At 43.6% G+C, this 139,959-nt stretch overlaps 13 protein-coding genes across 19 annotated transcripts; 7 read left to right on the top strand and 6 right to left on the bottom strand.

Moving 5' to 3' along the window:
• LOC8057600 (WD repeat-containing protein 44) lies at positions 19,491 to 23,421 on the top strand. Of its 2 annotated transcripts, none has more exons than XM_002446904.2 (8): positions 19,491 to 19,719; positions 20,192 to 21,242; positions 21,344 to 21,434; positions 21,530 to 21,687; positions 21,780 to 21,831; positions 21,949 to 22,028; positions 22,138 to 22,231; positions 22,325 to 23,421. In XM_002446904.2, the coding sequence occupies exons 2-8, from the start codon at positions 20,217 to 20,219 to the stop codon at positions 22,909 to 22,911; spliced, it is 2,088 nt and encodes a 695-aa protein (XP_002446949.1). In that variant the 5' UTR covers positions 19,491 to 19,719; positions 20,192 to 20,216; the 3' UTR covers positions 22,912 to 23,421. The 2 variants fall into 2 exon arrangements, with proteins under 2 accessions (XP_002446949.1, XP_021317934.1); XM_021462259.1 differs by having other exon boundaries at positions 19,492 to 19,719; positions 19,932 to 21,242.
• LOC110436155 (3-hexulose-6-phosphate isomerase) lies at positions 34,552 to 35,626 on the top strand. Its single transcript, XM_021462443.1, has one exon. The coding sequence runs from the start codon at positions 34,834 to 34,836 to the stop codon at positions 35,473 to 35,475; it is 642 nt and encodes a 213-aa protein (XP_021318118.1). The 5' UTR covers positions 34,552 to 34,833; the 3' UTR covers positions 35,476 to 35,626.
• LOC8056614 (heat stress transcription factor B-2a) lies at positions 35,709 to 37,161 on the top strand. The gene is made up of 2 exons (XM_002446905.2): positions 35,709 to 36,206; positions 36,283 to 37,161. The coding sequence occupies exons 1-2, from the start codon at positions 36,000 to 36,002 to the stop codon at positions 36,994 to 36,996; spliced, it is 921 nt and encodes a 306-aa protein (XP_002446950.1). The 5' UTR covers positions 35,709 to 35,999; the 3' UTR covers positions 36,997 to 37,161.
• LOC8056615 lies at positions 40,350 to 58,711 on the bottom strand. Of its 4 annotated transcripts, XM_021462978.1 has the most exons (30): positions 58,331 to 58,707; positions 58,159 to 58,223; positions 56,421 to 56,700; positions 56,158 to 56,221; positions 55,891 to 56,038; positions 55,299 to 55,466; positions 55,119 to 55,217; positions 54,789 to 54,995; positions 54,532 to 54,633; positions 53,893 to 54,120; positions 52,789 to 52,875; positions 51,979 to 52,065; positions 51,694 to 51,879; positions 51,460 to 51,612; positions 50,419 to 50,511; positions 49,475 to 49,546; positions 48,744 to 48,861; positions 47,503 to 47,675; positions 46,683 to 46,749; positions 44,165 to 44,323; positions 43,552 to 43,658; positions 43,376 to 43,453; positions 43,184 to 43,279; positions 42,941 to 43,036; positions 42,672 to 42,855; positions 42,205 to 42,418; positions 41,793 to 42,099; positions 41,451 to 41,709; positions 41,052 to 41,359; positions 40,350 to 40,958 (listed from the first exon to the last, which is right to left on the bottom strand). In XM_021462978.1, the coding sequence occupies exons 1-26, from the start codon at positions 58,488 to 58,490 to the stop codon at positions 42,264 to 42,266; spliced, it is 3,432 nt and encodes a 1,143-aa protein (XP_021318653.1). In that variant the 5' UTR covers positions 58,491 to 58,707; the 3' UTR covers positions 40,350 to 40,958; positions 41,052 to 41,359; positions 41,451 to 41,709; positions 41,793 to 42,099; positions 42,205 to 42,263. The 4 variants fall into 4 exon arrangements, with proteins under 4 accessions (XP_021318653.1, XP_021318655.1, XP_021318654.1 ...); XM_021462980.1 differs by lacking the exon at positions 55,299 to 55,466 and having other exon boundaries at positions 55,119 to 55,268; positions 58,331 to 58,709; XM_021462979.1 differs by lacking the exons at positions 40,350 to 40,958; positions 41,052 to 41,359; positions 41,451 to 41,709 and having other exon boundaries at positions 41,792 to 41,903; positions 42,009 to 42,099.
• Positions 61,411 to 66,107, bottom strand: LOC110436552 (E3 ubiquitin-protein ligase At1g12760-like). Its single transcript, XM_021463835.1, has 5 exons — positions 65,473 to 66,107; positions 62,929 to 63,048; positions 62,699 to 62,831; positions 62,428 to 62,592; positions 61,411 to 61,865 (listed from the first exon to the last, which is right to left on the bottom strand). The coding sequence occupies exons 1-5, from the start codon at positions 66,018 to 66,020 to the stop codon at positions 61,689 to 61,691; spliced, it is 1,143 nt and encodes a 380-aa protein (XP_021319510.1). The 5' UTR covers positions 66,021 to 66,107; the 3' UTR covers positions 61,411 to 61,688.
• Positions 68,683 to 72,556, top strand: LOC8057601 (replication factor C subunit 4). Its single transcript, XM_002446906.2, has 7 exons — positions 68,683 to 68,956; positions 69,068 to 69,174; positions 69,272 to 69,373; positions 69,896 to 70,091; positions 71,600 to 71,728; positions 71,802 to 71,996; positions 72,119 to 72,556. The coding sequence occupies exons 1-7, from the start codon at positions 68,795 to 68,797 to the stop codon at positions 72,227 to 72,229; spliced, it is 1,002 nt and encodes a 333-aa protein (XP_002446951.1). The 5' UTR covers positions 68,683 to 68,794; the 3' UTR covers positions 72,230 to 72,556.
• Positions 75,102 to 81,224, bottom strand: LOC8057552 (homeobox-leucine zipper protein ROC4). Its single transcript, XM_021462260.1, has 9 exons — positions 80,986 to 81,224; positions 80,595 to 80,851; positions 80,380 to 80,497; positions 79,557 to 80,267; positions 79,372 to 79,473; positions 79,060 to 79,269; positions 76,863 to 77,040; positions 76,393 to 76,766; positions 75,102 to 75,902 (listed from the first exon to the last, which is right to left on the bottom strand). Exons 1-9 carry the CDS (start codon positions 81,082 to 81,084, stop codon positions 75,543 to 75,545), a joined length of 2,409 nt encoding a protein of 802 aa, XP_021317935.1. The 5' UTR covers positions 81,085 to 81,224; the 3' UTR covers positions 75,102 to 75,542.
• On the top strand, positions 93,598 to 100,275 carry LOC8060402 (transcription termination factor MTERF2, chloroplastic). Of its 2 annotated transcripts, XM_002446908.2 has the most exons (4): positions 94,654 to 94,800; positions 97,993 to 98,087; positions 98,192 to 98,889; positions 99,620 to 100,275. In XM_002446908.2, the coding sequence occupies exons 1-4, from the start codon at positions 94,741 to 94,743 to the stop codon at positions 99,769 to 99,771; spliced, it is 1,005 nt and encodes a 334-aa protein (XP_002446953.2). In that variant the 5' UTR covers positions 94,654 to 94,740; the 3' UTR covers positions 99,772 to 100,275. The 2 variants fall into 2 exon arrangements, with proteins under 2 accessions (XP_021318391.1, XP_002446953.2); XM_021462716.1 differs by lacking the exon at positions 99,620 to 100,275 and adding an exon at positions 93,598 to 93,937 and having other exon boundaries at positions 94,616 to 94,800; positions 97,993 to 98,937.
• Positions 94,933 to 96,931, top strand: LOC110436682. The gene is made up of 4 exons (XM_021464148.1): positions 94,933 to 95,018; positions 95,639 to 96,003; positions 96,157 to 96,348; positions 96,924 to 96,931. The coding sequence occupies exons 1-4, from the start codon at positions 94,933 to 94,935 to the stop codon at positions 96,929 to 96,931; spliced, it is 651 nt and encodes a 216-aa protein (XP_021319823.1).
• On the top strand, positions 103,954 to 105,911 carry LOC8060403 (RHOMBOID-like protein 2). Its single transcript, XM_002446909.2, has 5 exons — positions 103,954 to 104,444; positions 104,594 to 104,757; positions 104,844 to 105,007; positions 105,098 to 105,339; positions 105,446 to 105,911. Exons 1-5 carry the CDS (start codon positions 104,104 to 104,106, stop codon positions 105,555 to 105,557), a joined length of 1,023 nt encoding a protein of 340 aa, XP_002446954.1. The 5' UTR covers positions 103,954 to 104,103; the 3' UTR covers positions 105,558 to 105,911.
• Positions 106,087 to 110,807, bottom strand: LOC8060404 (probable methyltransferase PMT13). Its single transcript, XM_021463373.1, has 7 exons — positions 110,205 to 110,807; positions 109,367 to 109,570; positions 109,073 to 109,283; positions 108,725 to 108,986; positions 108,260 to 108,631; positions 107,687 to 107,782; positions 106,087 to 106,572 (listed from the first exon to the last, which is right to left on the bottom strand). Exons 1-7 carry the CDS (start codon positions 110,595 to 110,597, stop codon positions 106,350 to 106,352), a joined length of 1,761 nt encoding a protein of 586 aa, XP_021319048.1. The 5' UTR covers positions 110,598 to 110,807; the 3' UTR covers positions 106,087 to 106,349.
• Positions 120,481 to 123,126, bottom strand: LOC8057603 (protein IQ-DOMAIN 1). The gene is made up of 4 exons (XM_002448314.2): positions 122,525 to 123,126; positions 121,767 to 121,943; positions 121,610 to 121,678; positions 120,481 to 121,533 (listed from the first exon to the last, which is right to left on the bottom strand). The coding sequence occupies exons 1-4, from the start codon at positions 122,927 to 122,929 to the stop codon at positions 120,781 to 120,783; spliced, it is 1,404 nt and encodes a 467-aa protein (XP_002448359.1). The 5' UTR covers positions 122,930 to 123,126; the 3' UTR covers positions 120,481 to 120,780.
• Positions 132,868 to 137,465, bottom strand: LOC8057605 (branchpoint-bridging protein). Of its 2 annotated transcripts, none has more exons than XM_002448316.2 (2): positions 135,158 to 137,465; positions 132,868 to 134,502 (listed from the first exon to the last, which is right to left on the bottom strand). In XM_002448316.2, the coding sequence occupies exon 1, from the start codon at positions 137,379 to 137,381 to the stop codon at positions 135,198 to 135,200; it is 2,184 nt and encodes a 727-aa protein (XP_002448361.2). In that variant the 5' UTR covers positions 137,382 to 137,465; the 3' UTR covers positions 132,868 to 134,502; positions 135,158 to 135,197. The 2 variants fall into 2 exon arrangements, with proteins under 2 accessions (XP_002448361.2, XP_021318588.1); XM_021462913.1 differs by having other exon boundaries at positions 132,882 to 134,402.

Genomic DNA, 139,959 nt, shown 5'->3' on the forward strand with positions numbered 1-139,959 from the left:
GTGTCATCCTGAATGGTTGGTACTTCCGTGGATGCGCAGCTGCTTTTCAACTGGCCTGGGGGGCTAACATTGACCTCAGGCTGTGATGTACCTTGCCCTTTCGTCATTTGACTAAGTGCTGCTTGCACTTGCCTTTGAATCTCTGCCTGCATCCATTCTTCACGAGCTTTCTCGCGCTCTTGTGACTGCAGAACAAAAGCTTCCAGACGGCGGATCCGCTCTGCCTCCTCATCCTTCTTTCTCTGGCGGCTTCTGTAGGTATCTTGATCGGCTTGGAATGATTGCAGCCACGGAACTGCCCCATAGCCTCTCGTACGCCCACCGTGCTCAGGATTTTCAAGCGCATAGGAGAGTTCATCCTTCTCCCTGTTAGGCCTGAACTCACTAGACTGAACCGCCTCTCGTGCACGGACTAGTCTCTCTGCTGCTCTAGAGATTTCTTGGCCCCAAACTAGAGCCCCGGTGTCTGGGTCCACGCTTCCCCCATGACCGTAGAACCAATGCTTGGAGCGCTCGCTCCAATTCTTTGCTATTGTCTCGGGTGTGACCCCCCTAGCAAGCATCTCCTGTTCCATTCGGTCCCACTTGGGAACTGCACTCTTATAACCACCTGATCCCATATGATGGTGGTATGCCTTTTTACTGGCATTCTCTTTGTTTCTATTGGCTCGTTCCTCGCCCTCTTCTGATGTTTTGTACTGCACAAAGTCATCCCAGAAGGCCCTCATCTTTACATATTGCTTGAGGTTGAAATCTGGAGTCTCGATTTTCTTGACATATTTATTGTACAAAGACTTCTTCCAATTCTGGAAGAGTACTGCCATCTTCTTCATAGTCCAGTCATAAATTCGCACCTTCAACTCTTCATCGTTGGTGTCGAAGGTGAAAACGTCTGTGACGGCTTTCCAAACTAACTCCTTGTCACGATCAGAGACAAAACTGATCTCAGGAGCACCTCGCTTCTCTCTCCATTCACGACAACTGATCGGTATTTGATCTCTCACAAGATATCCACAGTGACTAACATATTTATTTGCATGCTCACCAAGTGGTCTGCCTGTAGCTATCTCAAACTCAGAGATTACATAGCGGCCCTCCAACGGCTTCTTTGGCCCTCGTGGAGGTACGCTTCTCCCCGTAGAGGTCGATCCAGAAGGCTACACGTACATATAGAAACAAAAATACTAAATTAATAACCAAGTAATAAGTCTAAAACCTAATGTAAGAGATGCATTATTTATATATGTTTACATTTACATACCTCGCCAGTATTTTCTTCTTGTTGCACGACAAGTTGTTGCTCAGGGGCATTGCCCTCTTGTTGCTCAGGGGCATTGCCCTCTTGTTGCTCAGTAGGATTGCCTTGCATGATGTCGTGGTAATCAACGAAGTACTGACTACCGTCGTCGATTATATTTTGAATGGCAGCTTCCATATAATCAGGATCATCATGAGGACGGTCAGCCATTTCTATGTCTGCAACCATACACATATATATATTCTATATAAGATAAGAAATACACTAATACTACTACAAATGAAAGTGTTGGAGTGCTCTAAAAATAATACTAGGATCTTTTAAGCCAAGTAATACATTAGAATAAAAAACAATACTAGAATAATACATACATACAAAAAATATTACATATATATGTGTGTGTATATGTACAAAAAATAATATACATACATACAAAAAATAATACATATATAAAAAAATATAACATACATACATACTATATATATACTAGAATAATATATTAAAAAAATAATACATACATACATACATACATACATACAAACAATTATAATTCATACATACAAACTATATATATGTGTGTATATGTACAAAAAATAATATACATACATACAAAAAATATTACATATATACAAAAAAATAAAACATACATACAAAAAAAATTACATATATATACAAAAAAATACATATATACATACTATATATACTAGAAATATATACAAAAAATTACATATATATACAAAAAAATATATACATACTATATATATAATATACATACTATATATAATACTACAAATCAAAACACCATATATATAATATACATATACACAAAAAAAATTACATATATATACATAAAAATATATACAAAAAATAATACTACAAATCAAAACACCATATATACATATATATATATATGTATATATATGGTGTTTTGATTTGTAGTATTATTTTTTTTATATATTTTTATGTATATATATGTAATATTTTTTGTGTGTATATATATATATATTTCTCTGGTCTAATGTATATAAATACGTAATTAATCAATGGCGTCGTTCTCGATCTATACTTAGCACACAGCCGGCCGGAGAAGATCGCGCGTGGGGAAGATGATGTACTGTGCAGTGGCCCGCGCGCTCGATCTGGCCGTGGCCCGCTGCGGCGGCGTTGGCGGAGGGCCGCGGCGGCGCTGGTGGAGAGCCGCGGCGGCGCTGGTGGAGACGGTGGTCGCGGCGGCGAGGGAGTCGAAACGACGGCGGCGAAGATGAACCCGGCGGCGCTGGAACGAAGACGAAGACGATGAACTGCCGGATCCAGGGCTCCTGCGCATATTTATAGGGGCAGACCCTTTAGCACCGGTCCGTGGCTGGAACCGGTGCTAAAGGGTCTTTAACACCGGCTGGTAACACGAGCCGGTGTGAAAGGGTCACCCTTTAGCACCGGTTCCAGCCACGGACCGGTGCTAAAGGGTCCAGCGCGCGCTAGGGCGGGCTCCTGAAATTTTCAGGACCCTTTAGCACCGGTTCCCACTATGGGCCGGTGCTAAAGGCCCATTTTTTTAGTTTAGGGTTTTTCAATTGTTTTATATATACAGTTTATATTATAAATTGTATAGTAAATTAAATATTTTGCATAATGTTTTTTAAATAGTGACATATATTGTAATTTGTTTTAATGTACACATGAAAATTTTTAAACTTAAATATCTTATTGTATTTTTATAATTTGCAATGATTTTGTAAGAAATGTTTAGTATTTTGTTAATGCAAAAATATATTATTCCAATAAATTTACAAAAACTATATCCAATGAACTGGAAATTTATTTTCACATCATATTGACGTAAAACTTTTTATTTTTGTTATTTATTACTAGGAATGCTAGTTGGGTATAATTTTCATCAAATAAAAAATCATATAAAAATATATATCTTGATGAACACACCCTTTGACCGAACCCTAGATTGTCCCAAATGGAAAAGTCATGAATACAAAGTTTGCTGCACTCATCAAGTTCTACATTTTGTCTAATGGTCAACTTTTCATTTGGAAAAGTTTGAACCACTGAATTTTGAATTTTCATAGAACTCATAGCCACGCAGCGGTTTCGGAACCCTACATGGTCTCGAATGGAAAAGTCATGAATACCAATATTGTTTCACTCATCAAAATCTACATTTCATATATAGACCATTTTTGCATTTGACAAAGTTTTGGGAAGGTGTAGTTGAAAATCCACAATTGACACATATAGTTTCATATAGTTTGTGTGAGATTCAAGAATTGGTGGGTATTGTTAACTTAGACTTTCTCAAATGGAAAAGTTGTGTATATAAAAAGTTTAGATCTTGAAGATATCTAACAACTTGGTATTCAAAATATTTTCATTTGAAGTAATTTAGTTTGTCATTTGACCAAGTTTGACCAAAACCCGTCTTGGATTTTATAGAAATGTAATTAGGATTAGCTCAAAATTATCCAAATAGAAAAATGGAAAATATATAAAATATAGATTTTGATGATCTCTAACAACTTTGTATTCAAACTTTTTTCATTTCAAGTCATCAAATGGGCTATTTGACCAAGTTTGACCAAAGTCAAAGCATTGGTTTTTACAAACACACCCTTTGACCGAACCCTAGATTGTCCCAAATGGAAAAGTCATGAATACAAAGTTTGCTACACTCATCAAGTTCTACATTTTGTCTAATGGTCAACTTTTCATTTGGAAAAGTTTGAACCACTGAATTTTGAATTTTCATAGAACTCATAGCCACGCAGCGGTTTCGGAACCCTACATGGTCTCGAATGGAAAAGTCATGAATACCAATATTGTTCCACTCATCAAAATCTACATTTCATATATAGACCATTTTTGCATTTGACAAAGTTTTGGGAAGGTGTAGTTGAAAATCCACAATTGACACATATAGTTTCATATAGTTTGTGTGAGATTCAAGAATTGGTGGGTATTGTTAACTTAGACTTTCTCAAATGGAAAAGTTGTGTATATAAAAAGTTTAGATCTTGAAGATATCTAACAACTTGGTATTCAAAATATTTTCATTTGAAGTAATTTAGTTTGTCATTTGACCAAGTTTGACCAAAACCCGTCTTGGATTTTATAGAAATGTAATTAGGATTGTCTCAAAATTATCCAAATGGAAAAATGGACAATATATAAAATATAGATTTTGATGATCTCTAACAACTTTGTATTCAAACTTTTTTCATTTCAAGTCATCAAATGGGCTATTTGACCAAGTTTGACCAAAGTCAAAGCATTGGTTTTTACAAACACACCCTTTGACCGAACCCTAGATTGTACCAAATGGAAAAGTCATGAATACAAAGTTTGCTACACTCATCAAGTTCTATATTTTGTCTAATGGTCAACTTTTCATTTGGAAAAGTTTGGACCACTGAATTTTGAATTTTCATAGAACTCATAGCCACGCAGCGGTTTCGGAACCCTACATGGTCTCGAATGGAAAAGTCATGAATACCAATATTGTTCCACTCATCAAAATCTACATTTCATATATAGACCATTTTTGCATTTGACAAAGTTTTGGGAAGGTGTAGTTGAAAATCCACAATTGACACATATAATCATGACAAATTTTGCATTTGATGATCTCTAACAATTGGAAAAGTCATGAATACAAAGTCATGAATACAAAGTTTGTTACACACATCAAAATTCACAATTCTCAAATATAGTTTCATACAAAGTCAAGCCGACACAACAGTGAACTTCTTCTTGACGTATGACCCTTGGTTATGATCCTACCGTAACCATGGAGTATCCTCATTGTTTAACAGAATGCTTGGGTCTTTGTTGACTATGAAGGGCGGAATTCGATCATCCCTTTCGTAATCGCCTGACATGTCTGACTTGTCCTCAATTCCGACAATGTTTCTTTTCCCAGAAAGGACAATGTGGCGCTTTGGCTCATTGATGATTGAGTGGTCATCATTTTTTCCTCTCTTTGGTTTCGTAGACATATCTTTGACATAGAACACCTGACTCACGTCTGCAGCAAGGACGAATGGTTCGTCTTTGAACCCACTATTGTTAAGGTCCACGGTTGTCATCCCATACTCCTTGTCGACTGTTACCCCACCTCCGGTCATCTTCACCCATTGGTACCGGAACAAAGAAACTTTAAAATTAGCTGCATAGACTAGTTCCCATATGTCTTCTATGCGTCCATAATATGTTTGTCTGTTCCCATTTGGATCCGTGGCATCCACGCGTACACCACTATTTTGGTTGGTGCTCCTTTTATCTTGGCCAACTGTGTAAAATGTGTTACCATTTATCTCGTACCCGTAAAATGTGTTACCATTTATCTCGTACCCTTTGTATGTGAGGACATGCCCTTGAGTTAGAATATTCCGTCAAATTCTTGCACACGGCACATGGACAGCACATGAAACCGTCCCTCTTATTTGACTCGGCCACACTTAAGAAATAGTGCACGCCATTAATGAACTCTTCGGAGCGCCGATCGGCATTATACATCCAATTACGTGTTACCATCTGCATTAAATATAACATATATATTATGAAAACCATGCACAGATATAGTTTCTCATCTTATTGCACAACATGTCTAAGATACATAGTCGATTAATTTAGGAAAGCTTGGCTACAACAAATACAATCACAACTAGCACTAAAAAAAACAAAACTAAAATGCACTTAAGCAACATAATTAGTTCGCGTCCGATCCCAACTATAATAGATAGATCATTCGCTTGATCAACATCATTGAACTCCTTTCGTCGGCTCACTGCCTCACCACCTTCAGCCTCAACCACCTGTGCAAAAGATTTCTTAATGTGTTCAATGTATTCTTCCTCCCAGTACCAACCTGTACATCCACCGGTACCGTCCCACTGAAATTAAAAGAGAGAATCAAAAGTTTAATTAATATCATTTAAAAAAATATGCACATATATAAGCAAATGTCTGGAAATAACTCACATTACGATCTGGACACTTGTAGAATATACGACCCTTGTTTACTCCCTCTTTCGACACTTTGTACTCCATCAAAATCTTCTGCCCACACTTGCCACAAGTAATGAGAGGGAGTTCCGATCGGTATCGCTTTTGAACCCGTTGAGAGACCGAAGACCCGGTCACGGTTGCCATCTACTATCCATACTCAATTTTTAAACAATTATAAATTCCACATTTAAACATGTATGATACAATGGACATTATATGTAGTAATAAAAATAAATCAAGTGATATTAACAAACCAATTAATTTGAACTATCCTACTTTCTAAGATCATAAAAATATACTATAATTGATTCTTGCAAACTACATTAATACTAGGTCAACCATGAAATATGATATATATATATGGATACTAATTCATGTGAAATGATTCTAAATAACAACGTGGATTTGAGCTAAAAATAATGGGAACATCACAAGCCAAAAACAACATGAAAAAGACAAGAAAGACAAAAGTTAGTCACCTCCAAACACGAAGAAACGATGACGGAGTCGAAGAAAATCAACAATGGGCGTCGGAGACGAAGAACAAATGAGGAAGAAGAAGCTCCAAGAACAACAATGGTGAATGGTGCTCTCGGTTTCAAATGGGCAGAGAGGAGGAGTGATCCGGCCTATAAACCGGACCCTTAGAACCGGTTCATAAAGAAAACCGGTGGTAAAGGGTAACACTTTAGCACCGGTTTGTAACACAAACCGGTGCTAAAGGCTTTGCCTCGGCCCGTGGCGCTGACCGGTGCTAAAGGGGACCCTTTAGCACCGGTTGGTAACACGAACCGGTGCTAAAGGGTCTCTGCCCCGACAGCACCTGTCAGTAGCCGTTGGACAGGACCCTTTAGCACCGGTTCGTGGTACGAACCGGTGTTAAAGGGGTCTTTAACCTCGGGCCGCAAAAAGGCCGAGGTTTTTGGTCATTTTGGGCATCGACCAATGCCTCGTTTAGTATACGGAGTAGCTCTTGGTTTTAGCTTGGCTTCCTGTGTGCTTTGTGCGTCATAACGCACGTACTCTGGCACGTCGACGTCAGCTCCTTTAATTCGTTGCGTTCTTTGGCTACGTGCCAGACGCGTGGACGTGGTCACCAGTCACGTGGACACTACGGAAGAGCTCGCGTGGTGTCGGTACGCATCCGAGCTAGTACACGGAGCGGCGGCCTGTCCCGTACGTCCAGCTCAAGACGCGTCTGGGCGGTCTGGATCGGAGAGCGGTGAGTGCATGCACGTTGCACTCGCGCACGGCCATATATTTCCAGCCTGGACAATTGGACGCTAGCTAGCTACGGAGTAGTACGCTAGACCTGTACTTGCTTGGATGGAGCCACCACAGCGCGCTGACATCGAACGCAGATCGATCGATCAGGTAGCTATATTCTTATTAATTTGGATCGTTATTTCTGGCCGGCCGTCCGGTCGGACCATATATATATAGAGTATCAATGATCAATGTCACCGGCCGGGCGGCGCATGCAAATGCAAGCCGCCGGAGGAAAACGGATCGAGTTGTTGGCCTCGGGGCCCGTTAAGTTGCACGGCCCGTGCACATGCATGCGCGCGCCGTGCACGTACAAACGGGCACGTAGCGGCCAGGTGTAGGGGGGTGACGACTAGCTAGTATACTATACACACGCAACGCGACATGGCTCTGCGTAGACGACGCGCGCCTGCGTACGTTGCGTAGAAGCTACGTATAACCCCTCTCGCGAGAGCAATGGCGCCTCTACATACGCCGCCTACACATGCATGCGCGTGCGCGGTGTGGTTCGTGTACGACCGCGGTGGCTTGGCTTCAGCAGCTAGCACGCCTCACACGAGTCGGGGGGCCTTGTTTAGTTGCAAATTTCTTTATAAAATACACAAGGTAATACTTTCATTTGTATTTGATAAGTATTATTCAATCTAGATTAATTAAGCTTAAAAAATTTATTCCGTAAATTACAAATAAACTATATTATACTCTCTTCATATGTTGTAAAGGTGGGCCTCGATCGATCGCGGAGATCAGTTGCTACGAGTACAGAGTACTCCCTCCGTTCCGAGAGTACACTGATGAGTACTACATACTACAAGGCTGATGCGTTTTCTCGGTTGTTGTACCGTGTCGTTTGTCGCCTTGCACGCCGTCGCGAGGCGCGGCCGCCGTGGCCCGTGGCGGGGTGAGTTGTTTATGGCTCGCCCCGGGTGCCGAGTAGCTTCGCGCTGCACCTGAACGCACAAATTAAAGCCTTCCCGGCCGTCGCGTGCTTTGTTTGTCAGGAAGTAGGAGCCGGAAGCGCGTACGTGTCCCCTCCGGCCGGCTTTTTATTTGCGTGGGAGATGAGGGAGCCGCCGACGATTTGCAGCACCGACAGAGTGAGCGCGCGGGAATCGATAACGATACAATACATGTCATGTCTCGCTCCCGAGTCCCGGGCCCTGGCGGCGGTAATTCAGTCGCTTTGTCGGTTTCTCACCCGAACTGAACTGCTACGGCCTAGTACGTTGGCGCGTTGCTCCGTCCGTTGACATGCACATGCCCTAGATAGAGAAACATGCGAATTCCGATTGATACACGAGAGTGGATTCTACGTGCAATATACTATGTCATGGTTGAGACGAGTGCGTATAGTTAGCAGTTTGCCAATAGCTAGCATGACATAGTATGAGAATAGTACTCTATATATATATATATATATATATATATATATATATATATATATATATATATATATATATATATATATATATAGAGAGAGAGAGAGAGAGAGAGAGAGAGAGAGAGTATACTCTGTAGCTAGCTACAAAATATGTCATTCTGTAGCACTATATAGAGTATATGCACACTCACTATATCCTTGTAAGCATCTCCGACGACTGAAGCACACTGAGCATCTCATACTCCTACCATACCCTTGCAAGCACAGTCGATGGATACGTCTGAAAAAAAGTGTTATTAAATTATGGAATCATGAAAACTTGAACACATGTATCATGTCGAGAACTTAAATATGGATGGAGAAGTTCCGCCGTATTAAACCTAATCAGGTGAGCTACACAACATGGTACACATGACTGATCCTACATAGCACAGATTGATCTTCAAAGGTATCATGGTTGTATGGGTGCCAATGAGCACGCCATATGTTATTGAATGAATAGTGGTGTGTCGCTCTATAGGACAGTAGAAGAAAACTCAAGGACCAACGTGTGGAGTATAGAATTTTAATAAAGTTAGTAGATTTCACCTACTCCCCCTTGTCTGAAAGAATCAATTTCTAGACCAAAAAATTATCTCCAAAATAACCAATTTCTAGAGGTGAGTAGTCCACGATGCAATTAATCTCTCTCGTTGTCTGGGTTGCATTTGACACAACCTCTCTCCCACATTGCTATTGGATATTCCAAACGGCACTACTTAATTAGGCTAGGGTTCAACAATTTAATGAGTGGAAGCATGGTTTTTTATTTTCTTTGCTAATCTGTCCTGAAGTTGCTTGGAATTCTTTCTTTGAGGGACAAAGGGAGTATACTAGTACAAATATCATATTGACCTCTAAGTCATCTGCTTGAAACATAATACAAGGAATCACAAGGAATTTTAGATGAAGTAACCACAACAACAATATTCACACCCATATATATACACCTTCCATTAGTGTTTACCACCAAATGAATAAAATTACTGAAAGTACTTAGTACGCACACTTCTATACCTTTATTAAGTTATTAAGACAATCGCCAATCGGTCTCTCGCCACTGAATTAATTAAAACAATAGCACATATTTTCTCTTTTTGTTTAAGGGCACTCACAATGCAAGACTCTATCACAGAGTCCAAGACAATTAATTACATAATATTTATGATATTTTGCTGATGTGGCAGCATATTTATTCAAGAAAGAGGTAGAAAAAATAAGACTCCAAGTCTTATTTAGACTCTAAGTCCACATTGTTCGAGGTAATAAATAACTTTAGACTTTATGATAGAGTCTGCATTGTGTAACTGCTTTAGACCGGCCTATAACATTGGGGTGGCTCTAGGACAAGTCCTCCGCATTGTCAATTTGTCATCTCCCATGCATGCAACATACGCGATGCATGCATGCTAATATGAAGGCTAATTTAATTTGTTTCATCTCCCATGACATAGGAGGTGTCGAGAGGAGTTGAACACTTGCTGCCGCTCACTGACACACTGTCGTCTCACTCGAGAATAGGAAGCCCCGGCCTCCCTCACTTTTTATTTCGTAACCCTGCCGTTTGACAACCGGGAGAAGTCATGGATTATTAGAGCAAGTTTAATAATACAGTCCACTTGCTGGCTGTAAGGTTTCTTATAGCCATCTCCCAGTCCACCTATACAATAGTTAGCTATTCACTATTAATACATGGCCTATTTATCTCTCTCACAAAGTTTTTTGGTTATTGTGTCTAAGCTGGCTGTAAACTTACAGCCTGCTTCTCCTCTCTCTCCTCCCTTCTCTCCTCTACATCAGCATTTAGCCAGCTTACAGCCCACCATAATACTTGCTCTTATACTACTCCTAACGGAGCCTGTGCCAGCTGCCAAACTTGCATTGTGCGCGCGCAAATTAAGTCAACTCCCCACTGGTGACTTGGGGTGCAGTGCTCTGCACTCGTATCGTGGTCTCGTGGAGCAGAGTACTCCTCCATTTGCGAGCTGCAACGGCAATGGTTTCGTGGAAGAGGTGCAGTGCATCGCGTGCGAGACATCGGAATCCGGGATGAGTTCCTAGGACTCCATCAGTCCATCTGCTCCGCCAATCATGGTCATTATATATCTAATCCACCATTCCGAGGCGGACTGGCGGCCGCCATGCTGGAGTTAATTCCTAGGTTTTGCATAGCAGGTGGCCGGCTCGCGATCGGGAGTTCCAGGGATTTGCTGTCAGAAGTGTCGACAGTCGACAGCGACCAACGTAACCCCGTAGGTTGACAAGCTTGCGTTTACTTTAATTTGTTATTAACCTGCTGATGCGATGGGCTTACGATTACGTTCTGAACGCGCGTGTGTCAGGAGCTGCGCGGTACAAAACTCATAACCAGCTGGGGTATGAGCTCCCACACGCATTGTTTTTAAGGTATAACTTTTGAACACCGATTTCACTTACGCACGAGAGGATTTTTCCTACATCGTGTAATTTTCCACAGGCAAGCTAGGTGGGAAGTCGAACTCCTACGGCCATAATAAGTTCGTTATCCAATTTTGTGTTGTGACACAATAAAAGGCCCGCACTCACCATCTTTCATCATGGGCTTGCACAACTTGTACAGGGATTACACAAGAGGAGTTACTTAATTATTTTATGTTATTATAACTTTCTTCATTCAAAATGAAAAATACATTTTAATCAAAGAAAAGTCAAGTTTTACAAAAAAATAATGAACAATTAATAATCAAAGTAGATACAAGATTAGGACTTCACACTTGTATCAATAGAATTGTGTTCATAGTGTCTATAAGGATGTTGTTATTTTAGTATTTGACGACATATTGTTAAAGAAATTAAGAGGCAAAATGTTTTTTTTTACCTTTTCCTTGTCAATATATGCTTACTAATTCTAAATTGAGTGGGCCCTGTCGACACCATTCCACCACTGAACACCTCAAGCACTATCTCGCCCTCCCCGCGAGCTCAACCGACTTCCAGTTTCCCCTTCCCTCCCTACTAGATGTCCTCCAAGCTAGTAGTGTGTGGTGGAGGGAGCAATGGTATTTGCGGCAAGCGGTCAAGAGGAGGAGCAATAGCAGGAGTCGACATTGGAAAAGCTATGGGTGTGATCAGAATTAGAGAACGAAAGTGGAGGACAACGAGAAAGCAACCACGACGGAGTCTAAGAGGGTAAGGTTCAAGGAGTGTCATGTAATCTAAAAAAATATGTGTGTGTGTGTGTGTGAAATGTGAAATAGAAAGAGAAAGACGAAATAATAAATAAAAGAAACTATGGTAATTACAATTGCATTGGGTCATACATGTCATCAGAGAAGTAGAGATTCTATGTTGGGGATATTTACATGGACTACACTATGTACATAGATAGAAAAACTAGCTAATGGGGCCGCGGGAGGAAGCAGAAAAACTAGCTAGTGGGACGATGGAAGGAAATAGAAAAACTAGCTGGTGGGACCATGGGAGGAAAGAGAAAAACTACCAAGGCCTTGTTTAGTTCTAAATTTTTTTGCAAAATAGGAATAATAACACTTTTGTTTGTATTTGAAAAATATTGTCCAATTATGGACTAACTAGGCTCAAAAGATTTGTCTCGTCAATTCCGACCAAACTATGTAATTAGTTTTTATTTTCATTTATATTTAATATTCCATGTATACGTCTAAAGGATTCGATGTGATAGGGAATATGAAAAATTTTGCAAAATTTTTTGAGAACTAAACAATGCCCAAGTGAAACCGTGGGAGGAAGTAGAAAAACTACCTCGTGCTTCTCAGCTAATTTTAGCTTCTCCTTCTTCATGGGCTGGCCAATAGTTAATTAAACCCATTTGTTCGAGAGTAATTTGAATTCGTCTACAGAGGAAAAGCGGTTGGTCAACCAAGGCCAAATGTTGTACGTACAAAGAGGTTGAACATACCACCTTGGCAGCCTCCGGCACGCCTACAGAGAACATTACAGAACCGTTTACTCATACGGTTCATGTCCTGCTGCCCGTGCAGTTTTGTACCCCGCTGGGTCTACAGTCTCTAACTATTTTAATCTCGCAGGAAGAAAACCGTGCCGGCCATCTCGTCCCCCGGCCGGGGCTTGCACGGACGTTGTCGTGTAGCAGCAGGGCTAGCTGAAGGCCTGAAAGCGCTGGGGAGTCCGACGTGCGCCTCACAGCAGTTCTCCGCGCGCGCGGGCACAGCCGACGCGTCGTCGTTGGTGGTATTGTGCTTGCGCCGCCCGCCGCCACGCACGGCACGAGAAGAGGCCGCCGGCCGGCCGGCCACGAGCGTGCTGCTGTGTCACGAACGGGAACTGACCGTTTGCTGCTTTGGGGCTTGCATTGGGCCTAGTCAGACTGTTCTTCCCGTCCGGTCGCCGGTACAAATCATTTTGCCGACAGCTACATACCGCGCTCTTGAGCTAGAGCTAGGAGTAGACCCGATCAGAGTCTTTCGCTGCCGCGTTGGGTCGTCGTCTTTTTAAAGGTGCATGGAACCGATCCAGCAAAGCGAGCGAGCGAGCGAGACAGGTCTTTTTCGACGCACCCCGTACCGTTTGAGGCCAAATCGATCGAAACGAAGTAGAGATCCGTTCTCAGTCCACGGACACGACTCTGACCAGCTAGCATACACTCGCGTAGACAAGACCGGGCGTTCGGTCTAGTCACAAGTTTGCGCTGACTCGGAAACCGATCGGCGCACAGCGGCCCCCACACGGCAAAGACTATAGCTCCCGCTGGGCGCTGGCCCATTGTACCACACAGAACCGCAATGCTTAGCCAGTAGCTCATATATATATATATATAATTATAATTATAAATATGAACTAATGTAAATTTTCACCGATCTATACGACTAGAGATGGAGCTGCATATATAATTATATATAGTTAAATACAAACGTACGTGGAACTAGCATGAAAAAAGCTAGGTACGGTGTACTTATGTACTGGTACTGCGTAGTATCATACGGTGACGAGAGCAAACTGAAAAACTCTGCACACGTACGTACGAACAATTCATGCCCTACATTCGATCGGTGCGTGCTCGGGCCTTCCTTTTGCCCACAGACCGACCAGTACCAGTACGGCCTCTTTACAGCCACGCGTCCTATGATCCTTTTTCACCCTCAGCTGTTAACAGGCCCGTCCGCGTCCTTTCACGCGGCCATTGCGTTCGGTCGGTTCGTACAGCGTACATCTTCAACTTTAAAGTCGCATAATATTGCATTGCATCTAGATCGATCTCGATCGATCCATTTCACGCAACCATGCATGATGCATGGCCGCCATTTGCGTTGTGTTCGGTGGTACCACTAGCTACTAGTAGCAATATAATCGACGATCCATCCATTCCCGTGTTAAAAGCGTCGTCGGTCCACTACTGTATATATGATGATGCTAGCTGTGTGGAGATCTCGCCTCGCCCAGCTTTGCACCAATTGTTCTTGCCCTGTCGGCCATGCATGCATCTGTCTGCACGCATAAAAAAAAAATAAATGAGCCAACCCGTCCAGCCCTGGTTCATGTTTATGCAACTTGACAAGTGACAAGTAGCTATAACACTACACTAAAATACTACACATCATTGCTGTGCACCATAACCGGAGGAAATCCCAGCCAAATCTTGCCGATACGATGAACAGCGGGAGATTCGATCGTCTAACGGAAGTGTCCTACTGTGTCCTCCTCTCCCTTTTATTTTGTTTTACGAGACGACAACCTGGCTGGTTCTCTGCATGTATGCATGCATGGGTTACACTTCCTCCGTTGACATGGAAAAGAATTCAGCGGTGCGGTTTACCCTTCGTATGTCAACCATATGTACATACCATATTCTCCTACTGTAGTGCCATGCAGCGAGTCTGTGGGCTACAGTACCTTGCACTGTTGGACGGCACCTTATCTTATTTGTGTGGTGCTATTTGTTTCGACTAGCATATCTCCATGGATTCTCACAGTCACAGCGGCACACAACACACGCAAGTAGTGTTTATTCTATCTACCTCTCTCGATCATCATTCACATGGCGCTACCGACTGACTACTACTACCGCTGCTGTGTGTTGGTCTCTGGTACATCTGGTGGAACCCCTAGCTAGCTAATTAGCTATCTAGACAGGGATCCTTTCCATGAATGTGACACTTGATTTGTATATATCTTTGCTTATGTTAACGTGCCAACAACAGCAGCCAAGCAACAAGTCTATTGATCCATCAAGGCAGGCATGCAATAGCTTATGGGTCTGATCAGGCCTCATCTTTCTGGTAAATGACGCCAAGCTGCGCACTGTGCAGGGTCCGTACTCACACAGTGCTGACAAGGACATCAACTTTGAAAGCTTGCTGTTGCACGTTAGGAATGCAACGTACTCTCTCCGTCCCAAAATAAGTGTCGTTTTCGCTTCCCGATAAATAACTTTAACTAAATATATAGTAAAAAATATTAGTATTTATAGTACATAATTAGTATTATTGGAAAGATCTTTAAGTCTAGTTTTTAACAAATTTATTTAGAGATATAAATATTGTATATATTTTCTACAAATCGAGTCAAACTTGTGACACAAAAACCTAAAACGACACTCTTTTTAGGACGGAGGGAGTATTAGTAGTAGCCACACCATTTTAATTAATTAGGCAGTGCCATATATATAATCATCAGCTGTTAGATCATTCTAACCTCTCTCTCTCTCTCTCTCTCTCTCACCGTTACATCATTCTAACTGCAGACGAATGCAGTAGTAGTGATCCTGATCCATCTTCCTTTTGAGCTAATTTGGCTTCGATTCTTTGGCTTTTGCTACTTCTGTACGTAGCCGTAGTGCTTAATGCTCTTCCAGCTAGTCTTATCTTCTTCAATCCTAGCCAGATTATTTGTGAACCGATTGATTGGCCAGTGAGGAGCAACACAGGAAAAAACAAAGGCAAATAGCAGAGCATGGAGAATATTTTCCTCTTTGTCACATTAGTGCGCATAATAATAAAATTAAAAGCTCGGTCGTCGTCATACATTTTTTTTAGATGACAATAATGGACAGTCCGTACATGTAAGCAGCTAGTATTTTTTTGCTGGTGCTGGCCGGGATTAATTTTCATGGAACAATCATCCACGTCTTCATCGTCATCCAACAAATTGAAGTGGACGGGCATACGAGATTATTCCTGTATATATGCCGGATTCGAGCAGGAATAATATTAGCTTACCCAGACAGCCTTTTGGATTGTTTTTGTACTTTTTTATCTAGTAAATGATCTTTTTTAGGTCGAGTGTCATGCTCGAATAACAGTGGCGTCCAATTAATAATTAGCATATGATTGTTAATTGTTACTGGACATATATACATGTCTGCCCAAGAATAGGGATGCACTACCAACAAAACCATTCCAAACCAGCACGACGAACTGGAGCTGTTACGCTTAATGACGTCATACCTAACCTGCATGCATTTCATGATCAAAGGACGAATCCCTAATGATTGGTGATATGATTTCAGACAGAGGTCGTTCTTGTTGTAAGTAGCAGAAACAGTGACAGTCTATCAAAGTTGCTATTTCTATTGCAACTTCAAAGGCCCTTTTAGGACGACTATGCTGCCATAGAGAAAAAAAAATTCCTTGCTAGTAAACAAAAAATTAATCACTTCTATATGTTGGTCTATGCATATGTCTTTTTTCCACCAAATTAAACCACCCTTTTCTCTTTAATAATTATTATGTTACTAAAAGTGGAAGTATTGAATATATAGCCCATGTTACTTCATCTAGGATTCTAGGGGTAACAGTACAGTACAGAAAAGCATATATTTCTTTGTGCCTAGCTAGGCTTCCTAACACTACCAGTAAACAAAGATCTAGCTGATCATTAGCAGATGACAGCGAACGAGCAGTTGTCGGATCCTCCTACATGCTATGGTTCAATTAAGGCAACCACGACCGGTGTTTCTTCTAGCCCTTTCAGCAGAATGTTAACTGGACTAATAGTAGTATATATTTTGTCACTATCAGAGTGAAGGAGCCAGCACAGGAATAAAACTGATTATATTTTTTCTTGAGGAAATAAAACTGATTATATTGTCCAAATTGAACGGCAGAACACCAAAGATGGAACTCTGACTAGACTTGTTTATACAGTAGTAGTTATAGAGAGATGACATAAGACTAATCGCTGGATGGCTTCTGACATTGTTTCTTCAGATAATTCAAGCTCTGACGAAACTGTATCAGAATTGCCGACTGACTCAACGCTGAAGATCATTAAAATATCCGGTGGACAAAACTGGATGCTTGCCGCCTCATCTTTTGGAGGGAGGGGGAGGGGGGGATAAGTGGATACCTGATGATCAACTACCGAGCCTGCTCCGGTGGCCGGTGCCGTGACCGGGAAATCTTTTGGCGGAAGCTCTCATCCTGTCCCAACGGAGGTAGACCGAGACCGGGACGCCGGATAACTCTGAAACTGGTAACCTCCCAGAGATCGAACAACAGCTAGCTTTCGTGCAAAGAAGGCCGTGGATAAACAAACAAGCACAAAAGCTTAGCCGCAGGAGGGTTTGTTGTTGCCGTGCCGCCCTCGCGCTCTCGCGTTGTTGCCATCTTTTGCCCAACCAAGAATCAACTCTGGAACTGCAGGGTTGTTGGGTTAGCTAGAGATGGATACGTCCATGCATCTACTCATGCATATCCAGCATTCCAGCTGGGTTCAGTAAACTAGCAGCAGACAGCTGCTCGATCTACGTACTAGCCATTATCAGCATCATCTATCTTCCCCTGTTTTCTTTTTAGCAAAAGCCAGCCACACACAAGCAGGTGACTAAGTTCCATGCATGCATAATTTTAACGTCACTGCTGATGCGTTCTTCTAATCCTAGCCGGCTAGCCGCTCCGACGAGGGGGCTGTAAGTCTGTAAACTGTTGTTGAATTTCTGCGTCCAAAAAAAGGGCTGGAACTTGCAGGCTGAAATGCACCAGCAGTTGGTATGTGCTCGGCACAACTGACCGAACACAGAGGAAGAACACAGCACCAGCAGCCCAGCTGACGGCTTCTCTTGACCCCAAGACCAAGTCGCCAAGAGATCATCTCTGCGAAATAGTGTGCTGTGTTCCTGTTTTCCGTGACTAGGTAAAAGAAATCGCACTGTGCCCGTACGTGTACGCGCAACGGCGCAAGGGGACCCGGCAGGCAGGCAGCGGACGGTAGCAGTAGCATGTTAGGTGCATCAAACTGTTCCCCCACTTTGATGAACGTCTTTATTTGGCGCAAGCACCCAGTAATTGCCATTCCAAGCAACACTTTTTATTTATTCCTTTTCGCCGAGCACACAAACTTGGGTCAAATTTGTGCCAACATACATGTATTCATTCCCTTTTTTCGCTGCTCAAAATCCAACGGCCGACAACTAATCAGTTTCTGCCCAATGCAGGGTAGAGTACTGTACTGTTGCTGTTACCATTTACTGCCACAAGTGACTCCTCGTGGCAAGCCACGCATCTGCTACTGCTATGGCTACCTCAGCGCATCAGCAGCAAAGCAAGGAAAAGATCTCTTTCTCTGCAGACCGTCGCATCAGGCAACGATTACACGAGCAGGTCGGGGTGCTGCAGCGGCGACGCACCCGGTTGCAGTAGGCCTAAGGGTGCGTAGACCCAGGCCTAGACCTTACACGATTTATTACTGCTACACAAAACGACCACCCAAAGTGAGAAAAAAGAAAGAAAACGAAAAAAAAAGGAAAAATATATCAAATGAAAGAAGAACAAATGAGAGAGAAAAAAAGAAATATAAAGTGTGCATTAGCACTGGACCAGCGGCGGAAACGTTGAGAGAGGTGCCAAGTGTCATCACTGGGAGAAATGAACAGCAAGGAAAGGAAAAGAGGCAAATCTACGACATCTCTGCTGATTTCATTTTCACTGGTAGTCGATAAGTGCACGATATTTCTATGTGATTGAAACGATTTTTTTTTCAAGTGCTAAAAGGATTGAGAATTGAAATAGGAGTCGTTAGAGTATAATTTTTTTTCAATCTGACCAAAAAATTAAGACTGGAAGTGAGTTTTTGAAAATGCTCGCTATATATGGAACAACCACTCACCCAAAGAGAAAGGAAAAGAAAGAAAAATAAAAATATATAGCGAGAAAAAAAGAACAAAGGAAAAAGAAAAAGAAAGTGTGCATCAGCATTGGACCAGTGGTGGAAACGTCTGGACAGAGGAGGGGAGAGAGGTGTCATCAGAGGGAGAAATGAATCAGCAAGGAAAGAGAAAGAGGGAAATCTGCGACATCTCTGCTGATTTCATTTTCACGAGATCCATTTCTTAGAGAAGAAGAATAAAATACAGAGAGGGAATTGCGCAAAATTTTACTCGTTCTTGGCTCTGGCAGCAGTGCATTACCAGAATTAAATTAGAGAAATTATAATACAGATTTTTATTTTTGCGTCTTCCAAATCTGGAGATGGTGATGGGGGCCGGACGGGGACCCCAGCCCCGGCCAGCTCCGCCTCCACGTCCGTCGCAATAAATCGCCCGTCGTCTCCAATTCCCCTCTCCTTTCTCCTCGCCCGCGTCGGCTCGAATCCAATCCCTCCAATAATACGCACCGCCACCACCCCATTTGCGCCATGCTGCCGCGGCCGGCGACCACGAGTCAAGAACACGCGCGGCATCCCTGAGCCACCACACCAGGCTAGCAAAAACGATTCCTTTCTCTCTCGGATCCCAGCCGCTCCCCAAGCGTGCGCGCGATTTCTCTCCTTGCCTCGCCTCGCCCAGGTGAGCTTCCCCTGCCATCAGTTTGTTCCTTTTCTAATCCCTCATTATTCCCCTCTACCATCATCAATCTACTGTTTCGAGATATGTGTTGGTGAATTCCGCGAGTCTTGAGAGAGGAAGGGGATTAAAAAAAAACTGAAATTTTGTCAGCGTTTCTTGGCCTAGCTGCCCGCTTTAATAATGGCCGCGCGGTTGGTTGGATGGATTGGCAGGCCAGATGCATTGCTCAGGAGCGCTTGGGCCGTGCGAGCTGCGGGATTTGGGAGATGCGTGCAGTTGAATGCGTGGGATTTGCCGCGATTTCTTTATGCTAATCGCCCTCCCCTCCCGACCCGTGCTCCCCCCGCGTCCGCTCCTCCCTTTCTCGTCCCCAGTTGCCGCCGAGCCAATTCAGCGCCGCTTTACTGTTATATAAGCGCGCCTCCGCACCGGACCAGGGCTCTGAGATGTGTTTATCTTTCTCTCCTTGCAGCGCCGTGCTCTTGTGCTGAAGATCCATGGAGGGGTGCCAACTGCTAGTAGGCTGTAGGATTGAGATGGAGGAGGAAGCGTTCTTTGACTCGCGAGAGGAGCTCACGGCGTCGCCGGCGCCCAGCCCGGGCCCTGCATTGCCGTGGTCGGGAAGCCTCGACAGTGTGTGCCAGAGGAGGGAGCGGTTCATGAGAAGCATGGGCCTAGAGTGCTGCCCGGCTCCCCCGCAGGCCGATGCCGTGGCCACCGTGGGCGATGTCGAGAAGGAGGAGGTTGTGCCGGAATTTGGGAGGTTGTGGTCGCAGTCGGATGAGAATGACTGCTCCATGTCGAGTTGGTCCACGGAGGAGACGGGGAGCTCCGTGGATGGTGTCTCGGATGACAATTCTGTCAGTGGATCCAGCCGGGATGATGCTAGCAGCAAGGTGAGCAGGAGTTTCAGTTCGTTGTCCTTCATCCAGAGGCTCATGAGCCGCAGTGGTAAGCTCTCTGGTGTGCCCAAGGCGATTGAGAGGAGAAGAAACGGATGGCTTCGGAGGCTGGGCTTGAGGGCTGGTATCCTCGATCATGGAGCTGATGAAGCTAGCACCAGCTCCTCAGAGAGTGAGCAAAACAGGGGTGGAAGGTACGAAAGGGTCAAGGTCCGCTGCTACAGGAAGTGGTCGAAAGAATTGTCAGCAGTTTATCAAGGCCAAGTGATCAAGGGCCATGATGGGGCCATCCTGACTATGAAGTTTAGTCCGGATGGGCAGTTTCTTGCAAGTGGAGGCGAAGATGGAGTTGTTAGGGTCTGGGCTGTCACACAGTCTGAGGACTGCAAAATTCCCGTGGATGATCCTTCTTGTGTTTACCTCAAAGCTCATCGCCAGAGTGGCTTGGCTCCTGTTGTTGCTGACAATGAGAAGAAATGCAAAGTCAAGGGCGTGAAGCAATCTGCAGATTCTGCTTGTGTTGTGATTCCAACAATGGTGTTCCAGATCTCAGAGGAACCATTGCATGAGTTCTGTGGCCACTCTGGTGATGTACTGTGTCTGTCGTGGTCTGACAACAAGGTCAGTCCAATGAAATGTGCTTTCTCCCTCATTTGTAAAGTTTGATTGCATTTTTTTCTTTGTCCATTCCTTTCTGATAATTGAAATTTTCTACCTCGCAGCATCTACTGTCAGCATCAACAGACAAAACTGTTCGCTTGTGGGAAATAGGATCTGCAAACTGCATCACTGTTTTTCCACACAGCAACTTTGGTAGGCATATAGTCTCTTAATTGCTGGCTCAAAAGTTTTCAACTATGCTTCTGAATTTGACCTCAGCATTTCGCTATGAAAATTTACTTTTGCAGTGACTTGTGTCCAGTTCAATCCAACCAATGAGAATCGATTCATCAGTGGATCAATAGATGGCAAAATCCGTGTATGGGATATTCCCAGATGTAGTGTCATTGATTGGGTGGATATTAGAGACATAATAACAGCGGTTTGCTATCGACCTGATGGAAAGGTATCAGCATGCATTCTGAAGTGTTTTTTTTGGCTAACTTGTTATTTCAGTAGTTTGTGCGATTAATCTTCTTTTTCTTTTACATCTTGCAGGGAGCAGTGGTTGGAACCATTACTGGAAATTGTCGGTTTTATGATGCATCAGGTAAAAGAAAAAAAAGTTACATCTCTACTAGCTTTTCAGTGCCATCTGAGCATATCTCTGCTTTTACTTGAATGATATTTCATATATGCTGACTATAACTACATCTTGATGGATCAGATAATCTGCTGAGGCTTGAGACACAAATTGCACTCAGTGGCAAGAAGAAGTCTTCTCTTAAAAGAATCACTGCTTTTGAGGTAAATATCTTCACGAGAAGGAAGGCTTTTATTGCATAGATTACTTCATCAGTCATTTTTCGTTATGATGCTCCTATGTTCTGACTCTTTGTTTTATTTTTCATGTCAGTTCTCCCCAAGCAACCCAAGTAAATTAATGGTTACCTCTGCTGACTCGAAGATCAAAATTCTTGATGGAACCGTTGTGACTCAGAATTATAGTGGTACAGTTCACATCTTAGCCTTCATTCTTATTGATCTAAGCAATCATTACAATTTTATGTATTATGAACTCATCATTTTATTCATTCAATCAGGACTCCGAACTGGCTCTTGCCAGTCATTGGCAACATTCACTCCTGATGGGCAGCATATAGTTTCTGCTAGCGAAGACTCCAATATTTATGTATGGAACCATGAAAACCAAGATGAGCCTTCACTGAAACATGCAAAAACCATATGGTCCTCAGAGCGCTTCCACTCCAACAATGCAGCCATCGCAATACCATGGAATGGCCAAAAACCCAGAAACCCTGTCTCTTTGGCCTCTCAAATTTTGTCACCGCAAGGAGATAACTTCTGGTGCATGAGTAAGGCTGTGAAGTGCAGTTCAAGTCGCAGTGAAGATTCTGCTATTAATAGTTTTGTGTCAAGATTTGCTCCTGGTATTTTCAATTTGAATCAGGAGTTCTCCTCTGAGTCCACTTGCAGAAGTTCAGCAACCTGGCCAGAGGAAATTCTGCCTTCTCGTTCAATTCGTGCAATTTTGGATGAGTCACAGTACAAGTTCCTAAGGAACTGTTTCCAGACCACACCAAACTCCTGGGGTCAAGTGATAGTTACTGCAGGATGGGACGGCAAGATTAGGTCGTTCCAGAATTATGGCTTACCAGCGCATCAGTGATCAGCTCGAGCATTTGCTGAAACTACACGGCAGTTTTGGCGCCTCACATGGCCTGAAGAGAGGTACCCAAGCACCCAGCTATGCTGGTCCAGCGTGTGGTTTCTTGGTACAAGACATCACATGCTCAGTGCTCCTGCTGAATTGTACATGGACCAGTGTTGTACATAATCAACCTGGTGGTCCTGCGAGATCTCCGCCATCAGTGGTTGTTCATGGCAGGACCCGTAGATTGTACCTTTTGTAGAAAATTTTTAGTGTAGATCAGATTTCTTCCTTTGCCCCTTATCAATTGCTCATTGATATATACAACAGAAATGTTAGTCTCAGATGAGTGTAAGTTCCCCTCCCACTGTATTACGGGAGCCCAAGCGGGAACCACCAGATATATATGTTGCAGTCAACTATACAAAATTCGTTCATTTTTTAAAAACTTTGTGCCCTGTTGTTCTGCTCGTTCTTGATCTATACTTTGTCGAATTTCAGATACAGGTGACTGGTTCTCTTGTTTGACATCATAAGCAGTTTGCTGTGGACCCAGTGAAGCCCTATAGAGGTTATTATTGTACCTCTTATTATGGGGCCTTAGGTTGTTGATGATCTTTGATTGGTTTGCCATGTGAGCATCTCACAAATGTACCGATCCTGATCCTGAATCCGTTAATGATTTGAGCTCTGAGACCTAGCATTATCTGATGAATGTGCTATTATCTGTTTCCAAGATATTTTCCCCGTGCACTTGATCTATTCTTCGTTTTCTCTGCGAATCTGTTATCAGCGATTTTATCCTTCTAAATATTTTATTGTCAATCTTGAGCTACTATGTGGGATAAGATATCCAGATATTTTGGTCGGTTTATGGAACAAGAACCCCATTTGCTGCTAGCACATTACTGTACATTTCTCTGGAGGTTGAGTTCCCTGCTATTCTGAGGCTGGCAAGGCTCTCAATGCATGTGGCATGGCTCCCATTCGTCAGGACGTCAATGGATTCAACTCACTAAAAACATCAGAGATGCATTTGTCTACTACATAGATGCCACAATTGGATCGAGGCAAGGCGATCATTGATTGCCTCTAAAATATGTAACAACTCGGCCAAGTTGGTGATCCTGATTTTGTCAAACATTAGATTACTCATCAGTCTGCATGATTGACTATTGTAAGTCCAATGCAAGGTAGACATGGATTTTCATCTTTCCTGCTTCTGGGTACTGAAGGTGTCAGTGGTGACGCCATGCTGACATCTGACACTGCAATGATTTTGTACCATTGTGGGTACAGCAAATCCGGTGGAGACTCTTCTGGCGAGAATGAGGCCTTGTTTAGTTCTACCAAAAAAAATTTTGGTTTCGGGATTGTACTATTTTTATTTTTATTTGACAAATATTGTCCAATCATGGAGTAACTAGACTTAAAAGATTTATCTTGCGTAATTAGTTTTTATTTTCGTCTATATTTAGTGCTTCATGCATGTGCCGCAAGATTTGATATGACGGAAAATCTTGAAAATTTTTTGGTTTTTGGGGTGAACTAAACAAGGCCTGAGGGCGTGTAAAGTTCCATAGTTCGATCACGAGGCCTTGTTTAGTTCCGAAAAGATTTCGTATTTCGGTAGTGTAGCATTTTCGTTTGTTTGTGTCAAATATTGTCTAATTATAGACTAACTAGGATTAAAAGATTCGTCTCGCGATTTACAGGCAAACTATGTAATTAGTTTTTGTTTTCGTCTATATATACAGCTTCATGCATGTGCCGTAAGATTCGATATAACGGAAATCTTGAAAATTTTTTGGTTTTGGGGTTGAACTAAACAAGGCCTGAAATTGGTTTGTGCAGCTGAACATGGTAAGGCCTGAATATTCTGACCACGAAAAAAACTATGAACTAAAAAAAAATGTTATCGAGCTACAATTTCCATTTGCTGCCATAGTTGGACCAGACCACTATTGAGCAATTGTAGTCAACAGCGGCTAACTTAAAGTTGAGTAATAGAGAATTTGTCAGGTTTCAGCCTTGCTTCAGCTTCAAACTTTGCATGCCTTATCCGTTTCAAAAAAAAAACTTTGCATGCCTCTGGTTATTAGGTCATCACTGACCTCCTTCAGTGACCCTCTGCTTAGGTCATACCTACTGTACAATTTTTTTAACTGCCAGGGTTGCCACTATGCTTGCAGTTCACCGCGGTCCACGGTCCTATAATTCGGGCTTGTTTAGTTTTTCTGAGTGAAATTTCTTTTAGCACTATAGCAATTTCTTTGTATTTGATAATTATTATTCAATTATAGACTAACTAGGCTCAAAAGATTAATCTCATAAATTAAAACAAACTATATAATTTGTTATTTTTTATATACATTTAATACTTCATACATATGTTATAAGATTTGATATCATAAAAAATCTTAAAAAATTCTTGGATTTCACATATAAACAAGAAAAACAAGAGAGGTCCTGCGCTAAAATGGAAAATCTGTCCTGCAAAGGCATAACACGTTGGAAAAGCTGAGAAAGCCTCCGCTGCGGATTCAGAAACCTATACTGAAACCACGAGTCTATTTAGTTGGTGAATTTTTTTTATTTTGGTTACTACAACACTTTTGTTTATATTTTATAATTGTTATCTAATTATAAAAATTACAGATAATTTATGTAATTAGTTTTTTTAATCTATATTTAATGTTTTGAGAGCTCTAATGTTTTATTCGTATCGTAAGATTTAATATGATGAAAAAATTTAAAAAATTTTCAGAAACTAAACAGGCAGTAAAGGCAGGGAACAGTACGAAGGAATTTCCAAATTTTTACCACGATCTGCGGTGCGCAGCGGGCAGCGCGGCGCAGACCTGCAGGCCTGCAGCACAGGCACAGCAGAGTACTACTGTGAACATTCTGGCCAGGCTCGAATCATTGCGCTGGTCTCCAACTGATCAACTCCCTAATCCCTAGGCATAATTGCGTCGGTTTGCAGCTCATCACGTCGTTTTTGCATTCGCAGCACCCACCGCATCCCGATCCGTGCATGCACAGAGATTAACAAAAATAAAATAAACACAAACATCCGTGCGGTCTTCAACAGTTGCATCCAGATTCCGTCTACTACGTCCTCCGTGACCTCATCGCCGCGGCCTTCCCCGTTCCCCAGCGCGTGCCTGCCAAGCAAGTGGCCACGGCCGGCACGTCGGCACCACCCGCCAGCCACATTGCCGCCTGCACCTGCAGCACGGCGAATGGCAAATCCGAGGTGTGCCATGCCGTGCCACTGCCGCACGAAGATTGCCGGCCCCCGTGCACGGTAAGCACAGTGCCTGTGGTTGGCTGTGGTGGCACAGTGCAATCAAGGCACCACCAATTTACATGCGGCAATACGTTTTTGCAGAGCAGTAGTGCTCCGGATCCGAGCTAGCGCTGCTTGTTTGGAGGCGTTTCAGCAGAGAGAGCTGCAGTGCAGCGTCGTCTGGATTTGTCCGTGGGGGATGGGCATCAGAGCATCAGCCATGTTGTCATATGGCAACTGTCTTGTGCTGTAGCAGGAGTGGGAGACATGCAGGTACAGCATCCACCACTGCGGGTTCAGAGCGGTGGACACGGGACGAGCCACACACAGTCGCCTCGCCGCTCATGCATGCGCGATGCGATCTCGGACTGGTGGGGGTACGGTGGTGGAAAAACATGGAATTATCAGGCGAGCTACGGGGACAGCTCACTGGCGCACGACGCGGAATGATTCGTTGGTTTTCTCTGGTCATTGGACCCCAAGACCGCTCGTCCTGCTCCTGTACCCGCCAAAGGAAGCAGTGCCTGCCGAGGCAGTTTAGGCAAAGGTCATAGAAAAAGCAGCATCTGTGCTATGCTTGGACATCCAGGAGCAGAAAATATTCGTTCGGAAAAGAAAAAAAAAACTGTGCCTTCGTGAATGTATTCGCAAAATGCATTGTTTGGTGTCAAGGTTTCACGTGATGGAGGGTGACTAGTTTGCTGCACGACCTGAGGCGGCACAACGGCAATGCATCCTCGATCATCATCTACCGGAACTGGAAGACTGTTTGGTGCAAGCGATGATTGCGTTTCGGGTTCGGCGCAGAGAGAATAATGCGTCGACTGTTGGTCAAGGAAGATACCCGGCCGGCCATCTCAATTCTAAACTCCAGAGTCCAGACCACCATTTACTATAAGCAAGAAGTGGAAGCATTGTGATTTGTGAACATGCCAGATTCTGCAAATCTTCATTAGGTGTTAGACTGATTGACCGAATGGTCGTTGGAGATGCATTTTGCGTCCAATCATCCTTATTGTTTATGCACACAAGCAACTGACCAATTGTTTAGTTCACTCCAAAATGCCAAATTATATATAGTGGTCAGCAGAAGAGAACTTCTTGCTAGCTCGCTAGCTTCAAGTCCATGTCCAGACCAACGTTGCTTGATCACAACTGCTTGGTCGTTTTCAGTTGCATCCTGCTGGGTCCTCAAATTCGCCCGCAAGCGTGTAAAATCGGACAGCGCATGTCAGAGCGGGACGCTGATGAACTGTCGACAGGTTTCAGAAACGCCAGACGTAAAACACTGTGCATGAGCGTTCAGCTCTGCCCGCATGCCGGTGCCTCTTGTCTTGTGCAACCCTGTCCCTTCTGACGGCGGCAGGATGGAAGCCAATTGTGATCGTGAGCACGCAACGTAACGTGCAGGATCGCATGTGCAATCGGTTATTCTACTGCCGCCCCCTGCATCACCCTCGAGGTTTGGAGGCCCAACGGGAAACCGGCCGGTCTCTCTTCCTCTCTACTACATATACACGCTCACTGCTGCCCTCACCGCTCACAAGTCACAACCATCACACGCCATGTAGAAATCAGAGGAATAGATACGGCCGGCGTGCATGCAAATATATATATATGGCTGCATTAACAAACATCGCTGCTGCTGCTGCTGCTAAATCAGCGGGCCAAATGCACTGCTCCCTTGATTACGACTCCTCTCTCTGCGACACCATGCATGGCTACCACGAGTCCACGACCTTCTAGATGATCACACTTCGTTTGCAGCCGCAACCAACCGTTCCATCATGTTTTGTTTATCTCCGCCGGCTGCGCGCGACGGACATGCGCTTAGTTTAATTACGCGGCGCAACCTTCGCGTAAATCTGGCTCGCTCGCACGGGGGGTGTTGCCAATTGTGTGTGTGTGGTCCGTGACATGTATCGAAAATCATCAAACGGCACTGCGCCCCCCTCGGACTCGGAGGTTAAGGCACCAGATAATGGTGACATGGTGTGGGTGTGCTGCTGTAGCGGCGTTGGGAGACAGCAGGATGCCGAAGCAGGGATCCAGCAGCCCGCGGCACCGGCGCAGCCGCTCGTGGCTGGAGCCTTTTGGTTTTGGATCTGCCGGTCCCTTCCCTGCCCCGTCTCGGCGGCCGCGTCGGGTCGGGGGCGTACCGGCTCCGATCGAGTTTTTATGCCCATGGGCATGGGCCTCTCTCGTCTCGACGGGACCAGACAGCTAATCCGATCGGGTCGGGCGGCAGCGGCATCCAGTTGCGCTGCGCGTGCGTGCACTCGTGGCCCGTCGTGTACAATGAGCGCTCATGGGCCAGAGGGGAGCCTGCCCTCGCGTTGGACGCCGTGCGATCCGCTGCGGGAGGACCGGAGAGGAGCGCGCGGTGCGTGCGAGCTGCGAGGACAGGTGGTGTGACACGTTCCGGTTGGTGGATTTGCAGGCGCGGAAACAAAGGCAGACACACAGCTCATTTCTGCACAATGCGTAGTAGTATTGCGTAGTAGAATGATTGGTTATAGTTTCTGTGGGCCGCTTGGGGCTCCTCTTTCTGCGTCCCAGGACGCAAACAGTGATGAGGCAAAGGCCAGTGATATGCAAACATTTAGCATATCTCTGCTTTTGCCAACGTAGTACAGTGATAAATAAAGAAAGAAAATAAAGGATAGAGCAGCATGCATGCGTGTTTCTTCAAAGCAGTGCATTTTACTTGCGTCGTTATTAAAGAAAGTAGCATGGTTATTACTACATTACATGTGGAAACACCGAAATTTCAGTTGAGCGAATAGCTGCATACGCAACTGCAGATGTGTGCAGTGCATAATCCTCTCGTCTTCTAGAAGGTTTGCCTGGCACAAGCGATTCCATTTCTGTGCGGATAGCTAGCATACCAGAGATAGCATTTGAGTGGTCTTTTCGAAGCAAGAAATGCCATTGTGCGATGCCCAGACTCGATTTGTTCAACCGCTCTTCACGTGCTGTTAAAGACTGGTTGGAGTTGGAGATGCCATGTTAGGGTCAATCCCAGTATTATATTGTTGCACACAAGCCTCTCCGTGACTCCGACTACGATCATTGGGACTTGGAACTGAACAACTAGTGCAGGTCAACACAGGCTAAGGCCCTGTTTAGTTCCCAAAATTTTTCACGATTCCCCGTCACATCGAATCTTGCGGTACATGCATGAAGCATTAAATATAGACGAAAACAAAAACTAATTACGCAGTTTACCTGTAAATCATGAGACGAATCTTTTGATCCTAGTTAGTCTATGATTAGATAATATTTACCACAAACAAACGAAAGTGGTACAGTAGCGAAATCCAAAATTTTTCTCAAACTAAACAAGGCCTAAAACGAAGAACCAGTCAACTTGTGTACTCGTAGATTCCTTCAAGGCAGGTTCATCTCCTGTGTGTTGGACCCTGCTGAGCTTGAGCTGATTGTCAGACGCTAACTGTTTATTGTTGTCTCTGACGCCCATACGATACGGGTTACTACGTACGGCTGTATTAAAAAAAAAAGATCAGCAACCTTGTCAGAGACAGGAATCTGACGAACTGAACCATTGCTACAATCACGAGACTGCCAAAAATTCAGGAATGAATATTCACTACCAATCGCCCACAGAAAATTAAAAGCTGAATGATCGACAATAATGTGACAGGCTGACAGCAGGAGCGTTCAGCTCGGCCATAGCCATTTGTTTAAGCGTGTCCCTTGAGGCAGCGGCCGAATCATTGTGCTAGGCTCACGCATAATTGGACATGCTGGCCTTTAACAACTCCGGGTTAGCACCTTAGCAGCAAGATCGCGATCTGTTACGAGCTTTTTTTAATATGGCCTCCCATGGCTTTGTTTTTGAGCCTAACCCACTCCACCATGACCTCATCGCTCGCCGGCCATCGCATCGCAAGTTCACAAAACCGGGGGTGGGTGCACGCACGCACGCACGCATTGTGACATTTGTTAATATATACATACAAAACACTTTCCGTTTTCTGCACTGCACACAGACACCAGACACCACACGCACACCGTGGCATTGGCTTCGAAAGCGGCGACCGCGGCCTCCTAGATTCAGTGCACGGCTCCAGCTCCGGCATGCATGGCGCCACCGTGCCGCGCGTTCCGACTGCCCGCCCCGTGCCGTGTTGTTTAATCAGGCGCGATCTTCGCGTGGATCCCGTCGCGGATCCTGCTGAGCCGTGGCTAGAGGACAGCATGAGATGAGGGCACCATCGATCGGGCCAAGCGCACGAGTTGGTCTTGGTCCGGTGGGGGAGCCGGGCGCACGCTGTAGCGGCGAGGGGAGACAGGGGTGGCGCGGCCGGCCAGATCCAGCGGGGCGGGGGCGGGGGCGGGGGCGGGCCAGATCCAGTCGTGGCCGTGGAACGTTGGATCTGCCATTTCGGGAGGAGTACGTGGTGATGGTGGTGGTGGCGGCCAGGCACCACTGGCCGGCGGTCCCGTCACCGGCGAGGGGTCCGGTCCGGTACGGTAGGATCTGGGCAGGGCAGCCCAGTTTCTAGTCCCTGCTGCGTTTGCTGCCCATGGGCCTCCATAGGACGCGACACGATGGCCCATGGCTGACATTTCGGACAGCTCATTTTGGGGCGCCGAATTGTGTGTGCCGTCGTGCGTGCGGAGTTTGAGATGTCAGACGTGGGCACAGGGCTAGTGAATTGTGGCGGGGCTCGTGTACGATGATGATAGTGGTGGTGGTCGATGGAATTGAAACACTCATGGGCCCTGACGCCCTGGCACGATCAGAATTTCCTGCTCTGCTCCGGAGTAGTACGATGATAAAGAGTGTTGAGGTTTCAAACGGAGTATGCTTTTGTCGGGGGGAGAATCTGGGATTACACTTTAAACACCTGTCAAGCCAGATCATTCTTCATCTCGTGGCTTGTGTGCAAGTTATAGATAGAGTTAGCAAGAGGTGAGGGCAGTCTCTCAAAGTCTCTATTATGGAGGTAATTGGCTCTTTTTTAAGCACCACCTAGCTATAACATACTTGCTAATTGATATCTTATGATTGAGCAAATTACCTACATGGGCCATTGAGGATAATAATTCCAAAATGCTCTTTTTCCAAAAAAAAAATGACTTGCATGGTATACTTAAGCATAAATATCAGTTTGCCGCATGCTAGCTGCATCAAATGCTTTCTTTTCAATTTTTGTGCTGTCGCTACTCCGCCTCCTCCAATACAAGCTACTGTCTAGTTTTTTTTTTTCCATCTGACTACCCCCCCTTGCCCCTCCCTCCTCCCGTGCGATCGATGGCCTTGTCAGCGATGAGAAGGAGTATGAACCCTCTGTTCCAAAATTAGTAGCGATGTTATGATTCAGTTAAATAAATTTTGTTTCACAGGCTACCGAGTAAGATCGTTTTGTTGGATCTTATTTCTCACAAAGATCTTTTGTAAGGGTGGTTATTTATGCATCTAACACATGGGGTAGTCGGCCCTCCCATTTGCATTCGTGCCAAATGTGATGGTCGTGTAGTAGTGGTGTTGGATGGATGGTCCCTTGATCATCTTCATGACGAGGTAGTTCATGTTGTTTTGATGTGTCAAATGTGCTTCATGAAGTTCCCATCGAGTTGGAATTTGCAGTGTGTCCAAGGTTTCATTCATGTCGTTGTGTGCATGATTGGAGGATGATGTTTCGGCGATGGTTGTTGGCGTTGCTGAGCCGCAATGGATTGGAATAGGCAATCGTCGACGCCATGGCTTGCGGGTGAATAATAATGTTATTATATTATGGGCCTCTAGCTAGTGTATCTTTGTTTTTGACCTAAGGCCTGCATGTAGCCGGTTATGTAATTGTGTTTCAACTTAATAGAGTTCCTTCCCTTTGGCAAAACAGTTAGCATTGATAACTAAATTCTTTTCATGCTGCTATAAGTATAGGTTTCAAAGTTACTAAGTTTATTTCTGGGATGTGGAAATTGAATATCGCTAATAGGATTCATTTTTTTTCTTTGTCTACTAGGCAAGTACATATTTCTGACAAGGTTGCAGTCTGAATCTGCCTTCAGTTTTTTTCGAAGAAATTAATCTGCCTTGAGTAAAGAAGGAATTTAGACGGTATTTCATCTCTTTAGTCTGAACCCCAATGTGTGTCTCACACTTCCGTTGTTATTGTGTAGCCAAGCTGATTTGGTTTCGGATAAGGATGTGAATGGCCTTCTAAATGGATACCCACAGTTCTTCTCTAGTGTAATTTAATAAACTAAATAGATAATTTTTTTTTATTTTTTCATTTAATTCATTTAGTTACACTAGATAAAAACCATGGATACCCGTTTGGAACACCGTCCCCATTCTTAGTTGTGGACACCAGAGTTTTTCTCTAATATATATGTATAGCCATATAGGGTTAACTTTGCAAGTGTAACCAAACAAGATGTGGCGACCCATTCAAAATAAATAAATAAATAAATCCATTCCGTTTAAAAAAAACAAGATGTGGCGACGGGAGGATAAATTTTCTGAAATCTAAATCGGCCATTTGTTTGCAAATAATTTGTTAAAGAAATACAGAAATAAAAGTTTTTTTTTCTTTTTTGCTACTCGTCGAGCGAAGCCGAACTGCTACCGGCACCAATGGGCCCTGATCGGCTCCAGGCCTCCAGCCTACAGTATGGGCCCTTTATCCTAGATTGGGGCTGGTTTGGCCCAGGCTCAGACTATTACTGGCCTGTCACTACGGGGGTGTTTAGTTGAAGGGAGTGAAGTTTAATAAGTGTCATATTGGATATTATATGAGATGGTTTGTGGAGTTTTTGATACTAAAAATAAATAAATTACAGATTTCGTCAATAAGCCGCAAGACAAGTTTATTAAGCCTAATTAATCTACATTAGCACTTTTTACCATAGCAATTAGAGATTAATCTATCATTAACTATAGATTATTTAGGCTTAAAAATCATCTCAGAAATTAGTCCTACTATGTATTTTTAGTTTCATAAATAATCTATATTTAATATTTCATGCATGTGTCTATATTCAATATGATAAGGGCTAAAGTTTAGTTTGTGAACAAACGGGGCCACATGAGAGTACCAATGCAGTACTACCTCTGTCTAAAAAAAAGAAATCTACATGTTACGTGTCAGTTAAAATGGTTTACATTTGATCAAATTTCTAGTGAATTCACATTTATGACTCTAAACAAATTTATTATAAAAAAATATTTGGTAACTAATTTAATATTCATTTGATATCACAAATATTAAGATATTAATAAATCAAATTTAAGATATTAAAATATGACACTGTGCTAGAATTATATTCTTTATGGAAGATAGTACAGCGGAGTCTATAGGGCTATAGGCTAGCTCTGGTGCCCCCAACTGAATACAAAAGTGCTCCTCGAGTATGTGCAATGTTTTATCCTGGATCTGAACAGGGCTAATTAATCCCTCGCGAGAGGATGCTAGGCAACCGAGCCCATCCTCGAAAGTGCTTGTACTCGCGTGGTCTAGCCGCGTTCCGATTTCTAGTTAGCCGTCGGGCTGCTATGTCTCTGATGATCTATTTCTATTGTTAAAAAAAAAAACAATCTCTTTAGCATGCTGAGCTAATCGCGTCTGATCGCCAATGATAGCTAAGCCTATTTGCTTGGATTTATTTATCGAATATGTCAGTCTTTTATTAGTAATTTTTCCTCTTCTTAAAATAAATCAGCAAATTTAGTCATGGTTTTCAGACGAATAAGCTCGTAGTATGAGTAATAGTCCCATGATCATTTTATGCTAGTGAGAGTAGAGTCGATTATATAACACTAACTGACTAACATTCCCACCCTAGTGTACTATGGCCTTGTTTAGTTCACCCTAAAGTTTTCAAGATTCCCCGTCACATCGAATCTTACGGCACATGCATTAAACATTAAATATAAACGAATATAAAAACTAATTACACAGTTTAGCTGTAAATCATGAGACGAATCTTTTGATCCTAGTTAGTCTATGATTGGATAATATTTGTCACAAACAAACGAAAAGTGCTACAGTACCGAAAACTTTTCACTTTTCGAAACTAAACAAGACCATGGCGTATCATTGTAACTTTTATTATTTCTCGATATTAATATAAAGATACCTACATCATCATTCGCATATTTGAGAAAAAAAGGAAAAAAAAAACGATACATTTCAGCAGAGATCAACTGACACAAGTGTCGTACTGTCAGGCTGTCCCAACCTGACGGAGAGCCGTGCCGAGTGCTTACGGCCGGGCCACAAGGAAGAGGCTGAGTTGACCAAAGGTCATCCATGGTCTTGTCTAGATGCGAAAAAATTTTAGATTTTGCTACCGTAGCACTTTCGTTTGTTTATAATAATTATTGTCTAATCATAGATTAATTCAGTCAAACAGTGTTTGGCACTAAGTGGGTGTTTGACACTGCTCCACAAACTCCACTATGGAGCAGCTCCACAAAAAACGGGAGTTCGTGGAGTACCTCTTGAGGTGCTCTTACAACTTCACCTTTTTTCTCGAACTGAGTGCGTGGAGCTGAAACAGTTTGACTAAAAACATGGAGCGGAGCTGGGAAAACGGAACAAGGGCCAAGTTCCAATCCGCCACGACGACGAGAGATTCGGATAAGCCACAGCCCACAGGCGCGCGCGACAACAATGGCCGGCAGCGACACCGCCGCGGCCTCGGCGCAGGCGGACTCCGCCGCCGCCATCTGCGCTCAGATCGCCTCCGTCTTCTCCGCGCCCTCGTCGCCGCACCCGCCCGCGCGCTCCGTCCTGGTCTCGGAGCTCGAGGCCGCGTCCTCCCGGGGCGGCCGCGTGTTCGTGCACGGCGTCGGGCGGGAGGGCCTCATGATGCGCGCGCTCTGCATGCGCCTGGCGCACCTGGGCCTCCCCGCGCACTGCGTCGGCGACGTCACAGCGCCGCCCGCGGGCGCCGGAGACCTCCTCGTGGCCTCGGCGGGGCCCGGCGCGTTCTCCACCGTGGACGCCATCTGCGGCGTGGCGCGCGGCGCCGGCGCGCGCGTCCTGCTGCTCACGGCGCGCCCCGACGGGGACTTCCCGCGGCGCCAGGCCGACGTTGTGGCGCACCTCCCCGCGCAGACCATGGCGGACGACGAGGTGGGGCCGGGGGAGACGGAGACGGAGAGGTCGCCGCCGGCGCGGGCGAAGCTGCCGATGGGCAGCCTGTACGAGGGAGCTATGTTCGTGCTGTTCGAGATGGTGGTGCTGGAGCTCGCGCGCGTCTTGGGCCAGAGCTCGGCCCAGATGAGGGCCCGCCACACAAACTTGGAGTAGTGTTGAGCAACTACAGAGCGTCACTGCCAAATGATGGTAGATAGCCTTTCAGCGGTTTATAAGACGTTATAAGTACGTTGTAAAATTGATACTCCTACATAATGTTTGCGTTATTTATGTAATGGATATCGACATTTAACTGGATTTGATATGAGGAGGCTGCATTACTTATTTTAAAATTTTGGTTGTGGCGGCCTAAAATTTTCTGCGAGAATTTTGAAAAGAAAATATATACATCCAAAAAGAAAGTGTCCATCTGGGCTTTGTACAAGTGTAGCTCATAGAAACCCTTCCAGCCCATCAATCCAAACGGCCACTCTCTAGAAACGGCACACGTGTCCGGTGGCGCAAAGGGAAAGCCGGGAACCTTCTAGAACCCGCTGGATGCTTCTCTCACCTAGGTCCAACCTAATCTCATCCCCAAATCCACCATTCTAGATGCGTCTTCCTCTGTCTGTTTCTCTCCTCACACCTTCCTTTCCTCTCCTCTGCAGCGCACACGCCACACCGCACTCTCTTGCCTGATGGCGTCGCCGGCGGCGGGCACTCCGCCGTTCCTGACGAAGACGTACGCCATGGTCGAGGACCCGACCACGGACGAGACGATCTCCTGGAACGACACCGGCACGGCGTTCGTGGTGTGGCGCCCCGCCGAGTTCGCACGCGACCTCCTCCCCAAGCACTTCAAGCACAGCAACTTCTCCTCGTTCGTCCGCCAGCTCAACACCTACGTGAGTACCCGAGTCGTCCTCGCCCATTCCGCTCCTCTTCTTCTGCCTAATCGTCCGTTCCGTTCACTTTGTGCAGGGATTCAAGAAGGTAGTGGCGGACAGATGGGAGTTCGCCAACGACGGCTTCCGGAGAGGCGAGAAGCACCTTCTCGGCGGGATACAGAGGCGGAAGGGGACCGGCGCCGTGGCGGCGGTACCGACGCCGGGCATACCGACGGGGATACCGATCTCGTCCCCGCCCACGAGCTCCGGCGGGGAGCCGGCGGTCTCGTCGTCGCCGCCGCGTGGCTCGACGGCTGGAGTGAGCGGCGCGGTGGCCGAGCTGGAGGAGGAGAACGCGCGGCTGCGGCGCGAGAATGCGAGGCTGGCGCGGGAGCTGGCCCGCGCGCGGCGCCTCTGCGACGGCGTGCGCCACCTCGTGGCGCGGTACGACCAAGGCAGAGGCGGGGATGAGGATCTGGCGGACGGCGACGAAGGGCACGGCGGCGGTGGGGAACGCCCCAGCGGCCCGGGAGTGAAGCCAATGCTGTTCGGCGTCCCAATCGGGGCCAAGCGGCTACGCGGCGCGGATGGAGATGGAGACGATGTTGATGACGGCGAGGACGGGGCCGCCGAGGAAAATGGCGAGGGCAACGACGAGGAACAAGACGAGGACGAGGAGAGGCACGCGGCGCGGGAGCGGGGGGTTAAGGCGGCCAGGAGGAACGAGACGTCGGATCTGGATGTGCTGACGCTGTCCGTGCGGGCGGCCGCGGCGGCGAGGACGGGTGGAGGGTCACGTGACCGCTAAGAGCTACCCGCCCGCGCCGCTACGACTGAAATCACTGACACTCGTGTAGAGGACGGTAGTCTTGATTGTAGTATTGTATTGAGTGATGCTGCAGGCTTAAATTTAAACATCTTTGTACTGCTAATAGCCAGAAATCAAAATTCAGCCATGGTCTTGTTTTAGTTAGAGCTAGCAACACTTCCTATCAGAATATAGATTATCTATTCTATTTTTAGTAGAGTAGGAAACCTCCAAGGGACTACTCCCTCAATTCCATTAAAAATAATTTTTTATTTTTAATTATTATATTTGACCATTTGTTTTATTTAATTTTTATTTTGTAAATTACAAAACAAAAAAAAACAATATTTAAGTATTTCTAATGATAAAATAAGTTATAACAAAAGAGATAATATTTATGTAAAATTTTTAAATAAAACGAACGGTCAAACAAGATAACATGGAGTTCAAAACGTCACTTTTAATGAAATAGAGTGAGTATTTACTAGTCCATCTAAATTTGTGGCACCACAAATTTACTCTTAGAAATGTTCCTTTGTTTATGACACCCAACATGAATGATAGTGAGAGAGAGAGAATTTGTCCAATCATGGAGTAACTAGACTTAAAAGAATTATCTCACGATTTACACGCAAATTGTGTAATTAGTTTTTGTTTTCATCTATATTTAGTGCTCTATGCATGTGCCGCAAGATTCGTTGTGACGGAGAATCTTGAAATATTTTTGGTTTTTGGAGGTGAACTAAACAAAACCTAAATACTGGTTGAATCCATATATATGCTGATGTGTTTTTCTCTCACAGCATTTTAGCATAAGCATTAGCATCAACTAAATTTCAGCGAAACGTAAGCATGAAGTTACTAAGTTGTCAATTCTATAAACTGCATTAACTTGTCCTGATTCTGAATTGTGCAGAGACAGAACAAACTGAAACAATCTTGTGTTCTGCATGCTCTAGTTCTGTTGATAAATCATTCTATAGGCAGTTGAATTCGTCTAGAGCTTTGGAATTCTTCCCAAGTTGATGTAGAAAACAATGATGATGCTTATAAACTCGTTATATGTAATTGACTATTGATCCTCCTTGTGCTGCGGATACAAGAAAAAATCGAAGTCCAAGTCAAGTAATGGTTTGGACCTGGGTGGGCAGCTACTGGGCTTGGTTGTACATGGGATGGGCCGACCCTAGTCCAGATCCGAATTGAAATTAGTTTTAATTAATTATCAGAAGTGCAAAACAGTTTCAATTTGTCACCCTGGTTGTTTAAGGTCTGTTTGGCAGAGCTTCTCTCTAGCTCTGGCTTCTCTAGAGTAGCTCTACCAAATGTTTTTCTAGAAAAACCATTTTAAGTAAAAAACAGAGGAGCCCCTCGTAAGGAGTCGTGTCAAACACCCTCCAAGCAGTTGGTTGGCTTTGGCCTTGTTTAGTTCCAAAATTTTTGGCAAAATATGAATAGTACCAATTTCATTTGTATTTGACAAATATTGTCCAATCATGAACTAACTAGGCTCAAAAGATTCATCTCGTCAATTCCGACCAAACTGTGTAATTAGTTTTTATTTTCGTCTATATTTAATACTTCATGCATACCTCTAAAGATTCGATGTGACGAGGAATCTGAAAAATTTTGCAAAATTTTTTGGGAACTAAACAAGGCCTTTGTTTAGTTCACCCAAAAACCAAAAACTTTTTCAAGATTCTCAGTCACATCGAATTTTGCGGCACATGAAGCATTAAATATAGATAAAAATAAAAACTAATTACACAATTTGCCTGTAAATAGAGAGGCGAATCTTTTAAGCCTAGTTATTCTATAATTGGACAATGTTTGTGAAATAAAAATGAAAATGCTACAATATCAAAATCCAAAAAAAATCGGACCTAAACAAGGCCTAAGGAAATCCAACTCTTCGATGGTGCCATCTGAGTCCTGAGGCTTCAAGAGGTCTGTAGTTGCTGTAGTTATGGATGAAAGCGTTGTTCATTTGAGGCAAAAAAAAAAAAAAATCCCATGGACATGATACACAGGAAATGAAGACAGATTTTATGTTAGTGAAGGTGACTTGGTCAACTTTGCGTCGTGGGACACTGGGCTTATTAATTTTTTTTGTCTAACGCGTGGGCAGACTCTTAACTAGTCTGGAGTCACGAACCTGTTGCAGCAATCAAACACTTTTACAGATTCCTCAAATTAGGTGTTGCAGACTTGAACTATAAATGAACTATTGTAATACTGTAGGCCTTGTTTAGTTCACCCAAAAACCAAAAAATTTTCAAAATTCCCCGTCACATCAAATCTTTCGACACATGCATGCAGTATTAAATATAGACAAAAATAAAAACTAATTGCACAGTTTACCTGTAAATCGCGAGACGAATCTTTTGATCCTAGTTAGTCTATGATTGGACAATATTTACCACAAACAAACGAAAGTGCTACAATAGCAAAATCCAAAATCTTTTCGCATCTAAACAAGACCTAAGTCTTTGTGCTTTCTACTACGTATTCAGTTTAGTGGCTATGGATGATCTACAGCCGTGCTGTTTTTATAAATCATGTTTCATCTGTGTTTGTTTAGCTCAAGGTGTGGAAGCCACTTGAGCAAGTTTATGAAGAGACTTCCACTGTCAAGTATGCAAAGCTATACATCTTAAAGACTACTCATTGTGAATGAATTGAGCAGTATGTAAATTTATAAGATGGTTGAGAACGAGTGTGTTGGAGATGTTCTATAGGCTCAATATCATTGGGAATGAATTGAGGAGCCTAGAACACAAGATTGATGAAGAAGACTTCTCCACAAGTTCTTGAGATGTCTTCCAAAGATGTTCAAGATCATTGTCGCCATAATTTTGAGAGGATCCTTCTCACTCCCACACAAGTTTTGGGAGACATTATCACTCATGACACCTTTGATCATGAAGAATGAGTGATGAGGAAGAAGAGGAGAAGAAAAGTGTTGGGTTCGAGACAAAGTCTAGTAAGAGCAAGAAGCTGTAATCTCGCAACCAAGAAGAAAAGAATGCATTAAAAGCAGACCTGAAGTTAAAACACTGGTCTACCGAGGCTGCCAAGTTCAGCAAATATTTTTTTTGCCGCTTCCTGTGTTTCAGTTTAAACCACAATGAGCATCCCGCAGTACTACATTGCCAATCTAAACATTTACTGCAACGGATTGTCCATAGAGAGTGAGCTCCCGGGCTTCTGCAAATATTTCAGGCTTCTTTGGAACAGCGCACCCCCCCCCCCCCCCCCCCCCGGCCCCCTTTTGGGTACTGTAGCAACAGCGTCCACGAGCAGATAAAGCTCAGTAAACCACAATCACTATCCACCTACATTGCCAAAATATGAAAATAAACATTTAACTGCAACGGATTGTGCATTCGGGCCTCTTTGGCACAGCGTGCGTTGGCTTCAGCTTTCGATAAAGCTGCTGCTAATTAAATAATCATGCTTCTCTGTAAAAAAAAAAACTCGGCTCTTTTTGCTACAGTTGCAACGGCTTCCACGAGCCGATAAAAGCTCAGTAAACCACAAACAGCATCCGGCAGTTACTACAATGCCAACCTAAACATTTAACTGCAACTGATTGTGCATAGACAGAGTGAGCTTCTGCAAATATTTCAGGCCTCTTTGGCACAAGCTCGTGTTGGCTCCAGGTTCTTCACTTTTTGGAACAGTAGCAACAGTTCAGTTTCCACGAGTCAATGCTGCTCGGGTTCTAGTTGTTTTGGGAGAAGAGAGAGAAAAATAACTTAATAATAAATAGTCATGCTACTTCCGGATTTATTTTCGAATAGTGAAGTCTATCAGATTTCCAAATATGTAGCACACTAGCGCCTATTGTACCAGAACCTCAAGAACTGCAAACCTGTACATCAGAGAATCTGATCAAGTTGCTGGGGGCAAGGACCTGTCCGGCCCTTCTACCGGAACGGCAAGGGTACGAAACTAAAACCCTGCAAAATAGAAAAGGCACATGATTGTTATTACCCTTTTGCTTTGGCAAACCTCATGGACATTTGGTAGTATTTGTGGTGGGAGTGGGTGACCTTTGTTTTTGTTTTGTTTTTTTTTTTTTTTGCCAAAAACAAAAGTTTCTGGTACAACTCCATTGCTGCAAACACTTCAAGTTGCCAACTGAAGTTTTTTTGCGTGCTAATTACACATCTGTTGGTATGTCAAATGTTGCCAAGGGCCGTGTAATGCTGGGATTACAATCATGCGAAGGGATGTGATTTTGTAGCATAGACTACCTCCATATGAAGCTTTGCAGGCATACTTCATGAATTCTACCAGGACCACCGTTAGAATGAGCACCATTGTGGACCTTTGGAAAATTATACTGACAATATGCAGCCTTCAAAATTTAATAAGAGGAGTCATCTATAACATTGAAAATAACAACTGGTATTTCAAAAAAAAGCAAAATAAGGAATGAGTGGTCTTACTTCCTGATGCAGTTAGTGAATACTCCGTCCATTATCATTTGTAGGGCGTAGCCATTTTTGACTTTTGATGATTTGTTGGGCACAGTGTTCGGTCCAAGCCAGCGTCCAACCAAGCGTACCATAATAACAAAGCGTTATTTTGCATGCATGCATCCAATCGCATGGTTGCTTTTGGCTGTCATGCGGGGCTGCTCTTGTTTGAACCAATCAGCGACAAAGACCCAAAGCTCCGAGCTCCATTAATCTTCCGTCTTGTTTCCTGCAAATCCTTGGTATCTGTAAAAACTCCTCCCACGCCTAACAAAAGATTACGGAGGGAGGGAGTATCTTTTAAAACCATGCCTTATCTTGAGCGTGCAGATTTCCTTTGATAGTACAGCTCACTGGTGAAAGGATTCATAGCCTAGTGATTGTGACTCCTGAGTAGCCCCTCCAACAACTGGGTTTGACTTCCTGTGGGAGAAAATTTCAGGGCTGATTTAAAATACCTCCCTCGCTGACAACCCACAAAATAGTGGCAAAGCGCCTGCCTAGACCCTGGTTATGGTACCAGTCAACCTGGTGGTTGTCAAAGTGACAGGGTGCAAAGCTTTGTTCTTCCAAACAATGCCATGGGGTGGTCTTCCCCCTGCTGACTGAGTACAGCTCGCTGAAAAAAAGGAGGGGTTCATTCAATTGCCATGTGAATGATGTAAAGTAAATCCAAATACAATGCTTATTGCGCATCCAGGTGCTATGGGATTTTGATTTCTACCTGTTGTATGTAAAGGAAAAACTACAAACCAAGCAGAGTTTCCTTGGCAAGACCCATCCTTAGTACTGCCAAGTAGCTTCTTGCAGTTTCTTCTTCATAATTCTAAAGCTTTGTTGCCCTGTCTCAGACCAATTGAATGAGGTACCTCTTTTCAGCATGTCTGAAAAGATAGGTAATTTAGATGACACGTCCTTCACAGGAACATCATCATAATCTGCAAAATAAAGGAATGTTTGACATTTTATGAACCAAACTGAGAGAATTTTAATTATGCAGAACACATGATACCGGAGGTAAACCACAAAAGCGACTTTTTGCATATTTTTTTCCATAAAAACATATAAACTTGAATACTGTATCATTGTTAAAGTGCTTTCATATCAATTGAATGAACTACAAAGCAACAACTTCTGTACTATGTAAAACATTCAAGTTAAAGCCATAAGAAATCATGTTCTTTGTCTCACCTGAAGACCTTGGAAGATGGTACTGAATTCTCAAGAATGTAGAGGCAATTTTATCCTTCTTATGACACAAAACTCGAAGAAGTGTATTGGCATCATGTACATGTCTTCTTCGAGCATTTGTAGCTTCAGGATTGTGAGGTGTTTGGTCACTTGCATTTATCAGCATATCAATAATTGTATCAGCCTGGAAACAAGTAGGTGGGGATCTAATCAAGTTGGTTACTGCAAAAGTTTTCTTCAGTAAAACTATAGTAAAAAGAATACCAGACCTTCAGCATATATAGGTCCAATATCTGCTGAGTTTGTCTAGCCTCCTTTTCAACTATATCCATTGGTAGACCTTGACCCTCTGCCATAAAGAGATCCTAGAAGAAAATTTTAATGACAGGACAAATAAATCATGTGATAATTTCAGCAAGATGCCAACTTATTGAACCGATAAGCTGTATGTATCGTGAGATTGCTTCATTTTTCACTCATGGTATAATGTATTCTTTTAGCCTTCTTCATACCTTGAGAATAGCAAGATCTTGTTGCATCAAGTCCACATCTGTCTCAAAAAATGCACGGGATGGGCCTCCATCCAGTAGGACCCAAATGAGTCCATCCTAATCGAGATTAGACATTGAGCGGCCTTTTACTTTAGACATATAAGCAATCTAAGAATCGATTGATAAACAGGATAGACGGCGAGATATTTATACCATGCAAGCTTGGAATATTCTGAGCACAACTTGGTCTCTTAAAACATCAACAATTAAATCACATACCTGATCAAGAACCTGCAGCATATATCCAGTTCAACAGTTAATAAAGCTAAGAGAGGACCTAAACTGAACAAAGTGCAGGCGACTAGGTATCTCAAGTGCGGTTTCCCTACTTGATCAATTGTAGGGATAAATATCTGCATGCGTGCTCCTTCAACGCTATCTCGATACAAGGAGAAAATAAATGAGTCCCGCATATCCCAAAATACAGCCCTTGTTCCTGCATTGTACTTTAAGCTCATCACTCATGCAATCAGGAAACACAAGAACAGAAGTATAATAGTTTTTTTCCTCGAACATGAAAATTATTTGATAGCTGTTCTTTTTTCCTTCTACATTTAACATGAAAATTATTTGGTAGTTGTTTACACCATCTATCTAAAATCGGACCTTCTCTAACAGAGGTTAATCTCATTGTATCAGTTCAAAAAATTCAAGTCAGCTGATAGTTACAAGAGCATGTAATATACAGATTTTGCATTGTAGATAATCCTTTATTTGCTGTGATGTATTCATGCATAAGGCACACCACAACCATGTTACATATTCATTTACAGCAAATGGATGATAAATCTAGCAGTAAACTCTAGCGGACCCTGTAGAGCCAAACATAAACATAACAATTTTCTAATGGTATACCAGGGCAAGGAAATCTAAGTCTAAAAACTATTGCCAATAAAATTGCAGATTCTGAATCAGAAACCAATTAGAAGCTTAATAGCTCACCAATGAAGTTCAAGATCGTATCAGTTGTGTTCACAGCAGTCATTCGCACATCATCAAATATTGTAAACAATTCATCAACCGATTCATCAGATGATGTCAAATTTTCTGAAAGAGCTCTTCCACTAGCCATAGAAGACAAATAATCCAACAATCTGACAGCTGCAGAAATACAGGAACAAAGAGAATTGTCATTTGTGCATTACCATCTACAGCATTCAGCTTGCCAAACTTCACATGCAAAATCAACTCAACTTTTGTGCACACTCTGTTACAAAGGCATAAACAGGCCTCAAGTTTCTCAAAAGAGATGAGCCTATATGAAGTTCTCGAATGCAGTTGTTTAACCAGTCACACAGTTGTGCCAATTTTGCCCATTAATATAATACCCGATTGCCCACCAACCAAAAAAAATACAAATGCGTCAACACTGACAAAAAAAAAAGAAATCCCCAAATGGATGTGGCATTTGGCAAATCACACAACCAAAAGTCCAAAAGTGAAACCACCAAACTGTACCAAAGCAACCCACTCCATTTGAGTCGCTGACACATACAGATCCAAGCAATTCATCTCAGATATTTATCAGAAAAACTTTCAGAATGGCGTATGATTTCCATTGAAGGATGCAGACTTAGTAACATGAGCGACGCAGGGCCGACACACCTAGGATTTCCCGCTGCCGCCCTACAACCTGTGCCTCAGCGCCCTCTCCACCTCTCTCCAACATCTCTTGCTTCTCTCAGCCAGTCGTCGCCCATCCGCCTATTCCGGCGCGGTCCAGCTCCCCGCCCTAGGAGGGCCCTTCTCTGCCCGCAGTTGCAACCTCTCCTCCAACCGCCGCCATCGTGGACAACGGGGTCGTTGGGGGCCCATGCAGATCCATATCTAGGGGCGATCTCTTCTCCACCACTCCCATTGGTACTCGAGCACAGAGCCCCCATCCTAGTTGCTGCTGGTCACACGTCCTTACTTGCCAGCTCCGCCTCCTATCGTGGTCAAGGTTGCCAGGGTGGTAGCCTCCCTCTCTACCATGGTCACGGATACCAGCCGTTCAAACATTCATCCTGCAGTGGTGGCCTCTCCCCCACACTGTTAAGGTCAACAGCATCAGACCATTCTAAGATTCAGCTAGGTATTGTCATGGAGGTCGTCTTCCGCCTCAATGCTGCACAAGAAAGCAGGTCGCTTTCAGTCACCGAAGTCGAACTCCACCAGGATTTGATTGCCTTCTTGGATGTGGCCATGAGTGACGTAGCTCCATCCCTGCTAAGGAGGTTCCCATTGATCACTGCACTCTGCAACGTGCAGTAACCTCTACATCCACAGTCGTCTCCAGCGCCCTCAACTCTACAACGTTGCTCAAAAAGGCTGATGGTGATCAGTCGAGATTGGGGCTGCTGTGCGTGGACAGTTCTACTTCTACCTCCTCGTTGCTACACTTCCAGTTGGGTCTCTTTGGGTTGCATGGGGTGGCAGCTCCATGCCCTGCCATGGCTGTTGCCTCTGATTGCCAATCACCCAAGGTGGTCATTCGTTGTATTGCTCTCGACATTCAACAGCATGGGCAAGATACCACCTGGACCATCTTGGGGGCTTCTTACCCCTTTGCCACCGTCACCGATCGTGGTGGTTAGACCTGAGTTAAGGACAAACACAACTCCAGGCAAGAGCAACAGGTCACTTTGTCCTTCGGTGATGAGCGTTGGTTCAGCTGGTACAAGATGTCAATAAGTGCTTGAAGTTGACTGGACGTCGCTAAAGTACTTGTATGAGTTTCATGGACATCGATGCACCATCGACTCCAACCTAGATGGTTTGAAGGATCTGCTCCTGGGGCATGCTGTTGTCTGCATGTTTGGAGGTCTAGGTTGTAGGTTGAGATTGTTTTGTGATGGTTTGCTCATAGGTCATGCTTCATGACATGAACAGTCTTTCATGTGTGTCGTAGGTCTTTGGTCATTTTTGTATCATGTTATGTAATAGCCTTCTAAGTTCCTAGTTGCCCCGAGACGGTTAGCTGGGCCCAGGGATCTGGTCGCTGTAAACTTCTTTTCTTAATGAAACACATGCTCAGCCACGTCCTAAAAGAAAAACTTTGAGAACGTCACCTTTTGCTGTTTGTAATTGGAACAGACCTACCAAGTTCAAGTCGAGTGTGAATAAAGTCACAGCTTAAGAACCAGCTTGACAAGAATGAGGTATACCAAGTCAAAAGAAGGTCAAAGCAGATCATCAATATCAATAACGCTATAACAAACTTTGTATAATACTCCCTTTGTCCTAAACTTATCTTACTTTGAACAAGTTTTCAGAAAAAGAAAAAAACTATTGACAAAAGTTCATAAATACACTATCAAAACATATTTCATCAAGAATTCAATATAACTGATGTTTGGGATGTAGGTGTATTTTTCTATACGCTTTGTCAAAGTTAAATAATTTCGAACAGAGTAGCAAAAATGTTCAACATAACATCACAGGAAGGCAAAGGAATAATGAATGTACTCAGGAGAATTACCTGACAAGACAGAGACCCAGGATTGTTTGATACCTTCTTCTATGGCATCAAGTTGATCCCTGATGAACTGCAGCATTTAGGAAACAGAAGGGTCACTGGGTCAGGTCGAAACAAGAATTACAAGGTAGAAGCACCACAGCCAAGTTGTTGTATGGTGGGGAGTAATTTACTCTAAAATAAAACCTAGTAACCTACAATCATGTATGCGTCAGATATAAAAGGAATTTGATGGAGCAAGATGGCCCTCCCTATGAAGTGCCAACTGCCAACTACTAGTATAGATACAACGGCATTGACTAAGGCCTTGTTTATTTCAAGAATTTTTGGCAAAATGGACACTGTAGCATTTCGTTTGTATTTGACAAATATTGTCCAATTATGGACTAACTAGGCTCAAAAGATTCGTCTCGCAAATTACAGGCAAACTGTGTAATCAGTTATTTCTTTTATCCAAATTTAATGCTCTAAGCATGTGCTGCAAGATTCGATGTGATGAGGAATTTGAAAAGTTTTGCAAAACTTTTTGGGAACTAAACAAGCCCTAAATAGCAACACAACAGATTTCAACGAAAGGTTTTCCAGGACCACTTCCTGAACTCTTAGCATGTGTCGGTGATTTGAAATCTACTAAAATAATATTCATTAATGGAACATGAAAATATTGGCAATCTGATTATGGACTTGTTACACAACCTTAACAACATTAGCATCAAAGCATCTGCAATAAGCAGACCACAGAAGTGCAGAGTATCAGAAAAAGGCCTAGACAAATAAACTCATGTGAAAATGAATGAAGAAAGGTAATCAACCAAAAACTCACTTGAAGAGTGTTGAGTTTCACACATAATTTGGGCACCGTCAAATTGTTCAACTTCATAGCCACCTTTTCTTCAGGAATCGTAGGCTCAATAAGTTTCCTCTTTGCAAATGGATTCATTGATTCTGCATAACGTGTCAAGACTGGAGCACTAGGAAGAAGGGTAGATCCAGACACTGCAACAAGAAAACAACATAAATACAAGTATTTCCTGGTTCTTCTGAAAAGACATTATTTGTAAGATAAGAATAAGGTCACCTCATGGAAAGTTAATTGTATAGTAAAAGGCCTATGCTACTTAAAAGGTATGCAAAAGGGTATCCCACTTAATCTGGCAGCATAAGAAAATGCAGCAATCAACAAAACATTTGAAATATGCAAATTTCGCATTGTAGAAACAGAACCATCAATGCCTATGTTGATGTTTCTGACCTCGATAATGGATAACCTATCAAGGAATGATGCTAACTTTATGGTCCAGGTTCACTACTATCAACTTTCAACTTGAAAAAAAGAATGCATGAAGCACCAAAATATTTGCAAGCTGTTAAATAGACATGTATTTGTCAAGAAAAAAAAGGGAACTATTTGCATAACGAGATATTCTGAAGAAAACTGAGGAACAAAAGAGCAGAACATAAGTGAGAGAAGGTATGCAGCGTAAGATTGTAGATTGATTATTGGGTTACATGATACATGTACATACAGTCATATATAGGCAGACATCGGGGCAGCTCATGTAAACAGAACCAACCTCCAGAATCTCTACCATATACAACTCAATCTACACCCATGCTGGACAAGGAATCCAACACAGGACAGCTACAAGGGCTGGCCACAAGGCCCAGTCCAGGCCCAGACCAGTCATATACGGCTGTCTAACAGTAAGTATTTATAGAAGAGTTTGCAATAACAATAGTTAATACATGTTGATAGATATGTAATCCCGGTGTTCATCACCATCAAGAGCATTAGTAGTTGCTACTGACATATATAGGTCAGCTCCTTGTTCTTTTGATTGATAAGCAAGATGGTCAGCAACAGTAGACAGCATTGGAGTAGTTGAATAGTTGGTAGATGATCTAGCTACAGTAGATAGGAAAGGCACCATGCCTGGCAGGTATGTAACTGCCCCTTTTGTATGTGTATACATATGTATGCAAGTGTGCAATTCAGAGTAGCTTAACAGACTCTGTAACAAAAACAGATAGTACATCAATATCTATCAAAAACCAGACACATACCTTGTTGATTTTCCATGTGAAGCAAATAGACTTCAAGACTGCTAGTGATTCCGATGAGTAGACTTCGCAAGTGGACAATTTCCAGGGGCAGGCTCGCATTAAAGAACTGATCAACAGTCTGCACAACAAATGGTGAAATATAAGAACCCAAAGAAAGATCAGAGTGATAGTTAAAATATGCATATACTCCCCCCTGGTTCTAAATGTAGGTCGTTTTAGTTTGTCCTGAATCAAACATTTTTAGCTTTGACCACCAACAGCTAAAAATCTAACTATATTTACAGCATAAGATGGATGCTTATAGATTATAGATTGATCATAAAAAGTAATTTCATAATATGTAATTATCTCTATAAAAATTATTACACTTTTATAAAAATTTCTAATCAAAATTTAATCAAATAGACGGTGTCAATGTCCCGAAATGACTTACATTTGGAATTAGAGGAATATTGCACAAACAATGATTCAACAAAGCATAATTTTCAGTTTTATAATCAAGCACTGGTTCAAAAGGTAATCGGAATAATATTAACAGAAAACGTCTGCCTTCAAGATGGAAGCTCTGATATTTTGCTTGCACTTAGAATCAAATAGGACTACAAGTAATAAAAATGCAAAATGATTATGATGAAGTTTGAACCATATTAATGCTAAAATATGGTTTCTGTTTATCTCTTGAGAGTAAAGAGCATATTGTGCAGAAACTTCTGAGTCAATTAAAAACTGACCTCCTCCACGATCCGGAATACTTCAACCACAGATCTTGCTTGTTTCTCGTGAGCTGATAAAGGTGTCCAATCCTAACCCCATAGATGATCAAGAAAAGAGAGAGCTTATAATCAATTGCATCAAACAATTGGACAGTTAGGACTTAGGAGAGCCAGCGATGCCGTTCAAAGTTTCTAAAGTTAGCTAGGCACATCCAACACAGTGAAGTCAAAAGTGACAAACTACAGGTAATCAGGTACCAGTTGCTAACTGTTTCCTAGTCAGAAGATATGGCACTTGTGAAGCTTAAGTAGTAGGTGGTTTGATTGTACATTTTCTGGAATTGAAAGATATAATCTCCCATCAACTGCACCATTCACAAAATGCACTCTCACACACATTAAAGTTACCAGCTAACAGGTGTTCCATGGTCCAGTTGGCAAGTAACAGCAGGCCACATAAAACACCATTGTGGCAGGCTGGTAGTTGTTATGCTACCACAAACATGCAACGTAGATTCCTACCTGACTGCAATTATAAATTTCACACCCTAAACTGTATTATATGATTCATCAATATACCTCACAAACATTGTGGTGAGTATGTGACTGGTTTTAGCAAATGATAGTAACTGATACAGATTACAACAGTGCCATTTTTATACACAAAAAGGCAGAGAGCTCCCTTATCTTCTGTACAAACGTGTGTGCAGGGACATCACCTATGAATATCACTAAATGCAAAAACATATGCACAATTAACTATTTGCACCATTTCACAACATAAGTCCACAATGGTTATGCACATAGACCAAGGAGACACCAAGTCTAATGGAAAGTGGATGAGAAATGACAAAATTATTGAGTATTCCCTGTTCAATAGCACGCTACTACTACTCAACCTTTTACAGATTATTAACTAATAAAGAAGTAAAGTAGCAGTGAACTTCTGCGGAATAACAAACCTCTATCTCAATAGTACGTTTTGTCCACTCCAAGACATTCTCATGTTGAGCATGCAGCCATTGGAGAATAAGGGGTGAAGAAAAGCGACCTACCTGTTGGATTCAGGTGTCATTTATTTAGATGTAAACATGTTCTGGAAAATGCCAAGTGCCATAAAGATATTCCAACAGGGCTTGTTATAAAGCCCCCCAAAAAAGGAGCAAAGGCATATTATCCAAAAAAAATACTTGATGTTATTCATGGAGGTTTGTCCTAGTAACGAACAGAAACTGATGAGATGTTAAGAAAAAATTCAAATGTCAAGGTCTTTGGGCAACTAAAAGCATCCAATATTTAGACACAAATGGCAGCCCAAAAGAAAACCATGAAGCAAAATTGCAAGTAAAGTGGCAAGGCAAGGGACTATCCCAGAAAGGTGATATATTGAAGAAACGTCAAATCATCTAAGACAAGGACATCAATCAGGACACACGACAGCTTAACAGCAGAAAATGATGTGTCACTAAAAAAGGCAATAAAAGGGATCGATTAATAGTTTGCCGGTAGTCAAAGTGCCAAACCACTCGATTCCAGAATTCCGAGTAACTTATGTAACAAAGGTTATATAGTATTCCCTCCATTACAAATTGTAAATCTTTCTGGCTTTTCTAGGTACATAGTTTTTGCTAGGCACTTAGATATACATTATGTCTAGATACCTAGCAAAAAATCGTATGTAGAAAAGCCAGAACGACTAACAATTTGGAATGGAGGGAGTACTTAGTGCAATATCAAATCATAGAGGAGACAATGTAAGATGTCTCATTCCATAGGAACCATGATGAAGGTGAAAAGGACAATATTTTTTTCTTGAGTTAATAGGAAAAGATTATTTCACCATTGATAAATAAATAAAACCAAGACAAAGGAAGTGCTGCATGAGTCAATTTAATAGATGAAGGACCATTTTTTTCTCGAATGCGCAGTAGAGCTCCGCATAAAGGACAGTTCCAAACATTAAAGTACTTATCATGAATATTAAGAACATTGTGATGCCTTACCATGTATGGCTTTAAATAGTTGGAGAATGAAGACCGAACAGCTTCCCCGTACACTGTATAAAGCTTCTGAGCTATAAAGAGCTCAAAATTATTTGATGCTGCCAGTATCTCTTTTGAGTTTTCTGAATGATCTGTCCTTTCCAAGAAAAGTTCCTAGTAGCAAATAGCAACACTAAACGTAAATGCAGGATCCCCTAATAAAGATACCATAGCTGTACAAGGAGTTGAACTAACCAATTGTTTTCCATACAGCATGTGTAAGAAAATTAGAGCTACTCTTTGAGCTTCAGGATAGTACTTGTGAAGTATGGGACTGAAGTCAGTGCACTCTTTCTCTGCCACTGCCTTTAGCTCATTTGCAAGAATTGTCAATGGATGCTTAAATTCGGAATCTGAACGGCCATCTGATGAAATTAGGGCCTAATGGAGCATAATTAAGTATCAAGAAGACATTACACTGTTAATTATTTAGTTATCAAATGAAACTTCTAAGCTTAGACCCATGGATTGTTAGCTCACTTGCTTATATGCAGCATGGATGGATCTGACAATGAGTAAATGGATCAACTTCGACTCTGGTGTACTCCCTACTGGGCTCTCAATGAACTGAAAATGACCCAAAACAGAACAAAGCGCTTCAAAGATTAAAAAAAACTCTTAAAAATCAGTATTCAATGAACCGTAATACATCATCGAAGAGCGAATAAGAGGTCAGTATCAAACACAAAGGACGAATAAACAGATACCAAGAATATGATAAAAAAAAATACTAACATTCATAAAAAAAACGATGATACTTACGATGACAAACAACAATTTAGATTATGGAATATGTTAAAAAACACTACACATGAGATTCTGATCCAAGTGAAGTTTTATTAATTTTTTAACTACTCATGTTCTGCAAATAATTATTAGTACAAAATCAGAAGAAATTGTGTGATAATTATATCCATACTCGTTGAATAAAACATTTAAGGGAAGATCTAGTATTGATACATTCCAATAAAGAATTCCAAAATCCAATGCAAAGTCACAAACTAAAAAACTAGAGCTGTCCTAGAGAATTTTAGTTTCTGAAAAGTTCCTAGCTTAGGAGTAACATGGAGCTTCAATATAGTTTACACTCGAGGTATTTCTGGGCTTCTGGCTACTTGATTTTGATGAAACACAATCATTTCTGATTGAATAGAATGTTTTATAACCATAATGATGTTTCCTCTAAAACATAGTGTCATCTTAATGGTAGAGGGTTGAAGCCTAATGGACAGGAGTTAGCCCCAAACTTCAGACATACTAGTACCAGAGCAAAAGCATTAGAAATCTAACCCTTATTTCTTCAAAATTGTCCTCAGTGGAGTTTGTCGCCAACAGCAAGACCAAGTTCAGTGTGGCCTCAAAGAACGAGTAGTTATTCTGTTGCAGGAAGTCAAGTCAAGAAAAAAAAACTTTATGGTAGTACTGTGGCCTTCTATGAAATATCACAAGACATCATACAATACTGATTTACATAGGTTAAGTACCATCAATGGAATTAATTAAGAGGAAACACCAAGCCCTTCTTTCCAAATTGACATAAATTTTCGTTCCTACAGTTTCTTACCTATCAAGACTGTCATACTATGACACTAATTATATTCACATCATGCAGGTCACATTACCATACTTTTACTTTTAGTTAGTTCATCACTTGCATTGACAAACCTCATACAACATATGGTCATCATGCAAACAATAAAGGATGGCCTACCTACATCAGCAACAGGCTTCTGAGTTCTGAACTTGGTAACAAGAAATTAGGTGACTAACTGTTATCCATGGAATTTTATTTGTGTTTACATTCTTCGTCCACAATGAACTTACAGAAAGAGTATGGATGAATATTTTGTCAGATTATGTGACAGAAAAATTAAAAAAATTAAGCCGTTAGATAAGCTAATTAGGTAATGGGCAACCGCAACGATAAGGAATAATGTTATCAGATCAAAAAGAAAAAAATCCCGACCCTGGGGTAAGACCTCCCCTGAGGCACTGACACGGTAGAAGATTCTCTTCTACAGGGTCAAGAAAAGGCTATGAACCACGGCTACTCAGGACAGACTACTAATGGTGAGAACACGCCTGCAGCCGCGCATCATGCTACAACCGTTAATGGACCACATATTTCACTGAAAATAGCACAAGGAGTGGCCTTTTTTGTGAGAACGGAGATTTGAGCTCCCGACCTGTAGGTTGCACTTCTGCTTCCCTACCACTGCGCTAGGCGCACGTTTTCGATGTAATCAGATCATATAACAGAGTAAACAATATATAAAAATTGAATTTCCTTAATAAGCATGCTAAAACAGGAAGGCACAGAAATTAGTCAATGATGTACCGGAAGAATCCGTCTGCTGAAAAACATACAGTTACAAACAAGGTATGTCAACTAACCTTACTAAAGTATGCATGATAATTGTCTAGCTGTCTGCGGCACCAATCATTTATTTTGAGTAGGGCACTGTCAACCAAACTTAGAACCCTGTTGCCACCACAGGCATCCACAGAACAAATAAAGCTGTTTGTATATAACTCTATTTCTTTAACGTCGTGGTGCACTTGAAGTTTCTGTATCTGAAGGCTTGCATGTTTCAGTAGAAGAATCTCCCCAGTTTGACAAAACTGAATGGAAGGAAAAAAAATTATATGAGTATGCCATGGGTACAAACAAGGTAACACTAATAAAACAGTCAGGTATCAATAAGGCTGCTTCAATGGACAAAAGAAGTTTTCCCTGCCTCTAAGCAGAGTAAAGGCAAATCAGTTTATTATGGTTCACAAAACTTTGATTCACCATAGAGCAGCTCCTTCTATTCAATAGAAAGCATCGTTGTATCACAATGTCCGTCCATTCTAAATGTCAACAAGTTAGCTCCTATTGCCTACAAATATACTAGGTGCTCTTGCAACAAAGGAAATGCAGAGACATAATGGATGAGCCACAAATTCATAATTCACTAGTTCGTGCTATCAAAAAGGGGCAACGGATGCTATCCGAAAAGGAGAAAGGGCAAACTATAGCAGTAAAAAGACCTTCTGGAAAAGCACCCAAGCATAGAAGATGTGGTGCAACTTCTCAGTAATGCCCAGTATAGGCCAGGTCAGCTTTGCAGTTTCCAGTATCTCATCAGCCTCCTGGTAGTAAAATTAGATAGCACATTCAGAAACTCAGGATGCAACACTGCTGTCCACGAACAAATCAGCTATGTGGATGTGGTAGCAGGGTGTGATCTTTTTTAAGCAGACCAGAGAGGATATAATGATATATAGTGAGTAAGAAAAAAACAAACCTCTACAAGTTGTCCATCTTCAAGAATATCAAACACACTGCAAAGTAACTTCTCATATAGCCTAAAATTAAAATGATAGTTATGGGTCCAATGGTAGGTCTCATCTTTAATGTCGAACTTCTTTGTCAGTGCACAAAGTTTTGCGTTGTATCTTTCAATGATAGTCAAGACCTCGACACGGCCCTCAGGAACACTTACAACCCAGTCCTGGAATTGTTAACGATGCATATATAAAATGAAATCAATACTGTGAATCAGTCCGTTGCAAAGAGAAAGATGAAACAGTTGTTTATTTTTGAGATAGATACTAGTATCATTGCTAGTACTTGCCTCTGTACTTTTTAGCTTAGAGAGAACTATCCGTAATGTCTTGCTCATATCATACTCAAGAGATGCTGAGAAGAGAAGTAATTCTTCAAGAACGTTCGCCTGGATAGCAGAATCAGAGACAATAGTAAGACAGACACCCATACTGGCATACTGCAGATAGAAACGATTATAAGTGCTTGCCTGTCTTTTCTGCCATTGCCCACGCAATCTTTCTGTTGGAAAATCAAGTTTGGCAACAGAACTTAAGAGCTGTAGTGATATACGGGGCACATCAAGTGTTTCTTTCACTGTCTTCAAACTAATATGTCTTAAAGCTCGTTTAGTCAGTGCGTCCATAGATTCAGAAATCTGGAAGAATTTTGCCTAATGAGCCCTCTCTAGATTATATTCTAGCCTAGTAGTGAAGATATTACTCAAGAAGTAAATTCAAAATGACCGTTGAATAAAAAGGAGGCAAAAAAAACTTCTAATCTCTAGAGTCTCGAGGACAGCATAGAAAATGTCATTTTAAAATTGTTTAAACGGACTGATGAAAGCGAGAGTAGAAAGGTTCCTCTGATATGTTAGCTAAGAATTTTGCTTCCTAAGATCATAGCAGACTCTTGTACTCAGCAATAAAATGAAATAAGGGAACCAAAAATCGATAATATCTGGCATTCATGTTTACATTGAAGAATATTGTTTCTTAAACTAACATGAAACAGACAGTGAATACCCAAATTTGTTTCTTAAACTAACATGAAAAATGACCAATTTGTGAAGCAGACCTTACCTCCATTTGTACTCGGATCAAATCAAGAATGTGGGCATAGCCATCTTCCACCTGAGGTGATGGATTTGATCCTTCAGTCTTAGTTCTTCGACCCTTCAAGAATTTGTGCTTCTTTTCTCTTTTTTCTTCAGAGAAGTGTACTTTTCCACTGTTGGAAATGTAATGTTAAGGAAGCTGAGTTAGAATTGTAAATGTATACCTCAAATATGAAGACACACCATGCAGTTAACACAAACAACCAGGTAGACACGTTTTGTAGAAAATTACCTGACAAATAGAGAAGCTAGAAGGACCTCATAAGCTGTTTCTCTCATATCATCATCAGATAGTTCTTGAGTTAAAAAACAAAGAATAGAATTAGCTCTAGAAAACAAATTAGGTTATCCCCCACACGCTTTGTCTTCTTAAAACAGGGTAGAAACTAGAAAACATAAGTAAACTATATGCTATCATATATTCCTATATCTATGATTTGATACCAATATCCAAAGAATAAGAGCATTAAAAATGAAACATGTACAACTTTTTACCTGTAGTTAGCCTAGGCAAACCAAGAGAAAGAATATCCACTTTCTTCACATGCTGAGGAGAAATATCGGCCAAATTATCATCATTCGAGCCATATCCTATTCCTGAGGAATTAATAGCATCTCTGAAGAAATCTATTCGTTCAGTTGGTTGTCCTGCTGAACTTGAGTTGCCTTGTACAGGTGCCTGTGGCCCAATGCTAGGTGCTGCTTCCTTTGGAGGGGAATCAGATGGCCGTGGCCTCGAAAGAAGAAAATAAGAGTTCCCTGATGGCGACCCAATCTGGACGCAATTAATTATGTTAAGATAAACCTGTACACCTATTATAATACTCCACAGAAAATGTATGTAACAATAGAGCACATGGCTGTTCGTCGATACCAGAAGAAACAACACGTTATGCCAAATTATGCACATGTAACTATGGAGGAGGAGTGGAACACTCAAACAAATTAGCGATCTTAATTTTGATAGTAGGCTTTTAAAATCCAAAGAATGGAAGGAACTGAGAAATGGTAGATTAAGGAGATCTAAGAATTAAGTAGGTAATGGTAAGATATGACTACATAACCATTTCATTACAAATTTTGAGTACAGCTGGCCTTGTTTAGTTCCAAAAAAAATTTTGCAAAATTTTTCAAATTCCCCGTCGCATTGAAACTTGCAGCACATGCATGGAGCATTAAATATAGATAAAAAAATAACTAATTGCACAGTTTGCTTGTAATTTGCGAGACGAATCTTTTGAGCCTAGTTAGTCCATGATAAGACAATATTTGTCAAATACAAACGAAAGTGCTACGGTGTCCATTTTGCAATTTTTTTTTGGAACTAAACAAGGCCTCAGGATCCAATCGTTTGTTCGAGAAAGAAAGTATCCAATGGTTGGATCATTAGATGGAAGGCTCATAAATGTATCGGATGGTTTAGATGCATTTGTACCTGAGTTGTACTAAAGCAGTCAAATTAGAAGTGTTTCCCGTACATAAAATTGACAGATATCCTAATTAAATTGTGATGCTGAAATCTGTAATAACCTCGATGGTTTTAAAGATCAAGCACTAATCAACTCTGATTAAGAAAATACTGGAGAAGCATGCTGCTTACAGTTGAGGAAGTTCATGCATAGTGGCATATTAGCATAAGAGCCGTGCAGCCTTTTTGTAATGAATTCTCAACTCCCTATTGCAGTAACTATATTGAATTCAATTGCATAACTACGAGACAGCTAATGAGTTGCAAAATTTTAGAATTCAAAATGTTACGTAAAACTACAAACATCCAACAATATATAGCCCCAATCCTACCAACCGTTCACAGACACTTGACGTCAAAGGGGGTGTTTAGTTCCCCTCATATTCCAAAAAATTTTGGGTTTTGGTTCATCATTTTGCAAAGGGGAACTAAACACCATGCAAAAATTTTGGCAAAAAGGTAGTTATTCTCCATTTTGGATTTTGGCCTCAAGAGGCCCAAAAAAAAAACCAAAAAAGCCTCATGAGGGCAATAAATTCTGCATTTTGGATGGAACTAAACATGACCCGGAAAATTTTGGTATTTTACATTCCATCATTACAAAGTAGTTTGCATTTTGCATTTTTTTTTGGAACTAAACACCCCCAAAGAAGAAGACTTATTTCGGGATATTTCAGAATCAATAATAACAATCCAACAAGCAACGATGAAGATCAGCTCAGGCCGAAATGGCAAGGGAAATTCATTGGTGAAATCGCCACATACCATGATAGGGTACCTCCTCTCATCGAAGTACCTCCTCGTGGCTTCCGAAGCATTAAAATGGGCGCCTGAATTGATCAGAACTCGAACCATCAGGTGAATAAATAAACCCGCCGATCAAACACACATGACCAAGGTACGCGCGAGGGCACGGAGGGGGTTCTGCCTGCCTTACCGGAGGCAACGCACTCGAGCGCGTAGTCGGCGCTGACGGCGTCGAGGTCGACGCGGGCGAGATCGAGGGCGCGGCCGCCCCCGCCGCCGGCGGAGAGGAGGAAGCCGAGGAGCCTGCGCCGGTCCCGGCGGTACACCTCCAGCATCGACGCCGCGTCCATGGCCCACCGCGCGCGGGTGCTCGTCGAGGCCGAGGGTTTGGGCGCGGGACTAGAGGATTCCTGCCTGGCTCGGGGGAGGCGGAGAGGACTGAGGAGACTGGCCCTGCGACTGTGCGAGACTGCGCGCAAATCACAGCCGAGGGACAGGGACAGGGGCTTTGGTGCGGTGAACAAGGCCGCACGCACGCGTGAGGCGGAGCGGAGATGGGAAGAAGGCAAAGAAGCAGACCGCGCCGGGGCCCCGCGACGCAGCAAAACTGGACGATGCGTACCCGGCACGGTCCGCCTTCCTCCTTTCAAAATTCGTTTTCCTCCGGCGGCGCTCTAATTTTGCTGTCATTTTTTTTGGAATAAATTTTGCTGTCACTTTGACAGGGTAGGACGCATGTGGCGACCGGTGCGACGCGTTCCCGCCTCGTTTGTCTGATAGACCATGGTAAAACTCTTGGTTAATTTATTATAAGAGAAAAAATATTATTAAATGATTAATAAATTTAACTAATAAAATGAAGCAAATAAGGTATTCAAAATACAACTACGCGAGAGGGTCACGGGGTGATTTGAATCATCCCAGTCCGGCCGTCCCACTCTGGCCATTTTGGGCATTGAGGCCTTGTTTACTTTCACCCAAAATCCAAAAACTTTTTAACATTCTCTGTCACATCGAATCTTTATACACATGCATAGAGTATTAAATATAAACAAAAATAAAAACTAATTGCACAGTTTGGTCGAAATTTATGAGACAAATCTTTTGAGCCTAGTTAGTCCATGATTAGATAATAATTATTACAAACAAACGAAAGTGCTACAGTGTCGCGAAAAAATTTCGCCAAGGAACTAAACAAGGCCTGAAAGTTGTTGGATCAGCAACCACCGTGGTACTTGGCATGACAATTCCAAAACGGCTACCTAAATTGCAGCTTGAGTCTTGAAATTGGTCTGTTTGGTTCCTTGAAATTTGCTTGTTTATCTTGCTTACGAAGGACAGTTGTTTCATTGTTTGGCATGCTTGCCTTACCTTGCCTGGCAAGGATAGTTGGTTCACAAACTCCTACTTTGCTAAACAATATAGCTCGTCTTGGCAAAGATTTCCTACAAGAGAGCCAAATCATCTCACCCCCATGAGTAAGGTTGGGCGTGTTTGGTTTCTGGGCGAAACTTGCCTCACCCAACTAGCACGGACTCTAAAAAAACTCGCTCAGACGCCCAGTTGAGCGAGCTGGATGCGCTCTCTCATTTTGGTAAAGATTTTGCTTGCCATATAAGCTCCTAGGCAACTTGCCGCTCAACTAAACACTTGATGCTTTTGCAATTCCTCGCTAGAAGGTGAGGCAAGACATGGCAGAGCATCCAAACACACCCGTTATCTTTGCTTTGCTAGGCAAGGCTAGCTAGGCGAGGCAAGATCAATCAAGTTCCGAGCAGACCCTTTGCTAGTCAAATTGATGTTTGTCCTTGTAAGGGAATAAAATGAAACACAGACACCAACCGCCTTTTGGTGAGGCCATGCACAACACAACGTACTCCCTCCATCTCATATTAAGTATTGCTATAAAATTCATTGATTACATCTTTAAGTTTGACTAGACTTATAAAAAATATTAGTAATTTTTGTAGCTTTAAATATGTTTATTATTAAAAAAATATATTTTTTAGAGCTCAAGAGAGCTATAGGTGTTGTAGATTTTTTTCCTTCTTGGCTCCAAGTGTCCACTCCCTAGCCACAATGCATTCTCTCTGAACTGCTTCATGTGTGTGTTAGATAAGGCCAACGATGCTTCTGCATACTTCCTCTATACATATAAAGAAAAGTTGTTTAGAACAACGACATAGTCTATAAAGTTTAACTTTAACTCTTTTTTTATAAAATTATTTATCAAAAAGTGATATATGTATATTTTTATTCATATGGTTTTAAATTTTCAAACGCCGCAACTTAAACATTATTTATGATTTATAGTTTTAATGTTTAATTTAAACTTTGTCTAAAACAATTTCTTTACAGGTATGAAGAGAGTACTACTTTAAGACTCAGGAAAGCTACTGCTCTCCGTGACTTAGAGACGTGGAGGCTGGGGCAATAACCCATGGTGGTGCTTTGAGATAGGTGCTCGTGGCCTCGTTAGAAAAGGCATTGGTTTTGGACGGGAAAGGACACGAAGCAGGTATAAACATCCGTGATATTGACTGATGGATTTTGATGCATAGAACGAATATTTAGTAACTCTTTTGTCCTTTAAGTAATATCATTATTTTGTTCGTTTGGCTAATAAGTTATGACAGAAAATATTATTGACTGATTTGTTGTGAGAAAAAAACACTATTAAATAGCTGACAAATTTGGCTGATAAACTCAGACTGTTCATCTATCCATCTATCGGCGTACATCATAGACAATCATCGATACATCAACATTTTAGCTGCTTCATCCAAACAACAACCATCTAGTAGGTAGTCAGTTAAGAGCTATCTTTTTTTTTTTACTAACACTCCATCCATTTTAAATTAGAAAACTATCTTCTCTAGATATATTGATTTTACTATATATCTAAATACTAATATCTAAGTGTATAGTAAAAATTATATTTCTAGAAAAAATACCTTATAATCTAAAATAGAGGGAGTATTAGCTGTAAACTGTTTGTCAGCTTACTTTTACCGTAGTCAGCTTATACTATCCGCTGCCAGTGAATCCAGCCAAGATTCACTCTGCAGTGAATCCTCCGATGATGCGGTGCCAAACGGTGAAATGCTTCGGTTCCGAGCGCTGTACGAAAAAGTACACTGCAAGAGAAACAGCAAACTCTACTCTGCGATGCAAATGACAGAACCGTACATACTACAGACCGAAGCATCCATCATTCTTTCAATCAGCTATGTTGCTGCTCAATAATGGCCAAAGTCGATAGAAACCATGGAAGACAAACTGCCAGCAGGAAAACGCCGAATCACTCAAAAGAATACAAGTTACAGTGCAACTAATCATATATTCCTGACAGTAAATACAGATGCACACCCAACTATTTATTAACTTATACGACATACGGACAGCACTCTGAGTAACTTTAATACATAATTGACTCTATCAGCACATTTTTTGATACAAAAATTTACACTGATCAAAGACCTGGAGTTACATTAGCAATGGCACAGTCACGAAGTTGAAACAGATTGGCGTTGTCAAGCGCACTGCATTCAAACTTCTTCACTTCCACTGCTACTGCTGCTTTTCCGAATGTTGTACTTGCACAGGGGGCATGTTGCATTGATGTGAAGCCACTTGTCGATGCAGGTGCAGTGGAAATGGTGCCCACAGGGGAGTTCGCGCAACTCTGCACCATCATCATAAGCCGATAGGCAAATACAACACTCCTGACAGATAAAGTGAGCAAAGATTATATACAACATTAATTCACGTGCAGTATACATCGAACAAAATGATTTGTGCATCTTTCTGCTCTAACCTAGGTTGGCATCACTGCAATAGATAGTTAATTCAAAACAAAACCAACTTAGTGGGATTGCATAAAAATGGTGACAGAAAATCAGTCTTCACATGTTAACGTGGCAGTTCACAGAGCATATATCAGTACCAAGTGTACAACAAATAAATGGTATAATACATCTGAATCTTTGTGATGCAGGCCAAATAAGGTTACATATGGCCAGTGTATTTATCAGAAATTCAGAACCAACAGGTCCATCCACCAAAGACAGTAATGTAATGAAAACATATCAATCAACCATGGTCCCGCACCACCCCACTCAAGAGACAACACACATCACTACATCAGGCATTATGAATGAAAAATATAATCCGTGCTCGTGAAACTGTAGTTCAAAAGATGTTTAGCGGTAGCAACTCAAGCATCAATAAGGCTAAAGCTATGTAGCATCTACCCATGTTAAAAAAAATCCAAGCATTAGAACTTACTGCATCCTCAGCTGCAAGCACTTTCTCAATAGGTTGATTGGTGCCGCACTCTGTCATTATTCCACCAAAAGGACCCATGGGGTCAACATCTTGCTTTTCAGGCTCGTCGGTCCGCCGAAATTTGTATCTTGGGATTTGACGAATGTCATCTTCAGATGCTCCTTCCTGTATTCAGTGAGACGATGTAGACGGTTATCTAATCAAGAATGACATGTCAATTTCACCATTTGGGTTATATATAGTACATTACACAAGACTTGAAATGTCATACCTGGTCAGATACTGCATAGAGAATTGCTATGATACAAGGAAGGCAACAACAGACAGCAATACCAATGATACAAGCCAGAGCAACGCAGAATACAACAAAAAACACATCAAATGCCAGAAAGACTATGCAAAGCCTGCAAAGTAGGTCATAGCAGAAAAATGTTTACATTAGAACCAAATGAGACGAGAACACTATCAAAAAAATATTATTAAATTGAGAAACATAGGTACCAGTAAAGTTGAGGTGCATCCCGGATAACCTCTTCACCCCCAGCAGATATCCAATAAAATCCAATTATCCACCATATGAAGGAGAACATTGTATTAGCAGACTCCAAGTGCTTTGCAATACTGCCAGATTAAACCAGTAATAACATCAACAGGTTAAAGAAATACTGGAGTTGTTACATGTCCAAAAAGATCATTTGATGCAAAAGAAAGGGATCAAAGGTGGATTTATAGCTGACATGAGAATAACAGTATCTATCATGAAGTATGGATGCACATCAAGCATGAGATATAGAAACCAGTTAGTAGGATAACATATACAAGAGAGGCACAAATGAGAAAACAGAAGCCCCAGAGTTGACTACAATGTTTACAGCGACACATAATTGAGACAGCTCACGTGAAATGCATTCTTTTTTGGAACAAAGAACAACCCTGATACCCGATGTCATTTATGTACTCACTCCATCCACAAAAGAATGCAATTACGGTATCCGTGCCAGTCAATTGAGCTCAAGTTTGACCAAGTTTATAGTAAATAGTGTTAGCATTCATGTCTCTAAATAAATTTATTATAAAAATATATTCTATAACTAAATGGTACTTATTTTGTATAAAAAAATATTTGTACTTTTTTTACATAAATTTAGTCAAAGATCAGCCTATTTGACTCCTCGAAATCCGAGAATTGCATTCTTTTGTGGACGGAGGTAGTATCGACATGAAAAAAAAAAGCAACGCTATATTATAATGTGTCTGCAACTAGAACCAGCATATGCGGCAGTCATAGTATAGAAGTATGATTTCTGTTCTAAAAGGCCAAGAGAGAATGCTTCTCATTGTGGTATGATATATAAGTGTGCTTCTCATGACTGAGAAGCATGCTTATATTTAGGCCGTGCTTGGGAGGGCTCTGCCCACGCCACTCCGGTGCCAAAGCCGGGGGCCCCAAGACGAAGCCACAAATCGTGGCTCCGACACTGTACACGAAAAACGGTTCTGGCTCCTCCCATTCGCGGCCAGAAGCGCTATTCGCTGCTGCTGGGTTTGGTGCGGCTCCACCGGCTCCGGTCCCAGATGTTGGTCCATGATCTCCCTGCACAGGTGAGTGTTACCTCACCAGCACCCACACAAACTCACACGGCTAGAGGTTGAAAAAAGGGGGGGGGGGAGTGAGAACAAAGAGCACTCAGCACAGCACGAGCACAGCACTGAACCTTTGAATACTAGTACCTCTACCAGGTATGATAAGGTATGGTGAGTGCAGTCCTAGTACTAAGGGTACATAGCTTAGCTGTTACCTCAGCCCAGACATGGCTGATGTAAGCCACTACAAACAGGGCCTATTGCCATACTACTACAGCAGCAAGAGCTGACCACAATGCCAACCCCTGCTGCGCAGAAACAGAGAGGGAGAACAGCAGATTACAACTCACACCGGAGCCGATGGAGAAGCCGGTGTGGGAGCCGCACCAAATGGGCCCTTAATATACACCAACATGAGAAGCATGAATTCTTGGATATAACCATGAGTCATAACTAGAGAAATTTTAAAATTTTGATGGCCTGTGCTAAAGGAGTGAAGCAAAGAAAGATAGGTAAGATAGCAATCAAGTCCACATGATTGAAAGATGTGACTTAGTACATATCAAGCACTTGGGGCTGCTGACATCATTTACTTGGCCTCTCCAAACAGAAATCATCAATCATACCTTCTACATGAGTCTATGCCTCAAAATTCAATGGAACACGCAACACAGCATTGATGTGTAACAGTAAGACAACATTGTTGAGTCCTTGCTTTCTTTTTAGACTTAAAATTTAGCAAAGAACTTACATACACAAAGAATTTTGGGCCTCTTAAGAACCCAGTATCCTTGCCTTGACTCTTTAACTACTCAGTGCCGAGCCAAAATGCTCTACTTTAGTTTTCAAAAAAGAAACGCTCTACTTTATTATTGATGTATCTTACAAATCCTAGCATCATACAAACGAGAAACAGTGACTCAAAGTGCAATAGAACCCAATTAAAAGAGAAGGCCAGGGTGAAAATTCTAGGCACATAAGTAAGGCCCTGTTTGGTTGGGCCTGTTAAACTTTACCGTCTATCACATCACATCGAATGTTTGGACACATGTATGAATTATTAAATATAGACTATTTATGAAATTAAAAACACAACTAGAGAATAATTTGCTAGACAAATCTTTTAAGCCTAATTAGTTCATGATTGGACATTAATTGTCAAATAAAACGAAAATGCTAGAGTATCAGTTAAACTTTAACACCCCCAACCAAACACCCCCTAATACTGAACTTCAATTCAATACTTTTATCTAGTTCGTTTGCCCTTGCATCAGGGATATTATGTCCAGGTTGATAACAAATGCAACTTTTCAATTTACCCCATTGAGTGACACTATAACTAAGATAAGCAAACTGAATATTTCGCTAGAAGCTAAACTACCACCTGCCACGCTACATGGATATTACCGTACATGTACTGAGCAGCTTTCGAAATCTTTCCGAGAAGATCCATCAAGTTACCTGGCGTAATCGGTGCGGCGACCATGGCGATCGAACTCCCTGTCATCGTCGTCGCTGGACGAGGACGATCCGTCGCTGCCCCTTTCCTCGTCAGTGGGCGCGGCGCCGGCGCCGCCGCCCTGGCCGTGGCGCATCCGGTACTCGATTGCGACGCAGACCATGTGTACGACGCACTGCAGGGCGTAGCCGGCGACCCAGGTCCGGAGCGGCATGGGCGAGTCCTCGTCGCGGCTGAGCACGAGCACGACCGCGGCGACCGTGATGAAGGCGAGGTTCCAGAGCAGGTCGAGCGCCACGACGGGGCGGGAGTAGGCCCAGTCAGCCTGCCGCTCCTCGAGGTGCTCTGCGGCTGCCTCCCGCACCAGCACCGAGGGTTCCCGCATGGCCCGCCGCCCGCCGCGGCGCAGCAGCCGCGCCGCGCCGCGGAGGGAGGGCCGGCGGAGCGCTCCGCCTCGGCGACGGCTCCCGCCGCCGGAGGCACCGCCCAGCAGCGGCGCGGAATCGAGGGGCGCGTCGGCACGGGGGCTCGGAGAGCGGGGCGTCGCCATCGAAGGGAACCCCGTGAGAGATCAGGAGGAAGGAAATGGTCTCTTCTTCCGGAGAATGGAATTGGACGGGTTTGGGGACTCTGGAGTCTCTTCTCTAGTTTTCTTTCTTTTCCTCATTTTATATTATTTATTAATACAGGACTCGAAATTATACCATTACAGAAAAAATATATAATTTATGTTCTATTTGGAACCTATGAATTTTACTAAATCGTGCAAGAATTTCATAAGAATCAGTTCAATTTTATAGAAAAAATATAGAGATAAAAAAATACCATGCTCTAAAAAGGACCATGAATGGTGTTTAATTTGGAACAACACAGACATGAGCTGGGCTTTGATTTGGGACCAACATCTTAGGCCTTGCCTTGTTTACTTCCACCGCAAACCCCAAAAATTTTCAAGATTCCCCGTTACATTAAATCTTTAGACGCATACATAGTTTGGTCGAAATTTACGAGACGAATCTTTTGAGCCTAATTAGTTCATGATTGGACAATAATTACCACAAGGCACGAGCAACCCAATGTGCTACAGTGTCGCGAATTTTTTTCGCTTCATCAACTAAGACTATCTTCAACAATCATCACCCAAAATACAAGACCCATTTATCCTTTGGATAGCGCTACAGGTAAAAGGTTCCATATCTATTTTTAGTCTTCTCCAACAACGAGACCTAAAAGAAAACACTCTCTGCAAATGGGTCTCAAGGAGAGAGAATACGCAAATTTGGGTTATGCCTCTCCTGATACCTAAAATGGGTTTTCTGTATGGGTACTCTGTTGGAGGCTATAGGTATTGTGTTGGAGACCCATTTTGGGTTTGGGTTCCCAAATGGGTCTCCTATTGGAGACAGCCTAAACACGGCCCTTATTTAGTTCCTCACCCAAAAACTTTTCATCCATCATATCGAAACTTTGAATATATGCATAGAGCATTAAATGTAGACGAAAATAAAAACTAATTGCACAGTTTGGTTGTAAATCGCGAGACGAAACTTTTAAGCCTAATTAGCCCATGATTAGCTATAACTGCTACAGTAACCCACATATGCTAATGACGGATTGATTATGCTTAATAAATTCATCTCATAATTTTTGGCGAGCTATGTAATTTTGTTTTTTATTAATCTATATTTAGTACTTCAAATATGTGCCGATATATTTGATGTGACACCCAAAATCTTTTCTTTTTCCAACTAAGGCCTTGTTTTGATCGAAAAGTTTTTGGATTTTGACACTGTAGCACTTTCGTTTTTATTTGACAAACATTGTCTAATAAAAAAAGTAACTAGGTTTAAAAGTTTCGTCTCACGATTTACAAGCAAACTGTGCAATTAATTTTTGTTTCGTATATATTTAATGCTCCATGCATGTGTCGCAAGATTCGATGTAACACAGAATCTTGAAAAGTTTTTGGTTTTGGGGTGAACTAAACAAGGCCTTAAGCCATAGATTTTGATTGGGTATCACCAGACTAAAGATTATGGTGACACTTCCTCTGATGTTGAACACCAGGACCACCATAGATAGATGTCTAAGGTCAATATAGACATCAAAAGAAGATATGTGATTTCCATGTCAGATAGTAGTGAAAGATAAAGTGATGCGATACCTAAAAGGCAACCTCACATGGATAACACGCTCCTCAATGTTATATATTGTTATTGCATACAAGGCATATGTTGCCTATAACAAAGTTAAATATGTCTCCCTTTGGTGCGACCAACTCAATCTGACTCGTTTAAAATAACTCGACCCAACCCAACCTAACTAGTGCATGGGGTGGGCTCGACCCTAACCCAACTTACCAATGTATAGGGTGGACTTGACCTATAATACAAGTGAAATTTTTTTGACTTATATGTTAAACCAACATAGAAAAAACTAAGAAATAGCCCAACTAGACACAACGTCGTCCATGAGTTGGGCTTAGAGTAGCCAAAATTTGCGAGGTTTTTTCTTGACTAATCCGGAGGCAATATGATCATGACCAACACAATGTTTGATTAGGGTCGAAGCAACATGGGATACCATCATTAACCCAAATAAAACTAGCGGTGGACCGAGAAAATTCCTAAACATATTCACTGCTAACATAAAGAAAGTTGAGTTTTGGACAAAAATTGATATAATCAAATTGGTCTCGTTATATGACACTAAAATTTGATTGTTTGCTAGTTTGTTGCAGATGTCCTAAGAAAAGACACTAACTAAAATTGAAGAGCAAAGATCAATCATACAAATTCTATGGCTACTACCTCAGCAATATACCGGCTCTATAAATAGATTTATAACAAAGTAACTTTTTCGATGCTATTTTTTTAAGCTGAATATTTTGATGCTACTCACTCCATTTCAAATTATAAGATATTTTAACTTTTTAAAATTTATAAATTTTGCTATGCACTTATATATTGTGTCTAGATATATAATAAAAGCTACGAATTTAGAATTACCAAAACGTTTTATAATTTGAGATGGAGGAATATTTTTGCAAACTTTAAATCTGTTAAGGTACAGATCTAACTTTTCCAATGAGAAATAATGAGTTCATTTTTTCTTCTTCTCCCCAGTAGTACGGTGCCACGTCAGACTTATGCATAGGTACGTCCGTATCTGACTGATCCCAGCCGTCCAAGAGGGCGGGCCTCAGTCGGCCAGACGCGAAACAAAACCCTCGCGCCGCAGGCTCTCGCCAATTCCCCAATTTTTCCCTCCACAAACGCGCGCCCCTCCAAGCTCCCGCGGCGCAAGCGCAGCTACCCAAGCGCCATGGCCGCCTCCTCAGCCGCCGCCCACGCCGACACCTACGACATCCCGTGGGTGGAGAAGTACCGCCCCAACCGCGTCGCAGACGTCGTCGGCAACTCCGATGCCGTCGCCCGCCTGGAGGTCATTGCCCGCGACGGCAACATGCCCAACCTCATCCTCTCCGTAAGCGCCATTTCCTCGAACACCTTGCCGCGCAGCACGGAACAGCGTAGCTCACCCCCCCCCCCCACCCCCCACCCCCCGTTTTTTTTTTCTTAATTTCCCTTCGCGCAGGGGCCTCCGGGGACCGGGAAGACGACGAGCATCCTGGCGCTGGCGCACGAGCTTCTGGGGCCCAGCTACCGCGAGGCCGTGCTGGAGCTCAATGCCTCAGATGACAGGTTTCTGGCACAGTGACGTGATTTTGTATTGGCGATTCGGGGCCACCTTGAGTGGTGTTTGGGTTGGATGCCTCATGGTCGATTCGTGCTTTTGCAGGGGTTTGGATGTGGTGCGGAACAAGATCAAGATGTTTGCCCAGAAGAAGGTCACCCTGCAGCCAGGGCGGCACAAAATTGTGATCTTGGATGAGGCTGACAGGTAAGCCCATCTGCAGGTCGTTTCCACCATCGGCGTGTTATAGGTGTAGTGCTGTATTTACTGATACAAGCTGTTTTTTTTGGCATGTTTTTTCTTGTTTTACCATCGGTTGTTGTTTGGACTTGAGCCAAGAGCCCAAGATTAAAAACAGTACGGATGTTTTCCGACCGTATTCGAGCCGTTTAGAGGGTTTCAAATCTGTCCCGTGTCTGAGTCCAGATATTCAACATCCGATACCGAATCTATATCCGAATACTCAAATCGCATATTTATAATGTCGACATCCAGTTATATCCTATCCGGCATGGCTGACACTATCCGTCGAATCCGAATCCGACCAGAAATATGGAAACAAATGTAATATCACTGATACCGTCCGTATCCGATCCCTTTTCATCCATAGTACTAGGAAATTAATTTCTTAGTTGTCAGTGAAATGGACAGACCCTGACTGCATTATTTTGTGGAGTTTAAATAGAAGTATCTGAGTATGTGTTTAAACTTCACTCTTGCCGTGTGCAGCATGACAACAGGAGCACAGCAAGCTCTGAGAAGAACAATGGAGATCTATTCAAACACCACTAGATTTGCACTAGCATGCAACACCTCATCGAAGATAATTGAACCCATTCAAAGCCGATGTGCTATTGTCAGGTTCTCAAGGCTTTCTGACCAGGAGATCCTTGGCCGCCTCATGATTGTTGTGGCAGCTGAGAAGGTAATCTTTGGCACTGCTTAACGCCCAAATAAATCCATACTAGAACCCGTGAGATCAAAGTTAGAGAACTTTGGCTTAGGACAAACACCTTACATTTGGTATTGGAGTACCAATAACTGAATATGGAATTCGTTGGTCTTGTCGAAAGCTTTGGTGTTGTTATGATATTTTATCTGGAAATACTACCGAATCCTAATGTTGTTTCAAATAAATTAGCCAGGAGATGTGTTGTGATAGTTGAGTATGCTTCTGCAGATACTAAAGCATGCATTCCTTGCAAAATTAGGGGAAAAAACTATCCATGCTATGCACATTGTGATATCAGATGTTTTGAAACTAAAAAACAAGCACAAACTCTTGTTTATAAAGAGACATAGATTTCAACTATTATTTGATATGTTACTGTATTTGTAAACCTTAAGTTGAAGTGTACTGTAACATATGCATCTAGAATGGTTGTGATCATGCCAAACTGTAAACCAGCAAATGATCCTTTAACTAGATGGTCAAAACTGAAACAAAGCAAAACTGGATGTGCTGAGTTATCCTATCAGAATAAATCAACAGATTGGCCTGCTAGATTAATAAACTATATAGTTATACACTTCTACTTGATTTATGCAAGTTAAATACTTTTATGATTTCCAGTTCAAACTCATTTGATCATGGATACACCTAGAGTTGGGAGTAGATTCGGATGATCTAAAGTCTAACTGGACACTAATTGCTTTGGATACACTTGGATAGGGTCTATTTAGATTTCATGTACATCATCATTTTGATCCAATCAAATCCGAAACCCATTGGAGATTAACTCAAAAAGTTCAGTATTCATTGGATTTCTTTGGATTTGAGATGTAGAACAGCATTCAATGTCTAGCTTTGAGTTTACGATGTGAGGTCAATTATATATCTAGTCACACCAATCTACACAAAGTAACAGTCAATCATACTAAGTCATCCCAGCAAATCTGAGCCAATTTTGCTAAAAGTTTGAGGTGTGAACACGTAATTTTAATTATAGGACCGACTTTCGATATGTGGTCCATCTACACATACGTATCTAGTCACACCAATCTGCATAAACTAGCAGTCAGTCGTACCAAGTTATATCCAACAAATTTTAGTCAATAATTTTAAATTGTGAACATGTTTTTTTTTTTTAAAAAAAACTAAGGTCACATAAGATCAACATGTAGTTATGAGTTTTGTTCTTATTGAATCATATTAGATGGATTTGGACCTAAAAGCAATTGGATTGTATATTAGTCATTCTGTGTTGTGGTAGGATTGGACTTGAATCTTTTTCCTTGGATTTTAATCGTACTGTCCATATGGATTTGGATCCTAATCCATTACCACGTCTGGGTACATCTGTGTTGGTTTGATGTATACTCTCTTTGGCTGAATGTATAAAAGTTGAACAGTGAGACTTGGTTTTCTGATTTTGTCCCACTGTCCAGGGACAGGTTCCAAATTTAATATCATTTATTTTGTTGTATAATCAGGTTCCTTATGTGCCAGAGGGGCTGGAGGCTATCATATTTACTGCTGATGGTGACATGAGACAAGCTTTGAACAACCTGCAAGCTACATTTAGTGGGTTCCGCTTTGTTAATCAAGAAAATGTGTTCAAGGTTGATACTCTATTTATCATTTTCTGCATGTTTAATGTGTGTTCGGTTAGTAGTGACACTGTATTGTTACCAGGTATGTGATCAACCACATCCCTTACATGTCAAGAACATGGTGAAAAATGTGCTTGATGGAAAGTTTGATGAGGCCTGCGCTGCACTGAAGCAACTTTATGATTTGGGATACTCTCCTACTGACATTATCACTACTCTCTTCCGTGTTGTGAAGAATTATGACATGCCTGAATATCTGAAGCTCGAAATGCTGAAGGTAACTTCATAACTTTGTAACTTTCCGTGAAGGGAAAATACTGCTATATTACGCCTTTGGACTTACAGAGATGCAGTTGATTTCGCCTCCGTTGAACAAGCATATTCTGTTTTTTTTAACAGGAAACAGGATTTGCACACATGAGAATATGTGATGGTGTTGGATCATTTCTTCAGCTTTCTGGTCTACTTGCCAAGTTTGCGCTCGTGAGGGAAATTGCAAAAGCACCATGAACTCGTGTTGCAGATGATAATAGCTTGTGTCGAGTTGTGTTACTTGGTAATCTAGTTATTTCAGTTAGCAGTGCTGTCATGCATGGCTTAATGGCTTCAGACGTAATTTATCTCTGTAATATAGTGCTTTCTGTAGAAACTATCATGTTTATCCAATGTGGCAGATCTAGCTGTCGTGCGGCACCCATGAACCATCCTTTTTCTTCTGTTGCCCCGAATGCCAGCTACGTTTTAAATGGATTGGTGTTTCTGGTACTAGTATGACAGACCATGAAAGGGAAGATGATGGAGACGGGAGTGCCAGAAACAATATTTATCTTTTCACCATCCCCTTAGCATACGAGACAAATGTATGCATTTTGGAATTACTGGTGTTGGAGCATGTATCCCATTAAGGACTCGATTGGATGACTGTAGATTTCAAAAGCTATGGTATCACAGAACAGAACTACGGTTAAGTAATACTCTCTCCGTCCTAAATTATAAGTCATTCTAAGAATTTTGGAAAGTTAAAGTTTTTCAAGTTTGACCAAATTTATATAGCAAAATAATAATATTTTTGGTATCAACTAAGTATCATTAGATTCTCTGTTAGTTATATTTTCATAGTGTACCTATTTTATGACATAAATTTTTATATTTCTCTTTATATTTTTGGCCAAATTTGGAAATGCTTTGACTCTCCAAGATTCTTAGAATGACTTATAATTTGGAACGGAGGGAGTACAAAATTGTGGTTTACAAGAAACGAAGCCACAAGTGGAGTTTTTAAACTCTAAAAAGTTTAAACAAAACCATGGTTTTTAAAACTAGAAGATTTGTTGTATCGAAACATTCAGTAAGTTTTGAAAACATAAGTACTTAATAAAATTGTAGTATTTCTCTAATATTCCAAACATACTTTGCTTGCACCTAAATAGGGCTCATGTAGGCTAAGGTTAATTGTTAGCTGTGACTAAAAATTAGCTAGCTAAAAATAAACCAGCTAACTATTATCCAACAATGGATACCAATGGATGTTTGGAATGGATTCCAGGCTAACCTGTCCATACATGATACTCCCTAGCAATAAACTGATAGTCCTTGTTAGGTAGTTGTACTTGGTTAACTGGCTAACAATAGCTAGGCCTTGTTTAGTTGCACCTAAAATCCAAAAACTTTTCAAGATTTCCTATCCCATCGAATCTTGCGGCACATGCATAGAGCATTAAAAATACAAAAAAATAATAATTAATTGCACAGTTTGTTTATAATTTGCGGGATAAATCTTTTGAGTCTAGTTGGTCCATAGTTGAACAATAATTGTCAAATACAAACGAAATTGCTACACTGTCCAAATCCAAAAATTTTTGGATCTAAACAAGGCCTTAAGGATTTGGCTAAAAAAATAATCTATCTGTTAGCCTCTTGCTAATTTTTAGTTGCTAGTCGTTAGCACATGAAATCAGATGCCCTGACTCGTGAAACCTTAGGTTGGTCCCCATCTGATTCCTGAAAATCAACTGTGCAGAATCGCATTTTAGGATGTGCAGAATTACATGCTTTACATGCAGGGGTGGAGCCACGATTTGAACATAGGGGGGCTGTGCAACCAAGAACAATCATGTGTGTCAAAATATTATATGACAAAGATGTACATAGCACCAAAATAAACGTTTGCGTTGCGATGCAAAAAAACAGAAAAAATAAAAAAAATAAAAGAGAAATTTAACTAGTCTCAGGCCTTTAACCTTCACTTGATCATTCTATTTTTTTGCCCAGAAAAAGAATCACAATAAAAACAAGTAGTTAAACGGGGGCAAAATTAATTAGTACTAGATCCTAACATCAAATGACAAACATTCAGTTACATATCGTTTAGTCTTAGACAAAACGATCAATTAAACAGGTAAAATGGTCATTTAAATAGAAGGTTAAACAGAAACACCATATCACTGTTAGTGTTTAAAAGTTGAGTACAACAGGCTAAATGACCGTTTAGAGTTTAGACCAATAATGATACAAACATAGGAGATAAGAAAGATAATAGGAAGACTAATGCTAAATAATATAGATCCCATTGTTGGAGATCAATTCAGAAGGATTAAACAAGAAAAATGCTGATTTTCAATTAACTAGCTAATTAGAGTGTGTGGTAGGGGGCAAACTGATGTTTGATAGGCAATAATAAAAATAAAAGATATGAAGAAAATATTAAAAAGATCTAGATTCTATTTGTATAAGAAACTATTAGAGATTAATATGAAATAAGAATAAAAATCTTAGTACAGATAATATCATTAACTAGCTAATTAGATAATTAAACATCTAATCTATGAGGTGTATTAAGGGAGTTATGGGAAGGTTGGGGGTGCCAGGCCCCCCTCAGCCCCCCCCCCTTCCCTCAGCCACTGTTTACATGTTAGGAGTTGTTTGAGGGCATGTTTGGTTCAAGGGGCCCCTTGGTTCAACATGCCTGGTTGCCTAGCTATCAGACCGTCGATTGCGAACTCCGTGCGCTCCGCGGCTAGATGGCAAGCTGTTTGCGAACTCCGTGCACCCGGCGATGGCGCCATGTGCTTTTACATCTCCGATCTCTATTTGTGAGTGTTCTAACTCTATCTGTGTAGTGCTAACCAATCTCAACACATCACGTTGGCTTCTTTCAAGTCCACCACCTAGGCATTCACTAAAACTGAGCCGAGCGAATTAGGGCTGGAAGAAAGTCGCAGGTAACTTGGGATCATTCGCTATTCTCCCAGAATGACCATTCCATTGGAAGTCACGGAAACCTGTAAAACTGGTACACCCAGTCACTAATTGTATCGATTTCCTCTATCAAAACAGGAAGCTTGTTTTGGACAACACGTCCATCATAAACTGCTGCTTCTGCTACTCTTACAACTGTTCCATATTAAGATAGATCCATAGTGATCTGAGACTGAATCTCACGATACAATGCTGCATTTGTCAGATATTGACTGTATCATCACTGGGGCTCCTACATCTACCGTTACAAAAAGAGACCTGACACCAAAAAAACCCATGAGCCAGCCAACAAAAAACATAGATGACTCCAGACTCCCTAAAACCACCAAAACCATGGCATTGCCTAGGCATGTCCAAAATGCAAAACTTCACCCATAACCGTTGAGAACAGCGGCAGGGCGAGGCTGAGTCAATACCCGAACCACCACCATTGCTGTGTGCTACGGGCCAAGCCCCATCGACCCGTACCACCTAGCAAAGGTCACTAATGTTTCGCGCGGTTCGTTCTTGACTCAGGCTCATTACCGGCTGTTACCTCCATGCCTAAAGTTTCCTGTTCCCAAGTTCAGATGTCACAGTGAAGTGCCGCCCTGATCTTCTCGATGGTACAAGAGATGAGGTTGTACACGGTGTCCACTGACTCCACCGTGAGCTTTGCTGTGGGCTGGCTGTTCACAAGGATCTGGAATGCAACCGTGAGCAGCGATCCGCATGTCTTGTGCCCAACCCCACCAGCGCTAGAGCTAGACCCATCAGGCAGAATGACGAAACCAGATGGCAGGAGTGCCACATTCGTTGAGTCCCCTCCACCAATCACAAGCTGCATTGCCGGGAAGTCCACGGGGGCATACACGACCATTGCACCAGATCTGTCAGTGCACGTCTCTTGTAGAATCAAGATGCTGTTCAGGTGGGAGTTTGTATGCTGTAAACATAATGCAAACCATTAAGGTTAAGGATTATACAATCAATGGAAACAGGAAGAGCAGATCACATTCTACTGTACTTTAAGGATATCCACAGCTCAAAACATGAAAACTGAGGAAATCACTGAAGCTTTTAGACCTTTCTAATGCAGGATGGGTCTGCTTTGATGCTAACGCTTTCTAAGAAACAGAGTAGTCAGTTACTGGCCTACTGATTATACCTTCTTGAGTAGGTTTGTACTTTTTTTTCTTGGCGTAGTATTAACATTTGGCAGATTTTCTTAGTATTAGTGCCGGAGAAAGGCTCTACTATTTATTTAATTTATCTTCCATTGGTGTTAAGATGGCTAGTTAAGAGCATTGCTCCAGAGCCTTAAGTTTCAACATCCTCAGCACTTGGCACTTCTACATTTGACCAAAAATTACAGACAAGCACAAGCATGAAGAACAAGGTGGGATCAGGAAGCATATGTGGCAGGAAATACTCACATCAGCTCTCAGTAGAGTTACAGAGTTGCCATCCAGTTGCCCCTTGGTAATGCGTAACATCTGCTGCATAGGGCCACCATTGCTGAGGATGTCCCATTCAGCACGGAGCTCCTCATCGCGAAGAAAGTTGAAGAGCCGCTCAGGTGTCACAGGCAACCATACTGCTGTGGCAACACTAAGCACCACACCTGGTGGCACCCCAGGTTCATCCACACTGTTCTGTACCATGACACGTACATCTTTCCCCATGCTACCTGTTAAGCCATCCAGTATACTCCATTCACAGGAAGATGACGCACTCATCCCTGCGCAGAAGTTCTCCATCATCCTCCGTGCCAACTTCAACAAGCTCCGTTTTCCTTCCAGAGAAACCGCTGTGTAAAGAGTGAACCATTTACAATTTTGTCTCTAGCATGCAACACAGGCAAGGAATGTTACACAACTCTTAAGCATTTTCAAATTTCTTATACCTTCTGAGTCATGCTCTGGCACTGCAAGCGATGACATGAGGATGGCCAAACACTCACACTGGCGTTGCAGTGTTGCAAGCCACCGCCCTGCACCAAGGGCGAGACCAGAGCACAGAAGAGGCTGGTAGAGCTGGTGCACGGATGCCTCAGGATATTCAGCATGCTCAACCCATGTGACCTACAGTGTGCATGCAGCTACATCCCTTAGACCGTTAGCACATGCACATCAAAGCATGCCCACATGCAAACATCTTGAGGTGTAATACACCAGGAGGGGAGGTTTGCCACACAATTCCACTACATAGTAGAGTACTGCAGGTACTAGTTTAACAGGGCCAAATAAACCACGCTCTAACGCCTTGTTTAGTTCCCAAAAAATTTTGCAAAATTTTTTAATTCCCCGTCACATCGAATCTTTAGACACATGCATGGAGTATTAAATATAGACGAAAATAAAAACTAATTGCACAGTTTGGTCGGAATTGACGAGACGAATCTTTTGAGCCTAGTTAGTCCATAATTTGACAATATTTGTCAAATACAAACGAAAGTGCTACAATGTCAATTTCCCAAAATTTTTTGGAACTAAACATGAAGGGACAAGGGTTGTGTTTGACAGCAAAGGCTGCCTTGAAATGCTATAATCAATCTCGCCACCCACATTGTAAAGTCTACCTTGTGCTTGCATTGCAATAAATCAGAAGAGTTACTGGGTTAGGAGTATACCTTGACACTGTGTTCTCAAGGAGACACATTTACCACATTTCAACAGGAGCATAAAAATTAAATGAAGGTGGGATGAACCAAAACAACATAAATGAAATAAAACTAACATAAGGAAACTTGATATTTCTTGTGTGGGGTGACAGTGTCTCAAAATTGATCTAGGAACAGCAGATCTTTCTGCATGTGGGTCTGGTCACAAGCTCTGACATCATTCTGATCAGGGTATTTTAATTATCAATCCTAAAGATATACTGAAACAATGACATAAAAGTAATGCAAAGTATATTCTTCTCAAACACTTCAGATTACGTAGCTACCACCCGTTACGGGTTTGTGAGTTCATGATAAATTAATTGATATGATGTGATTTGATATCACGTGAAAATGACGAGTAAAAAGAGCCGGTGTTTTTTTTTCCTCGAAGTTCTCACGTAATCAAGAGCTTGTCTAAAATGGCATTTGTATCAGAAAGAATTAGGTTTACTTCTCCTTAGTCCAAGTTAAAAGAATTGGAAAACAACCACTCGTGTGGATAGATGTGCATTACCATTAAATATTATACAAAGCTCAGGCACAAAACCCAAGGAGGAAATTACTTTTCTTTATTGTGGTGAGCAAGAAAAGAGGTGTCAAATTTCTACGAGATGCATCGATTAAACAACAGACAAGGAGAAACCCAGGGGGCTCAATCCCAGGCATAGAAGTATCCGATCCCCTTGGATGGAGCTTATGACTAAACAAAAGCAAGGGAGTATGCTTGGTAGAAGTGTTAGATCTAGAAAATCAGTTAATTATTCTGAAGCAATTGTTTAAACCATCCCCGCTGACTAATACATTAATTTTGGGTAGTGCGCTTGTAACAACAATTAATTTATCAGAGACATTAGCCTAAGGGCACTCCTAATGCAAGACTCTATCATAGAGTCCAAGACAATTAATTACATATTATTTATGGTATTTTGCTGATGTGGCACCATATTTATTGAAGAAAGAGGTAGAAAAAATAAGACTCCAAGTCTTATTTAGACTCCAAGTCCACATTGTTCGAGGTAATAAATGACTTTAGACTCTATGATAGAGTCTGCATTGTGAGTGCCCTAACTATGACTTGCGAACAATACATCGCATGACTATCAGTGCACAATAAAAATAAACTAACGAAAAAAAATATAGAAACACTACCAAACAACAGAGTATTCTGTTCAATATTGTCATGGTGTGGAGGATTGGAAACAATGATGATCCTATTATTATCATGAATACAGTACAATTGCCAGGAATTAATATGGGCGTTTCTGAAAAGGTGCCAAAGTCATGCATACTGGTATACATGGGCCATGACATAGGAAATTAAGGACTTTCAGGATCAATGGTAGGCATGTCAACACTGCAAGGATTTGGTAGACAACTAAACATAAAATCTACTTGAAATCTTTCAAAAACAAGAGGTAGAAGAATTGCTATGATGTACCTTGCATCCATTGGGGGTATCTTGCAACACGCAACCTGAAGGCAGCCTCCGGCATTTCGTGTTTGTAGCGAGGCAGTGATCCATCTGCAGTCCATCAATGGAAACATCCACTACAGCCCATGCACTCTCAGCAAGCTGTTTGCAGAACCTAAGAAATGTTACCTCCCTTATAGGGACAAGAGGTGAAAGCACTTGTAGTTCTGCCTGCATCTGTAGCAAAGCCATAGAAAATATGCAGATACCATGCTTAAGAACAAGGACAGGATACAGATATTCTGAACAACTGAACACTAGGGACTATTCAACACTCACAAGCAGCAATGCACCATTTCTGCTTCCTGCAACACCAGGTGAGATCTCCTCAATGGTGGCTGCCTTGGCAACAATGCAGGAGAACATGTCTGACCATCGTCTCTGTGGCAACAATTCAAACAACCATGTGAGTTCAAACATACAGGCAATGGCAAAAGAAACATGCATGGTGGCACGAGAAGAACCTCATCCATGAAGGCCTCCACAAGAGCAGCGCTACTGTCAACGGTGACAATGCCGGACTCCCTAGAGGCCTCAGACACAAACCCATTACGTTTCACTCCAACACACGGCGTGAATGCCTTCAAGTACTCTTTGAAGTTTAGAGTCTCCATGGTTGGCGAGCCAGGTGAGGAAGCGCTTGGAATCCACAGCGGTTCATTCGTCTGCGCCATCTTGACAAGCTCATTCATCGCACTCACTGCAAGCTGGGCGAACTTGGACTTGTCAATGCTAACCATCGGCAATGATGCAGTCACCATGGGCGTGATCACTGTTCCCATTGCGCTGGATGTGCTGCCAGCCAACTCAGAGATCGTCGAGACGGGCATTTTGCTCGATGGGACGCCGGAACCAACACCACCAGCAACTGCAAGTTCCAGTGACGAGCCTGGCATAGGATGCGGCTCCTCCGCGACCGCGAGCAGTTCCATGTGAGACATGGGCTTGCCAATGAACTTGGCAGTGAGGGTGCAGACTCGAGCGAGCTCGTCCCTGAGCCTCGCGTTCTCGAGGCGCAGGTGGCGCTCTTCGAGCGACAGGTCCCCGAGCACCGCTGGGCCGCCACAGCCGCTGCACACCAGGTCCCTCATGGCCTCCCGGATGGACAGGTTCTCGACACGCAGCTTGTCGTTCTCCTGCTTCAGCCGTGCGTTCTCCTGCCGCTCCATTTGGTTCTTGCCAGGTTCAGGACCATGCAAAAGAGAAAGCCATGTCAAGCACTGCACCAAACGGCACGAACAAACGACGTAGAGTACCAGAGAGAGCTGGGTTTGCCCGGTCGCTCACCTTCGCATTCGTGCGCCGGTTCTGGAACCAGAACTTGACCTGCCGCGGCTCCAGGCCCAGCTGCTTGCTCAGCTCCGCGCGCTGCTTCTCGTCCGGGTGGGGGAATTCCTTGAACATCCTGCGGCACAAACAACGATCCACGCATGAGCGCGGGCCTTTACGCAAGTTTCAAGAAAACACGACGAATCGATCGACGCGGGGGGTGGGGCGCTCACGCTTCGAGCCGTGCGATCTGATGCGGCGTGTGGCGGTTGTACCGCCTCTTGCGCTTGCGCGGGTTCGCGTCCTCGCCGTCCTCGTCGTCCTCGCCATCGCCGCCGCCAGACAAGACGACGTCGAGGTGTCCGCTCACCATCGACTGGCCCTCGTTCTCCGCCTCCGACGCGTCCTTCCCGTTTCCTCCGCCGCCTCGGCGGGCCGACGAGCCCGCCCGCGCAGCGCTGCCGCCGTCGCGGCGGCGCCCGGCGTCCACCTGTAATCAACCACAACACACGCGCGCATTCTCGAATCACTCAACCGCACGAAATTCACCCCGCACAGCGCGACGCCGCAACCCAAGACCAAGAAAACGTCGCCCGCCCGCGGCGGCGCGTACGTAGTTCGTACCACGGCGAGGGAGAGGGCCGGCGATGACGCGAAGACGCCGTACGGGAACTGCACGCCAGCCGCGGACCCGCCGCCGTCGAGGAGATCGCCGAAGCTCATGCCCTGGCGCTCTGCTCCTTCTTCTTCCCCTTCGGGTCGGAACTAGGGAGAACAAGCGGGAGACAGGCAAGAAGCAGCAGCAGGAGCGCCTAGGCTGCTGGTAGTGGCAGGCTTCCCCTTTTCTACTCCCGAAAAGGTTTACCTTGCCTCTTGCCTGGATCCGCCCACGCTTCCCCGCACACGCCCAGGACAGGAGTATGCGATGAGCTGTGAGCTGTGAGTGATCGACAAAACCCGAAGCAGCTACTCCCTCGGGCAATTTTTTTTTGTTTTTCAAGGAGTCAAAAAGTTAATTAAATTTAACTACTTATTTTGTGACGGACGGGGTGTATTTATATAAATATTAATATTTAGAATAATTTCTACTAGATTAATCATTAAATATATTTAAATGATAAATCTATTTTAAAAAATAAATATTAATTCTGCTTTATATAAATTTAAGATAATTTAACTTGGTTTAAATCTAGAGTTATATTCTTTTTAGAACGAGGAAGTACCTTTTATTTAGGAAAAAAAACTAGAGAGCACCGTGTACAAAAAGCGTCAAAGAGACGAGAACGAGACGATGGACGATGTGGTCATACTCATGATGGATCTGCGGCTTAAACACCAGTTAAGTGACCTTGTTTAGTTGACTCTAATTTTTTTAAAAAAAATTAAGATTATTCATCAAATTAAATTTTAGAGTACGTGTATAAAGCATTAAATATAATTAAAAAATAATTAATTGTATATTTTTTTTGTGATTTACGAGATGAATTTTTGAGCCTAGCTAATTTATGGATGAACAATCATTGACAAATATAAACGAAAGTGATTTAATTTTAAAATCTGAAATTTTTTTTGATCTAAACAAGACTAAGGCCCTGTTTGGTTCCACCAACTAAATTTTAGCTAGCTAAATTTTAGTCAATTTAGTAGCTAAAATTCTAAACACATTGACTAAAAGTAGCTAAAATAGTTTAGTACCTAAGAGTAGCTAAATTAATCTGTCAGGTGTAGAAGGGGAGTCAACGTGAAAGCAAAACAGCCGAGAGGCAAGAGCAGCATGCAGTCCAGTCCAGGAGAAGAATGTGGGGAGCGGGCGGGCCGGGCAGTGTCGGTGTGTGTGGAGTGTGGACGCACGGACGGGGGACGTGCCGCGGTTCCGGTCAAAGGGGCGGGGGCTGGTTTTTGTTCGCTTGCGCTTGCATGGCACTCGCGCTTGGCATGTGTGGTTGGCCACGGGCCCGGCAGGCACGGGGTACGCGCGGCGGACGCGACGCGACGCCATCCCGTCCCCTTCCCGCCCCGGCGGCGGCTTCGTGCTCTGGGCTTCCGCCGCCTGCTGCTGCGTACCCGCCGCGTCCGGCCCCGGCTTTTGGGCCCGTCCGCGCGGCTCGGCACTCGGCAGCCGCGGCCGGCTCCTTGTTTGTTTCTGCGCGGAGGGGACACAGCGGAGTCAAACCGGAAAGGGAGCGGCAGCGTGAGTTGGTTCGGGTTGGCAGGTGCAGGTCCAGAATTCGACGGGTGTCGCTGTAGTAGTGTGCAGTAGTAGGTGCCGTGGTGGACGGCTGTAGAGACGGCCGTGTGACCGACCGTGCGAGAGCGAGCCGGTGGCGGTGACCACCCGGACGTGTGACAAGGATCCGACGGATGCGACTTGCGAGCCGGCTGGGGATTCCTGGTGATCGTCAGACTGCATTCTGGTCCTACTACACAGTTGGCCCATCTGCCAGTTGCTATGGTAGGCGTAGACGACGCGTGGGAGGAGACACGGGAGAGGGGCCTGCACTGCACCTCATAAATGCAGGGAGGGTGGCCCGGCTAGTAGCCGAGGCGTGCGCGGGGCTGGCGCCTGGCGGTGAGAGCCTGGGACCGGGAGCGCGAAAGGGTAGGCGGGGGTGCTGAGGCTACAGTGACGGGACTGGGCCGCTCCGGTGACATGCCATGGGCCATGGTGCCGTGGAGGCGCGTGCGTCGTGGAGTACAGGACGGCATTGGCATGGGCGCGCGGCGCCTGGCTGGAGGTTCTGACCTTGTTTATTCCAACGGTCTCAGTACTAACCTACGTGTAATTTTTATATTTATTAATTTCTATAGATATTATACATAAAAAATATATTCTCAATACATAATTTTTACGGAATAACTTTTTATCTAATCATATTCTTTCTCTGTTCTTAACTAATCATATCATTTCATATTGTGAATCTCGTGTAGATAGTTTTTAACTTAGACCCAATTTCTATAATTCTTTCTTTCTTTCTTCAATAACTACTTTGGCCTTGTTTAGTTCATCCTGAAAACCAAAAAGTTTTCAAGATTCCCCGTCACATCGAATCTTGTGGCACATGCATGAAACATTAAATATATACGAAAATAAAATCTAATTACACAGTTTAGCTGTAAATCACGAGATGAATCTTTTGATCCTAGTTAGTCCATGATTGGATAATATTTGTCACAAACAAACGAAAGTGCTACAGTACCGAAAACTTTCACTTTTCAGAACTAAACAAGGCCTTTCTCATATTAGCAAAATACTTAGGTGGCACTATAATTAGTGTGTATGTATAGAAACTACTATAATTTCTGTATTAGGAGTGTTCTTAGGCCTTATTTAGTTCATCCCAAAATTCATGTCACATCAAATCTTGCGGCATATGTATGGATTATGGAGCATTAAATATAAATAAAAAATAACTAATTGCACTGTTTGCCTATAGTTTGCGAGATGAATCTTTTGAGCCTAGTTAGTTCATAGTTGGACAATAATTGCCAAATACAAACGGTGCTACAGTGTCAAAATCCGAATTTTGTTATCTAAACCAGGCCTTAGTTCACGAAAATTTTTTGGTTCAGCTCCCGTAGCACTTTTGTTTATATTTGACAACTATTATCTAACTATATACTAATCAGGGCCTTGTTTAGTTGGTGAAGGAAAAAATTTTACGACACTGTAGCACTTTCGTTTGTTTGTGGTAATTATTGTTCAACCATGGACTAACTAGGCTCAAAAGATTCGTCTCGTAAATTTCGACCAAACTGTGCAGTTAGTTTTTAATTTTGTCTATATTTCATACTCCATACATGTGTCTAAAGATTCGATGTGAAAGGGAATCTTAAAAAATTTTGAGTTTTGTGGTGGAAGTAAACAAAGCTTAGGCTAAAAAAAATTGTCCCTCAAATTACAGACAAACTGTGCAAATTAGTTATTTTTTATTTATATTTAATGCTTCATACATGTATTCAAAGATTCAATGTGATGGGGATCTTGAGAAAAATTTTAGGAACTAAATAAGGCCTTATAAACTTTAGTCCCTGTCACATCTAATGTTTGCACATATGCATAAAGTAATAAATACAAACAATTTATAAAACTAAAAACATAGCTCAAGAATAATTTGAGAGACGATTTAGTCCATGATTGAACACTAATTATTATAGTTACAAGTATGCTACAATATCTAATAAACTTTAGTTTCTCCAACCAAACACCTAGGACGGAGTAAGAGGGTATTTGAGACTGTTCCACAAATTATGTTATATAAACTTCACAGTGGAGCAGCTCCACAAAAATCTAGAGTTCATGGAGAGTGCTCACAACTCCACACTTTTTCTTCGAACAAATTTTATGGAGCTAAAACCATTTGACTAAAAAACATGAAGCGAAGCTAAAAAAATATGGAGTCGAGCAGTCTTAAACACCCTCTAAATATAACTTCATGTTCAAATAACAGAATAAAAATATCTTTTGATACAAACAAATATCTAAACATATAGGAGTAACATCATATTCTAACTAATTATTTTTTCAACGACTACAGATATCTGAATGTAACGGTAGATTCACAACATAAGATTATAACAACCAGCGTATTTCAATTAATTATATTTCTTGTGTTGAAAACACTTAATCCATGTCTTCAACTTAATGCATGCGTTTGCATTTTCCTCGAGTGTCTGCTGCTGTAATTCAATTCAAATCAAATGTCAAACATAACTAACATCAAAGCAAAACATTTTATACCACATATCTCCTTTTGTTTTAATAAGATAACAATGTGCACTCTTTAATAAATAAAACCCTATTTGAGTTCAACTAATCTGGAACAGCATCACCCAAGTGGCAAGATTACTAAGGATGGCAGCAGTGGAAAAACATCAGATCTAAAATCCTCTTACCCGACGCAATATTTTTAATCGTGGGCCCAAACGAAAACTCGGCCAATCGTTCACCCCTCCTCATTCTCTCGCGCCTTGTGTGTTTGGATGCTATTGGATTTATGTTAATCTATAGATATTAAGATGAAATTTAGTTCAAATTCTATTCTAATCTACCTCCTCAATACACCAAGGCCTTAACGAAGCATCATGAGGTGTGTCTCGGAGCTACTAGGATAGTAGTGTACTGTGTGAATTTCAGATCAGGACGCAGCAAAATTTAGGTCCAACGGTGACGTGTTTGATCCCCCACCCACACATATTTGCAGGTTTGGGGGGCCGAAACAGATTGGGTGCGAGGCGAATTTTGGATTTCACCAGCTGATTTTTTAAACTAAAGTACTTCATCAAGGTGTAAGGATTTTCTATAAGATTCTAGGAAATAAGGTTTTATAGAGGAACATAATTTTGAAAAAAAGGCTTGTTCGTTTGACTAAAAAGCCATGGCTGAAAGTACTACTCTCTCTGTACTTGAAAACTTCAACTTCTATAGTTGTCCTAAGTCAAACTTTTAAAATTTTGATCGAATTTATAGAAAAAACACTAAAATTTATAGTACCAAATTAATACATTAGATTTAGCATAGAATATATTTTCATAATTTACTCATTTTCTGTCATAGGTATTGATGTTATTTTTTATAAAGTTGGTCAAATTTTAAAAAGTTTGACTAGCACGGATTCTAGGAGTTCAAACTTTCAGAGACAAAGGGAATATTCACTAATTTATTATGAGAGAAAAATTATTGAATAACTGATACATTTGGTAAATAAACTCAAACGAACAGACTCTTAACAAAACTTGTACCAGATCAATCCTAGTCCTAGTTTATGGTCTACTATACATTTCCTTTATATAATCTTTACAATAGGAGGAAATCCTACGTAATTTGCTGAAGGATATTTCTATGGAGATGAAATTAGTTCATAAGGCATAATATGACATAGTACAGTCTTCTATATTGTATTTTGACATTCATTTTTTTATAATATATTTATAATTGTAACCTTATAATTATTGGAGAATACACTTGAATACTTGTATCATAATAGTTAAAAATTACTAGTTAAATATTATAAAGTTTGGCTGTGATATCCGCAAAATATCTTATATAAACTGGATGGGATCGGAGGGAGCAATTTCTTTGTCGTCATCGCACTAGCACCAATATGTACGGAGTAAAAGGTAACAGAGGAGGAGGAAGCAATAGTCAAGATTGCAAGAACAAGGCCTTGTTTAGACCTTGTTTAGTTCCGAAATTTTTTTCCGGATTCTGCTACCGTACACTTTCGTTTTTATTTGATAAATATTATCCAATCATGAACTAACTAAGATTAAAAGATTCGTCTCGCGATTTACAGACAAACTGTGTAATTAGTTTTTGTTTTCGTCTATATTTAATGCTTCATGCATATGCCGCAAGATTTGATGTGACGAAGAATCTTGAAAACTTTTTGGTTTTCAGGGTGAACTAAACAAGGCCTTAGTTCACCCCGAAATTTAAAAAGTTTTCAAGATTCCCCGTCAGATCGAACCTTGCGGCACATACATTAAGCATTAAATATAAACGAAAACAAAAACTAATTACACAGTTTGTCTGTAAATCACGAGACGAATCTTTTGATTCTAGTTAGTTCATGATTGGGCAATATTTATCAAACAAAAATAAAAAAGCTACAGTAGCGAAATCCGAAATTTTTTCGAACTAAACAAGGCCCAAGGCAACAAACAGTGCAGTACAGCGAGCGCAGCGCTGCTTCTTTCGGTGAACAGTCCATTTTTTGCCCCTCATTTTCTTGGGACTTGTTTAGTTTCCACCAAAATTCAAAAAGTTTTTAAGATCGTTCGTCACATCGAACCGTGCGTGTAACGTCCCGCCTCCACGAGGCCAGGCCCGCTTACATCTGGCAGCTTTGCACCCGGGAAGTACTTCCCGGTCGGTCACCCATCCCTAAATTACTCTAGGCCAAGCACGCTTAACTTTAGAGTTCTTTGGAGATAGGCTCCCGGAAAAGAAGTTGCAACTTGTTGGTATGAGTCTCCTATTAATCCTATTAAGCCCTGGGCCGGGTGTTACATCCTCACCCCCTTAAGAGATCGACGTCCACGTCGATCAACCCCAAGCCAGGAACGTCCTCTCTTAGCCACGTCCGTGCATCCAGTGCCAACGCATGTGCCATGCTGTGTGACCACTCTCGGTCCACACCAGCCATGCACACCATGCCTGCGCAACTGCGACACACGCGCCCGTGAAACCGCGAGAGTCGGCTTTGATACCAGCTGTGGCAGAACCTCCCGAATTAAGTGGCCCACATGCACCCATCATTGTCCCAAAGACTTCCGATCGGCGTGCATGAGTTCCAAATGACTCAAGAAGTCTGTCGGGTGTCCTCGGGAAACCCGAATCATCCACGTTACATTCTTTCCAGGAATTCCCTCATCAAGCATCACAGTATTACAACATTTCATAGATATGAGAAATCAGAGTAAAAGCGGAAAGGTTACATAACATAGATTGTAACTTAAGTTCAACGGTTACAAACTATAAGTATTTAGTACATAAAAGGTTCGGAACTTATTATTACATAAACCATAGGTCACACAACAAGTTTTACTTGCCCAAGGTCACACATTAGATTCCTCGTCATCACTCTCCTCCACGAGAGTAAAGTAACAACGACCATCAAAAGGATTATCACAAGGTTCACCTGCAACAGGGGTTAATAAACCCTGAGTACAAAAGTACTCAACAAGACTTAACCGACTATAAAAGAGATGAAGACTCAAGTATGCAGGCTACAGGGATTCAAGGTAAAGCTTTCAGTAAGATCAAGTATTTCTTTTGCATAAAAGCTTACTAAGAGTAAACCTACTTTTAGGTTTTAACTCAAGATCATCATTTATGACTAACCAAAACTATTATCAAACTTGCATGAGCATACCACATCTTTCTTATACCAAAGATTCACTTATTACTACGATGATGGTACGAGGATTGAGGCTCCATATCCGAGGAAACACGGCGATTCGAATCGATTAAACCCAGCTGGGGATTCAGTACCACACGACATATGTAGAACTTAATCTTGCATATGTCAACCTTTTCTATAGATCCTCCCATACAAGAACGGGTCCAGCGTCACCCGAGAGTACAATACACCACCATCCTACAGCCAATCTAGATGTTTCCCGGTCATCTCAGATCCGTAAGGTGGGTACACGCTACTCTCGCCATCTTTCCACTCCCAGTACGCGGTTAGCCGTTCTCAAGTATCGGAATAGCTATAGGTAAGGCTTACCACCGCATGTGGGCTGTACTCAAAGGTCTCAATCACAACAGGCCAACAACGGTACGGTCCTTAATCGACACAGTTGGAGACACTACTTTAAGACTCCATTCTTAAAGCAAGTCCACCGACCGGTCTCAAATTGAAACATTATTGACCATAAAAGTATTCCACAACAACCCTTCAAACTTTCTCATTTGAAAACCTATCTAATAAGCAAGGCTAAGCATACTAAGTATTTTCATAAAACAAGTATCAAGGTTAATATTGAAATCATCAAGGTAGATAATGCAGCAAATAGGATTCACTCCACTCCTATTCACCTAATGCATCATATTAACTCAAGTGATATAAATAACTTTATGAAAATACAAGGATAGGGTTTAATGTCCGGGGCTTGCCTTGACCGGAAGGGAAGTTCGGCAACTCAGCAAAACCCGAAGAATCCACAAACTCGGAAGCAACCCACTGAGGATCAGATTCTTCCGGAGCGTATTCTATACGTAAAAGTGCATGTGCATGATTATGATATACTCATGGCATGATAAAGACAGGTTACATGTTCTTGGATGACAACAACAAACATGATTATTTCGAGTACAATTTACCTTCATGGTAAAGAAACAAATTAAGCTAACTATCAAAGCATAGATTACTACTAAACAAACTTTATCATTTTTTTTATTAAGCAATATTGGTATCTATTAAACAACAAAGATCATTTATATAAAATAAATCATAACCAGGGAGCATATCATGCTAAGTGACCACTGGTTGTCAATCAATCCAAAATACCACTCAAATCCTAAAAGGATTAAATATTTCTATTTCTTTTATACTTATTTTAAATAGCTTTATTAAGAAACAGAGCATACTTTATCAAAAAGAGTTGAAATTATTCCTGAAGCTAGATAACAGTAACACAAGTTCACATATTAATTTTCATGATTTTTGTATATACCCATAATTTATTAAAAATCATAGAAGGTTTATCTATTAATAAACAGAGGCAATTTATATATATATGAAAGTTACCAGAAAATAAGACCTAACATTTTTCTTATGCTCTATCCATTTTATGGAAGCTATACAAAAATTTTCACAATTTTTGGATCAGCAGATAATTTATTATACAAAATCAAACATATACATCATAAATTGCATAAAAGAAAAAGAAAACAACACTGCACAGTGGACGGACCGGAAGCTGGGCCGCAGGCCGGCCCATTCCAACTCGGCCCGCATCCACGCTGCGCGCGCCCGCGCCCTCTCTCTCTCACACAGCCGCTGACGGGGTAGCCCCACCCGTCAGCTTCGTCTCCCACAGGCACGGCGGCTCGGCCGCGACTCCGGCGACCGATAGCGAGGCCCTTGGCCCCTGCGCGCGCGCCTCGTCTCCGCCTCAACCTTGCGAACCGATTGCTACGACCTGCTAACGCTCTACTGCCTCCTCTCCAGCCCAACTGCATCACTGGCGGACGGCCGCCATGGCCGACTGCCGGCCGGCCACTTGGGCCCGGTAGAGAGCAAACGAAAGGTGTAGAGAGGTTCGAGGAGGTTTAGGGAACACGATGCTCACGTCACCACGGCGGGAGAAGCAATAGAGATGCTTGGCGACGGTGGCCGTGCGGTCGGGCGGGTGCTCTGGCTCCGGCGACGTTATTCCGGTGAACCTGCTCGTGCCCAAGGAAAAGTAGCAAGCGCATGAGCACCAGAGTGACAAGGAGAGATAGGAACACCAGCTAGAATAGCGTGAAACCTTCGAGAACGACCTGGCCACGGAGGGAGCGCACGGCGGCGGTCTTGGTCGGAGGTGGAGAAGAACAGGAGGGTTTCGGCGCTTGAGTGGGTTATGGAGTGAACTTGGGAGTGCGCTGGGTTCGCAAAGAAGTGGCGAACATCGTGGACAGCTCAATTTGGTGCGAGGAGGATCAAGCACGGCCAATTTCAAGGAGAAAGGTGTCGGGTGCCTTCGGTCGTGGACGGTGAGGTTGAGCAGCGTCGTCCACGTTGGTGTTCAAAGGGAGGAAGGAGCGAGGCTATGGCGTCCACGTTGCCTGACGGCTCTGGCAGCCAAGCAGCTGCGTGCTTGCACGCATGCAGGCGGTGCTGCATGGGCGGTGGCCGCGCTGGACAGGGCGCCGAGATGCACACCGAACCACTGTAGACGTCCATATCCTCCCCATTCTGTCCTTTAGCAAAAACGGCCAAAGTTTGAACTAAAGCCAAAATTTCACCAAAACAAAAGTGGTGCAAAATTTTGTGAGCTACAAAACATCTTTTGGTGACCAGAGCTAATTCTGAGTGGAAATTAGCTAAATTGGCCAAACAGTTTTGAAATTCAAACTCAATTCAAGGAAAAAATCAAATTTTTGAATTGGGGCAAATCAGATTTTCCAAAATTACTTTTGATTTTACATAACAACTTGAAAAACTCCCAACATGAAAGTTGTTCAACTTTTTGAGCCCTACAACTTTCATGTTGACCATTTTTCAAAATTTCAAATAGATTTTGAATTGGAGATACAAATTGGAAAAGGGGACACTTTCCGGAAATCTGTATTTTCAAAATTACTTTGGATTTTGTACTGAAACTTCAAAAACTCAAAACACCAAAGTTGTATATCTTAACAAGTTCTACAACTTTGCTTTTGAACACAACTTCAAATTTTGCTTGGTTTTTGAATTGCACAAAAGGGGGCAATTTCAGGGTTTTAAAACTAGGGTTCCCCCCCCTAAGCTTCTCGGAAAACTATCACCCATGGTTTTTAAACTCCAAAACAAGCATCCGTACATAAAATAAATACACTTTAAATTCCTAAACACATTCATCCAAATTAAACTTATTTTAAGTTACTGCATCAGGGTTTACTTAACAAATTTACGATGCAATGCTCATGATGACATGTCAGGTTTTAGCCTGCTTAACACCAGAGTGTTACAGTGTGGCACATGTATGAAGCACTAAATATAGATGAAAACAAAAACTAGTTACACAGTTTATCTGTAAATTATGAGGTAAATCATTTTTTTTGCGGATGAGGTAAATCTTTTGAGCCTAGTTAATTTATGACTAGATAATATTTGTTAAATAAAAACGAAAATATTAAAGTATCGAAATTCGAAATCTTTTCGGAACACGAGGCCTCGATTGTTTGTCCGGTCTCCGGTTAGGCATAATGCGCCCACGTACGTACTCGCGCAGAGCCAGCACAACAGCCCATTTCGCCAGTTTCCGACTGCTCGCAAAGCGACGCAGGGGTGCTGCTGCCTTGGCACTTTGACAGGAACTGCGCGCTCCCTCCTGCTCTTTTCACAGAGGTCGCTCTCACAGTTCCGGCCCTTTACGCTCACATCAGCTCGCCGACGACGAGACCTTTCACCCCTCCTGTCAACGAGAAAGCGGGCCGGCCAGACACCTGTTACGAGCGATGCGGTCCCGTTCGCCACTGCGGAGACTGGACCGGAGAGCAATCCAAATCCCGGAGCTCTTCAGAAGTGCGGCCTCGTTTAGGCCTTGTTTACTTCACCCGAAAACCAAAAACTTTTCAAGATTCTTCGTCACATCAAATCTTGAAGCACATGCATGAAGTATTAGATATAGACAAAAATAAAAACTAATTGTACAATTTATCTGTAAATCACGAGATGAATCTTTTAAACCTAGTTAGTCTATGATTGAATAATATTTGTCAAGTAAAAAAACAAAAATGCTTTCGGAACTAAACAAGGCCTGCGTTGATTTTCCAAGCTTGAAGAAAACCTGTCTGCGAGACTGCGACCGACCAGCAACTCGCTGATCCAGTGTGTACACGGACGCACTGTGGTGTGCTGCCAGCGCGTCTGAGGGTGCGATGTGGTAGTTCAGCACGACAGGAACATATGCTTCGTAGCAAGGGTTTACCCACAAACTTCCAAAAAAAAAACCCCATTATTGGTGAGCTTGACGAACCGTGGGAAAGGGTAGGGCTAGAAATTCTGCATGCAGAGGAAGAAAATCCAAGCAACACATGGACGGCGAAAAGCTTTGTTTGGACTGAGATCCTCAGGCCTTGTTTAGTTGGTAAAAATTTGGTTTTTTAGCTACTGTAGCACTTTCATTTTTATTTAACAAACATTGTCCAATCATGGAGTAACTAGGCTCAAAAGATTCATCTCACAAATTTCAGGTAAACTGTGTAATTAGTTTTTATTTTTATCTTTATTTAATGTTCCGACCAAAAATTCGATGTGACGGAGAATCTTGAAAATTTTTGGGAACTAAACAAGGCATAACAGTTTGCCGGTTTGATACTTTATTATATTATAGACGTCGTTTATGTGCACATGTCTCTACAGGGCTGCTGGGCTTCCAGAAGGAGGGAAACAATAATGACATGTAAGATCAACGATGAGCCCTTGGACTGATCGAGACAAATGGAGCCCAGGGTGGTGTAGGTACCCCGGCCATCCTGCTGCAGGCGGCAGACCATCAAGGCACGGGAGTTTCATTTGGGGGGCGCACGCCGCGCCTACGATGAACTCCATCGGGCCTTCCTCTCCACCGCCGTCAGCTAGTACTCAGGAGCGCCGCGGCTGCGTGGCCGCGTGGCTATTGGATCCGGCCAGCGACGTGCGGAAGAACGGGCTACTACTACTACTACTACTAGGTCGGCTCGGTTCGCCGGCTAGCGACGCGCGGCCGATCGGTACGGTAGGCTGCGGTGGCCGCGCTCGCGCTAGCTGATGCGTTTTCCGCCAGACGCCAGTGGGGCTTGGAATGATCGGAGAGCGCACTGCCGCCTCTCGCCAGAGGCGGTGCTAGTAGAAGGCCCAGGCCCAACTCTGCTTAGATTTCGATGGGCGGTCAATACTGCCCCAGTAATGTACCCGTTTTGTAGCCCAGCATTCAGATTCCAAACCAACGACACGGCCTTCTCCCAGGAGCCCAGTTCCAAGGGCTTCGCCACTCCCTCTTCCTCTTCCTGCGTGACGTCTCGACTGCCTCCTCCCTCTCCCTCGCCCCCAAATCAAGGAGCGGCGGCGCAGACGACGACAACCACGCCGGCCGCAGGGCAGCCGGGAGCGCGGCAGCGGCCGTGCGGGCGCTGCATTGAGGGGCCACGAGCCGCGGCGTCAAGAAGGCAGCAGACTCTCCAGTGGTTCCCCGCCTCTGGGCCGTGGCCACCTCACCGGCTCATCCTGCAGGCCCACGGAGCACGGCGAGTACTTGTTTTCGCGGCCGACGGCCTAATCACCTCCCCCTTCGCCGCCGCCATGCTGCGCCTCCGAAATCGCCTCCTCTCTCTGCTCCGCGCCGCCTCCCCGTTTCCCACCCCCGCGCGTGCCGCCTCCTCTGCACTAAGGTTGTTGAAAACGGACGGAAACCAACGGAAATGACTCTATCGTTTTTATTTTTATATTTTTAGATGAAAACGGAAGCGGAAGCCGGACAACCGAGAGCGAAAACGGTAGCGGGATAAACGGTAATACGAAAACGGGTAAATACGATCGAAAAATAGATGGAAACGAGCGGTAAGCGAAAATTTAAACCGGAACATGTAAGCCGCATATGATAGCGCAAATACAGAGACCAAAATGCAATACCAAATATCAAATATGCACTGACTAGCGACCACATTAATACAATACCATATATCCATAGTCCATAGATCACAATTCACACAAATATAAATTATACATATATTGCATAAGAACATATTCATAGTCTATATATCACAATTCACACAAATATAAATTATCCATACACCGCATAAGACAAGAGATATTTTGAGCCATATTGGGCTTAGGATTATGTTGGACTAGTTTCCCATTTTTATGAAAAACGGGATAGAAAACGGGATATCCCGGTAAAAAACGGGATTCCGCAAATACGGACGGACAAACGCTCTACCGTTTTCGATCCCGCTCCCGTTTTATCCCGTCCCGTTTCCGGTCCCGTTTCCGTTTATCCCGCAAAAACGAAAACGGACGGGAAAATACGGTATACGGTAGCGGACGAAACGGGATTTATCCCGTCCGTTTTCAACTTTACTCTCCACCTCCACGGCCACCGTCCCCGCACCCTTCTCTCTCGAGGACTACCTCGTCGCTGCCTGCGGCCTCGCACCAGCCCAAGCCCGTGAGGTGTCCAAGAAGGTGTCCCGCGAGTTATCCTCCAATGGATCCAGGAGATCACTGGATGAGCTCTCCTGCTCCCGCCTTCACTCCGCCTCCAACCCTGATGCCACGGGCGGACCTACGTTATGGTCACTGGGTGCGACCGCACCCACGACAATATACGAGATCCTTGGTAGTATACGCACCCCCCCAGCTGAAATTGCTGCACCCACAGCCCAACCTAAAAAAGCCCATGGCTGTTTCATCATTGCAAAATGGCAGCCCACACAGCCCAGCAGCTCGTGTACACAATCTGATATGCAGGCAGCCGCCGGCCGCGTAGACGCTCCCTCGACTCATCGACTGCCGCGGCGTCCCTTCTCTGTAGTTTGCACTTCCGTCTTCTCATCTTCTCTGATCTGAATCTCCATTGACGCGAGCATCCAGCCATCTAACGAAGTGACGATCGTGGTTGCCGCTAACCGTCGCAAGCAGGCAAGCAGCCGTCTGCAGTCAGCAGATTGCAATTTGCATCTCGCAAGCAGAAGCAAGCAAGCAGCAGTACGTATCTCTTCTTTTCATGTCCATCTTTCAGTAAACATCTTCAAGTGATTTTAATTTGTTAATTCCTGTCTTTTTCTTTTGGATGCTAGGAAAATCATGGATAGATTTTTGAAAAGAAAAGTACCAGATATTAATTTTGAAGAAGAGATCAAATATGATCCAGGCTTAAGGAAGGAAATTGATTCGTACCATCCAAATCATAGAGAGACTGTGAGAAGGAAATATTTGGAGAATGGACCATGCCAACCTCGCACGTGCATTTTTCCCTCTACACAGATTGGGGAAAAAGACAATCCAAGAAGGTTTCAACCAGAATGGTTTGATGAATTTGGAGGTTGGCTTGAATATAGTGAATCAAAAGATAGAGGATATTGTTTCTGTTGTTTCTTGTTCAGAGAAAAGAAGGATGCAGGATATAAAGCATTTGTTGTTGATGGTTGGAATGGTTTCCACAGGAAAGAGAGGCTAAAGACTCATGTTGGTGATGTTGGTGGAGCACATTATAATGCTATGAAGAAGTGTGATGCTTTGTTACAAAGAAATCAGCACATAGATGTTGTTTTGCATAGGCAAAGTGAAGCAGCAAAGAGGGCTTATTTTACTAGATTGAATGGATCCATTGATACTGCTAGGCTTCTATTGAAGCAAGGCTTGCCTTTCCGTGGTCATGATGAGTCAAAGGAGTCTTTGAATAAAGGGAATTTCTTAGAGGTTTATGACTGCTTAGCTGATCATGATCCAGATTTGAAAAAAGCAGTGGGTCTTGCAGGTAATAGTTGTATGGTTGCTCATAAAATTCAAACAGACATTGTTGAGTCTTTTGCAAATGAAATTCTACATTCTATTCTTGAAGAACTTGGTGATGATGTGTTTTGCTTGCTAGTTGATGAGTCAAGGGATGTTTCTTGTAAAGAACAAATGGCTGTGGTTTTGAGGTATGTTGACAAATGTGGAATTGTGAAAGAGAGGTTTGTTGGTCTTGTGCATGTGACTGAAACTTCTTCTTCCTGTCTCAAGTCAGCTATTGATTGTCTATTTGCAAAGTTTAAGCTTAGCTTAAAGAAAGTTAGAGGGCAAGGATATGATGGTGCTAGCAACATGCGAGGTGAGTTCAATGGGCTACAATCATTAATTTTGAGAGAAAGTAGGTCAGCATACTATGTCTATTGTTTTGCTCACCAACTTCAATTAGTTATTGTGGCTGTTGTGAGAAAACATAAGGGTATTAGCAATTTCTTAACCATGATTCATAGTCTACTAAATGTGGTGGGTGGATCAGCCAAGAGAAGGGACATGATCAGGGATATCAATCATGAAAAAGTGACAAAGGCCTTAGGTTGTGGGCAGCTAGAAACTGGGAGAGGGTTGAATCAAGAGCAATGTCTTCAAAGACCTGGAGATACTCGTTGGAGTTCCCATTATAAAACTTTTAAAAGTCTTGTTGAACTATTTTCTACAGTTGTTGAAGTGCTACAGTTTGTGGAAAAGGATGACAAAGATTGGAAAAATAGAGACCAAGCATCAAATCTTCTAATCTACTTCCAATCTTTTGACTTTGTCTTTTACCTGCATCTCCTATTGACCACATTAACCATCACAGACACTTTGTCACAAGCATTGCAACGCAAGGATCAAGACATTGTGAATGCTATGAAGTGTTTGCAAGCAACTAAATTGCAGTTGTGTAACCTTAGAAGAGATGGTTGGAGCAAATTATTAGATGAAGTCAATGATTTTTGTGAGATGCATGATATTACAAGGTTAGAAATGGAAGATGCATATATTGATCCCAAAAGGTCTAGGAAGGCATCTGGAATTACAAACAAGCATCACTATGAAGTGGATTGTTTTAATGAGATTATAGATTGGCTAGTTCAAGAGCTTAATAGCCGATTTAGTGAGACAACCTCTCAGTTGCTTGTTTGTTCAGCTGCTTTCAATCCAAGAGATTCATTTTATGATTTTGATGTGGAGAGTTTGGTAAACTTAGCAAAATTATATCCTGATGATTTTAGCTCTATGGAATTGAGATATCTTAGGGAACATCTTGGCCTCTACATTGCTGATGTGAGAGAAGACAACCGATTCTCCAACCTAAATACTATCAGTGAGCTTTCACAAAGAATGGTGTCGACAAAAAAAATATTTTTTATCCATTAGTTTATCGGCTTTTGAAACTTGTGCTTGTATTGCCAATTGCTACCGCAACAGTGGAGAGAATATTTTCGGGGATGAAGATTGTGAAAACAATTCTTAGTAATCGCATGGGTGATGCACACTTGAGTAATAGACTTATTTGCTATGTGGAGAGAGAAGAATTAAAGAAAGTTACAAATGATGCTGTGGTTCATCGCTTCATGAACATGGAAGGAAAAGGGCGTAGATTTGATCTATAAGAGGTAATTCACCTATTTTCATTTTTCAAAGATACATTATATATTAACTTTTTGCTTACAATGAATTATTTGTTTCCTTTTCAGTGACTAGAACCATTTGATTGAGCACGGATTGTATTTTGGCAACACCAACAATCTATTATTGTTATTATTGTGGGATTCGCTTAGTATATTTTGATAAATGGTAAGCACAAATATTTTATTACCGCTACTTTATTGTTGATGTGCATCAATATTGCTTGTTTTAAACTACGTGTGAAAAATTATGGCTATGTTAACATAAAGTTGCATTATTGTTCTGTCGTTAGACAGTAAGCCGCACCCCCTCCATAATTCTCTAGGTCCGCCACCGGCTGATGCTATCCTCGCGCTGCTCACCGGCGCCGGCCTCTCGCGCGACGACATCGCCGCCGTCGTCTCCGCGGACCCGCTGCTCCTCCGCGCTTCCGCGAGTACCATCGCCCCCCGCCTTCTCGCACTCCGCCACCGCGTTGGTCTGTCTACTCCCCAGATCGTTCGCTTCCTCCTGGTCGCCTCACGCTCTCTCCGCAGGGGCGACGTCGTTCCCAGGCTCGAGTTCTTCATCTCCTTCTACGGCTCGTTTGAGAAGGCCCTGGTGGCCGCAAAGAGGAATGGGAGCCTCCTCAACGCGAGCCTTGAGAGGCTAATTGAGCCTAACATCGCGTTGTTTCGTCAGTGGGGTGTTCGAGATATTGTCCAGCTATGTTCAAACGTTCCGCGGGTGCTTACCTTCAACCTGGAACGCTTGAAGGAGTCTTTGCTACGGGCGGAACAACTTGGGGTGCCTCCCACTTCGGGGCTGTTGGGGCACGCAGTGTCCATCGTTTCCTATATGTCTGAAGAGAAGGTTGCTGCCAAGCTTGAGTTCTTTAAGAGCACTCTTGGTTGTTCTGATTCTGAGGTTTCAATGGCAGTGTCTAAGCTGCCTAGTTTATTAGGAATCTCCGACGAGATTCTTCTGCGCAAGATTAAGTTCCTAGTCAATGAAGCTATGATGGAGCCACGGTACATTGTGGAAAGGCCTGTAGTGCTCTCAATGAGCCTTGAGAAGCGACTAATGCCCCGGCATTATGTCATGAAGATCCTGCAGGAAAAGGGATTGCTGAATAGCAATACGAGCTTTTTGACATTCGCTAAATTAGGAGAGAAGAGTTTCAAATTGAAGTTCATCGATTGTCACAAGGACTCTATTCCTGGCCTTGCTGATGCTTATGCTACAGCTCGTACTGGTATTGTGCCCTCTATAGTCTAATTTTAGCATCTCATTTTGTGTATTATAGGCGTATTGTGGAACTGCAACTCATGCTCATTAGCAGCTGCCCGCTGTGCAGGTGTTCTCGGTTCTGTTTCTGCAAGAGAACCACTAGTGATTTCTGATTGCTCATATATATTTCAAATTTCAAGCTATGAGGTTTTTATGAAGGATTTGGGTTTGCCTTATTCTACAGACTTGGTGCGCATGATTGTTAGTTTCTTCTTCTGCTTAGCTCATAGCCGTAGAACATAGTGTTAAGCTAATTGGAGTATGAGAGTATTACTTTTCCTTTTATCTAACCACTTTTATCAGTATGTTTTGTAGCAAAATATTCAATGCAAACTACATCTTCAGTGCAATAGTGAAAACCCCATTGAAAACATAATTAGAAGTTGTAAAAAAAATGAAACTATGCATCTATTTAATATTGATGAACCTTGGCCAAAGAATAAAATAAAATTGAGAGTTATTTGACTGCCTTAATGCACATGCATGTTAGTTCCTTCTTTTGCTTAGCACATGGCTAAAGATTATCCTCCGTCTTTGGACAAAGTCTTTGTTGTAGAACTTTTTAAGCTAATTGGAATATGAGAGTATTGCTTTTCCTTTTATCTAACCATTTTTATCAGTATGTTTGTTACAACTGATTTTTTACGTTGCTCTCACTAGCTGAATGTGTTTACTTATGTTTGCATTGTATGCAGGGGCGAAGCTACATAGTAATCAGGGGGTGCAAATGCACCCTCCAAAAATTGTAAAAACAGTGATTAGGTCCAAAATTTCACCATGTATGCACCCCCCACGGAAGATGTCTATGCACCCACAAGCTAAGTGCACTCCCTCTAATTTGCTCTAGCTTCGCCACTGATTGTATGAGACTGAACTGTTAGTTTCAGGTAGTGCCTGAAAGCGCTACTAAGAAGAAACTCTCTATGAAGCAATTTGCATTGGTAATTCCAGTGTTGCAAGAACAACAAAATATTCTTGAGTTCTAAACAATATTTTGGATGCCCTGCCATGTACCATAGATGGTTGTCAGTTTGGCCTCTAAAGGAATGAGATACTAATATGAAAACAAATGGCAAGTTGTAACGGAGATGACTTAATATGGGAGTACAGTACTAATTTGTTCTTTCATTCCTGGCATCTTGACTTAGCTGCCTAAGCTTCTCCCTTCGTGTCTGGGCAATGGTGCTGCAACAGATCGGCTTACTGCACGTTGCACCAGGAGCCCAGGACTATTGGTGGTGCGTTGCAGACAACCCGGTCCTGAAGCCGAGGTGTAAAGGCTTCAACACTTCTCTTTGTTTTTTTCACCTAGACAATTTGGAAGCACCACAACCCTTGTGCTCCCTCCGTCCATGAAAGAATCAATTCCTAGGATCCGAACTTTATAGAAAAGAGTAACAACATCTATAATATAAAATACACATTATATAAAAATATATTTTATGATGAATCTAATAATACTAATTTGATACTATAAATCTTAGCATTTTTTTCTAGAAATTTGGTCAAAGTTTAAAAAGTTTGACTTAGGACAACTCTAGAAATTGATTCTTTCAGGGACGGAGGGAGTATTTTTTATGGCTTCTGGCCTTATGTCATTATGGTCCTGCAAGAAATTCAAGATGAGTCCTGCCTATGGTGGATGGCAGGCGCAAGGGTCTGAATGAGTTTGTGCCATATATGTCTAGATGGTCGTGGTTGTTCTCTCTTGTCCCGCATATGTAACAAAAAAGTATCTGGGGGCTGGCGGTCGGCTTGTATTTGATCTGTTCATCTCTCAGTATGAAGCGGAGCTCTCATATTCATTAAATAGCTTTGCTGCCTAAGATTAAGGTAATTGATTTCTCTCGTGTATGCCTCTTCTGTAAATAAGGCCATTAAATCTCAATTTTGTTTTGTTACCATGTTGTTTTGTATTTGTGATGTTAAGACCCTCCGCCCCGCTTTAAATGTGGTATTGAGGATGGAGCATATAATCTATATTCACAGTTGATTGGATGCACCAGGGCACACATACGTCCACACTCAAGGAATCTTTGCTACACTTGTGAAAAGCTAAAACTTCAGTCAATAAGAGACAGAGGGAGTAAGAGTTCCTCGAAATATTTTCTACTCTTGTAGCTTGTGTATTGTTAAGCAGGATGACAGGCCGATCTAACCACTAGTGCCCTCTATTTTTTTTTTCTTTTTGCTGCTTGTGAAACGGCATATGTCTGTGACAATACCATTGTTAATACAGTAGCATTGCTTGGGATCGATAATAACCTTTTATTAGGTAGGTAGTTTGTTTTTGAGCCGCCAATTAGATTACTAGCTACAGTGTTTGAAGCCAAACGGATCCCCCCCCCCCCCCCCCCCTGACGTGCGAGCAGATCATCCCTCATGGCCTCCACGTATCGTGCCAACCACTTGCGCGTGTGCCAAGGAACCGCTGATTCCTGGCCGTCTTCCACCCCCTCACTCACAATCACAGTTCACAGGCACCGCCGCACCGTGACCACCGTCCGTAGCCATGGTCGCTCTTGTCGGGTCCCCTCCCGGCGGCGAGAGCGCCACAGCCGCGCATGAGGCCGGAAGCAAAGCAACACAGTCGCTCACTGATTCGAGGTGCATGACCTAACCCGGATCAGCAAAACTATGACGTCCGTATGCAGGGGACATTCTGGCTGCAGGTTCGTTGGCGGACCGCGACAATGTACCTCGCTAGTAGTTGCGAGGATGATCAGCTAGCGATTGCTGCATCGTTCGTTGTTCTCTCTTCAGTTAGCATGATTGGCCCCGGTTCGGGCGGGCGATTGGCAGTACCAAACCGTGGCAGATGTGTGAAGCACCTGCCTTCGGACTCCTGCGCGTGATGCCGAGATTTAATCGGTCACGGCCTTACGTACGGGCATCGCGGCTACAACGAACAGCGGTTAGAGGATACTACTTGCAGTATAGTAGACAGTAGTAGTCCTAGTAGTACATTATACGAGCACAGGAGCGGAACGAAGGTGACCGTGATGGCTGGCCCATCGATTCGCTCGCAGGCCGCAGGCGTAGCAGCAACGCGACGGGAGCACTGCGTACAGGTGCACTTGCCGTCGCCGTTGGTTTCCGGTCGTCTTGGAGCGAGGAAGCTGTCAGCGTCGTCGTTCGTGTCCCAATGCTAGCTGCCAAAGCCAACGAAGCGGCGGCACCGCACCATTTGGCGACACGAGCATGATGGAATATTTATATGCTAGAGCAGTATTGTGGACCAGTCCACGCATGCTTTCCATGGAACTCGAGGCTGATGTGATCAAATCAAACGCCTCCAGGGCCCCCAGCTTACATTCCCTGGCCAGCCTAAAACTGGGTACACAGTGACTCCAAATACTATGACTAAAAATATTGTTTGTTAATTTCTTATGTGAGAAAAAAAATTCTGCTAAATGACTGATAAATTTGGTAGATAAATTTAAATGAATAAGGCTTGTTTATTTATAAGGCCATGAGTGGGATCCCATTACGAAAAGGCAGGGGATCCCTGCGGAGCCAACTGTGGCAGTGGCACCACTACGCACTGTCCAGCTCGATGCAATCAAAAAACTTGTGGGAAATGCCAGGATGGCACGAGCAAAAGATGATAAGCAAGAGAGCAAAAGGAGCCTTTGAAGACGAAGATGATTGCTCCTACCGTCTTTCGAAAAAAAAAAAAGATAAGGTACAGGCTGGTTCTTGCTTGAGCTAGGGTATACTAGTAGCTAGGAGGAGGAGGAGGAATGACATTGACACGGATGGGCCAAGTTAACAGTCATCAGGTATCATCAACAGTGGATGGGTGTGTGGTTTCGAAAGCTTGGCCGCACCAAAAACCAGGGAAAGAGACGGGCAGCAAAAAATTTGGCTCTGCAGGCACGACAATGGAGTGCTTTTGCAGAAACGCGTGCCATGGTTCGTTGAAATGGCAATGTTGGCCTTGTTCAGTTTAGAAAAAAATTTGGTTTTGGCTACTGTAGCATTTTCGTTTGTTTGTGACAAATATTGTCCAATTATGAACTAACTAGACTCAAAAGATTCATCTCGCGAATTACAGGTAAACTGTGTAATTAGTATTTGTTTTATCTATATTTAATATTTCATGCATGTGTTACGAGATTCGATGTGACGGAAAATTTTGAAATTTTTTGGAAACTAAACAAGGCCTAGCCGACGCGCCCTTTCATGTCACATTTCGCCGTCAACAAGAGCTTTCAACCGTAACGATGTGTGTAGTATATAGCTGTGCCACGGAAGCATCCGAGCAAAAATAGGGCACGCGAAAACTACCCTGCACCGCACATGACATAAGTAGCTGAGCATGGAGTTATTATTTCGAACCTTAAAGCTAGTTTATCCAAGATTACATGCTATGAATAAGATCGAGTACGGCCAAGGAATATTGAAGGCTATAGCATAATCGTGTTGGAGTCTTGGAGAGGGAAAAGGCTATAGCATGATCTGGGCTTCTGGAGATCTGTATGAAGCAATTGACAAGCTTCCGGTTGCTGTTGACCTGTATATGAATTTTCAAGAGTACTTTGCCCTTTGTTTTATACACGGGTAAGGTAAAAATAAAATAGTACGGCACCATCAAACATAGCCGACAGGTCAACCTCTAACCGCGTCATCAGCTCAATTCTAAACTCCTTGAACCTGTACAAAGCTCCTCAGAAAACGTCTCCTCCCCCCCCCCCCCCCCCCCCCCCACACCCAACCAACAACCATGATTGGTAATAATTGGATTAAACAATTCCCAAAAAATAAACCTCCAAAGATTCAAGTTTGACTGAGGAAAGATCAAATCTGAAATTGCGATACTTTGGCAGCTTCATTTCTGAAACTTTGGCTACAGATTCAGTGGCGGTAAAAATCTAGCGACCTAAAACCACACGGTTATTATTAATTTGATTCCATTGGATGCCCCCCTTTTGGGCCCTTGGTTTGAAATATACTAGTAAAGGTGTTTTTTTTTCAAAGAAAAGACCAAACAAGAAACACGTTAAAACCAACTGATTAAAACCCAGTCTCTCCGGTCGTCATCTCCGCGTCCACCCTCCTTCACCTCCACCCCCAACCCCAAGAGCCGAACAAACCCATTTGCACCGACTCCGAGAGGCGACAAGGCAGTCCGGAAGCGCGTCCGGTGTTGCTGCTGGTGCCTGGTGGTCGCCAAGCGATGTCGCACGCCGACGTGGAGGCGGGCGCCCCGGCAGCGAGGGCGGCGCCACCGGCGACGACGGGGATCAAGCCGCCGCCGGGGCGGTACAACACGACCAGCAACGCGCCGTACGTGCAGCCGTCGCCGTTCTACTACGACCACGCGGCGGCGCACGAGCGGCACCACTGGTCGTGGCTGGTGCCGCTGGTGGTGATCGCCAACGTCGCCATGTTCGTGGTGGTCATGTTCTACAACAACTGCCCGCGCGGCGGCGGCGACTGCGTCGGCCGCGGCTTCCTCCGCCGCTTCTCCTTCCAGCCGCTCAAGGAGAACCCGCTCCTCGGCCCGACGGCCGCCACGTAAGAACCACCACCTCACCTCTCGCCGCGCGAATCCATCCGTCCCGTTCCATCCAGCACGATCCATTCATTGGTCTCGCCTCTCTGAGTCTCATGCATCTCGTCTGATACTAATCTCCCAAGTCGTCGTCGTCGTCGTCTCGCCGCAGGCTGCAGAAGTACGGAGCCCTCGACTGGTACAAGGTGGTGCACGGGAACCAGGCGTGGCGGCTGGAGTCCTGCACCTGGCTGCACGCCGGCCTCATCCACCTGCTCGCCAACATGATCAGCCTCATCTTCATCGGCGTCCGCCTGGAGCAGCAGTTTGGATTCTGTAAGCCCCCAACCCAAACACCTGACGCCTCGCTCGCGAGCGAGCGGTTTTCTGACCGGCATTTGTCGCCGTTCGTCCTCCTGCAGGGAGGGTGGGGCTGGTGTACCTCGTCTCCGGCTTCGGCGGGAGCGTGCTCTCCGTCCTCTTCATCAGGAAGGGCGTCTCCGTGGGAGCCTCCGGCGCGCTCTTCGGCCTCCTGGGAGCGATGCTGTCGGAGCTCATCACCAACTGGTCCATCTACACCAACAGAGTAAGCATCTCCCCTGTTTCGGTTTAAGCTCTGGAGCATCGCCTCGCCGCCGTGCTGAATTCTGGTCTTAATCCGCCGAATTCATCTCAGTTTGCAGCCATGTTGAACCTGATCATCATCGCCGCCATCAACCTGGCGCTCGGGATACTCCCGCACGTCGACAACTTCGCGCACATCGGCGGGTTCGCGACGGGCTTCCTGCTCGGCTTCGTGCTGCTGATCCAGCCCCAGTTCGGGTGGCTTGAGCAGCCCTATGGATCCAAGACCAAGTCCAAGTACAAGGCATATCAGATCATTCTCCTGATTGCTGCCCTGGTCTTGCTGGCTGCAGGGTAAGCATCGCATAATTCGTGGTCCTATACACTAAAATTCTCATTTGAAAATGTCGAAATCCAATCGGAGCATGTCAACCTGACATTTGGTTATGCCTTGCCGCAGGCTTGCTGTTGGATTGGTCATGGTGTTTAGAGGAGAGAACGGCAACGATCACTGCGGCTGGTGCCACTACCTCACCTGTGTGCCGACGTCAAGCTGGAAGTGTGACAATTGAGCTGATCGGAGAGATCAGTGACGGGGTAGCATGCTTGCGTCGTACAGAAGAGAGAACATGCGTCCCCACCACGGGAGACAATGTCAAGATAGATACGTGCCCCTCACCTTCGATGACATTGTCAATATATGGCTTTTGATTTTTAAAATCTGCATTGTATAGTAGTTCCCATGTCCCCACTGGTTGCAAATGAGGAGTTGATGGGTAAATTTTCTTGTACGTATATGTTAAAACCTCTGAAAACCACTCTGCCTATGTTCTGTTATATGGGTTTATTCTTTGATTTGTTCCTCTATGTCCTGTCCAATCTTTAATTTGCAACGTTCAGACTAATAATAGATGACATCTGCTTGGTGTTGAACCACTTCACGTTGCTGAATGGGTCAGTTGATTTTTTAATAGGCGCATGAAACAGACACAGTTGGCACAAATCGTAACAGAATCGAAACAATCTCCTTTTTTTTTAAGAATTGAAACAATCTCTTATTTTTATTTATACAGCTACATCGGTTGGTCTCCTCATTGGGTGTTGTAACCACACACGGAATAAACCAGATCACTTGAATTCATAGGGTATAACAACATCAATCAGAATCAAGGAGCCACAACGAGAATTACATCACACCTAACTTTTCGCTATAAAGAAATGAAGAAAAGAATCACCAACTTGACTAAACTATTTCAGCAATCCCATTAGCCTGATATATCCCATCAGCCCACCCCCCAAAAAAACACAAAATTAAGGGAGCGTAAGTGAAAAGGGGTTCAAAGTTCAAACTATATAGCGTTAGCCTATTGTGATGTTAGTGGTAGCTTCCAAAATGTTTTCGTAGCCACAAGTATTTTCTCGGTACTACCTGATTCTGGTTCACTGTCATGCACCTGGGCCTTCCACCGAATCGACCGAGCAATCTGTGCTGCCTTGTCTACCACATCTGGGGAGGCCCGTATTACGGCAGTTCCTTCTGGGCGCAGTATGCGGTCCATCTCCAACATGACATCAAACAGGTCACATCTGAAAAAGAAATAGTCATACAAAACCATGTGTAAGGTTGATAACCATCTTGGCTAATCTATTTACATGAATTCTAGCAAGACAGGTTAATTGTATTAAGAATGCTAAAGGTCAATACAATAGTACAGCAACAGCTAGCAAAGTACTTCAGTTTCCTGTGTTTTAATTGTTCACCTGAGTCAACTCTAACCAGATACTTCTTTCCTGGAAAATAATTCCTCCAATCGGAAATATAAGTCCGTTAGGACATCGATGCGTTTTACAATATGGTACTTTGACTAAAAAAATATATATTGTTATTAAATGGAGCGATTATATGTTATGAAAGATTTTTTTATAATGAAACTAGTAATACCAAACCTAACCTAGAGGTGCTCATATTCTGATGGGAGGAAGTAATTCAAGTTAAATCACGAGGCTGGCAACCCAAACTCAAGCTTTTGTAGAACAGATATTGCACTGGTCATTGAAGCAAAAAAAATGACAGAACTGTCTGGACCTAAACTTTGGCAGCTGGAGCACATGCTGCACAAACAATTGGAAACAAATACCAGATCTACAAATTCAAAAATAAACAGAAAACAAGTCTGAAGTTATGTAACAAGCATGAAGCTGTTACAGTGCTACTTTAGGTTTGGGGAGAGATTCACATGTCAAAGGCCCTTTTTACTGATTGAGCAATAAAAATTAATGTATGCACCGATAGTTTATTGTGGACATGTCTTCAACTTCAAGATAATAACCTAGGTATAGAAGGAATTGGGCTGCTCAACATAACATAGTAACCTAGAAATACATACAGGTTTCAGGAATAGCACACTTTCCCAAGTGAAGTTTGATTGTATCTCACTAGTATAAAGCAAAGACAGGGAGACAAATTTAATGATGATGATTTTTTTATAAATTATTATGCATTTCTGGAGTTGCCGATCAAGTAAAACAAATTGCAAAGTTTAACAATAAAGTATTTATGTCAAACATCTTAATGGAGATGGAGTATGAGATAAGGTTTTCGCATATCACACTAATACAAGGGGAAATAAAGGAGACGAGGACAATATGAGGATGAACATGGGACAATAACTCCAGGAATTTGGCTGGTCAGCTGGTGTACCTGCTAGTGCCTGAAATCGGGTCACTTATCAAGGAGTCAATTGCATCAGCATGAATGAGATCGTAAGTACGAGGATATGTTGAGAATGGTTCACACCTGAGAACAAAAACACATAATCAGTACAATTTGGGACCATAACTATAGGTCTACTACTTGAATATTTCTTCAATCTATAAACCTAAAATGATGAGCAGTTCATTTATCTGGAGCATTTTATAGTTGATCAGAGAATTTAAGTATAATCAATTGTGAAACAACCAGAGCTTGTAGAAAGTACAGGGGTAAAAGCAACATAGTGTCTCTATGGTCTATATAAAGAACCAAATATCCAAATACTACTTAAAAAATACAGTTTACGTATAGTGCTGCAACAAACTGAGTGTTTTCCTAGCATGACACTGATTGGTCGATCAATGCAATTTTATCTGATACACAAGTAAATTCAGGATACATTGCATAAGGCGTAAAACGATTGTACATAAAATTATCAACAAGATGAAGTCCAACAAAATGCACAAAGTTAAAATTATAGTTAAATGTGGCATTGGCATTGGTAGCGAGTTAGATTCGTACCAGTCATGATAAACCCCAATAAGGCCCCTATCATAAATAACTCCAAGTGTCAATGGCTTCTGAGCAGGAACAACATTCATAACCCATACAGGATCAGACACTATAGCGGCTGCGAATCCTCCAAAGAATGCATTCATGTCCATGACATTGCGTATGTGTGTGCTCCCAAGCTTCACGCCAAGTGATTTTTTATAATATGCCACTCTCCTAACCCACTTCTGACTATCTACTTCAAACAAGCTTGCTCCATTGTTGATAACTGATGCCCTAGCAGAAGGTTTAGACAGCCTATCTGGCCACCTGGGAACAGAACCTATAGCTATCTCTTCCGACATGGAAACTTTACCGACACATTTATTCAACTTGAAGTACCTGCATCAAAACTCATATTTGACAAGTATACAGCAGACTTTCTGGCACACTGAAGCTGTAAATATAGTTCATAGGCACAAGAAAAAGAATTACCATGCTTCATCTGGATCGTCATTGGTGCTACACAGATCAAGGCCAAATCCATTTTGGTTAGGAAGACATGAAGCTTCAGCAGGTTTCTTCCAAATGGCAGTATTACCATCTACAGTGATCAATTTGTAACACAAAGCTCCTGCCATTGCTTGAAGTTCATCCCATTCCTTCTCCTGATTCTTCCATCTCACAGGGGGGCCCGATATGATTAGATAGCCCCCAGGCCTAAGTAGACGGTCAGCTTCAATCAAGTAAGATCCATCTGCCAGTGTCTACAAGTAAGAGGCTGGTAGAAAAGTGTGTGTGCATGTCCATGCAGCGTATGGAATGCAGAAGGAAATTACTTACTATAGGCAGTAAAAGGTATCAAACACCGGGAACAATGGACAAAATCAAAGGACTGTGCTGGAAAAGGAAGACGGCGTGTGCCCAACATCAAAAGAAATGCTGGAATTCCTCTCTCCAAGGCAAATTGTATTTGAGACTTATGCGAATCTCTTGGTGCAAATGAAAGTGTCATGATATTCTCTTTAAGCAAAAATCCACCGAAGCTAGCAACCTTCAGAGAGGAAAAGATCATTAGGCCCGAATTTCCTTAAAGGTAAAACCGAGAGCCTTCCCAAGTTTAGATTAACATATTACCCCGCATCCCATATCAAGACCTGTCCTGACGACACCAGTTTTCAGTGGAACATACTGGCTAAGCTTTTCAATATATTGTTCAGCTCCGTCAGGGAACATAGTCCCACCACCAGGAAAAATGAAGTACGAACCTTCATGCTTCATCCACCCTTGATGACCTTTTCTTTCAGCAATCTTACCATAAGGCATGTTGTCATGCCAGATCTGAAAGGAGAGCAATAACCATGAACAATAAATATCAATCTTACAGATGAAAATTTAATCTGCATCCTAGGATAAACACATGAAACAAAAATACCCACTAATAGACAGAACTGAAATTACCTAAGTGATTCTGTGCCCCCTGTGTAAGGTCATATCACCATCGCAATACCAAACGTTCTGATACCTAGACTATCAGGTACACTAATGTCTGATGATCACTTGCTTTCCTACAAATCTCACCACAACTGAGACCACGTATTTCACCTCCTACATCCTACCCTAAAAAATAAACAAAAATAATCCAGAGCCCACAATTCATAAGTGCATACCAGGAAGTCCATTTCTGACAAGTATAGAATTAGAAAACCATGAGCGTTGACTACTGGCAGCTAGATGCAGAAGTCAATCGTACACTAACACGAAGCTACAAGCCTACAACTACAAAACCAAGCCAGTCTAGCTTCGCTGAACGAATCAGGCTCTACAATGCACATAACTCAAACCTAAATCGCCATCTAGCGGCGGATGCCTCAGATCAAACCAAGTTCTATGCTAGCATCCGACCCTCCAAAGAGTGAGGTAATTAACCAGCGATAAGTTCGGAGTGTCAAAGGCCAATGCCGACAACACGGACCTTGTGGAGGCTCTCGGGCCAGGGTACGGGAACGCGGTAGCCACGGGGCGGCGGCACAAGGCACGCGAGCGCCTCGCCACGAGCCGGGCAGTGGCGCTCGCGGTAGTAGTTCATCTCGCGGCTGAGGCGGGAGCTGCGGCGCGGGTCCTCGCAGGGGAGGAGGTCCACCTCCGAGGCGGCGCACGGCGGCACCGCGCCGCCGCTACCGCCGGCGCGGGCGACGGAGGCGGCGGTTAGGACGGGGTCCCCGCGGCGCGGCGTGAAGACGAGCGCGAGGAAGACGACCACGGCGATGAGGAAGACCCCCCAGACGACGTCGAGGAAGGACCACTGCCACCCGCCGCCCGATAAGGCGCCCCGGCGGTGGGGCGGCAGGGAGCTGAGGAGCCCCATGGGAGTGGGAAACGGTGGCGAGTGTCCGAGCTCGATCGGATCACGGGTTTGATTTCCGAGTTTTTCTTCTTTTCCTCCTTTGCGTGTTGGATATCTCGGTGCTTTTCGCGGGATGTCAGAGCGTGAACGAAAATTTCTGTTCCTGACGATGGATATCTCGGTGCTTTTCACAGGTGACTGAAAACTGTGATCCTGGTAATTCTACTCTTTAAAACCACATAAAATTGGACAATTGGTATCAATTACACACAGATCTTTTCTTAATTTACTTATTGGGTCGTGCTCGGGAGAAATAGTTTTAAATTTTCGGCACGTGGTTAGGTCATGACTATTTTTCACAAAATGTAGCTTGACAAGAAATTATTAGTCATGAGCGTGAAACAGATTATAACAAAAAAGAGTGACCCATGCCACTCAATTAAGCACGAGCTCTGCAAGCAATGGCATGACAGTATTAGGATCAAAGAAAACACGTTAATTTTTGGCATTGAGTTTAACCACTACCACACATCCGTCGACTCGACGTGCTACTGGATTAGCTATCTTGTGCGTGCTAGATTAACTGAACATCTCAATTGACCAGACTCCAAATCGTTACAGATGGACATTCTTAAGACCTAGAAAATTTCTATGACCCCTTAACACAATAAATTTACAGAAATGATATTGGTATTTATAGGAATCGGTTTATTCTCATTGAATAAAATACAAAAACAATAAAATTTCCCTTGTTTCAAAGGAGGGCTTATGTGGTAGGAGGTGAATTTTATAGGAGCCAGTTTTTTCTCATTGAAAAAAGATACAAAAAAAAGTAAAAATTCTCTTGTTTCAAAGGAGGGCTTATGTGGTAGGAGGGATTGGAGGCTGGTGCTTGATATAGCCTGGCTTACACACATGTTAGCAATCGACCACATGCACCATCTACTATCATCTTTCCACTAGTAGATTTGTTAATAATGTCGTCACTTGGCGGGTCTTCGACATAAAAAGGTTGTTTCTTCTTTATTAGAGTTATAGGGCAAAGTCTTTGTCTTTACCAAGACAAATGTTATTACAACATCTGGAGGGAGCATATCGTACTTAAGAACAATAGAGCAATCTCGTTTTAGATCCAATAATAGCCGAAAACAACAACAATCGAACCTCACTCACATCTCACAAGAGAGCCTTAGCTTAGCCAAGTTAACCTATTTAATAAAACTAATTGCTTATTCAAAAATATGAACTCTTTGACATTAGTTCTTCAGCTTTGAACGACACTTAGTTATCTTTCCAATTTGTTGCATTCAAGAATAACATTTTTCTCTCTTTGTTCCCTAGAATCAGCATGCTAGTCTTACTCGTCTTGCTGCAATTCCTTGCTGCTCATCTCTCTCACCCCTAGTGAAGTGGAAGGTTGTCTCAAAATCCCTTCTTGCTTGCTTCTCCATGCCCTCAAGGCGAGGGTGCCTTTGCGAGGTTTTCTGAGGGTGGTGGCGGGTGATGGTATTGAAGCTGTGGAGTGATGCGAGGGGACTAGGGCGGCGGGATGATGTGTTTTGTTTGCTTAGCCCAAATGTATAAGCATAACTTCATGTCCAAATATATTTATCAAAGACATGAAAAAACAATACATTTTCAATGAGCAAATTATAGCAGAATGCCACTTCAAGTAAATGTTCTCATCTTTCATTGATATTTTCTACGCAACCAAACTCTTTCACTGGGATTTCTTGAATCTCATGAACTTTTGCTACATAACCAATTGCCAATGGCATATATGTATGAAGTAATACACATGGAGGCACAATGTAAAGAAGAAAAACTATGAGTAGGGATGCAAAAGAATATACTTCATCCAAAAAGAAATGCAACAGTCAAACTAGCTTAAGTTTAATTAATTTTACAGTAAATAGTATTAACAATATGTCTCTAAATAGGTTTACAATGAAAATATATTCATTAATTAATCTAGTGGTACATTTTTTTGTATCATAAATGTTAGTATTTACTGTATAAATTTCAAATCGCTTGACTCCTCATTAGAATTAAGAATTACATTTTTTTTGAAATAGTTACATTTTTTTAGGGACAGTGGGAGTAGACAATCAGTAACTAAAAGCTACCACAACTATTAGTTAAGATAATAAAGTACAAATACTGAGTTGGAATCTAAACAAATGGGAAAGAACGTAGATAAGCATTGCACTTATATATACCTTAAATCTATTATGCGTATATGAAGGCCATGCAGTTACCATCGCATTTACCAGATATTTTTAAACGGGAAAACTCCACATGCTTGGTCATAATTTCTGGCACGCGAAAACGACTATACTGAAGATTAAAGCTCAGAGCAGGGCCATGCAGGCCGCTGTTTTGATCAAGCCCATCCCTATAAAGGCTATTTGTCTTGCTGCAAGCCTCAGGAGCCTCATATGATCGTATCCACTAGACTAGATGGGCCTCTAGCCCATCTAAAGTCCTTCCCCTTGTTAGGCTGAATAGCACTTTTTAAAGCAAAAATAGCTATGGGCATTGCAGCCTGTGCCGTATGTTGAAGGAGAGACGATGGCATGGATTTTTGTATACATTTTAAGCTTACCTCTTGAAATTCTTCTTACGTACACATTGATAATTCATAACAGCACTGAATCAAGTTGGTTAAACAAATACCGCAAAAAAGATAAATAACCATTTCAGTGTGGTTGAACTCTGTTTCGTAAGAAATCAGTGTCATATCAGCATCAGTTTTTTTTCAGCCACGTGGAACTTTTCTTTTTAAAATAAACAAAACCGGTGTTCTGAATGCAAATCGCATTTTGACGCCCGAGTTGACTACTGTGACTCGACATCTGACAGCCTCCGCACTGTGTGTCAGTGTGTTGACTGCTAAGCCACGTTCTCTGACCGTACATGAACCAGAGCGGAAAAAAAAAACCTTTTCCGTCCTTTATCTGGTGACTCCGTCTATCACACTGTCACTAATTGACCATTAAGGGAGACACCCAAGTACAGTTGACCGTTGTGGATAATGCAGCACGCATGCTCCTTGCGTGAGAAAGGAACATGCCCCTCCTGCGCTCATGTCCTTGAAACATGCGGTCCTGCACTAATTTAATGGCGCCCGTAATAAATCCAGCAAATGCTTTTGCGCTCAGCAACAACGGCACCAGCACGGTACCCACCCAGCTTCGCCCCATGAATATGCTTGGGCACCATGGCCGGCCGTCGTTACAAAGGACACAGTGTGAATCCGTGACGTGGTCGCGTGGACCTCTTGCTGCTCCTCGCTTCTCTTCTCTCAGCTCGGTCACGGCCTGACAGGCGCCACGTGAAGTGATGTGAACGAAATCGTTGAGGCGCCGGCTGGTCGGCCATGCCCTTTAAGTACGAGGAGCATGCACACCACCTACCCCGCTGCCGTGCCGGGTCGCCGCCGGCCGGCCGGTCCTGCTCGTGTAGAAAAAAGGAAAAGTGCCGCGTGGGCGTGGGCGTGGGCGTGGGCGTGCGTCACGTTTGCCACGTCTACTGTTTTATTTTGAATTGGACCTTGTTTAGTTCACTCTGAAAACCAAAAAGTTTTCAAGATTCTCCGTCACATCAAATCTTGTGACACATGCATTAAATATTAAATATAGACGAAAATAAAAACTAATTACATAGTTTAGCTGTAAATCACGAGACAAATCTTTTGATCTTAGTTAGTCCATAATTGGATAATATTTGTCACAAACAAACAAAAATGCTACAGTTCCGAAAAGTTTTCACTTTTCGTAACTAAACAAGGCCTTGCCGGAAGACGAGAAGGGTCGGACGTGTTTGAAGCACCGGCGGCACAGTGATATGGTGCTCTCCTCCTACACAGTGCGCGTAGCGCTGCTACAAGTCTTCGTTCTTCAAGGCCATCAAAGGTCCACAGTTTATAGATCGACGAACGCACAGTCGCATTGACATTTGACCGAGAGCGTGTTCTCTGACTGCCACCGCGGCCTGGACTTGCTGTGATGATTGACGAATCATAGCTGCCTCTCGCCGTTTGGATTGCTGGACGTATTGTACCGAGTACTCTCCTACTGTACTACTGGCAGATTGGTAGTTGCTCTTCTTGCTCCTGGCAGATCTCAAACGATAGCTGTGCGGAATCTTGTCCGCACGCCGCGCGGGCCGTTGAGATGAGGGAATATCTTCTTGTTTTCACCTCTCTCTCGATCCGTCATTCCGTCCGATCGAGATTCTCCACACAGGACAACCTGGGATGTGTACACGACGCCGTACATACCAGAGCATGGTCCGGTGACGGTGAATTAACAAGGGTTTAGTGCGGACCCACTGTACATCACCCTTTGCCTGGCCCGGCTGGTCGTACTCCGTAGACGGATAGGCTTTCAAAGGTGTCGTCACGTCACGTCGCATCCTACGCTAACACTAGTGCTAGTCCGTGAAAAAGAAGAGCAACTCTAGTGTAACCATCTACAAATACATAGATTATTGCTTTTTTTCTTTAATTTACTTCTCTATTTAGGATAGACGAATGCACATGTATCATGAATCTACAATGGATGACTACGATATCATGACGATTGTCCCAACTTTCTCTTTCCAACTCAACTCCCTTGATCCTAAAAAGATACCATTGTATAACAGCAACGACGACTCAGTTAAATTATCTTAAATTCACTTAATCATAATTTTTTAAAAAATATCATACTAAATAAGTATAATTAGATCTGTTAAAAAATATATTCATAATATAGATGTGTTTGGAGTCTTAAGTACTGATATTATTTTTTTAAAAACTCTTAGTTAAACTTTATTTAGTTTGACTTGGGAAAACCATTGATTACATATTTTTTTGGAGCGGAGCTAGTATATTTGAACAAATGTATATGTTTTTTCTGTTGAAGTGTAATTGATTTTATAGAAAATAGTATTAACATTTATACATCTAAATGCATTTATTATGATAACATATTTCATATAATTCTGAAGAATTTTGCATAGTTAATATTATAATGTTAGGATTTTTTTAAAAAAAGATTTAGTCAAACCTAAATATTGTACCCATGGAGGAAGTACTGTTCTAGTGCTCTCGCTGTGGAAAACGCTCCTCGGATGGGATCTCACGCGTAGCATGGTAGGAGTATGTCAGTACTACTACGAATTAAGGATGGCATGGTGGCGCGCGGCGTAGCTACCCCTCTCGCTCGCACGTCGCGTCGACGTGCCGCGCGCTCGCGGAGCGGGATAGGAAAGTAGAGCGGCCAGAAAGACGGTTGTGGCGCGCTTTCGCGGCCGGGTGCATGCACCAGCTCACCAGCCACCAGCAGTCCAGCACCAACGATGAACGATGATGCCCGGCTGTGGCTGGTCCGCCGGCCGTGCGTGGCTGGGTCGTACTCGTACCCTTGGGCGCTTGCCCTCTCCCAAACCGTGGGCTGGACGTTCGTACAGTCGTAGGTCCTCGGCTCGGGTGGGAGCGAACTAGCGATCCATGACGCTGCGGGCCAGGGGTCTCACGGGCTCCGACTCCTGTGGAGCGTGAGCGAGCGTCGGTGGTAACACTCGTACTTTGCGCCCGCCGCCCGGTGCCTTGTTTAGTTCACCCCGAAATTCAAAAAATTTTCAAGATTATACGCCACATCGAATCTTGTGGCAAATGCATAAAGCATTAAATATAGACAAAAATAAAAACTAATTACACAGTTTGTCTGTAAATCACGAGACGAATCTTTTGATCCTAATTAGTTCATGATTGGACAATATTTACTAAATAAAAACAAAAGTGCTACAGTAACGAAATGCAAAATTTTTTTGGAACTAAACAAGGCTGAATCCTCTGGACGAATGAAAGCCTCACCATCGACATCGAGCGAGACAGGAGGTGAGCAGGAGTTTGTTATCACAACAGAAATTATTTTTATTGATTTATTATAAAAAGAGCATGAGTAGCGGATAGAAAAAATATACGAACAAACAAATCACACGTGTGGTGTGGATGTACCACCTGTGCCGAGTGCCAACGTTTAAGATCATCTTTTGCATCGTAACACAGTTTCCAATATATCTATACTTTACAAACAATGCATAAGAGTTTTATAGAGATAAAACTTTCTCTACTCTTATGAAATTTTAACATCTCTCTTCATTAATACAGTACCACATCCGTATATTTAATGTACATAAAACTTTAATGAAACTCCATTGAGACTAACATAATTACAAAAGCGTACTACTCCCTCCGGCCACGAAATAGTCAATTTCTAGAGTTGTTATAAGCCAAATATTTTAAAATTTAAATAAATTTTTAGAAAAAATGCTAAGATTTATAATATCAAATTAGTATTATTAGATTCATTATAGAATATATTTTTATATGATACGTATTTTATGTTATTGATGTTGTTTTTCTTTTCTATAAAAAAGTTTGACTGATAGAGATGTTAGGAATTGATTTTTTTTTTATAGAGGGAGTAATACAAAGAACTAAACAAAATTAATGAGTGAGATGAAACGGAGAGCACAGACAACCACAGGGAAGCTAGCGGCGCCCCTTCTCAAGACCGGCACTCAAAACTGAGCAGACCCAAAGCCAAAGGAAACGAAGCGACGGTCCCGGGCGGGCGACCGGGCCCCCACTCCTGTCCTGTGCGTACGAACAGACTGACAGACACATGGAACGAGGTGCACGACGCGCAGGGATGGAAAGAGAGCGCGTAGTGTCTCAGAGAGAGGCAGCCAGTCCTTGGCGGCTTGCATGCACCCTTGCCAAACACAGCATTTTCGCGCCTTTTTTTTTACGGCTCCACCCCTCTGCAACCACATGCTGCCCCCGGGGCCGGGCCTCCCAAGCCCCAACTCCTCCTGCATACGACGACGCAGCGTGAGGCGCGTCGAAGCAACCGGGTTGGTTGTTCGCTGCGCCCTGCGCCTGCGCGCGCTAGCCGACGACGGCGCGGCGGGCGGGGCAGCGTGGCGCGGCCGCGGTGTGCGGTGTGCCGTCCCCTCGTCGCGTAGCCGGCGTGGACGCTTGTGTCCCGGCTGGCCGGCTAGCGCCGCGCGGCCGATCGGGCGAAAGATTCGTCGGCCAGAGATCGCGATCGCCGATCGGTGCCCCCTCCCCCCGCGGTCGCTGCTGCGCGCGGCCGCCTGCGCATCGGTGCGCACTACACACCGGGTTGCCCCGGTCGGTTTCAGCTTCAGCGCGTGGCGGCAGCAGCAGGTCCGGGGCCCGGCAAAGCTGGGAAGCAGGGCCATGTGCTCACGGGGGCCGCGATCTTGGTCGCATGCCCGGGTGCACCGGCACGCTGGTGCGTGCATGCCGTCGCTGCGCACCCGTGCTCGTGTCTGACGCTGCTGTTCCCGGGTCTATTTTACGTGTCCCACAGTGCCGCAACGGCGAGTCCATCGGCGGAAGCTTTTTAGCAATGAATGTTGGCGCGTGTGGCATGACGAAGGGGGATACACACGATACAACAGTCCCATGCTGCTGCCGATCGGGGTTCCTGACGCTGCCTGCTTCCCGAACATGCCCTGTGCAGTGCACAGTGCTAGCGTCTTCTAGGCAGTGTGGATCTGGAATGTCGCCCGTGACTGTGCGCATTACGAACGGATTTGTACTAGCTTCGATCAAGTTAAACTGGAATATTTATTTCTGCAAGGAAATTCATACTATAGAACAAATTTGGCTGCAGAAGGTGACACCACAGGGAACGGATTAGTGGATCCGACCAACACCCATGACCAGCAAAGCCAAACCACACGAAATAATTGGACCGGCCGGAAATGCAGGACAAAAAGGAAACGGGTCCGGTCATCCATCAACCACTAAATAGTCTTTGCCGTCATCGCAAGGCCTAAAACGTCTATGGAGGGCGATGGTTGGAGCCACGTACCTTTCGTCGCCGCTTCATCATGCAGTACGACGAGCAGAGTACAGTATGGCGCACCTGCATCGTTCCATGCACTGCCAGGCTTTCAGCCTTTGGTCCCCGTCGGCCTGCTAAGTGCTAACAGCCAGCCCCTAACCCGCTCTACCAAAGGCAGTAGGCAGCTGTTGACTGTTTGCGCAAGGCAGCAAGGCTGCTTGGTTGCTGCACGCTTGGACTAGAGATTATTTGCCGGTACAGCCAGCAAGCAAGCACCAAATCCAGCTTAAATCAGGAACAGAGCTTCTCCTGCACCGTGTGCCACCAGAATTCCACAGAGGACGGCAGATCGGCAATGCCAGCAGTGTCATCTTCCAGGAAGGCACCATGTGGTACTAGCAACCTGTAGATGTGTAGGAAATACAGGCCCGGATTGCTGTTGAAGGTGGCAACGGAAGTATTGTAGCTTGTGTGACCACCCACCAACCATCCAGGACGAGAACGCCTGGCGATGAACAAGCAAGGAGCACCGGGCCAGGAGCTACTTCGATTCAAGGCTCTGTTTTTTTGGATTGGTTTGGTATCGCCGTACGTTTGTATGCATTCTCTCACTACTTCCTCCGACAATCTTCAATTACTAGTAGCTTTTTGGAGAAGGCAAGTTCATCTCGTACTAATGACAAAGCTCCCTGACACTTTGTTTGCACCAATGTTCGGTCAAAGCCTCACGATCCCCTGGATCAACATCATGCTGGTACGGACACACATGTTAGCCAATATTCCGATACAGCTTTGAATTCCACACTATGATTCTATCAATCTCTCATTTACACTAGACAATGCGATTGATAAAACCATAGTACACTGCTCGCTTTGGTATTTGCTAATACACCAGTTTGCGAATTTTTCATCAGTATATAACTACTACAACCAGTAGTAAGCTCGCATGCCGAATGACGAATCCTCGGATAAGGGGATTTAGAAATACGCCGGGCTTGATCCGTCTTTCCCTGTCCGCCTTCCATTTGTGTGGCTCAACCGCTCAAGCAATAATAATCACACGAGCCGAAAGCCGGAAGGCGAGGGCCTTAGACAAGACTAGTTTATGGGGCGAAAGAAGGCGGTGGGAGCAGGAAGTGCACGGATGGAAAATTCCGCGGTGCCGAGCGTTCGCACTCGGCAAGGCAACTGCGAATGCTAAAAAAAAAAGGGGGCTGCGACTGTGATGGTGGTGGCCACGGAAAGCTCAGTGGGCAGCAGCGTTGGCGTTGCCTCACAGCACCGGCGTTCTGCCTGCCTCGTGCACCGGCACAACGAGTCACCGACACCTCCCGGGTCCCGGCCGGCTCTCCAAGCACAAAAACCCTCCCGCTCGCGTCCCAACACACACGCAAAGGTTTCGAGCGTCGAGACAGCAAGAGCGACGTTCTGTAGACTTCCACACCGTTCGTTCTTCGGAACCCGGCCGTCCCGTTGCGTCATCAGGACGCAGAATCGCGGTTAACGATGATAGGGGTTGCTTAGCTCAGTTTAGCTCCTCTTTCCATGGCGGTAGAAAGTACTCTATTTACTAGTACGAGGGTGGAGGCTACAACTCTAGTTTTGACTACACGCTAGTGTCTCCTTCTCCATGCCGCCATTTGTTTCACCATGGTGGCTAGTACGAGCCAAAGGCCAACTGATTGACGAGCGAGCTCAAGTGGCTCCAATGGCTACCGGACGAGATAGCTAGTGGCATTAAAACAAGTCACAGCTCACCAGATAGGCCCGAGACAGCGTCCAGGTCCAGGACAGAAACACCACCAATTGGTCCACCACCACCACCCATTGGGCAAAGTAATTAGAGGCGCTTTTTCGCTAATGGGGCCATGGGGGTTTCTCCTAATGAAATAGTATCAAATATCTAGCACACTAGATTACTGGTTACTAAAATGGGGCATTCTGGAATGGAGAGAAAGTCAGGAGAATATGATGATGATGTTAACGTCTCATCATGAACAAGAACTAGTATATGAGTGACCAACATCGAGCCAGCATTGCAACAACACATTCAATTCCCATGCATGATTTGATGGCAGATATATATATCACGGAGGAAATGTGGAGGGGAGTTGTTAGCACGCATAGTATTACAGCTACCAGCAACTTACACTTCGCTACACAAAGCAAGAAACAGAAAACTGTTTACGGGTGATAGCACCACGAAGGCACAAAACCTAACGACCACTAGTAGATTTCCTTCATCGTCCTCGCTTGACACACGGACATCAGTTCAGGCGCAGCACCACATTATCCTGAAGCGAACTTAGGTAGGATCAGGAAATTCACGATCAGGATCAGTACCTGACCGGCATGCCAAGTCGATCCAATCTGCCAGAGCCCGGGTACGCCTTGTTGGTGAACTTGGCGTGCAGTGAGGCCGATGACCTCTGCGCGGCCGCCCCCGCCGACGGCGGCGCGCACGGCCCCGTCGCGAAGGCGTGCGCCGACGCCTTGCGGAGGGAGCTGGACTTCTCGTACTGCGGCCTCTGCTTGGGCGCGCTCTGGGAACGCGCCTTGGCGCGGAACGACTCCGTGTTGGCCATGTAGTTGGGGTAGTCGGAGTAGCCACCGAAGAGGCTGCGGGAGCACTCGCTCTTGGTGGGCGTGAACGGGCCCCTCCTCGAGCTCCCGGGCCGCGACGTCGCCGAGAAGAACTGAGGGCTGTCGCAGAGCTCGGCGATGTCCACGGGCATGCGCAGCGGGCTCAGAGCCTCGGCCATGCCCACCGACGACGGGCTCGGCACCGACTGCTGCGCGGTCGTGGAGTCCTTGGACGGCGACTCCGGCATGGTCGCGTAGCTCCGGCTGTTCTGGTCAGAGGTCATCGTCGAGCACGGCGACTGGTGGTGATGGTTGCCGCCACCGCCGCCGCGCCTCTTGGAAGCATACCGCCCTGGCTTGTTGCCGGTGTCCACTTCGAGGATCTTGGCGTTCTTCTCGTCGTCCATGTACCTCTCCTCCACCCAGCGGTCCAGCCAGTTCCTCCCGCAAGATTCCGACCTCTCCCTGCCCAGCCTCTCGCCGCCCGGTGTCTTCGAAGCGTTTGCCTGCACAGATCACCTCACCCTCGTCACTGCCATCACATTGCACAAAGAAACCTCGAAACAGAGGAAAAACACTCACCTTCAGAGAGCCGGAACGGCCGTGCCTGGGCGCACCCGCCTGATCGTACTTCTCCGGCGTCGGTGGATCCTACCGTGCACATATCCATCCAGGAACCATAAGAACACTAACACCCGGCAAGTTACTACGAGCCAGCAAGGGAAATATCCTCACTTACCGGATGAGCCGCGACATGCTGCGAACGAATTGCGCGGCAAGCGCGCGCGCGCGCCTGGACGCGGACGAGCGCGTGCATGCATCGCAGCGTCTCCGCCGCCTGCCGCCGCACAATGTTGCCCCGGACCAGCGCCTGCAGCTTCACCAGCCCCCGCAACGCCTTCAGCGCTCGCCTCGCCTGCGCACGGAACCACAAGGAGAAGCAGGGTTAATCAGCAATGGTCCCAATCCCATACTCCCATAGCCATGGGCATCTACAGTGCAAAAGCCGGGGCTGGCATCTCGCAACTTGGCATACCAACCACCACCGCCATTACTACGGCTACGGCGGTAGCCGCTTCCAAGAACAGTAACGCAGTAACTAGGCGCAAAACGGCAAAAACAGAGGCCTTCCGATTTCCTGCCAAGGAAACGGAGTAATAAAAACCGGCCATGGCCATGCCTCGCTTCCTGAAACGAAGCCGACTGTGCAGGCAGTAAAGACGACGGCAGACCTGACGCCCACCGTGGCTTCTCCTTGCTGGAGGCGAAGGGGTTACCAGAGCGATTTGTACGTTACACATGAACACAGAAATTTCTATCTACCATGCAAAAGAGGGTGATTCTTTTTTTTTTGGAAGCACAAAAGGTTCCTGCTTCCGTTTTAAAGATAGCTTTTTCGTGACAAGCTGTAACTTAAAAAGATTTGTTTATTCATTGCAAATTTCATTAAAAAAAAGATTTAGTAACTGAAGAGCGAGGATTCTGTGAGAAGCTTACCAGGTAGCCACGGAAAGCGGCCTGGATCCGAACAGCAGCCCACTCCTCCCGCTTGGCGGCGGCGGCCGGCGCGCACCGCCCGCTGCTCGTCAAACGCACCACGGCGGCTGCAGCCTGGGCGGCAGCGACGGCGGCCTCTGCCACCGCCGCAGTCGCCGCGGCCACCGCGATAGCACGCTTGCTCTGCTCGTCGTCCCCCTCATCCGGCGCCGCCGCATACCCCCGCCGAGGCGTCGCCGTGGGCTGCACCGGAGGCGTCGGAGGCCGCGCCGGCGCTGGTGCCGGAGTCTTTTCCCGGAAGGACTTCCCGAATCCCCAGCGCTTCTTCTCCTTCACCGGCTTTGTCTCGGCGCTCTTCTTGCCGCCGCCGAGCAGCCCGCGCAGCCACCTGGGCGCCCAGCCCATCTCCGCCGCTCTACCGCCCCTCGGCCGGCCACCGCATGAGGCTTTCTTGGTTCCAGCACTTGGCCGGAGTAGGGGGTAAAGAAAGAGCGGGAGAGGAAACCAAAACAGTGAAATGCGCCACACGGTTTACACCGAGAAGAGAGAAAGGCAGCAGGCGAGAACAGGGCGGGGAGAGTCTAGTGGAAGATTAGAGGGGCTGCTAGTCTTATAGCTGAAGCACAAACTGTGGGGCCCTTTTATGCGATAGTGCTAAACTGCTGCAGCATTTTTGGTGTAAAATTGTGAAATAAGACTAGTTTCAGGTAGGTATGTGACAAGTTGAGTTTTTTCTTTGGCAGGTCTTGATCCTCTGCTCCGCCGGTCGCATAACCGGCAGTGTTTGACCGTTTCTTCGATGGTCAAAGTTTGCTATAAACTGTGGCCCTCCCATACATGACTGTAATTAACTACTAAAAGCAACTTCAAGAAACTATGTAAATATTGGATCCAAAATATATTTAGCAGTTTTTAAAAATGAAAGTATTCACAAAAAAATTGCTTAATCCAACAGCTTTTCTAAAATGTGCCATTGTATATTTTTGAAGCTCCTACATGGCTACATCGTCCGGATCGACCTTGTACTTGTACCCATCTTTCCGCTGTCACGAGGGCACGATGAGCCCGTCGCACGCAATGGGTTCGCCAGGGCAGCAGAGCCATCGCTTGCCACGAGCCAGGGGTTCACCTGGCCAGCAGCACTATGTTACCCCCGATACTTCTCTGAATCGCCGTAGCGGTATCGCGATACGTATCCGATACGGCGATACGCCGATACGACGCCGTTACGGTATCGGAGAAGTATTGGGGAAATAGAGAAATAAAAATAAATAAAATAAATTCGATACTTCGTCGATACTAGACCGATACTTTCCCGATACTTCCCAGCCCATAACCTCTCAAATTGAAGTCCACTCAAGCTAGCAGCTCATTTTTGTGGCCCATTTACACAACACTAAAACCCTACTAGCCACCACACGTACACAATGGATGTGGTAGCGGACTTAGGCTAAAACTTATAGTATCCTGATATTTATTATTCTGCTGTAAGGATATTAAAAACAATATTTAGTTTTCTACTAGTGTGAAACTAAGTATCTTAAATGCTTCATGGTACTAGCCATGTCTATATTTTGTCATCTCTATTTGTTGATTATTCTGCTAGAGTGAAAATTATTCTTAATAGGAGTATTCTGATTTTTTTGGTATATTTATATACTTGCCGTATCGGCGTATCCTTGTTTTCTGAAAATGTCGTATCAACGTATCGCCGTATCCGTATCCCGTATCGGTGCAACGTGGCAGCAGCATACGCGATTCAAGGACGACGAGATTAACAAATGACCGGAGCCGGTTAACAAACTGATGGGCATTGCACCTGAATCCTTCGAGCCTAGTAACAACGTGCCAGGCATGAACAATGACGCCATTGTTGTGCTTGTCCATTGCTAAAGCGTGTGTGGGAATGGATGCAGGCAAATGCATCGTGATTACGGGCAGAAGGGTTACATTCTATCTGGTTGTTTCTCTTTTAGCCTGCACATATGGTTATGCAAAATCTTACAAGAAACACATGTAAAAAGTGAATCGTCAAGCTTAAGGCTTTGGGAAGACATAGGTGCCCGATTTTGTGCATTTGTTTAATCCCCATCGCTTATATTTTTTTCTTTGGTTTATTGTTTTTTTTCCTTTGCTTATCATGGCAAGATCCAATCCTGATGTTCATTGAATTCTACACTATTATCTCTTTCGATGCTTACTGTATTTGTATTTGTACTTGGACCGTTACCTCCTTTTCCGTATCTTTTGACGTACATAGACCGTTACATTTTGGATGACTGAAAAGTCATAACTGAAATATTGTTCACTGGTTTATCATGAGAGAAAAACACTTTTTACTGGCAGAAAAAGTATGATTTATAAGATAAGCGAACGGTCTCAAAATAGATTTGAGATAGTTGTGTTGCCAGCTCCATTTGCTAATGAGATATTCACTAGTGCATTGCCCTTGCGAAGAGATCTCATTGGCCAATGAGCTAACCATGTTGCTATGTGGGTCGATGGCTTGGCCACCCATATAGCTCCTATGATCAGAATGAAATCTACTTGAAGCTCCCACTACTTATTGGATTCACTAGCTATGGACTTTCTAAGATGGTGATATCTGTTTTTTAATCAAGGTCGATCTTATTTCAGTGTCAACTAGGGACACCTTCTTCAGACATCCCAACCAGACACGGAATTACGGTGGTGGAAATACATGCTCCATCAAGGGCGATAAGAGTATTAGCAACATATCAATGGAGTGTAGCACCAGAGTGCAGTTTCTTGACAACCTATCCATCCATTGTTGTCATTGTGATTGTTCTCCAACTGCAACATCTTGGTGTTGGCCGAAGTCCTCGGTAGCAATCTTTTGGCAACCTAGAGCATGATGTTGACTCCATCTACTAGCATGTCTTGTACTTAATCCAAGTAAAACACACGTACTCCAAAACACGTCTTGCGCCCTTGTTCATTGTCTTTAATACCTACTAGTAGATTCCAGCAATACCAACCGTATGGAACTTGCTTCCATTTGGCATCCATTTCTTTATCCAGGAGCAACGTTTGTTTAAACTTGTTGGGATCTGAATATGTGATGTCAGTGCCGCTATTGCATAGACAACCACTGACTACGCCAACTTAGGTCTTGTTTACTTCCACCTAAAAACCTAAAATTTTAAATATTCTTCGTCACATCGAATTTTTAGACGCATACATAGAATATTAAATATAAACAAAAATAAAAAACTAATTGCACAGTTTGGTCGAAATTGACGAGACGAATCTTTTGAGCCTAGTTAGTCTATGGTTAGACAATAATTACCACAAACAGACAAAAGTGCCACAGTGTCGCGAAATTTTTTTCTTATAAAACTAAACAAGGCCTTAGCAATTAGACAAGTGAAGAACAAATGAGATACATTCTCATTGTGTCCACATAAACAACACCTAGCGCACAAGTTCCAAATCCCTTTAATCATATTATCTTTAGTACATTTTTTATTCTCTAACAACCATAGCTGAAAATTTTAATTTTATTAGCAAGCACTCTGCCTTTCCTTATCAGCTCATGATTAGGTCTAGCATCATCACGAGTCAAGCCGATATATACAAACTTGACTCAAAGCTTTCCACTCTTTTTCCCAATTTCCAGAAAACTATCCTCTTCATCACATAATTGAAGGTTTCATGGTTGCAAATTTTCAAAATAATGACAACTTGATCCACAGCCAGGGCCTTGTTTAGTTGGCAAAATAAAAAGTTTTCGAACACTGTAGCACTTTCGTTTGTTTGTGGCAAAAATATTGTTTAATTATGGTCTACTAGGCTCAAAAGATTCATCTCGCAATTTATAGGCAAACTGTACAGTTAGTTTTTGTTTTTGACTATATTTAATGCTCCATACATGTGCCGCAAGATTCGATGTGACAGAAAATCTTAAAAAGTTTTTGGTTTTTGATGAACTAAATAAGCCTGAAGCATTTGTATAATCGTACTGATAACGTGGGAAGTGTACCTAGGGCCGTAGCGGTTCCAACAAAGCCCATCGAGTCCCATATCTCACCGGCCGTTTGATTCGAGATGTTAAAATTTAATAGATAATATAATATTTTTATTTTATTTAACAATTAATATTTAATCATATAATAATCAGACTTTAAAGTTTTATCTCTTAAATTATTCTCTATCTGTATTTGTAGTTTTATAAATAAATATAGTTAGTACTATATGCATGCGTTTAAACATTTAAATATAATTAGAACCAAACAGGGCCGCAGAACATGGAAGATCATCGTCCTACTCTACTGTTCTGTTGCTTCCCTCGAACAGGTCAGATCGGCGGGGAAAAGCATTTCTCCAACGGCCCACTATCAGCAACAGTGAAAAATGCCCCGCCTCCGTGATGCCTTCTCTGGAGTTGGCAAGGGCTCGGCCTCTTTCCCGTTTTCTTCCCACGAGACTAGCGCGCCGCGCTCTCTCTCTCTCTCTCTCTCTCTGTGTCCTGTGCGCCAACAGTGCACGGCCGTCGGATCCAACGAGATCGTCTTGCTGCCTCGCCACGCGTCCCGTGGGGCCGCCCACTCTCGCTGGTGCAGTGGTGCTCGGCTGCTTCGCTCTCGTCCTCTGTTGCCTGCCGAGACTGTAGCGATGCTGACGACGAGCCGCTGGGCGCCGGGATGTGACGGGGGGGCTGTGCCAGTGCCAGCCTTTGGCTCCGGAAACAGCACAAGCCTACCCGCGCAGGATGCAGCCTACCGGTTCGTGCAGAGACTGGGGCGTGGGTGGCGTGAGCACGCGAAAGGCTAGAAGAAGGGCAGGTGCAGGATGGTCACGTGGACGGACTGCCGGATTCCTGCCTTGTGAATCAGGATCCTGCCAGTAGACGGCTCGGAGGATTCCCGTTGCTGCGATGGCGTCACCTATCTGGGCCTGCTTTTTTTACTGAGGGAATCTGTCATTGGCACGCCAGCCCGCTCCCTTTTTCTATTCTACTAGAGAACGCGACGGTTTGGACGGACGGGCCAGCAGCCTGCTTGGCCCAACAAGTCTTCACTTCTTTTTTTTTTCAGTAGTCATCGTCTCAACGATAATAAAGGCCAAAGGGAAAAAGGGGAACCCTGTGGTTAATCACAATTCAAACCACGATCGTGGCCGTGCGGCTTGTTGCTGCGAATCTGCGGTGCGGTGTAGTAATGATTGTTGTGGGTTCGTGACACACGACGGTGGATTGGTGGTACGATTAAAGGTTGCTTTTGGCTTATATCTACGCGATGGATAAAAGACGGGAGCCCATCATTCCTGATGAGCGATCCTCGTTGGCCTCGGTACGTCCGAAAGGCGTTGCCCTTGCTTGCCCCTGGCGCAAGCGACAGCCAAATCGAAGCCAACTCGCGCGCTAATCATGAGTAGCGAGAGCTATTCTGTTGCCCAGACCTGAAACCGTGAGCTGAGGAGCGACCACTTCGTTTGGTCCACGGCCTTTGCGTGCCTGATCCATGCATGCGTGCACACTACTGTCGAGTGGTGGGTAGCAGCGCAGGCTGGGCACAGCCAGCCAGACACCCAGAGTAAGATGGACGATGGTGCTAACTGTTGATCAATCCTATTCATTATGTACCCTTTCAGCAAGCCAAGGTATTAGTATAGCCTAATCTTGGAACTACTTTGCTGCAGAATGCTACTATGCTTCGAGTTCACCCAGGAAAGGCTCTTGATAAATGTCCCTTTTTTTGTCGTCCTGAATTTTGACTCTGCCTTCCCTGTACTACCCTGAATCTTAGGTCTTGTTTCCTTCAAAAAAAAATTGCAAAATAGGAATAGTAACACTTTCGTTTGTATTTGACAAATATTATTCAATTATAGACTAACTAGGCTCAAAAGATTTTTCTCGTCAATTCCGACCAAACTATGCAATTAGTTTTTATTTTCATCTATATTTAATACTCCATGCATACGTCTAAAGATTCGATGCGACGTGAAATCTGAAAAATTTTGCAAAAAATTTGGGAACTAAACAAGGCCTTACATTTTTCCCGGCTTGATAGCACCCCTGACAAAGTGCCATCTTCTTTTTAAAGATGTTGCAATAGTCAGCTACTCCTAATAATTGCACAAAATGGTAAGAAGACAGGCGGCAGAAGCCATCCATGGCTGACCCCCAAATGCGGTGGGGTGGCTCAAGAAAGGCTAAAGACCCTGACGACGCAAAACCTGTCCTACTATAGCATCTCGGACTCTCGGTTTTGATGTTTTGCTGCCGAACGGGACCTCCCCCTCACCGCTTTGTGCCGACGTCAAAAGGCACAAAGCAGCAAGGGGACATGCCCACGGATCGGATAGTCCGCTCACCCGTATCCGTCCCAACCACCTCAATCCCAATCGACTCCTGCTGGCTGCCGCTTTGCTGCTAGAACCGCCGCGCAGCGCCAGGGCTTCCACCGCTCGATCCATTCAACTTCCGCACTTCCTAGCTCAGCCGTTCAGTGCCGTAATTGTCTCTCGTCGTCGTCTCGCTCCAGAGTCCAGCTAGCGTTTGTGTTTACACGTGGTCAAAAGGGCCGTGTTGTGGCCTTGTTCAGCCTGGCCCAAACGCTCCAGCTGAGCTGCTGGATAACAGGATCTCTATCCTCCGATTATGTTCCCGACGGGGAGATCTTGTCGCTGACATGTCTACAGAAAGTCTCTTGATCACATAGTATAATCAAATCCCACTTGTTCATCATTATTTATATCGAGTCTGAAGTCTGAACATTACCAGAGTTGAATAAGTAGATATTATCAGACAGGTGCAGTGGAGCAGAGAAAGTCTGGGGTTGGGCAGTTCAGTCAGATTCCTATTGTCTAACAACCATGCAGGGAGAAGCACTTCCACAAGCGACAGCAAACCACCATGAGAGGAGGCATATCTCAAACAATCATGCAGGGAGAAGCACTTCAGACTGACTAGGCGTTTGGAGCCAAAGAACTATTCACGAATGGATGTGGAACGACGATTTGCCACTCTCCTTCTGGCTTGGCCAGTTCGCCTGGATGTGTGAAAAAACATAGAGATTGTCCACATCCAAGCCTTTCTTTGTATTTGCAACAGTTTCACAGTGCTTGAAGACCAGGCATCAGCCTGAGCACACACTTAGGTTTCAGACAAGAGCAATTCAGCAATGGCAATGGCAGCAGAAATGTACTCCTACATTAACGATAACCACTAGTTTCAAATACAAAGACATGATGTAGCAAATAAAGGAACCACCCAAAACCATAACAGAAACTTTAAGTCATTTTGACTTTTTTTAATTAATACTCCCTCCGTCCATCTATGGAAGATATATTTGGGTGCGACGCGATGACCAAGGAGACTAAGCGCATGCACGATCGCCCCTTAATTAGCCGTGTCCATTTACTCCGCATGCGGCTGTTGGATTACCGAGCATTTATTCCGCTAAACTCTCCACAAACGCCGTTTGCGCGCTGAGCTTTCCTTTTCCCCATGCGAACTTTACGAGGAGGCCGCCTCGCGTACGATGAGCTCCGATGCCTGGGAAACCGGCCCGTACACAATATATCTCCAATTTTTGGAAAAATTTTTTTTGGTAATATATCTCCGATAGATGGACGGAGGGAGTACTATATACATACTCCTTCCGTTCCAAAGTTATTCTGGCTTTTACTGCCTGACCGGTGTTACTGCCTGCAAAAACAATGGGAAAAACATCTGGAAATTAGAACCAGGCTAATACTACCAGTACAATACAACTACAAAAGAGGAACTGCATAAGCAGGAAAAATGGATCTGCCGAGGAACACGTGTACAGCAAACACAAATACTTGCATCAGTTGCCGTTTGGTCCTTGGTTGAGAACAAGTCCTTCAACATTTTGTCCAAAGAATCCTTGGCTAATGGAGACTTCTTCACTTCTTTATGTCCTGATGATTCTACAGAATCCTCAACAGGCGCGGCACCGTTTTGATGATGCAGCAATAACAGCAGTTTAGCCTGATCAGATATCTCATCCTACTCCTAGAGGCACTACTCCATCGCCATTCACTAATTCAGGTAAACTATTGAAATGATAACCAACATCTAGCTTCAACTTCAGCAAGATTAACATCCACGAAAGTCGAAAGAGTACAACACCTCTGCATTAGCAGTGTCTCCATCTTGGTTCAACTGGCATTCTGCAGAGCTGGAATGCCGCGCGGATTCCTACGGAGCAGCTCGACGCGTGAGAACGATCAGAAAACGATGGAGGCAATGACGAGAACATGTTGTCTGAGCTGAGCTTAAATCGCCGTCTCAGCAACTCACCCTCACCTGATCCTTGGCGGCATGGTGCTGCCACTCCGGCTGGAACTTCTGCAGCAGCAAGGTGAGCAGCTTCTGAAGCTCGGGGGGCACCTCCTCGGGGAAGAGCTTGGGGATGTCGTCCTTGGCGACGTTGTCGTTGACGCACCGCCTGATCAGTACCCTCAGTCACACCAGCAGCTGCAGCAGGGAGATGCCAAAGAAGCAGCAGAGTTGGGAACTGAACGGTCTGAGGCCTTGTTTAGTTCAACAAAATTTGCAAAATGGACACGGTAACACTTTCGTTTATATTTGATAAATATTGTTTAATTATGGACTAACTAGCTCAAAAGATTCATCTCGCAAATTATGAATAAACTGTGCGATTAATTATTATTTTTATTTATATTTAATGTTCTACGCATATATTTAGGGATGAAACCGGTACAGTTATTTTCCGATCATATTCGAGACCAAATTTGTTTAGAGGGATTTAGATCTGTCCGTATCTGAGTTCGAATATTCAACATCTGATACCGTATCCGTATCCAAATATTTTAAAATCGTAAATTTATGATGTCGACATCTAATCCTATCTTAGCAGTATTCAAATCCTAATTCGACCCCTACATACATCGCAAGATTGAATATGTCGAAAAAAATTTTGCAAAAATTTTTGAAAGCCTCAACCTGCGCTGCAACTGCAACGCCCGCGACGCGAGCGATGGCGCAGGAAGGAAGGAAGAAAGACGAAGGGTAGCGCAGGCAGGAAGGAAGAAAGACGAAGGGTGGGGGACAGGGGGTGCTGACGGGGTCGAGCTCGACGTCGGGAGAGAGCTGGAGAGCGTCGCGGGTGACGGTGCGGTCGGCGGCGTCGAGGCCAGTGCGGCACAACGCCGCCGACGCGCTGCGCGTGTCCCACTCCATCTCCGGGGCTCTGTTCTGCCCCACGGCTACCGCCGCCGACGGGGACGCGTGGTGGACCGCCGGTGGGTTTGGTCCTGGTGAGCAGGAAGAAACAGGGCACAAAAGATGAGCAACTCAGCCCAACTACAGGAGACGGTGACTGCTTACTTGTTGAGGCCCACGTAAGTTAATGGGCTTTACGAAGGCTGGACCAACAAAATCATTCAGTGCCCGCTTAGAGATGGTTGGCTGCCCACTTCAAAGATTGGTCTCGTGATTTAGACAATTAGTTTTTATTTTTATTTTTATTTAATGCTCAAGATTCAATATTACACAAAGTCTTAAAAAAAATGGTTTTGGAGATAAACTAAACAAGGCCTAAGTAACCAACCCAGTCGAAATCGTTTAAATTACTCCCTGTCTCTTTTTTTTGGTGATGTTTTAGTTATATCGTAAGACAAACTATATAAACTTGTTATAAAAAACTATCTAAAGGTTTTAGTTTTGTTCAATATCAAACTATGTCTTAAATACAAATGGGACTGTGGTCTAATAAAATGCTACCCACCAAGTTCAAATCAATGCACCTTTTTCTTGACTTTTCTAGAAATTATAGGATACAAACACACGTGCACATTCATGGTACTGCGCGTGCCTCACAATCCCACTCTGTGTGTACAGTGCGTGGAGTGTGTGCGTCAAAATTGTACCAGAATAAAAAAACCTATGTCTTAAACCGAGACTTTGTAATTGATCACATCAACCAAGACTTTGTTATCGATCATTCCGTATTTAGGCTTTGTTTAAATTCAGGATGTCACATCAAAGTGCCACATAAAAGTATTCAGATAGTAATAATAAAATAAATTATAGAAGTACTTCTCAGTACTCCACAAGACAAATTTATTAAGTTTAATTAATCCATCATTAGCACATATTTACTGTAGCATTACATTGTCAACTCATGGACCAATTAGGTTTAAAAAATTGATCTCGCAAAATGGTTGCAATTTATGCAATTAGTTATTTTTTAGTCTATATCAATACTTCATGTATATATCCAAACAAGCGATGAAATAGGGAGTAAAATGCGATGTAAATGCTTTGGAAACATGTAAAAGAAAACTTTAGACATTGTTCGGTTTGATGAAGATTTAAAGGCGATTGACCGTCCAGAGACATGCATGCATTTTGATCATTTCTGTCAGTATATCACACGGTGAACCCACGTGAAGGTGAAGCACGTGCCGACGTGGGCCCCTGCGATAGAGACTCAAAATAGGTCCCATTGTTATTACAAAAAATGGAATCAGAGTGGTTACCGATTACCATGCGACTGAGCAATCACACGTACTAGGTCAAAAGCGATTAAAAACACTATTTTGCGCTGCAAATAAGCCACCAGTAACAGCAGGACCAGTCAATTGGCAGAGAGGGCTGATATAGTTATTACCAGTACTACTGCATGACTCATGACTGTGCCCTCCACGGCCACCTCTAAGCATGCAATGTACCGCGCACAGCTGAATTCAGCCCAGCAATATCTGCTGAGTTTGTCAGGTACTTGAGATGGGATCACTCAAGATTACTGAGAAAGCTCCCGGTGCTGCCCTGCCAAAGTCTTCATGTGCCTACTTGCTTCAATAAAACAACCTAATAGCATACTTAGTTCAAGAATAGCATAAAGAAAAATGGCATAATGCATCCAGAAGATACTTCATTGGCCTTCTTACAAAAATTATCACCTTTAAACTCATTAACAATGTTAGCATTAGCAAGTTATTCCTATTGCTAGTTCTAACAGGAAATATACCATGCGAAAGAGAGAGAATCTTGAACTGCATTAATAATGTTAGCATTAGCAAGTTATTCCTATTGCTAGTTCTAACAGGAAATATATTATTACTAATGCAGGTATTATTTTGTAGCTCCCAAACCTTGTAATTAGTTTGTAGCTCCAAAACCTTGTAAAAGCATTAACAGACTTATGGAATACTCTGGATACTACTATGGAGGAGGGTCAACCATATAGACAAATTAAGATACTCAGCAATGACTTCAGTAAATGGTATGTTAGGTCCTCGAAGCCTCACACTGAGACAACTCAACAGGTAAAGACCAGAGATTAAACTTCAAAGAAGATATGAATTATGTCAGACAAGTAACTGTCTTGAAGCTGATAGGTTACCAGTTACTGTTTGTCAGTAGAAAAGTGTGCAGAAACCAAATGAAAACATTAGGCCCACAGAACAATTCACAGCAACTCCATTATACCTGATATTCATCAAGTACTAAAAACTCTGGCTGCCTGTGCCAAGCTGTCACGACAACTGCCAAACAACTTAGGTGAAGACGTAAGATAGAAAAGCATGACAGATTCATCAGAAGATACCAAACATGCATTTTAATTTTTGAAGTTATACCAACCAGCACGGGGCAGCAAGCTTCTCTGCTCCAGATGGAGAGGACTGCTAGCACTACTAAATCAAGATGAACAATATTATGAATAATAAAGTGAGATTAACACACTGTCACAAAGAACATAGCATTGAAGTGACATCACAGGGTAATCTCAAATAATAACAAGAATAGATATCATAACAAAAGCATTAGTAAAAGGTTCCTTAAAATAGTTCAAAGAGAGAAGCAAATATTCCGATGCCAGCTGAGCCAGTAATGCTTGATGCCTTCTTAAGCATGCAACCTCTGCAATGGTCACAACAGCACACAGCAAGGTTAAGATGTGAGTCCCAAACTTCCAACAAGAAATAAATCAGGCTGGTATAAGCTCCAAGAAATATCAAGCCTGTCAACAAGTTGAGACAACATAGAAAAGGTGAGGGGGGTGAGCATAAAGCATATAATCTATCTATTAAAAAGAATTCTGTATAAACCGCAGTGCCTAAGAAAGTGCATCGGATATCAGATCCCCCAAAATATCCAGCCATTCTCAATAAAAATAAACTAATAATACCATATCCTATCAAAAGCAAATGTTGTCTTGTCTTTGAGTTCTACTGACTTCCTTACCATCCCAGACAAGCAATGAGCATGTTAGTCCTGACCTCATTCTAAAAATAAGATATTATTATAAATAAATAAGCATCCTCAGTGAGACGATACATGTGTTTGGTTTAATAAAAAGAAACAATACCTCTAGCAAAAGCATGAAAATCCATAAAACCCAAAGACGTTGAAAGGAGAAAAGTAACTATAGCATAATATAGACTCAAGGAAACTTTTGGATGTAGACTCATTAAGTCAAAACCAAACAATGGGTAACATATAACTATATGGTATACTAGCACAATGTTAAAAAGAATAGTAGCATATAGTATATAAATAATAAAACACATGGAATAACTGAAACATGGATTTCCTTGCCAATAAAACAGCAAATCATACCCAATTGTGCCTAGCAAAATTAATAGAACACATACAGAGAGATCATGTTAAGTTACCTTTTGCCCTTCATTGGAATAATCACCAGCTTTGCCCATATCACTTCATCTCTGACATAAACTTGTCATACTCTGCATCGGCACCATAGGAAGCAGTAGGCTGGTCGGTTGAGGAGGACAAAGGTGGTGGCGGTGGCGGCACTGCACTGTGTGTAGCCCAAGGTGCAGTTGCAATACTCTGAGAGGGATCAACACTAACCGGTGGTGGTGGAGGTGGTGGCTGAAATGGTGGAGGATAGTATGGGGAATAACTATAAGGTGGTGGAGGGTACATCGATGGTGCATTTGGTGCGCCTGATGATGCATATACTGATGTTGCAACAGGGTGAGTGGGTGTGCCAGAACTTGGTGGTGCTACACCAGGGGGATAGTTCTGAGCTCCATCACTTGATGGAGTAGTGCCTGGTGGAGGGATCGGAGCTGCTGGGGGTGGTGGTGGTGGTGGATACTGCACCCCATATGGAGGTGGGGCAGCTTGACCTGGTGCAGGGGGTGCAGGATTGTAGACGCTAGAGCCTGGTGGTGGCGGAGGATATGAAGCATATGGTGGTGGCTGCCCCCAAGGAACTGGAGCGTAACTCCCTGGAGGAGGTGGCGGTGGTGCTCTCATGTAGGACTGGGAGGAATAGCCACCTGAAGTAGGATCCGTAGGAGGAGGAGGATACGAGGGGGGTGCTGACACTGCTGGTGCCGGCTGTGGCGGCTTTCCTGCAACTCTAACTGCAATAACTCTCCCTTCAAGATGGTGACCATTCATTGCAGCAATCGCTGCATTGGCCTGTGACACATCTGAATACTTGACAAATCCATATCCTTTACTCTGTCCTGTGTTTCGATCCTTGATCACCTTAGCCATGACAATATCCCCAAATTGCGAAAACAGACTGATTAATCCAGGATCATCCATTGTAGGTGGCAGGTAGCCAATATACAGATTTGTCTCGTCATAGTCTTTCTTGATACCATTGAGCCCAGTGGCAGCCACACCACCACCAGTTGACCAAGGCCAAGGCGGGTTACTCCCAGTTCCAGCAGAAGCACCACCGCTACCGCCACTTCCTGTAAGAGCCAACATTGGACCACCAGATTTGTTCATGGACTCAGGTGCACTCCCACCACCAAGCTCAGCCAGGAAGTTCTGGTATTCATCGTCCATCTTCTTCCCAGAAGTGCCCTTGACCGGACAATCAATAGTCGGGTGCCCACCATCCCCACAGATCTTGCACTGCACATCACTCTTAAACGTGTTCATCTTGTTGGGGCAAGCATACTGCCTGTGGCCAGCCTCACCACATGTCCTACAAAACTCATCATCCCTAATTGTTCCATTAAGTGCGGCAAGCTCCCGGAGCTGCTGCCGCTTGTGCTCATTGAGCACCTCATCCACCGGGGTGAGCAGCTTCTCCACCATACCAGCAGCCGCGTCCAGTGCCTCCTGTGTGTCTGCCTCAACAAGCACGTGGAGGTCTTCGTTCTCGCTGGGATCCGGCTTGAGGTCCCTCTTCTGCAGCAGCTTCCCTTCCTTGACACTACCCTTCCCCCTAATGACAATCTTGGCACCAGTCTCCTTCTCCATGCGCTTCTGCGTGTTGCCACGAGGGCCAATGATGAGGCCGATAAAGTTGTAGCCGGGGTACTCCTTCATGGGGATGTAGAGCTTCTTCTGGAGCTTGGGTGGGCGGTAGTCGGAGGGGGGCTTGAAGGTGGGGTTGCGGCGGATGAGCTGCGAGATGATCTCCTGCCTCTCGCGGTTGAGGCGCTCCCTGGCGCGGTATTCGCGGGTGTTGATGCGGATGCCGAGGTTGTCGTAGACGGGCTCGGGGGAGGGCGAGCGCGCGCCCTCAGGGCGGTCGTCGAGCGGGAGGCCTGACTGCAGCAAGCGCGAGATCTCGAGGAGGCGCGCGTTGAGGGCGTGTACCTCGGGGTCCATCTCGGCGGCGAAGTCCTTCATGAAGTCCGGGAGCGCGATGGCCGGGCGCGGCTCCTCCTCGGCCCACCGCGTCTTGCGCTTCCGGCCCCCGGTCCCGCCCTCGCCGCCGGAGTTGTTGGCGGCGGAGTCATCGTTGGACTGCTCCCAGCGGCTGCGGCGGCGGCGGCGGGACGAGTCTCCGGCGCCCGCACCGGTGCCGTCGCCGTTGTGGTGGGGCTCGGAAGAGGCGGCGCGGGGCGGGTCGGAGGAGGGCTCGCGCGAGGGGGAGCGGGTTAGGGTTTCGGCGGACGCCATGGCTGCGGCTGCGCTGAGGGGAGGTGGGGTGGAAGAGCCGTCTCGAATTGGATCGCTCTGTTTTTCCTTCTGTTTTTTGTTTTGTTTCTTTAGGGGGGGGGGGGGGGAGAGAGAGAGAGAGAGAGAGAGATCTTCCGGGGTTTCCCGCGTGCGCTCTAGAATTATGTTTTTTTCTTTTTGAAGAAAGAGATTAAATCGATATTCTTTTTCTGGAGAAAATTGCACTTTTAGCAGCCCAAACAGTGGGCTTCGCAAAAATAGCATGCGAAACATTGTTTTTGTAAAATAGCAGCCAAAACAATTACTTCTTGTTTTCTCTACCATTTTTCCTTTTTTTCCTTTTCTCTCTTTTTTTCTCCTAAATTTTGGACGACCCTACCCCTGTGCTAGTTTCACGTAACCACGCCGCTGCCGGTGCTGATTTCACGTAATTTAGTTCTATATATGCACGTGAGCCCTAGCAGTCTCCATGGACGACGTGCCGCCGCCGCCGCCGTTCGAGATGAACCCGCTGTCCGACATGCCGCCGCCGTCCGACGTGACCCTGCCGCACGACGTGCCTCCGCGTCCCGACGTGTCATCTCCACCTGATGCCGCGGCACACTCCAACGCTGAGGCGGATGCGATTGCTATGGTGAGAGCCCTGCTGCCCTGTTGCCACGACTCCGGCTTTGCCGCACGATGTGCTGAGGCCGACCTCAACCCATGCATATTGTGAAGTTAAATCAACGGACTTGTACTTGTCTTGAATGGCAGCACACTGGTAAGCCATGTCAATATGCATTGGCCTTTATAACCACACAGCGAGGAGTTGACCTTGAACAATTTGTGCATGAGTATTACTCTATGGATAGATTCAAGGTTGCTTATGGTAGAGAGATTGAGCCAATGACAGACAAAACACAATGGTCTCAAGTGGAGTTGCCATTTGTTGTTGGTGCTCCTCTTGCTAAAGGAAATATGGGAAGACGAAGAAAACTCAGGTTGAAAGGATGTCTTGAAGGCGGCCATAAGAAGAAAGGTGCCAAAGATGTAGAAGGTGGCAATGCTACTGCTCCAAATGATGATATCACACCAACCAACGCTAAAGGGAAGAAAATGATTAGAGGCCCAATGACTTGCAAAAAATATGGTGAAAAGGGTCACAGGCAAGCTAGTTCAAAGTGTCCACTCAATGGGACAAAGAAAAAGAGGCAAGTATTATTTTTTATTGCAACCCTTGAATCACCATGTCATTACAAATATTATTATTTTTACTTGTAGAAAAAGGCAGCAGCCTAGAAGGAATGTTACAAAAGATAATTCAGATAGACTTAGCACCCCACAAAGGCCAACAAGAGAACAAATACTACAGGATAGTCCGGGAAGGATAACGAGAAGGTACGAAATAGTAACACATTTAACATATGTCATTTACTCCAAATAAATAAAAAGATTTATCTAATTCTCATTACACATATTTGTGCAGCCGCCTTGCTTTTTTATTAGGAGAGGGCAGTTCTTCACAGACCTCCATCACTACTCCTACAAGGGTACCTACTGCACCTGCACCAAAGAAGATTACTCCAAAGAGAAAACTACATACTGGATGAAAGATATTTTTGCAAGATGTGGTCTCTTTTAATTGATATGAGATGAACTCGTTTAGTCTAAATTTATGGATTTATGAGATGAACTCGTTTTGCCTTGATTTGTGATATGAACTTTTTTCTCTCAAATTTATGGATTTGTAAGATCAACTCAATTTCCCTTGATCTGTAAGATGAACTCGTTTTTTCTTATCTGTGAGATGAACTCATTTAATCTCAAATTATGAACGTGTGATATGCATAAATTTGTTTATTCCATCGTATCTATGGTCATGTACTGTACGAATCCAGGCATAGGCAGCCAGCCAGCGCCCAGGGCCCAGGCTTGCAGCGGCGACCAGCACTGACTAGCAGATGTGGATCTCACGTCAATTAGCGGCTCAATTAGCACAGGGGTAGGGTCGTCCAAAATTTAGGAGAAAAAAAAGAGAAAAAAGAAAAAATGGAAAAATGGTAGAGAAAACAAGAAGTAATTGTTTTGGCTGCTATTTTTACAAAAACAATGTTTCGCATGCTATTTTTGCGAAGCCCACTGTTTGGGCTGCTAAAACTGCAATTTTCTCTTTTTCTGAAAACTTGATTTAGATGGATACTAGACCGCCCGAAATCATCCCACCCGGGTGCCTAGCGACGAGCGCGGAACCGCATTAGCAAGCGATAATCGTCTGGATGTGTGTGCCGAAGAGGCGGCAGTCAAGTACTCCTAAGTCTAGAAAAAGATATAATTTTTAGTTTTTTAGAAGTCAAATAGTTTAAAAATTAACTAAATTTATATAAAAATTATTATCATTTATAATAAAAAATAAATAACGTTACATTAATTATATAATATATTTTTATTAAATTTTGTTTGAAGACTCAAATACTAATATTATTTACTATAAATTCGGTAAAAATTGAATTGTTTTAACTCGTACTCCGTTGGTCCACGAAAGAATCAATTTCTAAAATTCGTGTCAGTCAAACTTTTTTAAGTTTCACTAACTTTA

Source organism: Sorghum bicolor, chromosome 6 (assembly GCF_000003195.3).
Source record: "Sorghum bicolor cultivar BTx623 chromosome 6, Sorghum_bicolor_NCBIv3, whole genome shotgun sequence".
NCBI lineage: Eukaryota > Viridiplantae > Streptophyta > Magnoliopsida > Poales > Poaceae > Sorghum > Sorghum bicolor.

What these genes read in the sequence shown, in the direction of transcription:
- LOC8057600 (XM_002446904.2), top strand. Translation starts at nt 20,217, where the DNA reads ATGGAGGGGTGCCAACTGCTAGTAGGCTGTAGGATTGAGATGGAGGAG. An exon ending in GCTATCGACCTGATGGAAAG is followed by an intron (nt 21,688 to 21,779) that starts GTATCAGCATGC and finishes TACATCTTGCAG; the next exon opens with GGAGCAGTGGTTGGAACCAT. An exon ending in TCGGTTTTATGATGCATCAG is followed by an intron (nt 21,832 to 21,948) that starts GTAAAAGAAAAA and finishes TTGATGGATCAG; the next exon opens with ATAATCTGCTGAGGCTTGAG.
- LOC110436155 (XM_021462443.1), top strand. Translation starts at nt 34,834, where the DNA reads ATGGCCGGCAGCGACACCGCCGCGGCCTCGGCGCAGGCGGACTCCGCC.
- LOC8056614 (XM_002446905.2), top strand. Translation starts at nt 36,000, where the DNA reads ATGGCGTCGCCGGCGGCGGGCACTCCGCCGTTCCTGACGAAGACGTAC. An exon ending in TCCGCCAGCTCAACACCTAC is followed by an intron (nt 36,207 to 36,282) that starts GTGAGTACCCGA and finishes CACTTTGTGCAG; the next exon opens with GGATTCAAGAAGGTAGTGGC.
- LOC8056615 (XM_021462978.1), bottom strand. Translation starts at nt 58,490, where the DNA reads ATGGACGCGGCGTCGATGCTGGAGGTGTACCGCCGGGACCGGCGCAGG. An exon ending in CTTGGGTGCTTTTCCAGAAG is followed by an intron (nt 54,121 to 54,531) that starts GTCTTTTTACTG and finishes CCTTCCATTCAG; the next exon opens with TTTTGTCAAACTGGGGAGAT. An exon ending in TGAAACTCAACACTCTTCAA is followed by an intron (nt 46,750 to 47,502) that starts GTGAGTTTTTGG and finishes TAAATGCTGCAG; the next exon opens with TTCATCAGGGATCAACTTGA.
- LOC110436552 (XM_021463835.1), bottom strand. Translation starts at nt 66,020, where the DNA reads ATGGCGACGCCCCGCTCTCCGAGCCCCCGTGCCGACGCGCCCCTCGAT. An exon ending in TCTATGCAGTATCTGACCAG is followed by an intron (nt 62,593 to 62,698) that starts GTATGACATTTC and finishes CACTGAATACAG; the next exon opens with GAAGGAGCATCTGAAGATGA. An exon ending in TGCTTGCAGCTGAGGATGCA is followed by an intron (nt 61,866 to 62,427) that starts GTAAGTTCTAAT and finishes TTTATCTGTCAG; the next exon opens with GAGTGTTGTATTTGCCTATC.
- LOC8057601 (XM_002446906.2), top strand. Translation starts at nt 68,795, where the DNA reads ATGGCCGCCTCCTCAGCCGCCGCCCACGCCGACACCTACGACATCCCG. An exon ending in ATCTTGGATGAGGCTGACAG is followed by an intron (nt 69,374 to 69,895) that starts GTAAGCCCATCT and finishes TGCCGTGTGCAG; the next exon opens with CATGACAACAGGAGCACAGC. An exon ending in TGAAGCTCGAAATGCTGAAG is followed by an intron (nt 71,997 to 72,118) that starts GTAACTTCATAA and finishes TTTTTTTAACAG; the next exon opens with GAAACAGGATTTGCACACAT.
- LOC8057552 (XM_021462260.1), bottom strand. Translation starts at nt 81,084, where the DNA reads ATGAGCTTCGGCGATCTCCTCGACGGCGGCGGGTCCGCGGCTGGCGTG. An exon ending in ATACCCCCAATGGATGCAAG is followed by an intron (nt 77,041 to 79,059) that starts GTACATCATAGC and finishes TGCACACTGTAG; the next exon opens with GTCACATGGGTTGAGCATGC. An exon ending in TAACTCTACTGAGAGCTGAT is followed by an intron (nt 75,903 to 76,392) that starts GTGAGTATTTCC and finishes TTATGTTTACAG; the next exon opens with CATACAAACTCCCACCTGAA.
- LOC8060402 (XM_021462716.1), top strand. Translation starts at nt 93,837, where the DNA reads ATGCTGCGCCTCCGAAATCGCCTCCTCTCTCTGCTCCGCGCCGCCTCC. An exon ending in GCACTAAGGTTGTTGAAAAC is followed by an intron (nt 93,938 to 94,615) that starts GGACGGAAACCA and finishes TTCAACTTTACT; the next exon opens with CTCCACCTCCACGGCCACCG. An exon ending in CCTTCACTCCGCCTCCAACC is followed by an intron (nt 94,801 to 97,992) that starts CTGATGCCACGG and finishes GTCCGCCACCGG; the next exon opens with CTGATGCTATCCTCGCGCTG.
- LOC110436682 (XM_021464148.1), top strand. Translation starts at nt 94,933, where the DNA reads ATGGCTGTTTCATCATTGCAAAATGGCAGCCCACACAGCCCAGCAGCT. An exon ending in TGCAGGCAGCCGCCGGCCGC is followed by an intron (nt 95,019 to 95,638) that starts GTAGACGCTCCC and finishes TTTCTTGTTCAG; the next exon opens with AGAAAAGAAGGATGCAGGAT. An exon ending in AGATTTGAAAAAAGCAGTGG is followed by an intron (nt 96,004 to 96,156) that starts GTCTTGCAGGTA and finishes TTTCTTGTAAAG; the next exon opens with AACAAATGGCTGTGGTTTTG.
- LOC8060403 (XM_002446909.2), top strand. Translation starts at nt 104,104, where the DNA reads ATGTCGCACGCCGACGTGGAGGCGGGCGCCCCGGCAGCGAGGGCGGCG. An exon ending in CTCGGCCCGACGGCCGCCAC is followed by an intron (nt 104,445 to 104,593) that starts GTAAGAACCACC and finishes GTCTCGCCGCAG; the next exon opens with GCTGCAGAAGTACGGAGCCC. An exon ending in CTGGTCTTGCTGGCTGCAGG is followed by an intron (nt 105,340 to 105,445) that starts GTAAGCATCGCA and finishes GCCTTGCCGCAG; the next exon opens with GCTTGCTGTTGGATTGGTCA.
- LOC8060404 (XM_021463373.1), bottom strand. Translation starts at nt 110,597, where the DNA reads ATGGGGCTCCTCAGCTCCCTGCCGCCCCACCGCCGGGGCGCCTTATCG. An exon ending in ATTGGGGTTTATCATGACTG is followed by an intron (nt 107,783 to 108,259) that starts GTACGAATCTAA and finishes TTTTGTTCTCAG; the next exon opens with GTGTGAACCATTCTCAACAT. An exon ending in CCGATTTCAGGCACTAGCAG is followed by an intron (nt 106,573 to 107,686) that starts GTACACCAGCTG and finishes TTTCTTTTTCAG; the next exon opens with ATGTGACCTGTTTGATGTCA.
- LOC8057603 (XM_002448314.2), bottom strand. Translation starts at nt 122,929, where the DNA reads ATGGGCTGGGCGCCCAGGTGGCTGCGCGGGCTGCTCGGCGGCGGCAAG. An exon ending in CCGCTTTCCGTGGCTACCTG is followed by an intron (nt 121,944 to 122,524) that starts GTAAGCTTCTCA and finishes TTCCGTGCGCAG; the next exon opens with GCGAGGCGAGCGCTGAAGGC. An exon ending in AGCATGTCGCGGCTCATCCG is followed by an intron (nt 121,679 to 121,766) that starts GTAAGTGAGGAT and finishes TGTGCACGGTAG; the next exon opens with GATCCACCGACGCCGGAGAA.
- LOC8057605 (XM_002448316.2), bottom strand. Translation starts at nt 137,381, where the DNA reads ATGGCGTCCGCCGAAACCCTAACCCGCTCCCCCTCGCGCGAGCCCTCC.